The sequence below is a fragment of the Ostrea edulis genome, chromosome 7, assembly GCF_947568905.1.
Source record: "Ostrea edulis chromosome 7, xbOstEdul1.1, whole genome shotgun sequence".
Lineage (NCBI taxonomy): Eukaryota > Metazoa > Mollusca > Bivalvia > Ostreida > Ostreidae > Ostrea > Ostrea edulis.
In genome coordinates, this window is record NC_079170.1 from 61,441,734 (window position 1) to 61,556,807 (window position 115,074).

General features: G+C 34.9%; 5 protein-coding genes, 1 long non-coding RNA gene, 1 other non-coding gene and 1 pseudogene across 11 annotated transcripts; 3 read left to right on the forward strand and 5 right to left on the reverse strand.

Moving 5' to 3' along the window:
• The first annotated feature begins 15,565 nt into the window (after window positions 1-15,565).
• Trnay-aua (transfer RNA tyrosine (anticodon AUA)) lies at window positions 15,566-15,640 on the forward strand. The gene is given in 2 exon segments: window positions 15,566-15,602; window positions 15,606-15,640. It is a non-coding gene; the product is annotated as a tRNA-Tyr (tRNA).
• Window positions 15,641-16,668: 1,028 nt separating this feature from the next.
• Window positions 16,669-47,552, forward strand: LOC130048327 (alpha-aminoadipic semialdehyde synthase, mitochondrial-like). Of its 3 annotated transcripts, XM_056144919.1 has the most exons (24): window positions 16,685-16,779; window positions 20,150-20,525; window positions 20,862-20,919; window positions 21,191-21,367; window positions 22,172-22,324; window positions 22,791-22,937; window positions 25,396-25,474; window positions 27,450-27,577; window positions 27,800-28,074; window positions 29,049-29,160; window positions 31,557-31,616; window positions 34,756-34,829; window positions 35,991-36,112; window positions 36,763-36,783; window positions 38,027-38,150; window positions 38,559-38,778; window positions 39,213-39,289; window positions 40,687-40,750; window positions 40,885-41,052; window positions 41,243-41,338; window positions 41,660-41,775; window positions 42,463-42,551; window positions 43,254-43,430; window positions 45,081-47,552. In XM_056144919.1, the coding sequence occupies exons 2-24, from the start codon at window positions 20,473-20,475 to the stop codon at window positions 45,194-45,196; spliced, it is 2,706 nt and encodes a 901-aa protein (XP_056000894.1). In that variant the 5' UTR covers window positions 16,685-16,779; window positions 20,150-20,472; the 3' UTR covers window positions 45,197-47,552. The 3 variants fall into 3 exon arrangements, with proteins under 3 accessions (XP_056000892.1, XP_056000894.1, XP_056000893.1); XM_056144917.1 differs by lacking the exon at window positions 20,862-20,919 and having other exon boundaries at window positions 16,669-16,779; XM_056144918.1 differs by lacking the exons at window positions 20,862-20,919; window positions 36,763-36,783.
• Window positions 47,553-53,746: 6,194 nt separating this feature from the next.
• On the reverse strand, window positions 53,747-55,193 carry LOC130048328 (acetylcholine receptor subunit alpha-like). The gene has a single exon (XM_056144920.1). The coding sequence runs from the start codon at window positions 55,181-55,183 to the stop codon at window positions 53,969-53,971; it is 1,215 nt and encodes a 404-aa protein (XP_056000895.1). The 5' UTR covers window positions 55,184-55,193; the 3' UTR covers window positions 53,747-53,968.
• A 6,521-nt stretch (window positions 55,194-61,714) lies between these two features.
• On the reverse strand, window positions 61,715-65,052 carry LOC130048329 (acetylcholine receptor subunit alpha-like). The gene is made up of 2 exons (XM_056144921.1): window positions 63,647-65,052; window positions 61,715-62,729 (listed from the first exon to the last, which is right to left on the reverse strand). Exon 1 carries the CDS (start codon window positions 64,999-65,001, stop codon window positions 63,772-63,774), a length of 1,230 nt encoding a protein of 409 aa, XP_056000896.1. The 5' UTR covers window positions 65,002-65,052; the 3' UTR covers window positions 61,715-62,729; window positions 63,647-63,771.
• A 10,224-nt stretch (window positions 65,053-75,276) lies between these two features.
• Window positions 75,277-77,107, forward strand: LOC130048330 (uncharacterized). 2 transcript variants are annotated; one of them, XM_056144922.1, is made up of 4 exons: window positions 75,277-75,477; window positions 75,810-75,943; window positions 76,199-76,437; window positions 76,781-77,107. In XM_056144922.1, the coding sequence occupies exons 1-4, from the start codon at window positions 75,380-75,382 to the stop codon at window positions 76,859-76,861; spliced, it is 552 nt and encodes a 183-aa protein (XP_056000897.1). In that variant the 5' UTR covers window positions 75,277-75,379; the 3' UTR covers window positions 76,862-77,107. The 2 variants fall into 2 exon arrangements, 1 of the variants encoding a protein (XP_056000897.1); XR_008797162.1 differs by lacking the exon at window positions 75,810-75,943 and having other exon boundaries at window positions 75,278-75,499.
• Window positions 77,015-79,451, reverse strand: LOC130048331 (uncharacterized). 2 transcript variants are annotated; one of them, XR_008797163.1, is made up of 4 exons: window positions 79,255-79,451; window positions 78,506-78,664; window positions 78,266-78,339; window positions 77,015-78,075 (listed from the first exon to the last, which is right to left on the reverse strand). It is a non-coding gene; the product is annotated as an uncharacterized LOC130048331 (long non-coding RNA). The 2 variants fall into 2 exon arrangements; XR_008797164.1 differs by having other exon boundaries at window positions 79,259-79,441.
• Window positions 79,452-79,662: 211 nt separating this feature from the next.
• LOC130048730 (neuronal acetylcholine receptor subunit beta-3-like) lies at window positions 79,663-80,847 on the reverse strand. Its single transcript, XM_056145772.1, has one exon. The coding sequence runs from the start codon at window positions 80,845-80,847 to the stop codon at window positions 79,663-79,665; it is 1,185 nt and encodes a 394-aa protein (XP_056001747.1).
• Window positions 80,848-98,372: 17,525 nt separating this feature from the next.
• Window positions 98,373-101,226, reverse strand: LOC130048731 (uncharacterized; annotated as a pseudogene).
• Between the last annotated feature and the right edge of the window lie 13,848 nt (window positions 101,227-115,074).

A 115,074-nucleotide genomic window follows, 5' to 3' on the forward strand; every position in this document is an offset into this window, starting at 1 on the left:
TGTCCTAAAATGCCCTGTGGTCACCTGAGTGGCACAAGTCCTAGTTTAGGTGCTAGGGACCGAACCTATATCCCTATCGCATATAGTTAAATAGGGTATATTTGGCGACCCCGTGCCCCAAATCGGTGCCTATACTTACCCTTTTGGGGTCAGATCCTATTAGGGGGGTCAATGCCCTAAAATTCCCTATGGTGATCTGAGTGAAAGTCCCAGTTTAGGCGCTAGGCGCCGTACCTAGACCCCTATCGCATATAGTTAAATAGGGTATATTTGGCGCCCCCGTGCTCCAAATCGGTGCCTATACTTACCGTTTTTGGGTCAGATCACATTAGAGGGGTCAATGTCCTAAAATGCCCTGTGGTCACCTGAGTGGCACAAGTCCTAGTTTAGGCGCTAGGCGCAGAACCTACATCCCTATCGCATATTGTTAAATAGGGCATATTTGGCGCCGCCGTGCCCCAAATCGGTGCCTATACTTACCCTTTTGGGGTCAGATTCCTTTAGGGAGGTCAATGCCCGAAAATGTCCCGTGGTCACCTGAGTGGCACAAGTCCTAGTTTAGGTGCTAGGCGCCGTACCTAGACCCCTATTGCATATAGTCAAATAGTAAAAATAGGGTATATTTGGCGCCCCCGTGCCCCAAATTGGTGCCTATACTTACCCTTTTGAGGTCAGATCCTATTAGGGAGGTCAATGGCCTAAAATGCCCTATGGTCATCTGAGTGGCACAAGTCCTAGTTTAGGCGCTAGGCGCCGTACCTAGACCCCTATCGCATATAGTTAAATATGGTATATTTGGCGCCCCCGGGCTCCAAATTGGTGCCTATACTTACCCTTTTGGGGTCAGATCCCATTGGAGGGGTCAATGTCCTAAAATGCCCTGTGGTCACCTGAGTGGCACAAGTCCTAGTTTAGGCGCTAGGCGCAGAACTTACATCCCTATTTCATATAATCAAATAGGGTATATTTGGCGCGGCCGTGCCCCAAATCGGTGCCTATACTTACCCTTTTAGGGTCAGATTCCTTTAGGGGGTCAATGCCCGAAAATGTCCCGTTGTCACCTAAGTGGCACAAGTCCTAGTTTAGGCGCTAGGCGCCGTACCTAGACCGCTATCGCATATCGTCAAATAGTAAAAATAGGGTATATTTGGTGCCGCCGTGCCCCAAATTGGCGCCTATACTTACCCTTTTGAGGTCAGATCCTATTAGGGAGGTCAATGGCCTAAAATGCACTGTGGTCACCTAAGTGGCACAAGTCCTAGTTTAGGCGCTATGCGCTGTATATTGAGAGTACTTTTTTGTCGGGATCGTTATACGTACATTTTCTAAGCGATAAATATTAGGAAAAATCCTTATTGGTCGCTAGCTTATTGTTCGCTAGCTTGACTTTAGTCTAGACATCAGTAAAGTAAGCATACAAATTGTACGATCATCTTAATTTTGAAACACATTGTGAATGTGATGTTTATAGATATGGAAAAAAAAACCCACCGAAATATTTGTCTTTGAAATCCCACAATATCAATCAACTTGCATTATAAGAAACGGCAACGGGGTTGTTGTTTATAATGCAAATCCCATACTATGCATCATATATCCCCCTTCAAAAAAAAACTTCAAGATCGATTTTGGATATCTCGAACCCCCGGATATCTCGAAGTTTTTTCGAAGTCCCTTGAACTTCGAGATAGAGATATTTTACTGCATATATATATATAGAGAGAGAGAGAGAGAGAGAGAGAGAGAGAGTCCTGAAGAAGGGACGGGTCGTCCCGAAAATTTGACAATCTCGTTGTTCGTGTCGTTGGTCATTTTAGTGCTTTGTATATTTTTTTGTATTTGACCTTGTATCCATGTTGTGGATCCGACACTTTGAGGTATCGGGTGTTGTTGGAACTTTAGTGCTTTTATATATATATATATATATATATATATATATATATATATATATGATATATATATATCCCAAGACACACTTCATTGACGACGAGGGAGATGGAAAAGAGATGGACAGACAACATTGCAGAGTGGACAGTCATAGGTTGGAACAGTTAGTGTAGCGTTCAGTGATGCAGTGCTTCTGTGACCCTTGAGTGTTAAGGGACCAGTGGCAGTGATATATCACAAAGGCGATATAGAGTATACTCGACTATTTTCTTCAATTCTTTAGGATACAGATTTATGTCAGTTCAATGTTAATATGAATATGTATATGTTTTCTTAATCTAAAACACTCTATATGAATGATGTAAATATGCAGTTGGAATGATCAAAACTTCATTTTGATGTCATAAATGGTCAACAAAATCCAGTGATGTGATCAGTGGACAGAATGTGAAAATTAGACTTAAACTAATGATGTTGAATTTCAAAGATATGAAACATCCAAAGAGACTTAAAATTACAACTGCACATATACATATTTGTTACATTTCTATAACAAGATTAAATATTCATAAAAATTGCTTAGGATTATTTACAAAGTAACACAGATTATAAAAAGTAAAGGCTATACATATCTACAGCATTATTGATGAAACAATACATTCAAGAATGAGTCTTGTTGCTACTTCATCAGATAATGCAATCTGTAAGCACACTTTAATTGTGTTAAACAGTCCGGTTTAACATTAACTTCAATTTGCAGATATGTGTATATTCCCTTATTCAAGTACATAATTAGGTCTGACAGAAAAAAAGTGTTATTTCTTTTCTAGGCTTTGAAAATTAGAAAGCCCAGAGCAAGAAAACCTGTAAATGTGCTATGGCCTTATCTAATGGTCATTCAAACAAGGTTAAAAAAGGAAAAGTCTGGATTTCCTTTCCAACATGAAAATTTTTTCAATTAACTATCTATCTGTAGATAAGTTTAGTGGAGATAGTATTTTCTGAGATTGCTATTTCTATTAATGTACTTTTTGAGTTTCTATGTCATCTTGATAAATTTGGAAAATAATGATTTTGAAACTGCAGTTGAGCAATCATGTACATGTAATTCATTTAAATTATTTACAAATGGTTTTCTTTTTTTTGTTGCAGATGAAACAGACACCAGACGGGTTGCCCTCGAGCAGCGATAGGAAAGAAAATTGAAGCTTGTAATAAAGAAGATTAAGAAACATAAAGTGTCCACTTATTTATTAATCAAAAGAATACCTGGATATTCATACTTATAATGGTACTTCCTCAAAATCCGGGTTCAAATTAAGCAGTTTTAAATCATGAATTTAGATGTAATTCATTTGCTGCATAATTTTCAGATTGTACTAATTATCTCTGTATATCTGTATTGTAGATATCTGTGAGGAACAAATTGCTGAGCAACACAGAATTTTATGAAGCTTTTCATTAAGTTTTTAAACAAATTCAAAGTCCAATTCAAGTACTAGCATTGGAATGTATACGTTACATGGATTTTTGTAATTTCACCCTACCGATAACACGCTTTTCTCGACCATTTTTCCTCATTAAATCAACCGAGGTGAAAATTGGTCTAGTACAGTAAAAGTGCTGTTGGTGACTGTCTGAAAATAAAGAAAATGGGATTTTTTATTGAGGTCTAAAAGCAAAATAATAATTTTAAAAAATCAAAGAACTTTACATGAGTATAAATTAAGTGAAATTGCATTTTCGTGGTGTATTTTTAAATATATCCACGGAATTATGAATTAATTCAGTGTCCCTGGGGTGGACCCCAGGAACAAGTGTCACTCAACAAAACTTAGGATTTACATACATAGGTACATGTATATAATCTTCCAGTTGTGTTGTGCAATTTACAAAGCCCCTTACAACTTTATCAACCGTTGTGAACAACATACAAGAAGCAAAGGTATACAAAACCTAAAGCATACTACTACAACACTTGCACAGAACGGTACTAAACGATTCTTACACGGAACGGTGAACGGTCGGCACGGAACGGTGCATGAATAGTCTGCACGAAACACTGAACGGTCGGCATGGAACGGTTGCACGAAACGCTTTGCACGAAAGGCTGACAACTCTGTAGGTGTGGTTTGCACGCTTTGTGACCGGTCTGCACGAAACAGTAGGCGCCACACTATGTTCAAGCCCAGTATTCCGACGGTCCGATAGTCCGACGGGCCGGTAGTCCGATAGTCCGACGGTTCAATATTCCGACTGTCCGATAGTCCGACATGTTGACCATCACCAAAAATGTTAATTAATAGAGTTAGAATGTATTCATGTCAGGCATTATTTTATGGAAATTACCAGAAACCGCCAAAATCGACACGGCCTGATTATAAATCAGACAATCAATTTCTGACCAAAATCATTCAAGTGTGAACTTACGGCGGCGTAGAAAGGCCATATATAAATATATTATTCGTTCGGACGAATTAGCTATTTGTTCGCACGAAATCGAAAATCGTTCGGACAAATTAGCAATTTGTTCCGACGAATTAGCTATTTGTTCGGACATATTAGTAATTCGTTCGGACGAATTACCGATTTGTTCGGACGAAATAGAATATCGTTCCGACAAATTAACAATTCGTTCGGACGAATTACCGATTTGTTCGGACGAAATAGAAAATCGTTCGGGCAAATTAGCAATTTGTTCGGACGAATTAGCTATTTGATCGGACATATTAGTAATTCGTTCGGACAAATTAGTAATTCGTTCGGACGAATTATGGATTTGTTCGGACGAAATAGACATTCGTTCGGACAAATTAGCCATTTGTTCGGACGAATTAGCTATTTGTTCGGACAAATTAGTAATTCGTTCGGACGAATTAGCTAATTGTTCGGACGAATTTGTTATTGGCTATAAGGCAACACCAATGCCGTAGTCAAATACCGTAAAGTGTTGGTAGGAGAGCACAAAACTTAGATTGGGACACATGCTAAAATGGGATTCAATTCCAAAATTTTCCACATAAACGTCATGAAGATAGCGACGGTAACCTACATAATCACCCCCAACCTCTGAAATAACAAGCTAAAAATGGTAGGAATCCCTACACCCTGCTCAGTCTTAAAAGTTTGAAGTAGGCCTCAAGTCCCCCCCCCCCCCGCCCCATCCACGGGCAAAAGTTTATTAAATGAAAATTTTCTGTATAACGGGTCATAACACAATCAATAAGGAAATCAATTTTTGTATGGAACGACAATAATGCAATTATATTCGTCAATCAGAGCCTATCTAAGTTTTTCAACGGAAATCTGTATATCCGAATTTTATACCAATTTTATGGTATACCTTTCTTTATAGCAAATAACAATTTTTGAACAGAAATTTCTTGCACTAGAATTAAGGGGAGGATGTTATCAAACAACATTTGATATAAAGATGAGGATCTCGTTTGGGGTCCCAGAAGTGTAAGGAGGGGGCACATACATGTACATACTCTTGTCTCCATTCCCTACTTTTGAAAGTGTTAAGGGAACACGAGCAGGCGCGTGGCATCGTTTTTGAAAGGGGGAAGCTGGGGGCCAGCCAGAAAGGATAAGGGGGGGGGGGGGCAGCCGAACCAAAAAGAGTTTTAACATGTAAAAAAGAAGAAAGGAAAATGTTTTAAAAAGTGGAGAAGGGATCAGCCCCCCCCCCCCCTCTGTTGCTACGTCCCTGACGAGTATCCGCTCTCAGCCCTCCCTACAAGCCTATAGATATCTGTATATATGTATACCTACATGTATCTACATAGCTCTCTATAAAGACACGATGAAAATGTTCCTTAAATTCAGCATACATACATACAGACAGACAGACAGACATACAGACACACACACAGCGAGTAGGAATGAATGAACCCACGGGTGATGGAGAAAGGAACGAAGCGTAATCAACCGTGGGCTTCCGACGATGTCGAAATATATACATGTAGATGTAGGTGGGTACCTGTAAAGTGCGAAACGAAACGAAATCTACCGAAACGAAAACCCGACGAAATGAAATGAAACAGATTGTATAACCGAACTCTTTTATTAGAAATGGTATCTTAGGCCCCTGTGAAAATTACCACATATAAATAAAATTCGCTTCCCCTTTGATATAGGCTTTCAGCTTGACTGATACACAGTTTTAAAAGCTGGAAAGGGGGGGAGGGGAGGGGAGGGGAGGTGGTGAGTAAGCAAAATGTACATATCCGAAGTTGATTAAATAACATGTGCAATTAGTTTCAGATCAATAAATTTCAGAACGGAGAGTTACAGTCTCAGAGGTCTGGCGAAACACACTAAACAAGGGGTGGGGTCGCTGGCGTTGGATCCGCTTTTGGGTATAGATACATTGTTTTAAGAAACTGGTGTCTGAGAAATTTGAAAGCAGGAAGAGCTCTTAACCTTTTATTTTATCTCTAACTGCTGAGGTGCGAGTACTTTCAATAATGGAAAAAGTTAAATAGTATACCATATTATATGAATGCAATTCGGTAAAATATATATGTGTGTGTTATTAAAAATTATTATTGATATGTAGTGAGTCTAAATATAACTCTATACATTTGTTTTGTTGCTAGGACGGGGAATTGAAAACGGGACGGAAAACAGAATTTTTTATGCAATAACATCAGGAGGAGGTCAGCATTTTGTAAACTCAAAAGGCTTATGAACAAGGGAAGCAGAAATTGCAAAGAGAACGGGAAGACACACTCAGAATCCACCGTTTGATATACTACATACAAATACACAATATCCACATGTATACATAGATTTGACTTTAGAGCAAAAAATACTGAAACGTGTATTTATGCCGAACTGTAACCCTCTGTTCTGAAATTTATGGATCTGAAACTAATTGCACAGGGTAATCAATCAACTTCGGATATGAACTTTGTGCTTACTCACCCTCTTCCAACTTTTAAAACTTTGTATCTGTCAAGCCGAAAGCTTACCACAATAGGGAGGCAAATTTTATTTATATATGGTAACTTTAACAGGGGCTTAAGATACCATTTTTAATTATTATAATTAATAGAGTTCGGTTATACACCATTTTTAATTATTATAATTAATAGAGTTCGGTTATACAATCTGTTTCGTTTCGTTTCGGTGGGTTTCGTCTCGTTTCGGTAGATTTCGTTTCGTTTCGTTTCGCACTTTACAGGTACCCGATGTAGGTCGAACCCGTTCAAAGTTTTCCCACTGTGCGATGTTTTGCTCTTGTGACGTAAAAAATCGCTCTGGCACACGGCACTTAATCCTGTTTTCTGCTGACTATTACATAGCGATCTCTTATATATGTGGCCACAAATTATCGGAGTTTCGGACTCTCGGACCGTCGGACTACCGTACCGTCAGACTATCGGACCGTCGGACTACCGGACCGTCGGACTATCGGACCGTCGGAATACTGGGCGGTCACCGATTTTTTTTTCGGTATCATTTGGTTGATCCTGGGGTTAGTTTAGACAAGGAATAGTTTCAATATAATGGGATATATGTTGGAATGAAAACAAATGAATATTTTTTTTAATTTCAGAAATAAGGGGGGGGGGGGGGGACAAAAATCGTACCGTCACGGAATATTGATTAATATTTTATTGATTCATTGCTCTATTAAATTCATTGAAACTGAATGAAATGGTCGCGTCTGTTTCGCTATTTTTGTATAATCATTCTGAGTGTCGTTAAAATACATTTGCAATTTGTATATTCCAGTCCTCTTCCCAAAGACAGATGTTAAATAAACCTACACATTTTATCTACTGTACATGTGTACGTGTATGAAAACAGATAAAATAAATTCAAAAACCTTCTCGTCAGGAAAGATTGAAAACATTTTTGGGCGGGGAGAGGGTTGTGAACGGTCTGCACGAAACAATAGACATGATTTGCACGCTTTGATTTTGTTTCATCCTAGGATTAGTTTAAACAAGGAATAGTTTAACGACTTATGAACACGTTGGAATAAAATGAAGTAAATATTTTTTCACTTCGGAAATAAAGGAAAAAGATGCATAAATTGTATCGTCATGGAATATTGATTATTCAACTTTATTTATTCATTGCTCTATCAAATTCATGGGAAAAGTCGCGTCATTTTTGTACCTTCAATCTGAGTGCTGTTAAACCACTGCACAGGGACAATGGAAACCTAGAAGTCTCGATCCGGATACCATGGATCTCGTCGCCATTACAGATACTACTAAAGCATTGTCATGATCTAACAAGGAATCCCAGTTTATGTGTAGTGTGAAATTACTGACATAAAGTATTTCTTTAATTCTGCTATATTTGATGCTTGCTTATTTACACTTGTCACGAGACGGAACAGTTACATAAGCTGTCTGGATTCCACGAGCACAATCCCTTGGTGACACTTAATAATCATATGCATGGTATTATGATATTATTTAGGTAAAATAATATAGTACTGTCACAATATTTTTGAATATGTTTTCCTCTTTCTCAAAGTTGTAATCTTTTAGATATGCATGGTACATGTATAACTGTATTTAGATGTAATTTAGGTAAACTAATGTAGTACTGTCACATTATCTTTACATAGTTTTTCCTTTTTTTCAAAATTATATCATTACATATGTACACATACATAATTATAGTAGATGACTACACTCTGGCCTGGTTACAATATAACGACGAATTACTGAGGTATCGAATCACAGTTTTCTGTTTTCTATATATGTTAACAGTTTTTTAAAATTATTATTTTAATACAGTACAATACAATACAATTTCTATAATAATTTAGAAAAGAATTCTAAACCTTGATACAAGAAAATGGTGCATGTGAGTCAATCTGTACAGATGTGTTTCTGGAATATAGGAGGGTTAATATCAAAACATTGTAACAAAACAAATGACCCAAACTTTATTAAGCATATATCCTCGTATGATTTTGTATTCCTAGCAGAGACACATCTTAATCCAAATGACAGTTTTACCATTTTACTCATAGGGAAGCTACAAAGAAAAATAACAGGTACTCTGGAGGATTGAGAATCCTCGTCAAACAACATCTTAGACCCCATGTCAAGTTCTTACAAAATACCAGTCCTGACTTTCAGTGGCTAAAACTTGAGAAAACCTATTTTGATCAAGATCTATTTATATGTGTTGTTTATCAGTGAGTCAACTTATACCCAGAGACTTGAAGTTGACATTTTAAACAACATTAGCACATGATCATCAATTTATTCCAGTATATAATAATCGTAGTACTGATAAAACATATTACGAAGGAAGTGTGGGGATCAAACCACTTATGGTCGAGGATAAAATCTATTAGATTTTAACATTGGGAATCAGCTTCGTATCTTGAATGGTAGAGTTTTAGGGGACATGTTAGGTCAATTCACATGCAATACACCCAATGGATCAAGTACTGTTGATTATGTAATTGTGTCAGAAAACTTGTTTGACAACAATTTATATTTCAAAATAGCAGACTTTATTCCGACATTGTCTGACACACACTTTAGACTCGAATGGTCCCTGTCTGCTAAATAAAGACTAGTACCTGAAGAAACAACAACACAATTTCTGAATACAAAACCAGTTTCTACCAGTTATGTATGGGATGACAACTCAGAGGACAACCTCTTAACTGCTCTGACATCTACAGATATTCAAAATAGGTTGGCAGACTTCCATAAAAATATGAAAATGTAGGCATTGTACAGGAAGCTGTTGATGAAGCATCAGAAGATTTTAACAGAATTGTAATTCAGGCGGCTGACAATTCTTTGAAGAAGAAGAAAAAAAAAAACTACCCAAATCAAAGAAAGTGAAATCTAAAATATGGTACTCTAGCAATCTACATAGACAACATATGACTTTGATTAGTTATGGTAAAATACTGTCAAAGTATCCCCCACACACACAGTGTCAGTCACTACAAAGTATCACACACACACAAAGTGTCAGTCACTACAAAGTATCCCACACACACAAAGTGTCAGTCACTACAAAGTATCCCCCACACACAACGTGTCAGTCACTACAAAGTATCCCACACACACAAAGTGTCAGTCACTACAAAGTATCCCACACACACAAAGTGTCAGTCACTACAAAGTATCCCACACACAGAGTGTCAGTCACTACTATGAATTATATAGAGAGTAAACAAAAGCAAGAAAAAAACCACGAAAAGAGTATCAGAGATCAATTCTAACTCAGTTAGAAAACTTGCATGAAGAAAATCCAAAAATGTACTGGAAACTTATCAATGACCTAAAAGAAGGAGACCCCTCTAGTGAAGACAGATCAGAAAATTGTATTGATTCAAATACCTGGTTAAACCACTCTCAAAATGTAAGTAAAACAAGGGAAATTTATTCAGAAAGATTAAATATTCTCCAGAAAAATCTTGAGGAGTTGGAATCCACAAACATATCCAAATGCATTAGATTTTTCTATAAAACAATCTAAAATATCTCAAACAATTGCTAAACTTAAACATAATAAGTCCCCTGGTTTCGATACCATCTCCAACAGCATGTTAAAATGTGGACAGCATGTATTACTATATAGTCTTGTTAAATTATTCAATATGGTTTTGTCTAGCGGAAAATATCCAAAAGCATGGTCATGTGGATATATATCCACAATTCATAAAAGTGGAGACAAGAATGACCCCAACAACTATAGAGGGGACTACTGTAACGGGAGAAACCGAAAAAAAAATAAAAAATAACAGTGTTATGAACAATAGACTAGACAAATTTCTTGTAGAAAACAAAATTATTGATGATTGTCAGATAGGATTTACCAAGAAAGCTAGAACATGTGATCATATGTTTATTTTAAAATGTATTTTTGATAAATATTGTAATGAAAAATAATGGAAAACTGTATACATGTTTTGTAGATTTTCACAAGGCTTTTGATACTGTTATACATACAGGGATAAAAATTAAACTTCTTCAAATAGAAATTGGTCAGAAGTTTTACAATATTGTTAAAGAAATGTATCAAAAAAGTATTTCGTGTATAAAAATCCACAATCAAATTACTGACTTTTTTTCAAATCCAAGAAGGTGTCAAGCAAGGGGATAATTTAAGTCCAAACCTATTTATGATATTTCTTAATGATCTGCCTAAGTACATGGATGACTCTAGATATTCTGTTACTCTTAATGATCACGTGATTCACTGTTTGATGTATGCTGATGATCTAATCTTGCTATCAAGCACTTCAAAAGGTTTGCAATCAAAACTATATATTTTAGACAAATATTGCAATGACTGGTGCCTTAATGTTAATTTATCCAAGACTAAAATAATGACTTTTAACAAACCTGAGAAAAAATTGTCAGAAACAATTTTTCTTCAAAACAAGTGGATTGAATGTGTTCAACAGTACAAGTATGTTGTTGTCCACTTCTGTAACTCAGGGTCTTTTGTCTTTGCTCAAAATGAATTATATAAAAAGGCCTTGAAGGCATGCTCAAACGCACAGAGGGAAGTCACATCCAACTGTCATAACATCAATATTAACCTTCATTTATTTGATCATACCATTGCTCCTATTCTTCTATATGGTTGTGACATTTGGGTGCTTTTAACCCTTTGGCTTCCATTTAAAGATAAAGATATAACTATGGACAACATGTTTAATAAACTGAAATGTGAAACACTACATATTGAATACTGCAAGACCATTCTTGGTGTACAGAGAAAGTCGACTAATTTTGCAGTTCTATCTGAACTTGGAAGATTTCCATTGTATTATCAAATTATTAAAGCCATGATGAATTACTGGTTTCGACTCGAAACATTACAGAATCCATCTTCTATTTTAGTGTCAAAGAACCTCTACATTGTATCTTCAAAATATTCCATTATGGTTTGCATATATCCAAACAATGTTGGATCAGTTATCTGAACTTAAATATATAGATTTATCAAAACCAAGTCCCTATTCGTTTAAAAAAGAAGTTGTCAAATATTGTAAAACATTATTTTACAAACCTATGGGTGAAAGGAAAGGATCAACAAAATAATGGCAAAGTAAGAACTTATTTTACTTTCAAAAAACAACTTTGGAAGAGAACACTACCTCTCTATTGTTAATAACTTCGATCAGAGGAAGAGTATAACTAAACTCCGCATCTCTGCACATCAATTAAATATTGAAAAGGGAAGATAATTATACAGGACTTCCCCTGAGTTAAGAGTATGCTTTCAATGTGTTATGCAGTAGGTTGAAGACGAACGTTATTTCTTATTTCTTTGCCCAAAATATAGCCATGAGAGGTTACAATTAATGGAAACCATCTCAAAAATCAACTCAAATTTCTCTGTTTTGACACCTACTGAGAAACTAATATGGATTTTAGATAATATGAAAGTAAAGACATTTTATGTTTGCTTGGAAAATTTACTTTTTAAAACATTTGTATAAACATATGTATTTTCATGTGCATGCAGGCTTTTTTTTGGAAGTTTATCTTTTGTTGTTGGATGCAATAGAACATTTAAATGTATGAATACAATATGTACATTTATTAACATCTACCTTTGCAAAAAAGTATAATGATATTTCATCATCAACAATAGAGACAATGATGCCTGTAGTGAGCAATATTGTTGAGTTTCTATATAAATACTAGTAATGTTTTTGTCAACTATGCCTTTTGGGGCCCTTGATTGGCCAATAAAAAATATCTTGTATTCCAGGCCTCTTCTTAAAGACAGGTGTTGAATATACCTATACATTTTTACATACGTGTATGACAACAGATAAAATGATAACTTCTTGTCAGCTAAGACGGGAACATATTCTCGGGGGGTTGGGGGTTGCTTCTAGACATCGTATTAGCCAGTCGATAAGAACCTGTCACCTTGGATAAGAAGGGAAAATACAAAACAAAAAGAAACAATCAAAATATGATTGATATAGATTGAGAAATAAATAAAACATATAAATGAATAGATAAAACAAATAAGGACTATGTACAGTAATGATTAACAGGTAGATATGCGAGAGGATCCATCCAATTTTAATTAAATTGTTGCATTTGCCTCAATTTTAAACCTATAGAAAACTGCATTCATTTTTGAGAGACAAAAGATATAAACACCTCGTTTGTTATATTTCAATTCCTCCCGCCGATTTTTACTCATTATGAACGAATGTTAATTAATTTCAAATACCCGGATTAATTGACCTCTATTGTGGTAAAAAAAAAAAGCAGCAAAAAAAAAAAAAAAAAAAAAAAAAAGCACCTTGGAATTTGCGTAGAATATACAAGTTCTACACAGGTCGGTCTTTGCATTATGCAGACAGTTTCGATAAACAAGTTTGATGAAAACATCTTTTATTTAAAAAGAGAAACTTGATTATACAAGTGTAACAAGACAAATAAATCATTTCTATTTACAAAAAACCACCAAGGGCAGAGATATACATGTCTCTGTACTTGCTAGAAACTACCAAGGGTGATAAAATGGTATCGGATTTTGCTCTGCCTGTTTTTTTTTTTATAATAAAATGTTTTCTTTCGATTATTTGCAGATTTATATGAAAGCCTGTCTTAGAGACATTTTGAAATAATTGCTCAAATTCCCAACAACGTTTACCTGTCCTACATCCCATGCCGAAATGATTTGCACGGTCTGTACGTTTCTATGGGCGTGGTTTGAACGATCTGCACGTTTCTATGGGCGTGGCTTGATTATGCACGGAACGATTCTTGCACGAAATGATTTGCACGAAACGCTCTGGAAGTGTAGTAGCACGCTTCAGGGTATGTGTATACTCTTCCTGTTGTGCAATTTACAAAGCCCCTTACAACTTTATCAACCGTTATGAACAATATATCGTCGATTGTTCCACTAGACGGACGCTTGAGAAAAATGGGTGTCAAAAGAAAGGCCAAAGCGTGAAAGTGACGGAACTAGGCAAAACAAAATCTCATTGACGACCCATTGTCTTTGATGCACGCAATTGCTAACCAACGGTTTATTACAGGAAACAAGTATTCGTAGAGTCCGGCATGTCTTGTCTGGTGCTTGTCTGTGATGTATACTACAGGACCACAATGTAAACTAGGTTATATAACCAATATATTAACCCCAGTCTCCTTATCATAAAGTCCGGGGTGGTCACACATACAAACATACCCCAGTCTCCTTATCATAAAGTCCGGGGTGGTCACACATACAAACATACCCCAGTCTCCTTATCATAAAGTCCGGTCACACATCATACAAACATTAAAGCTACATAACCAATACGATGCAGGATTGGAAGTTTTGCAATACATACTCAGATCTTAGTATAATGTTAAAAGTACTGAATTATCGGTTATAAGTTGTGTGGTTTTTTTTTAAATTTATATCCGCGTAAGTCACAGGTGAAGTTGATTTCAGTTTCGCTGTACATTCTCATTGACAAAACGTCTATTCACTATAAACTTCCTAGTAGGGCTTTCCGGAAGATTCCCTAAGTCTACAACTCCAAGCTTTCAACTTTCCTCACCTATATGTATTTATTTAGTGATTTTTTTTTTTTGGCTTTTGTTTTGTTTTTACTGTATTAAAACAGTTTCGTATCGAGGTATTTAAACAATTTAAGTATGTCCATCAAGTCTAGAATTTCTGTCAATTTAGCTTACAAGACGCATCGCCTCCATTCAGGAAAGAGCATACAAATAAGTATAAATTATGCGATAATGATCTAGACAAAACAACCCCGCAAATAGGAACAATGCACATTCTTATCCTCACAGAAACGTGGTTTTGGAAATATGTAACCTATTGATTCCTATGCTGCTGATAATTAACTTCTTAGTTCCTGTGTAACAGTCATAGTCATAGTCCTGTGGATCTGCAACATACACACTGTCTTGGTTCATGCAATTCCTAACCCTGTGTATCTGTAACAGACACATTGTCTTCATTCAATTCCTAATCCAGTGTATCTGTAGCAAACGTGCTCTCCTCGAATATTAATAAATTATTGATAAAAAAAAATCTAATTCGGGAATTTCTTTGAGGAAAGGAAGACAACTCAAACTCAATCATAAAAAAATTATATTGTCAAAGCACAATATGAGCGATGTGTAAAAATATATGAGGTATGTGTGTCGGTATTCAAATAATGCTGTATATGTTATTCCTACTCTAAATAAAGATTATTTGATTGAATTTAATCTCTCTCTCTCTCTCTCTCTCTCTCTCTCTCTCTCTCTCTCTCTCTCTCTCTCTCTCTCTAGGTGTGTGCGTGCGTGCAATAGAAACATTTTAGTTTAAAGAAAATTTCATTTAAGAATGTGCAAAGTCTGATAAGGGAAAAAATGCAATGTTAACTATATTCAAAACAGAAATGACAAAGTAATGAAAGTAAATACATGTATGTAGCGGTCAGACGGGGTCGGTCGCCAGTGGTCAGTTAGCTCAGTTGGTAGAGTACCTTGGAACTGGAGATTCAGGGGTGGGCGGGTGTTCGAATGCTGGTCTGGTGTCCGCTGTATTTTCTCCCTCCCTGTTACTTCTGGTGCCGACCACCCCATGACTTGCAGGTGAAAGTCCTGCCAGGGCCATTAAAATCTGGGTTGATGTCTTCAAGGTGTGACGACATTTAATGAGGGAGGAATGTAGCGGTCAGCCGGGTTCGATCGCCGGTGGCCAGATAGCTTAGTTGGTAGAGCACCTAACTATAGAGATTTAGGGGACCCGGGTTCGAATCCCGGTCTGATCCGTTACATTTTCTCTCTTACTATTACACAACCTTGTTTAAGGTGTTAGATTCTTGTTTTCTGTTAAGTTTTTTCCCCCTGAAAAATTGTCAATGCGAGATTTTTGGTGACTTTGATGGATTTTTGTGATATGATTTGATTTTTTTGTGACTTTAATGGATTTTTGTGATATGATTTGATTTTTCGTGACTTTAATGGATTTTTGTGATATGATTTGATTTTTGGTGACTTTGATGGATTTTTTTTATGATTTGATTTTTCGTGACTTTGATGGATTTTGTGATATGATTTGTAGGACTTCCTTGTAGTGTGCCAGCACTTGGCCATGAGGAATTTCCCAAAGAAAATTTTCACAATACAAAACCACATATTTTCAAAATCTTCCCTTGGAACCAATTTTCCCTCTATTTGGATGAAATAAACACCATTTTGTTTAGAAATATCGGAAGTAACTGTCATAATTTAGGGGAAAATATGCTGCGATGAAATATTGCAGAGATAACATTTCATTCATTGTATTGATTTTTTTTTTAATTCCAAAATTACACATTATACTTATATAAAGAGTAATTACTCTCAAATTAAACTTCGTATTAAAGTTGTCATATCTTTACAATCGATTATGATATCGGCCTAATTATTCCGCTGAAATTAATAGGTCATACTGTGGGTGCGTCCGAGATCAGTGCTTTTTATTTCACCAGAATTGATCAAGAATTGAGTTTAGGAAAATTGTTTGAAAATATATGTATATGTATAAATTCAAATATATAACTTGGAAATTTCTTTGGGAAAATACTTATATGGCCAAGTACTGTATGTAAATTAAACAAAGACAAACCCAATTTAAACAACAAAGAAAGAAAAGAAAAGAAAAACAGAGAGAGAGAGAGAGAGAGAGAGAGAGAGAGAGAGAGAGAGAGAGAGAGAACCCACCTAAGCGATAAATTGGTTTACAATGCTGGATCCGCCGCCAACAATCTAAAAATAGCCCTGACCTTCAGCGTCTCACCTTGTTTTGTTGGGGGTGTGCTTTGTAGCGCGATTCCATTGGCCGACTTCGTCAGACATGTTTACAAAATTATCGACGGACAAAAACACGGTTTGTTGAGAAAAGGAAGATCATTCGGTGTGTATTATCGTAAGTATGAAAGTTCTTTGCTATATTTTGGACTGATTTTCGCCAATATAGGAGCGATCTAAACCTTGCTTTTTCAAGTTTTTGCTGGTGGCGAAGTTCCAAGTTCTCGACATGTTTTGTTTCCTAGCTGTGGTCACTCATGTTTTCTGCAGAAATCCATGATTGTTTTTCTCCTTATAAAAACTCTGCACATTTGCGATCATTAATACAAGAGGATTAAACAAGAATATAAAATATTTTTTTCGTAAAATCATTATAATGCGATGATTTACCAGTTTACATGAAACTTGAGGCGCGCCACAGGGTGCCCCGGCCCTGAAGAGGAACGCAAACTCCTAGTTTAATAATATTGTAACAGGAAGGGAGAAACTGCATATATCATAGACCAGACATGCACGTAGATGTATAAGACTGCGGACACTGGGGTTGAAAGCGCTACAAAGTCAGCGGGGGAAGGTCCTTATATAGTAGGGCCCATTGTTCTGCTTGACCTGATTACATACATACTTAATAATATTTGATAAAATGCTTTATTTGAGCAGGTCATTAGGCCTATACTCAAAATTATGCCATTTCACCCGTCTTTTTTTTTTATCTGCCAAATAAAAATAATATTCATTGATAATTTTACTTATTTTTTCATATCATTCTTATATACATGTAACATTGAATAAATTATATATTAATTTTAAAGTAAAAAAAGTTTGGTTGATGCACTTATATATCTTCATCAGTGAAGAAAATATGTGTAATCAGGACATTATACATAACTGTACCTTCCCATAAATGCACATGCATACATGCACATGCTATAGACTTCATTTTTTGTACAGATCGAAATGCATCTTGCCTAAATTTACCGTCAAGAACAACCTTATGTTTTGTTTTAATACAATGCTAATTTGATTATGCATGTTCTTCTTGGTATTGTGGTATTGGCAAACAACTTAAATAAAAATGGCTATTTAAACCCAAAACAAAGTTGTCAGATTTATCTTAAATCTAGGTCCTAGAGCTAGCATTTCTTAAATTGTGCCATTCTAGATTCTTTGGGCATGTTAAGAGTGGATGACAGAGCTATACCCAACCAAGATTGAACCATGTATTTGAGGGTACTACTAAACAGAGTACGTACGTTAGAGTACTATATAGAGTACGCTGGTAAAATTTCCAAATCTAATGCAATTTAAGTGTTTATTTGTATGTATACCGCTTAAATAAGCATGATTAGAAAATAATATTGCAATATTTGTCACAAGTACTTGCTTTTTAGCGATATTTTGACCAGAAAACATTAAATTTATTGAAGATTTACGGCATCTTGATCCCGATTATTAGTATTTTGTTTGGAGAAAGTATTTGAGCGATGTGACATATTACACCAGTATTAAACCCAAATACCAATGATTTATTTTCAAGGAATTCTTTATTCAGTTGATAATAAAAAGACTTAATACTTCAAAAATAAGATAAAGGCGTAATCTGGGAATTTAGATGTAGTGCCCTAGTAATATGTAGTTAAATTTGATCGTGATCAAACGGTAAACTGTAACTTGAAATAATCCCTATAACTAATGAAAACATACACAATATATTCCAGATATACATTTATTAGGTTAAATTAAAGTATAAACATCTACGAACTGTGGTTAAATTGCATTAAATTATGAAATTTTACCAGCGTACTATAAAGTACTTTATCGTACCCTAGCGTACTCTCATGTTTAGTAGGACCGTGTATTTGATATATTTCATGGTAAAGCACCACATTATCTCTGTGATAAATTTGTTCTAAACAATAATACTAGAAGTGCTACAAACATAAATTCTAAGTCATACTTAAGATAAAAGGCAAAGAATCTTCTTGTTTTTTTGGTTTTTTTTTTTTTTACAATGCTATCAAGGATTGGAATAATTTACCTTTAAAAACACAAAAGAGTTGGCAACTAAGTATAAGTTTTAAAAAAGCTGTAAAGTCCTTATTAGCAAGGGGTACAACCATGCAGATAACATGTCCAATTTTGTTTAATACTTATTTTTTAACACTTTATATTATTCTATTATAAAATGTCTGAAGGTTGTCATTTTTCACCGCATTATGCAACTATTAATCAAAACTTGCCAAAATCCCAATTGCTAGCTCGATCATGTGATTTTTATTCTTTTTGTCTGTTGATCATAATCTATTATATAAATATATGAGTAATATGACCTCTTTGGAAATAAGCTAATTTAAGCTTTTGATGGGTTATCCTTAGGTATCATTTGTCATGTTATTCATACAGTTACTTATTCTTTAACTGTTTTAACTGAATAGTGCTATAGATTATGTCAGGTTTCAATTTGTTGTTTTAAATTTATAATCATGACATTCTGTGATATTTTATACCAGAATAAAATGAAGAAAAAAAAAAACACCATAAAAAAAACCAACATCAACCTTTCAGTGAGGCCTAGTCATCATATGGTCATTAAAATTCTTATTTTCCAAAGACTGCTTAATCGTGAGCTAGTCAATGACCGAGAGACAAATGGGGAGATTCTTTCATGAATAATGGTATGCAAATTTTTTATGAAATCTAATTTGTAATGTTATAGTACAGTACTGTACTATATGAATTAATAGTTGAGGTCATTGAGGAATTAATTTATATACAGTTCATATAAAAGTAGGTGAAGTGTTGCACACATGAATGTTAGGCTTAATTAATTACAGGGCCTAGTAAAATCACTGATCTATACAATTTCTTAATTTTGTTTAAGGGATTCTGCTTGTTTTAAGGAGGAATAGTTACTTGTTCACGATGTCTGACTCCTTTTGAAACTTAATGAAAATGTAAATATATCAGCGATGTATGTATTATATTCCTTTCAAATTTAATCACTTGGCTGGGTTGCTCAGTAGCCTAAGGTTAACGTGTCGACTGCTGATTTGTAGGTCGAGTCTAGAAGGAGTTCTAATTTTTTTCAGATTACTGTTCAACTAAAACTGGATTTTTTTTTATTAGATAAGGTAAATTTGAAACTTTTTGAATTCAAAGTATTATCATGATTATTGTACATATCTTCCACTTCCATCGATATTGGATTTCTCTGGTGTGTTATTCCTCCTTGTATCAAGGGAATGTACCCAGTGTGGGCCTGAAATAAAAATGCTGTACATGTTTCTGCTAACCCAACCGACCCTGAATTATTCCCCGTACCCTAGAATTTTTTTCACATATTGACAACAACTGGCAAATATCTAAATGCCTCTTTGATTAAGCAAACAAGACAACATGTATAAGTATATGGTTTTTATAAGAAATTGCATTTATTTGCAATACAAGATATGTTGTAAAATGAATGTTTTTTTTGTTGTCCTTTGCAGGTATTTTATAACAGTAGAAGTGTAACATACAGACGTTAACAGGATTCGGAGAAATTTCTAAAAAATAGTGACGTAAATTCACTGCATTGGAAAGAGATAAGTTGCGTTAGAGTTAAAATTAACGACCAAGGCCGTGACCTTTGGTAGAATGTGGAAGACGACAACACAGAAATTTTGTTCTAGACTTCTGTCCCCACAACATGAGGTGGCCCAGCGGTTTATGTCAGATGGACCAAAGGTCATGGCCATTCGCCGGGAGACCATCAATGTGTGGGAGAGGAGGGCCCCACTTAATCCACGCCATGTCAGGAAACTGGTGAAGAATGGGGTCAAGGTCATTGTCCAGCCTTCTAACAGAAGGGCATATAACATGCAGGTTAGTTGATATTTGAAATAAAAATGAATTGAAGGAAGAGATCTGAAGATAAAGTGGATTTTTGTTGAAATGTTTCAATAATTTTTGTAGATACATGTAATAATATTCAATTGTCTTTTGAAAAGGGAAACCATTTATTTGTAATGCGTCTGTATTTTAGAGATAAAAGCAATAGATTCAAGATGTAAAATTATACCTCAAACATGAAAAATATTGAATTGTTACACTATTGAATTTTAAAGACATATATAGACATGTATATTGAATTCATACTTTTAAAAATCACTCCCAAGGATGCTTTCTACAGTTCGTATTAGCTAAAGAAATGTTTTACAGATTGGGCACACTCCAGGGACCCTTGGCAAGCAGAGTGCACCAAGTCCCTAGTACTAGTGTACAAGTTTATTCATATTAATATTTCCTTGCTATTTTGCACGCTTTTTTTTTGGGTTATAAATCAAAACTGTAGTTGTTAAATTTGAAATTAAATTTTGAATTATTTTCCTTATTATAAGTGAAGCATTTTTAAAATTCATATTGTGCTATAAATGAAATTATTACATTTATAACTAATTATGCTGCAAAATGATTTCAACAGAAATATTGAGGGAGGGGTTGTAGAGAGATACACCCATGTTTCCATGACACTGTGTTTTGATTGACAGGAGTATTCTGATGTGGGGGCTGTCATTCGGGAGGACCTAAGTGAGGCCGAACTGATCATTGGGGTCAAGTCCGTTCCCATCGACTTGCTCCTACCAAACAAAACGTACGCGTTTTTCTCCCACACTATCAAGGCTCAGAAGGATAACATGCCCCTGTTGGATGCCATATTGGAGAAGGTAAAAGTTCATGAGTCACACAATTTTGATATCGATAGTTGTTGAACAATTCTGTTTCCACACCTTTTGCATGAATTGAGAATATTTGACAAGTACGTGTGTATATCATCAATTATAACATCTGGATACAAGAGCAAAGGACAAAGTACAATTTTGTTTGTACTTGGCCCAAAAATGGGAGCCAAATTGTCTATGAATGAATATGTGTACTTTCCCATATAATGAAAGTGAATGAGAAATCAAGTTTCTGCTTTTGTGTATATGATGCCATTGGCCTAATTTTCACGTAGGGGTTCTTATTAAGAAAATGCAACAATTTTATGAATTTTCTCTTCTTGAATCCTAGACAGATATATTGAGTGCATTGTGATAATAAGCAGGGATTGAACTTGAACAGAAGCTCATGTTTTGCTCTTTGAATAAATTAAAAATATTTTTAGGTCATGATTTTACATTTGAGAAACACACAAAAAAAAGTGATTATCATTTTTGATCACAAAAGGTGGAGCCCATTCAGTTCTCAGTCATAGGGTGGTGCTGAATAGTGCATTGATTGTACCTTAATCAAAGCTATTATATCATGCATGCAGGATATTTGTCTGTGATGCTCAAGTGACTGTTAAGGCCCATAGACCTCTTTCTCATTGTATTTACAATTATTCTTCCACATATTTCTCTGTATAAAATTATTTTTGAAAGATTAGCAATGAATCACTGTCTTTCAAATAATCTAATAAAGATGGTTGTACGGCATTCTGAAGTTTTCAATGTACATGTATGTCAAATGTTAATCTGGGTTTACAGAATATCCGTCTGATAGACTATGAAAGGATGGTGGACGACGTGGGCCAGCGTGTCGTGGCATTCGGTAAATACGCGGGCGTGGCGGGAATGATCAACATCCTTCACGGGTTGGGATTGAGACTGCTGGCCCTCGGGCATCATACGCCATTCATGGTTTGTACATGTGTTATATGGGTAGCAATATTACAATAATTGTAAAAAAGAAAAGTAACCAGTTTTTACCAAGTTAGCTCTTGTTATGCTTAGATTAGGGGAATAGGTAAGGCATTAGAGAATTGATATGAAGGTTGAGAGAAAGTAATTTGTGGTGGAAATTGTTTTATTTCCTGATCTCAGAACATTTATAACACATCTTAGCATATGTACCAAGCAGTTTTCATATTAACATTTTCAAAGCTGGGCATAGAAATCTCATAGCATGCAATCATAGAACTTTTAACCACATCACAGCATTTTTTATTGTTGTAAGAATAGAGGAAAAATAGTAAATGATATTACTACATGTGTACAATGTATATTCATTGTATCACCTTTAGAAATAAAGTAAAGCGAAACACATTCATTAAAAGGAAATTTTTTAAAATAATTGTTATATCATCAGTTCAATTAAAAATTTCAGCATATTGGACCAAGTCACAATTACCGGAACACAGAGCAGGCCAGGCAGGCTGTGCGAGATGCTGGCTACGAGATCGCACTAGATCGACTACCAAAGTCCATTGGTCCTCTAGTTTTTGTCTTCACAGGGTCTGGAAATGTGTCACAGGTATTGTAATACAGAAATAGATGATAGAAAAAAATACAGCTGTCCAAGACTCCAAGTGGGATTAATAACCCCCCCCTCCCATTTTTCAAGAACAAAGTTGATGACCAGCATATTTAGAAAAGTTATCTCTCCATCAGTTTTTTCTTAGCATCCATTGTTGTATTTGTTTGTTTGGCCCTACTGAATTTTTATGCCCCCCTTTGAAAAAGAGGGGGTATATTGTTTTGCACCTGTCGGTCGGTCGGTCTGTCTGTCGGTCGGTCTGTATACCATGTGTTGTTCTCTCAATATCTTGAGAACCATTCACTTAATGATAATGATATTTCATATGTGGGTTAGTTATGAGTAGAAGAGGATCCCTATTGTTTTTCAGGTCAAAAGGTCAAGGGTCAATCTACTCTGGACATAGGAATATAATGTCCGCTCAATATCTTGAGAACCCTTTGCTTGAAAGACTTCAAACTTGGCACACTGGTACATCCTAAAGAGTAGATGACCCCTATTGATTTTGAAGTCATATGGTCAAAGGTCAAGGGTCAAACTGGGCATAGGAATATACTGACCATTCAATGTCTAGAGAACCCTTTGCTTGACAGACATCAAACGTGGTACACTGGTACGTCTTCAGGAGAAGATGACCCCTATTGATTTTCAGATCACATGGTCAAAGGTCAAGGGTCAAACTGGACATTGGAATATACTGTCTGCTCCATATCTTGAGAACCCTTTGCTTGACAGACATTAAACTTGGTACACTGGTACATCTTCAGGAGAAGATGACACCTATTGATTTTGAGGTCGCGTGGTCAAAGGTCAAGAGTTAAACTGTACATAGGAATATACTGTCTGCTCAATATCTTGAGAACCATTTGCTTGACAGACATCAATCTATCTTGGTACACTGGTACATCTTCAGGAGAAGATGACTACTAATTATTTTAAGGTCACATGGTCAAAAGTCAAGGGTCAAATTGGACATAGGAATATACTGTCCGTTCAATATCTTGAGAACCCTTTGCTTGACAGACATCAAACTTGGTACACTGGTACATCTTCAGGAGTTGATGACCCCTATTGATTTTTAGGTCACATGGTCAATCCACTCTTGACATAGGAAGATATTGTCTGCTCAATATTTTGAATTGATGATACTACTCTCAATTAAATGATGTGTGTGTGTATAACCCTTTTCAATTTTGCACCATGGGGGGCATATGTGTTTTACAAACATCTCTTGTTTCACTTATATTGAGACATCACCAGTTGTATGAGGAGTGCCAACACATTTGAACATATGCATGGTGCCTAAACCAGTTGCGCAGTTAGGGTTCCTTACCATGGCAATGCCTGTCATGGCATGGGGCATCAGTTTTTAAGGTCTCATGTGAAAGAGCGTGACTCTCACTTTTTAAATTTTGAGTCCTTGGCAAAGGAGCAATCTCTACTTATTTACTTGTCTTAGGTTTGACATAACCTATTTACTTGTCTTAGGTTTGATATTACCTATTTACTTGTCTTGGGTTTGATATGACATATTTACTTGTCGTAGGTTTGATATGACCTATTTACTTGTCTTGGGTTTGATATGACCTATTTACTTGTCTTAGGTTTGATACAGCCTATTTACTTGTCGTAGGTTTGATATGACCTATTTACTTGTATTAGGTTTGATATGACCTATTTACTTGTCGTAGGTTTGATATGACCTATTTACTTGTCTTGGGTTTGATACAGCCTATTTACTTGTCTAAGGTTTGATATGACCTATTTACTTGTCTTAGGTTTGATACAGCCTATTTACTTGTTGTAGGTTTGATATGACCTATTTACTTGTCTTGGGTTTGATACAGCCTATTTACTTGTCGTAGGTTTGATATGACCTATTTACTGGTCTTGGGTTTTATATGACCTATTTACTTGTCTGGGGTTTGACATGGTTCAAATCTTCGACCTCCCAGTTATGAAGCAAACACTCTAACAACTGAGCCATGATGAGCAGTCAACATTCATTGTAACTTATCAGCAAATATATTCCATTTGCTTGTCATTGTATGAAATTTGGTTTCACCAGGAGAAAAGGGAAATCAATTAACTGCCAGCAACCATTGACCTTAAATCTCAAAATCGATAGGGATTATTGTCATCCTATTGTAAGTCTGTGAATGGAGTATGATGAAAAGGAAATAATTTATGGGCTTAAAACTAACCCATCTACAGACAGATATTGAAGCTTATTTCGATACCATGATTCTGTGATAAAGTTTATTATCGATATTGATTCATTAAGAAAAACAAGATTTTTTAATAAGTCAAAGTGTATTTGGCATATTTGAAATCACTTGTATATTAATGGTTGGTTTTGTTGTAATTTGAATTTGATTTTAAGTGGAAGTCCTTCACTTTTAGCCAGGATAAGAGGATCAATATATGAGTTCAATCATCCTTGTTGTTGTTATAGGGGGCCCAGGAAGTATTCCAGGAATTTCCTCATGAGTATATAGAACCAGAGAGTCTGCCCAAGGTTGCCAAACAAGGAGGTATGAAATTGTTCAGTTCGTTTATTCAAAGTACCAGTATGATTTCAGTTTTTACCCAGTTTGATTATCAAGTAGGTGTGTCTGATCATGATGTTCTTGTTTGGCCTAGTTACACTGTACAATGAACATATCTGCTTAAAACTTTTAAATCAGGTTTTTATCCTTCACAAAAGCATGGGAGGAAAAAAAAAATACCATTAGTGCATGTGTGTGTTTATCTCATCAGTTGAGTGTGTGTATTATGAGTTGAATGGTGTATTATGAGTTGAGTGTGTGTATTATGAGTTGAGTGGTGTATTATGAGTTGAGTGTGTATTATGAGTTGAGTGTGTGTATTATGAGTTGAGTGTGTGTATTATGAGTTGAGTGGTGTATTATGAGTTGAGTGTGTGTATTATGAGTTGAGTGGTGTATTATGAGTTGAGTGTGTGTATTATGAGTTGAGTGTGTGTATTATTAGTTGAGTGGTGTATCATGAGTTGAGTGTGTATTATGAGTTGAGTGTGTGTATTATGAGTTGAGTGTGTGTATAATGAGTTGAGTGTGTGTATTATGAGTTGAGTGTGTGTATTATGAGTTGAGTGGTGTATCATGAGTTGAGTGTGTGTATCATGAGTTGAGTGTGTGTATGATTAGTTGAGTGTGTGTGTGTATTATGAGTTGAGTGTGTGTATTATGAGTTGAGTGTATGTATGATTAGTTGAGTGTGTGTATTATGAGTTGAGTGTGTGTATGATTAGTTGAGTGTGTGTATTATTAGTTGAGTGTGTGTATTATGAGATGAGAGTGTGTATTATTATTTGAGAGTCTGTATTATCTGTTGAGTGTGTGTATTATGAGTTGAGTGTGTGTATTATGAGTTGAGTGGTGTATCATGAGTTGAGTGTGTGTATGATTAGTTGAGTGTGTGTGTGTATTATGAGTTGAGTGTGTGTATTATGAGTTGAGTGTATGTATGATTAGTTGAGTGTGTGTATTATGAGTTGAGTGTGTGTATGATTAGTTGAGTGTGTGTATTATTAGTTGAGTGTGTGTATTATGAGATGAGAGTGTGTATTATTATTTGAGAGTCTGTATTATCTGTTGAGTGTGTGTATTATGAGTTGAGTGTGTGTATTATGAGTTGAGTGTGTGCATTATGAGTAGAGTGTGTGTATTATGAGTTGAGTGTGTGTATTATTAGTTGAGTGTGTGTATTATTAGTTGAGTGTGTGTATTATTAGTTGAGTGTGTGTATTATGAGATGAGAGTGTGTATTATTATTTGAGAGTCTGTATTATCTGTTGAGTGTGTGTATTATGAGTTGAGTGTGTGTATTATGAGTTGAGTGTGTGTATGATTAGTTGAGTGTGTGTATGATTAGTTGAGTGTGTGTATTATTAGTTGAGTGTGTGTATTATGAGTGAGTGTGTGTATTATGAGTTGATTGTGTGTATGATTAGTTGAGTGTGTGTATTATGAGTTGAGTGTGTGTATTATTAGTTGAGTGTGTGTATTATGAGTTGAGTGTGTGTATGATGAGTTGAGTGTGTGTATGATTAGTTGAGTGTGTGTATTATGAGTTGAGTGTGTGTAAAATGAGTTGAGTGTGTGTATTATGAGTTAAGTTAAGTGTGGGTATTATAAGTTGAGTGTGTGTATTATTAGTTGACTGTGTATTATGAGTTGTGTGTGTATTAGGAGTTGAGTGTGTTTATTATGAGTTGAGTGTGTGTATTATTAGTTGAGTGTGTTTATTATGAGTTGAGTGTGTGTATTATTAGTTGACTGTGTATGATTAGTTGAGTGTGTGTATTATTAGTTGAGTGTGTGTATTATGAGTGAGTGTGTGTATTATTAGTTGAGTGTGTGTATTATTAGTTGAGTGTGTGTATTATGAGTGAGTGTGTGTATTATTAGTTGAGTGTGTGTATTATTAGTTGAGTGTGTGTATTTCTCTATGTAGGTAACGGTCAATATTTGAGATATTTTACAGTGACCAATAAGCTGTACGTGTGTGTGGCCAGGCGAGATGACCACTATGTCAGGAAGGAAGGCGGCAAGTTTGATGCTGAGGAGTTTGAGTTGCATCCATATAGATATGCTTCTACATTCAGTCAGAAGGTACGAGGCACGTTTTATAAGAGATTTTGAAGTGTACACATTAAGCTGTAGATGGGGTTAAACAATAAAGATTGCTTTAAACATTTTGATTTAATTTGGTTGTATGTTGATAAGTAGTGATCTAAAACCTACTGTCTGTCATTATTATTTAAATGAGAGTTTATGTCAATTTGAGATCCCTATCATTGCCGATATGATGCGTAATCATTACCAAATTTTCAGATTGCGCCCTATGCCTCGGTCATTATAAACGGTATTTACTGGGCCCCAAATGCCCCAAGGTTGATCACCATCCCTGATGCCAAGACCCTTCTGAGGCCTATCCAGTCGCCATGGTTACCGTCCAGTCCAGGCTGTCCACAACTGCCCCACAGACTGCTGGCGATCTGTGACATCTCTGCCGATCCTGGTGGCTCCATTGAGTTTGTGAAGGAGTGCACCACCATTGATAAACCTTTTTGTTTGTATGATGCTGAACAGAACATGGAGACAGAGAGGTTAGTGAGCTTTTGGGAAGGGGGGGGGGGGTGTTTAATGTATGCCCACACAATAGGCATAGCTGTAGTAAGCAGTTAAAAGTATATTATTATATATACACTGCATAATTGCTGAACATTTTAGGAGTAGCTTGATTTAAGCTTATTTTTGATAAAAAAGGTAAGACTTCTCACTGGCAACAGTTAGATATGCCATACATATTTATAAATGAACATAGACTGTAATTAGGTAACTAGGGAGAGGGCTGAAATAGGCTATACCAGCTGCCCAATCCCATTCATTTATTAGTGAATGAAATATTGTTTAAAATAATTAAGACTGTAATTGTGAATTTCCTCATATTCATGAATGTCTTACTGTATGAAACAACCTTTGTATGCATGCACTCAGGGTAAAAGTTCATCCTACTGCAGTATACAGGGATATTTTCGCCCCGTGTTATTTTCGTCTTTCAACACTTACAGACAGTTTCGCCCTTTTAAATTCGCCCAGACATAATGGTGTTAAAAGAGAGATATGATGGAAAACAGTTTCGCCCACTCTTAAATTCGCCCAGTGACAACGAGGGTAAAAGCGGCGAAAATAAAACGGGGGCGAATATTTCCCTGTATACAGTTAAAAAAAATTTTGATAGATTAATTAATTGGTATGCTTCCTTATGACACCAAATTATAAATATCATACTAGATTTCTTTGGCACGAAATACATGTAGTTTTTACAGTTGGATCATGTAGCTTTGTTGCATATGTAGATGGTGCATGCATCTAAAAATGTTTGTCTTCATTGAACTATGGTGGAACAATAGCACATGTAATATACATGGTCTATAGTAAAATTGTCTTGTGATAGTATCATTGTAGCAATGTTGTCTTTAACTTCTATATACAAATACACTATATGCTATCGCTCAATGCTATGTTTTTTTATGTTTTATCACTATGAAATTTTCTATCCTATGATCTGTTATTCTAGCTTTCAGGGCAGCGGGGCTTTGATTTGTTCCATTGACAACATGCCGGCTCAGATTCCTAAGGAAGCCACTGATTTCTTTGGAAATCTTCTCCTGCCCTACATTCCAAATATGGTAATTTTCATATCATTCATATTTTCATAGCTTTGCGTCTCGTTTGATCTGATGATCCACGCTTGCCAACTTGATGTGATCCAACTCTTTGGATCAAGTTACCGTAGTAATAATATATATGTGTCAGAGCTTTTCAGCTCTCTTGAGCTGAAAGCTCACTCGAGATTTTTTGATTGAAGTTTGTCCATTTAAGGTAATTCCACCCCTCTAGAATTATAGGTTCAATCTCATATTTGATTTTTGATTCTTCAAATAATATATCTTGGTAACAAATAAAAATGATAAAATAAGTATGTTGCATTATTAATAATTTTTTTATCAATTAGCCTGTTATTAACGTCAGAAAATGACAGTTTTCCTTAAACAGCATTATCAAAATTTCATAAAAACTGGTTAAAATGATATAATAGTATTGATAACAATTTCATGAAACTGTTTCTGTAAACAATATATACAAAATGTTTGTGAAAAATAAAGGAAATCTATCACATGAAAACAGAGTTGTTTCCGTTGGATTCAATAATTTGAAACATATTTATATTGATTATTAATATAAAACTTTAGGCTTTTGAAATATTTCATCGTTAAATTTTTTTTTTACAATAATTATTGAAAAATTCTCCAACAAAATTTATGTTCCTGTCATGCAGAAATCTTTATGAAGGCTCATGCATGCATATCAAGGGGAGACGATCAAATCAAACTAGAGTGGACATTTAAAAGATTGTCTCTTGAATCACTAAATAAAGAAAGCCAAAACTTTTAGGAAAGCTTTCTTTCATAATAAAGATTCATGTTTGTGAAAACTCTGGCTCAGGGTGGAGTCACAATAAGGGTTTTAAGTACTGCACAGAAATATGATTAGAAAAAAAAATCTGTTGACATTTTCTTAAATCTGGAATGTAATAATTTGACAAATATAAATGCAAGCCCTCATGTATACCTAACATAGCCTAAAGTTTTTTCAATCATTGACCCCGTAGGTCAGAGTGTGGTCACAATAGCAGAGCTGGATCCAGGAAATTCAGGGGGAGGGGGGTGTGTGACCCAAGTTTGCACCTTTTCCACCCAAATAGCAAATAATAACGATTTCTTCAATCTACAGGAGGGGCTGTGTCACAACCTGTGTAACCCCCATCTACATCCACCACTTTATAGTGGTTTAAAGTTTTACATGTACATGGGAAAAAGCAGTGATGTAGAAAGTGATGCTGCCCATGAGCCTCTTGTTGTATAAGAAGTGATCAAAGATAATTCAATAACAAATTTATTCTTGTCAAACACCATTTTATACAGCTGTACAGTATGTACTAAATGCCTTGTTAATTACCAGCTATGAAAATAAAAGAGACTGACTACCTTAGGGAGAACTAACTAAGCTGTCAGTGATTTGTTTCTCATCGTTTTGAATACTTTAAAGGGAAAGGCAACCCCAAAAAATTTTACGTGATAAATGATAGGATTAATTATATGATGAAGATTTGTCATACTATTCTTTGGATATATGGCCTAGATAAGCTTCAGTAGTAATTTTAGAATGTTAAAAATTGAAATTCCCGCCATCTATAGAGGCTGCCATGATGCGGAACTCTTTTGTATTCAAGACCACAAAAATCAAAAATTTTGCCGTCACTCCGTCTATTCCGGTTTTGATGAGATCAAAGGTGTGCATGTGGTAGATTTTACAAATACATTGTAAATAGGTGGATGCCTTCCTGTCAAGCAGTTAATTACACTAGTGCAAAGGGGAGACAGTTAATTACACTAGTGCAAAGGGGAGATGTGAAAAAAGTCCGTTCCCCCCCCCGTAATTCCTGACCCAACAAAGTTATTTGAAAAGAAAATACTATGTAAACTGTGGATCCATCATTTGCGTAATGACAAGTTGAGATTTGAGACATTTACATGTGTATGAAGAAACGAGTACCATCTGCCTGGTCTGCGACTCGACTGAATGTCTTCTTTTCTTAAATTCTTCTTGTGAAAGAACGTGTTTAAATCTGTACGGCTCCAAATTTAACTGTTCTTGACTTGTCATGTTTACAGTGCTGCTGATGAAATAAACTGGAACCGACGGTGTGACGTAATAAATTAAACTTCAATGGCCGCTCTCTTAGCGGCGGGTAATTTGAAATATAAGATAGATTAATATTGATATAATTGTTAAGCAAGGATTTTTGTTGTTAAAGACTGTCATTTACGATATCAGTAAGTTAGTAATACTTTATTCATAAGGGCAACAGTATGGTTAGGGTTGCCTTTCCCTTTAAATCTATATATAGTATCACATAACAAATACACACAATGTATATTGTGTATTGCCTAAGAATACATTTATTGTAAGTTAAAAACTTTTACAGTCACTATAATGGAAAAGTTTTCTTTTTTCTTTTTAGCTGAAGTACCCAGCGACACTTCCATGGGACGATTATGATGTACCTGCTGTGGTAAAAAGTGTAAGTTACAATTTTAGCCGTCATACAATCATGTACAATGTACCCGTAGTTACCTGTCTATTTCTGCACAAAAATTGAACATTGCTGATAAAGTTTGCAATAAGGCCAATTCAACTTAATTGATAGATTATCATCCCCGCCCGCCCCTCAAAAATCGGCCCACCCCGAATTTTTTTATTTTGCGAAACTTACGATTTCCGGAAAATTTTCATGCCCGACTCCGGTATATATGCTTCTTGTTTACATTTCCGGTATAGCAACGTGAAAAGCCACATGAACGAAATAGATATGGTTTTCTTAATTTCTCGCGTTCTTACGGGAGTAAATTTTAAAGAAGTTAGGTATCTTTCTATGTTTGAAATTAAAGCTTAACCTGGAATTCGCCTGTGAAATGAGCATAGCTTGATATCCATCTGGCATTAAATGATGCACTTCTGTTGACAAAAACTCGTTTGTCATTGATATTTTCTCAGAAAATAAAAATTAAAAAATAAAATCCTCCCACCCACCCCATACTTTTTGGTGACCCTGGATGATAATCAGTTGAATTGGCCTAAGTTACAGGGCTTTAATATTTAGTGATGGGGATACTGCTTGTGGCAAAGCCTTTTAGAGGATGCCATGTTTTTGATCACCGTATGACCTTGACATTGATCTTTGACCTGCTTATTGAAAACACTAACATTGCTTATGACTTTTTTATTATAATTATGAATGTCATGAAAGAGCTGCAATAATTGGTATATTTAGTTTTTGTAACAAGCACTTTCTAACATTGTCAACTTTAATGACCTTCTGACCTTGAATTTTGACCTACATAACAAAAACGTTCGAACTGTAAGTGAGAAGGATTTGCTATTTTTAATAGGGTTGGACCTCATAAAGAACAAAATGGTACGATACTGGTATTTTTGAAATGATGCAGTTTTTTTAATGATGTTTGTTATCAATATCAGTGCAGAAGTAGAAAGTGAAACATTGATTTAAATTAAACATCTGAAATTAAAGAAGGTGTAAACACGCTATGTACACAAATTCTTTTAGATTTGATATTTTGATTATTTGACTTGATGATCAATTTCATAGCTGTATATTGACAATTGATGAGTGATTTCTATAGGTCATTTTCACACAAATTCACTGAATACAAAAGTTAATTCCTGAAATACTCATTGAAACAGTTTTATATAACATGTCTGACCATTTCTTTCTTGTTAACCTTCATCAGCTTTCCGTTTATTGGATTTGGACTTTCATTCTCAAATCAGCAATTTTTTTTATTCGCCCCATGCATCCATATCTGATATATTGTAAGTGTATTTATACTGGACTGATATATTGTAAGTGTATTTATACTGGACTGATATATTGTAAGTGTATTTATACTGGACTGATATATTGTACATGTATTTATACTGGACTGATATATTGTAAGTGTATTTATACTGGACTGATATATTGTAAGTGTATCTATACTGGACTGATATATTGTAAGTGTGTTTATACTGGACTGATATATTGTAAGTGTATTTATACTGGACTGATATATTGTAAGTGTATTTATACTGGACTGATATATTGTAAGTGTGTTTATACTGGACTGATATATTGTAAGTGTATGTATACTGGACTGATATATTGTAAGTGTATTTATACTGGACTGATATATTGTAAGTGTATTTATACTGGACTGATATATTGTAAGTGTATTTATACTGGACTGATATATTGTAAGTGTATCTATACTGGACTGATATATTGTAAGTGTGTTTATACTGGACTGATATATTGTAAGTGTATTTATACTGGACTGATATATTGTAAGTGTGTTTATACTGGACTGATATATTGTAAGTGTATTTATACTGGACTGATATATTGTAAGTGTATTTATACTGGACTGATATATTGTAAGTGTGTTTATACTGGACTGATATATTGTAAGTGTATATATACTGGACTGATATATTGTAAGTGTATTTATACTGGACTGATATATTGTAAGTGTATTTATACTGGACTGATATATTGTAAGTGTATCTATACTGGACTGATATATTGTAAGTGTATCTATACTGGACTGATATATTGTAAGTGTGTTTATACTGGACTGATATATTGTAAGTGTATCTATACTGGACTGATATATTGTAAGTGTATCTATACTGGACTGATATATTGTAAGTGTATGTATACTGGACTGATATATTGTAAGTGTGTTTATACTGGACTGATATATTGTGTATTTATACTGGACTGATATATTGTGTATTTATACTGGACTGATATATTGTAAGTGTGTTTATACTGGACTGATATATTGTAAGTGTATTTATACTGGACTGATATATTGTAAGTGTATGTATACTGGACTGATATATTGTAAGTGTGTTTATACTGGACTGATATATTGTAAGTGTATCTATACTGGACTGATATATTGTAAGTGTATGTATACTGGACTGATATATTGTAAGTGTATTTATACTGGACTGATATATTGTAAGTGTGTTTATACTGGACTGATATATTGTAAGTGTATTTATACTGGACTGATATATTATAAGTGTATTTATACTGGACTGATATTTTGTAAGTATAAGTGACTGATATGATACAGTCTTGGTGCCTAATACTGGTGTTACAAGATCATTTCAATGTTCGATGACCTTGTGACCTTAACACATGATTCACTTACTATTAACTTTATGATTGATGGTGACCTTTGAACTATTATAGATAGACATTATGTATAGTAGGACTGGGTTACTATTATAGGTCTAAATGATGTGAGACTGAGTTACTTTACAGTGTAGGTATAACTGATGTAAAATGTCTGATTTAGACTGAATGGTACCTTTAATGTGCTTGTTTGTCTGTATTGTAGGCTGTGATTGTTTGTCTGTATTGTAGGCTGTGATTGTTTGTCTGTATTGTAGGCTGTGATTGGTACCTTTAATGTGTTTGTCTGTATTGTAGGCTGTGATTGGTACCTTTAATGTATTTGTCTGTATTGTAGGCTGTGATTGGTACCTTTAATGTGTTTGTCTGCATTGTAGGCTATGATTGGTACCTTTAATGTGTTTGTCTGTATTGTAGGCTGTGATTGGTACCTTTAATGTGTTTGTCTGTATTGTAGGCTGTGATTGCATCTAACAAGAGTCTGACCCCAAATCATGAGTATATTGCCGAACTGAGGAGAAAAAATCAGAGGTAGGTAGAATGCAGTTTGTAACAGTGTATTTATAATATTAATGATGATACTCATTTGTTTACGCTTAGTAAGTTTTGACAGGAATACCGTGTCATCATATGCCTCATCATTGTAAGGGGGAGCCGTACGATATTCATTTTCATTTATATTTGTACTTCATGGACATTTTATCATATAGTTTGGATCAGATTCTGTGTTGGATGATCAGCATGCAGGGGTTTTCATGAAAGAATTAGAAGGGGGTGTAACAGAAAATACTTGATTCCTTTCATACATGTATTTTTGTATTCCAAACTGTTTGCAATGCGGGGGTGGGTGTGTGTGTCTACCCTTGGTGAATAATTTCACGCTTTTTTCTTATTCATAAAAATTAGCAAAATACACCCCTTTTGACCTACCTTATTACAAGTTTAATAAACAGATATATATATGAAATATAATGGTTTAATGATCACAAGGAATTTTTTTTTTTGGATATTACCGTAAATCTGGATATTTTTGCGTCGATTTATTTTTGCAAATTTGAGTAAAAAGCCTATATATTTATTTTTGTGTTTCTTATTTTTGCGAATTTATGTAAAAACATATTAAAAACGTGTGAAATTTCATTATTTTTGAGAAAAATGTTTTTGCAAATTCGATTCGCAAAAACGCTAAAAATTAATTGACTGCAAAATTAACCAGATTTACGGTACTAGGATTTAAAATACAGTGCAGTACTGCTGCATCAGTAAAAATTACTAATAGTTTCTCTGATTAGATGAGGTATGTCCCTTTTTAACTCACATGAACCAGTGACTGGCTTCTGTGTGACTTACTTGTAATAAAATATCACTTTTGCAGCATTAACAAATGTATAATACCTCATTCCAAATTTATCTGCTGGCTAGATAACAATAGAACTGTAGTTCTCTGGTTATAAAAATTTGGGGACATTCACCACAGATATTGTAGCTGTCTGGGTAAAAAAATATTGGTCTGTCTCACTTTTTACCCGGAGAGCTACGGGATTGTAGATACTGGCAGGAATATCCATCATTATTACGAGCATGCTCAGTATGAATAATCCATTTCACTATGGTTTTGCCTATGAATATTTAACAAACCTGTTGATTTTATCACATTGAAGAGTTGCTGTGATTTTGATATGATTTTCGCAGTTCCTCACAGAAGGCTCAGCGCCACCCTGAGAACAAGAGTGTGCTGATCCTGGGGGCAGGGTATGTTTCCCTCCCGGTGGTGGAGTACTTGGCCAAAAGCAAGAACACTGATGTCACAGTAGGTAGGTCAATTTTAAGTACACCCCACAGTAAGTAGGTCAATATCATGTTCACTCCGTACTGACAGAAAGTAGATCAGTATCATAAACACTCCACAGTGGTTAGGTCAATATCATACATTCCACTGAGTAGTTAGGTCAATATCAGATACACTCCACAGTATCATCAGGTCAATATCATATACATTCCACAGTAATCAGGTTAATATCATATACATTCCACAGTATCATCAGGTCAATATCATATACACTCCACAGTATCATCAGGTCAATATCATATACATTCCACAGTAATCAGGTTAATATCATATACATTCCACAGTAATCAGGTCAATATCATATAGATTCCACAGTAATCAGGTTAATATCATGTACAATCCGCAGTAGTTAGGTTAAAGATCTTTATTCAAATTTCTATTTTGCAACATACATCGTAATTTGCCTGTATACATGTACACGTATGGGTAATTGCCTGATTTTTACATCTTGTCCTGTACAAGTTCTAGGAAAAGTGCTCCATGTACCTCAACACACTACTGCTAGCAATTCCTTTTTTTAAAAAAAGGGTACTATGATTTTGAACCTAAATTTGTTTTTTGTCTTTTTATCCCACTAATTCTTGGACCATCAGTTTTTTCTCTTTCTTTTTTAAGTGTCCAAGGACCCAGCAGAAGGTGGTTAAACAAACAGCTATCAGCCTGAGTTGTTTAAATTAAACAAAATCTTGAATAGGCTGGATCACCTTGTATTGCACACTAATCTTGCATCAAACATCTTTGAGATTTATAACATTTCCAGTATATTTGAGGATATGTGTAATAAAGAAAATTTTGATGAATTTGATTGGTACATCATTTTGGTTGGTTTTATAAGGGAGAAGCCCTGCCCAAGTGACATTTGAATGGAAACCAAGTACCTTTAAAACTGATGATTTAAGAATTTTAAATGAGGACTTCTTTCAGATCATTATTCATCTTGTATTTGTCACTCTTGTCAAACAAACAAAATCTACCGTTCAGATTCCGACTCGTATTACACCAGATAAAATTTTTTTTCTTGAAGTTTAGTCTTTATAGAAGCATACTTTTATTGACCTTGACCTGTTTTCACCAAGGTTGACTGGACATCATTTCACTGTGTGGGTTTAATGCTTTAAGAAATACCATCTGTAAAAGTATGGGAAGCTTACTAAGTTATGATATGGTGATTTTTCATAAATATTCATAATATTGAAAAAATTATAATTACATTTATCAGTAAAATTGATATAAATTTATTAATAAATTACTGATTTTTATTATGAGCTTTCACATGAAAATGAAAGTCTAGACTATCAATCCTTGATAAAAATGCAAGACATCTTTATATGTGTTAGCTTGTAACTCAGCCTTTTCAGACATTTATTAACTTAAAATAGCTATCTCAAAGAGCTTTCCAAATATTTGTGATTTGTTATTTAAGTGCAAAGATGGCACCCGACTGCTATAATGAATGTCGCTGCTATGATTGTATACATCAATCAGGTGTCCAATGCAGTGAAGTCACTCTTTGCTTGTATTTCTAATAAGCTTATGATATAAATGTAAGTGTTTAACCATTGCTTAGTGCCTTTAATTTAATGAAACAATCATTCTGATTTCGGAGTCTCAAATGTATACTTGGAGTTTAAAATTTCATAGCAGCATATATTACATCTCATTATGCTCAGGAAGTTTCTACACTAAACAAATTTAATAAATGTGTGCATTTATTTTGTGTGTCACAATTAATACTGTAAGTATTAAATTGAAGTGTCATAAATCGTACAGTAAATTGTGCAAAAATTGTTAAGTATAACAGTTTTAAATTGCTAATAGATACAGAATTATGAAAATTCAAATGCCCTGTTTACAAACGAGTACTGGTTTCTCTGAACAGTCTCCCAGCTACAGGCTGAACTGGACAACATGCAGAACTGTGATGTCCAGACCCTGTTGATCGACGTCCAGAGGAACTTTGATGACTTGGAGAAACTGATCCCTCAGCATGACATCGTGGTCAGGTAATGTTTGTAGGGCTGATGAGTCACACTTCCAGTTTCCTCTTTATTCTTAATGTGTAATCAACAGCTCGACATCCAAATTTGGAAAATAAAGTACAGTACTGTTAAACCTTTCTAATCCTATACTTGTGTACTCCATTTCACTGCAAATTTTGACCAGAAATTTAATGCTGAAATTGTCTCTTGTCTGTGTTCTTTACATTGTACAATCCGACATCCTGTCTAATCCGAAATCCTGCCTAATCCGACACAAAATGTATCTTATAGAGCATGTCGGATTAGAGAGGTTTCACTGTAACTAGAGCATGTCGGATTAGAGAGGTTTCACTGTAACTAGAGTATGTCGGATTAAAGAGGTTTCACTGTAACTAGAGTGTGATTATCCCTCCTAACTTGATTGTATTGCAGTCTCTTGCCGTACGTCTTACACCCAGACATTGCCAAGCTGTGCATCAAACACAAGAAAAGCATGGTCACCGCCAGTTACATCTCCCCTGCCATGAAGGAGCTCAATGACGCCGCCAAGGAGGCGGGGATCACCATAATGAACGAGATGGGGGTGGATCCAGGTATTGACCACATGCTGGCCATGGAATGCTTCGACGAGGTGAAACATGCTGGAGGGAAGGTATTTATCTTGATGTTAGTTTACACTAATTATGGATGATGTGATACAGTAGGATAAACTAATCACATTGTTTAGTGTACTATGTTGCTTTGAATTTACTACCATTTTTTGTGAACAATAATAAAAATAAATTTTAAGAGCACTCCATATATTTACAAGCACTGGTCTCAATTAAAAAATCTACACCACAGATATAAGAATTCTGAATTAAAGGTATTTAATATTCATGATAAACATGGCATCAATGAATGGCAAAAGGATGAAAGCAAAGTCTGTCGTTTTTTTTTACCTTGCCATATGCAATAAAAATGTTAGTGTCAAAGTTTATAATTTAGGGTTATCGTGAATGTGGAAACATTTTCTTTTTTGTGGCTAGACTATGTATTGTGACATTTGAAATAGTGAAAATCCCTAGTCGTATGTGTTTATTGCAGATATCCTCCTTCGTATCGTGGTGTGGAGGACTGCCTGCCCCGGAACATTCCAATTCTCCAATCAGATACAAGTTCAGGTAACCCATTCCAATTCTCCAGTCAGATCCAAGTTCAGGTAACCCATTCCCGGTCCCAAACATTCCAATTCTCCAGTCAGATACAAGTTCAGGTAATCCATTCCTTGACCTCAGAATATTCCAATTCTCCAATCAGATACAAGTTCAGGTACCTGTAACCCATTTCCTGAGTAATTAGTGTCTAATTCTGATAAGGACAGGACATATTAGTGTTGATTATTCAGTACACACGCACGACCAAATGTCTAAACACTTACTAATATGTTTTTCTTAGTAAGACCTTAACTTTCCTGATTTAACCAAACAATACATCTCCAGTGAGATACAGGGATTCATTGGGGTACATCAGTTAACGTTAGTTTGGTGTTGTCAGCTCACTCTAACTCAGGCCGAGTCAACATTACGCTGTGATTCGATACTTACTACTTATCACAGCTTATGTCCTGTTATCTTAGATGTCAGGAAGGATTGGATTCTTCTTAAAACTCAGTAAGGAGTGGATTCTTCTTAACACTCAGTGAGGAGTGGATTCTTCTTAACACTCAGTGAGGAGTAGACAGAGATATATCCAACTTCTGTTGACTTAGTAAGGACTGGACAAATGTCCTACCATTGTCCATTGGCTCAGTAGCAAGTGGACAAAAGTGACCGTCTCTCCACATTCTATAGACTAAGTAAGGCCAAAGGGGTGGACAAAGAAAGGTCTTTCCATCTTCTGTTGACTTGGTAAGGAGTGGGCAAAAGTCTTTCCACCTTCTACAGACTTATTAAGGAATGGACAAAGATCCTTCCACTCGATGTTGATTCAGTAGGGAGTGGAAAATTTCTCCCATCCTCTGTTGACTCATAATGAGTGGGAAAAGGACTTTCCACCTTCTATAGCCTCAATAAGAGAGGTCCTTCCACCATTGTTTCTGATCCTTTTGTATATCATGTATGTACAATAAAATATGTTCAAAACCAAAACCACCATTGTTTGACTCAGTAAGGATCATGTTGAGGTCTTTCCACCTTCTACAGACTTCGTAAGGAGTGAACTGAGGCTGTTTTACTTTCTATATGTATAAACACAGTAAGGAGTGGACAGATGTCCTGCTAACTTATAGAGATTCAGTATGGAATGGACAGTGGTCTTTCCACCTTCTTTAAACTCAATCAGGAGTGGAAAAAAGTCCTGCCAACTTCTATAGAGAAGCTCAGTAAAGAGTGAACAAAAGAGCCTGCCACATTCTTTTAGATTTATAGCATCTTTACTCTATTAGACTTAAAAAAGATTTTAGTTATTCTCAATTTTCTTTACGAAAGTGTTAGGTTGTCTTTCATAGTATGTGCATGTATTTGTTGAAAATAAATGTGTACTAACTTTCTATATATCAATGATGTGTTTTTGTTTGTAGCTGGTTTCCACGAGGGGTGCTGATGAACTGTATGAATGGTGCTAAATATCTCCAGGACAACTGTGTAAGTAAATAAGAGGTACCATTTAATCTATTCATCAAGGATCTCAAACACTGGACCGTCAGTCCTGTATATTACCTGTGTCGTTCCACAGACCAAGTTATTAAGGCACTCATTGTCCATGTGATTATCTGTAGGTGATCAATGTCCCTGGTAATGGTGGATTACTGGACGCAGTACAAGATCTAGATTTTATGCCGGGATTTAACATTGAGGGCTTCCCCAACAGAGATTCAACCATATATGTTAACGAATATAACATCGAGTCGGCCAAAACCGTCCTCCGAGGGACAATTCGTTACAAGGTAACATTTCCCATATTCATGTATACAATTATTGTAAATCCTTTTTATCTTTGTCATAAAAGAATGGGTTACAGCTCAATGCAGACTGGTATTTGTCAAAATGTGGCCACTGAATCAGCCATTCAGAAGCTGCAAACATAAGAGAGAAATATTCCTGTAAGTGTAAATTTGGGTATTTTTGATTTTTTAGGGCTTCTCTAATATCATGAAAGGAATTATGCAGATGGGGCTGTTGAACCCAGAATCTGTAGCAAACCTTCATCCTAATGGCCCGGAGAAAACATGGGTTAGTATGAGGACCAGTAAAGAGCTATAATGATATTAAGATTCAAAGAGCAATATATTAAGGGATGCATTCCTAGATGAATCATTATGAAGCTTACTTTAGTTACATTCCTTGCAAATGTTATGCTTTTTATGACACACCATTTTCATGTTTGTTCTATGGTTTAATATAGGTTGAAGAAAACAACATTTACTGATTCATATTACGAATACATTGATGTGGATGATTTTGTTTTTGTTGAAGGTTATAAATGTGTTCACTGAGTTAGTTGACTAACAGGTATCATGCACGTGAATACATTGAATCTTTTTTGTTGTGCAGAAAGCCTACATATGTGAGTTATTTGACAAGACGCCGGACTTGTTTGAGGACAGTCTGAAGGATTTAGTGTATGAGCGAGTGGGGAGATCTGAGAAAAGATTACAGGCCATTATAGAGTGAGTCCATAAAGTTACAGATAAAAAGGAAGGTTTAAATTGTATTCACAGAGTAAGATATAGAAAGTTACATATAAAAAAGGAGGTGTAGATTGTATTCACAGAATAAGATACAGAAAGTTGCAGATAAAAAGGAAGGTCTAGATTGTATTCACAGGATAAGATATAGAAAGTTACAGATAAAAAATAAGGTGTAGATTGTATTCACAGAGTAAGATATAGAAAAATATGAGAAGATAATGTCTGTGATTTGTATTTAGTCATTACAGGTTGTATATATAGAACAAGGAATGTCTGCAGCCTGTATTTAGTCATTACAGATTCTATATATAGAACAAGGAATGTCTGCAGCCTGTATTTAGTCATTACAGATTCTATATATAGAACAAGGAATGTCTGCAGCCTGTATTTAATCATTACATGTTCTATATATAGAACAAGGAATGTTTGCAGTCTGCATTTAGTCACTGCAGAGTTTATATGTGGAACAGACATATTTTTTTGTACTTTATTTTTTAATAATTGGAATTCAACAGATTATGTGTGTACACATATTTTACAGCTTACATGTACACATGTTTACAGTTTATGTGTATATCCATGTTTACAGCTGTACATGTATGTACTCATAATTCCAGCTTATATGTACACATGTTTACAGCTTATGTATGTACACATATTTTACAGCTTGGGTTTGCTGGATGAGATTCCGATGGACAAACGTGGAAATGCCCTGGACACGCTGTCAAACTATCTGTCAAAGAAACTGGCTTATAGTAAGTTCACTGTTCAATGATCATGACAACATTCGTAAAACATTCACATACACATCCTATGAGAGAGGAATAAGTATAAGTGCATATGCACTTGTTTTCAAATCTCTACAATTCAAATGATACATATTTAATCATGTCCTTGTTTTTTTTTAATTAAGTACAATTTAAACTAAACATCCACGACCTTACACATAATTTACATAAGCCATAGTATACATTAGTCTATTAGTCATACATGTGACTTGGACACTATATTCTGTAGCAGTGGTCTCTTCATTTTTTAATGAAACATCAATTCTCTTGATTCAGCAAAACCACCAAATTACGTAAGTGATGAACACAGTGAAGTACAGTTTTAATTTAAGAGGAAAGACCACTAACGGTTATATGTGCCCAAATTCATCATGTATCAATATAAACTTTTCTGTTTAGAAAAACCACAAAATTTATTTCCACAGAAATTCAGTACACCACAGTAGTTGATGTATTAAAATGTAACGGATTAATCTTTCTCCATTATACTGAAGAAGTTAATTTTTTCGGCTCCCAGTAAGACTATATCATGTTATTTCAGCTCCCGGTAAGACTATTAATATCATGTTATTTCAGCTCCCTGTAAGACTGTATCATGTTATTTCAGCTCCCTGTAAGACTGTATTATGTTATTTCAGCTCCCTGTAAGACTGTATCATGTTATTTCAGCTCCCGGTGAGAAGGATATGATTGTCATGCACCACAACATCGGGGTAACATGGGCAGATAACTCCCAGGAGAAACGCGTCATTAATTTTGTCTGTTATGGTGAAGAAAAGGGCTACTCTGCCATGGCCAAGACCGTTGGACTGCCCACTGCCATAGCAACCAAAATGATTCTGGATGGTAAGATAAGAATACCAACAGTTAATAGTATGGTAAAGTACGGATACAGGGATGCGAGACAGTTTTATAATCAATTCAAATAATGTGTCATAAAGATTGAGCTAATGGTATTCATTAAATTAGGATCATGATGGACAGTGAAAAGTGTTTAATGTAAAATACTTGGGGTGGCTGATTTTTAAACGCCCGTCTAAAGACAGTTTTATAATCAATTCAAATAATGTGTCATAAAGATTGAGCTAATGGTATTCATTAAATTAGGATCATGATGGACAGTGAAAAGTGTTTAATGTAAAATACTTGGGGTGGCTGATTTTTATACGCCCGTCTTAAGACAGTTTTATAATCAATTCAAATAATGTGGCATAAAGATTGAGCTAATGGTATTCATTAAATTAGGATCATGATGGACAGTGAAAAGTGTTTAATGTAAAATACTTGGGATGGCTGATTTTTATACGCCCGTCTTAAGACAGTTTTATAATCAATTCAAATAATGTGGCATAAAGATTGAGCAAATGGTATTCATTAAATTAGGATCATGATGGACAGTGAAAAGTGTTTAATGTAAAATACTTGGGATGGCTGATTTTTATACGCCCGTCTTAAGACGGGACGTATTATGGTATGGCGTTCATGTCCGTCCGTCTGTCCGTCCGTCTGTTAGCTTTTTCGTGTCCGACCCGTAACTTAAATACTACAAGGCCTAGAATCATCAAACTTTGTCTGTAGATACATCTTGGGTAGAAGGTGTGTCGCACATTAAAACCAAGTCACTGTGACTTTTCATTAAGAAGATATCCGTCTGTCCGTCCGTCTGTTAGCTTTTTCGTGTCCGACCCGTAACTTAAATACTACAAGGCCTAGAATCATCAAACTTTGTCTGTAGATACATCTTGGGTAGAAGGTGTGTCGCTCATTAAAACCAAGTCACTGTGACTTTTCATTAAGAAGATATGGCCATATATGGCAAAAACTTGTCCGGCTCATAACTTGAAAACTATTAGACCTAGAATCACCAAAATTGGTCAACTAATGCATCTTAGGTAGAAGGTGTGTCGCATCCTACTTTAAGGTCACTGTGACATTTAATTAAGGTGATATAAAAAAAAAGTTTTAATGGGTACAATCTATACTGTTAACAATATGTGACGGGCGTATCATGTGCCGTGGCGGTGCACTTTATTGTTTGTTGCTAGTGTAAATGTTTAATTAAGAAATAAATGTTGGAGTTGATTGTATTATGTGTGTTAGTGGTGGTGGGGAGGTTGGGGTATATAGATGTAGATAATGCAATCGGGGGATAATTTGGATATTCCACATTCTAGACATTTATTCCTTGTATTTTGATTCTGTAATGTAATAAAAATAAAACAGAAATTAATTTTTAATTGCTTACATAACTGATAGTATCCATTGCCAGGGACGGCTTTTGTGACATAAGCATGAGTTATTATATAAGTGTACAAACATGAACTAACAAAAGATTGTTGAATATACTGTACATATATCTCGTTAGTTTTGTTTGTGTATTTCTTATTTTCTTATTTTGGGGATTGGAAATCACTTTGTTTTAAGCATGTTTTACTGCACAGTCTTTGTAAGTTCGTGGATCCAGCTTTGTAATGAAAGGTGTTTTACATTGTGCAGGAGAGATTCAAAGGAGGGGAGTCCTGGCCCCCCTGTCTATGGACATTTATCAACCAGTTCTCTCTCGCCTCCGCAGCGAGGGCATACACACCGTGGAGGAGATAAGATCTTCCTAAATTCTCAGACATGGATCCAAAGGAGCGTGTGTTTCTCTGGAGTTTGCTCATCCGTCAAGTGCAGGACAATCCAAAAGAAGGGCACTATATACAGATTTCCTGGTGACTTGTTTTGTTTGCAGTGTGGATTTAATCCATGCTGTTTCACTGATCTATCAAATCGTTTGTTACATTGTATCAGTAAGACTGTGTTTGTAGCGAAACAGTTGGGTTTATGTACATATATCAAAATTAACTTGATTTTTTTTTCAGTATATTCACTTTAAAAGTATGTGTGACTTGTTGTGTAAGCTAGTATTGATTTTTGAGGACTGTGGATACTCAGATGATTGTGTTACAGGAAGGCTTTTATGAGATCTCTTATTTACCCAACAAAATCAATATCCCTGCTATTGTTTCAAAAGTAAGTGTTTAGTTGTGCAAGAATGATACAGAACCAGAATCGCATGTATGACTTCATAAAGAGGACATTTTGCTGCCATTTACGGTGTTTTGAGATATAATTGCCATTTTTCAAAGTTTTATCTTTCAGAAAACATCGAGTGCAGATTTAATTGAAATTGAAAGACTTTATATTTATACCATAGATTTGTATTTAAAGTAGACTTGTGTGGTAGAAAAACATCTGTCTAGAGGTGCTTTGTTCATTTTCTGGAAAAAAAAGTTCACAGGGTGGTTTTTAAACTACACTCTACAGGCAAATTTATGAATGAAATTGAGAAATTGTACCAATTCTGATGCTATGGACTGCAAATGAAAGTAAATATCACATATTTGTATGAATTTATCTCTCAAAAATTAAAAGAGGATCTAGTATTTCTCTTTAAAGCTTTGAAATTTTGAGGGGCCTTTAAAGGTCATTATTATACATGCACATAGTCTTTATACAGGCTTTATCATTACTAAAATGTTCATTGATGGTAAATTTTTCAATGTATCCATTCTAATTCTTACTATTAGAATTGGATGAAAAGTTTGACCCTTACATTTCTTCTAAAATTCAATATGATAGTAGCATAAAAATATTGATTCAGAAACAATGTGAATCTAACCTAGATAGATTTTGTGTATTTACGATAAATGTACATTGTGAAGGAACTTAAATTGTAGATCATTTTTCTTTAGATTGTTTTTGTATTGAGTGATTTGTGAGGACAAAATATACTGGTAGGAAACTTTAAAATACATGATTGGAAATACTCGATGTAGTGCTTTCACATTGCATTGAATCTCAGCATAGAGTAACATTGTAATCTCAGTTTTTTGTAGTGTAACTTATATTATTTTGTTGTATATCTTTATGCTGTTTACAGAGAATGCTTTTAAATTGGTATAACTTTTTTTGATATTTTGCATAAATTTCGCTTTTTAACCATCCTGGTGATAATACACATATATATATATTTTATGTGACTTTTTAAATGACATTTATGCTTTTACTTGTGATAAGGTTATTCTGCAAAATTGTTTTTTTTAAATACATGCTTGTTAATTTGGGGAACTATTTAATAAATTTCTGTTCTAAGATGTCAATTTTACATTGTGTTTGAGGTAGAGGTACATATTTCATAGAATCTGCTATCTTTTAAGATTGAATTATTTCAATAACATTTGTACAGATTGTTTTCAGAAGAAAAGTTAAATTTTGGGGATACAAAGATGTACTTGAGAAAAGTGTTATTCTTTCACTAGATTTGATTAAGCAAATATAAATATTTATATGGAATGTTGGACAGCAATAACTGATATACATATCTCATTCAACTGTTTAATGAGAGAATGTTAGGTACAGAAGTGTTAAATGTTGACTGACATTGTGAGTAACCTTATAACTGCTTATGTTGCATTGCATGAAGATCTACATGAGGATGGCAACGCTGTTTTTTTTAAAATTTCAAGTCCAAGGAAAACTTCGAGTTTCAAGTTTGATTTTTAGACACTACACTCATAATTGATGAATAAATAAAATCCGAGTTTTTAAACAAAAATTAAAGTAGAATACCAAAGACCATAGAAATGAATCTCAATGAATTTCAAAGTGATTTTATCAACAATTTAAAATTCATGTCAAAGACCAAGAACAATATTACTCAGGCTCATAGTGATGATTATATATTACCTGCTGCAATTCTTCTACAGAAGATACAGGTACTGTGTAGATGGGTTTTTATATATATTCTTAACGTTGTATATGTTCACAACTTAACAGTAATATTTTGAAAAATGAAATAGCATACATAAAATTCTCCAGATATTGTTGAATATTGTACAAATATTGTGTTAATGTTGTTTTCTAAAGATATTCCAGCTGTGATAGATTTTTCTTCTTGCAAATAAAGTCTTTAACACATGTGAATTTGTTTTGTGATATTAAGACTGCAGTGAAGAATAACATTAATTGCCCAACAATCATCGTATGAATTAGTATAGTACATGTATGTGGTATTTTTAGGGACATAAAAAGGTTTTTATGGAGTCCACCTGATCACAAGTTTCTTTCTTCTATATAATTTTTACTTTTGACAATTTCAATATTTGTCGCTAAGGAAGGCCGTGCTTTTGTATTTGTTTACAAGTTCAGGATTCATTACTGGGTTCAGGATTCAATACTGGGTTCAGGTAATGTATGACAAATCATGTACTCTTCAATTCACCTGAGCTGAAAAGCGAGTTCATCCACACCAACATTTTTAGCTCACCTGAGCTAAATATTCAGTGAGTTTTTCTGATCGAAATTTGTTGATTATTGTCGGCGTAAACCAAATTTAGCACAAAGTACCCTTGGGTGAAAAAGATTCAAAGGATTAATTCAGGGTAACAAAAGGAAAGGCCTATAGAGGAGAACAATTCAGGGTAACAAAATAAAAGACCTATAGGGGAGAACAATTCAGGGTAGTAAAAGAAAAGACCTATAGGGGAGAACAATTCAGGGAAATGAGAGAAAAGACCTATAGGGGAGAACTATTCAGGGTAACAAAACAAAACACCTACAGGGGAGAACAATACAGACTAACAAAAGGAAAGGCCTATAGGGGAGAACAATTTTCCACAAAAGTCACATTGTTATATCAACTTTTATTCACATTTTATCCTTTCGTAGGTATTTGTTTGAATTTTTCAAATATACAATTTGAGTTTAAAATTCATTATTTGAGATGCTGAATTTTAACCTATAAAATAGACTTAAACAGTGTTGTTCTTATTTTAGCAGTTATTTTGGCCTTGAAGTCCTTCAAGGAGACCTATCCCTTATTTGAAATTATATTTTAATAGGATGTAATCTTAGAACAATTTTCAATTGGATTTCAAGCGATTTCTCTGGAGTCAAAATTCACTAAAAACATTTTTTAAAAATCAAGGTACCTGGGTTTTTGGTAGCCAAGCTCATTTTTATACTTTCAGTGTAGCTAAGTAAGCTACATGTATGTGGTGGACACTATCCCAAGGTTCCTTTTTGTCATGGTTGGAATCCACCTCGTGCGACACTTGCATTTTATTTTAATTTCATCTTTTTCAACACTTTTCATTTCGTATAAAAATTTGTATGTCCATTCTTCTTATAAAAGGCAGTGAAAGCCAATAATAAATTCCCTATACACAAACGCAGTTATCTCGAGGTTTGTTCCAAGGATAAAATAATTCACTTTGTGTTACTCGATCAAGTATATGCGTCAAGTATAAAAGCATACTACGCAAAAATGGCTGTTTGCCATTTGTCAAGAACTTCTTTGGGAAAGACTTCTAGTTCTATTGAATAATTCGCAGACCTCCCTGGGATTAATACGCAAATGAGACGGTGCTTGACCTGCATGAGCTGGTTCTTCCAGATGTTGAATTACACTGGTTCAGCCTCTGCTACTGAGGCAGGTAGTGTATTCCACTCTGTAATGGTTCTAGGGATAAATGAGTGGAGTCGCTCAGTTATGTTGCACTTCTGTTCTTTCAGCTTGAGAGAATTGTTTGCCTTGGTTCTGGCAACAACTACTTGGGTCTTGTTTCGGATGTTTAACAAGTCATCTAGCGTCACTGATAACTGAGACTCGCCTGAAAACTTGGTACAAAACCCATGTTGCAATCGTGATGTTATACCATGTCTATCCGAGTGGGCCCTGATGTGACTGCACGACCCTGACGTGACTGCATGGCCCTGATGTGACTGCATGGCCCTGATGTGATTACATATGATATGCTCTAATATGTTGCATGGTTACTGGACGATAAATTTCTGGAAGACATTACCTTCCTTCTTGAAAAGTGGTACCGCGTCGGCATGCAACCATAAAATAGGGAGTGTACCGGTGTTTAGTGATTGTTAGTACACATGTAGATCATGATCAGCATCGGTGCTTGGATTCAGCCAGTTCTTCCTGTATTCTGCATGACATTTGGTATGACCTCCCTGTTTTACTTGGATTTATCTCAGATAACAGCTTTTGGACTCCTTGGTTTTCTACACGTAGCCACCTTATAGGAGGATAGCTGGGCCCTTGAAGTGTTGTACCTGCATGGCGATCATCTTTGCTGAAAACTGATGAAAAGTGACGGTTCAAGATGTTGGCTTTGTCAGTACTGTCTGAGTATAGGTCTCCATTTTCATTTAGGGGTGCCACTCCAGTCTGATCGTTACCCTGGGTGTAGAGGTGCCTTGGGGCTGGGTGTAGAGGTGCCTTGGGGCTGGCTATTTCCTTCTTCAACACCAACTTGAAGGATGTCATTGATGTAATTCAGTCTATCAATGTTTAGGGCGTTGGCCATGGCTTAATTATGGGCATTGTATTTTGCCCACAGCTGATCCTTCTTCTTGCTTGGTTTCTTTGCCTTTATGTAGAGCCGATGTTTTTTCTGTACATCCTCTTTGTTGCTTTTAATTGGTTATGCATGGGACGTCTCGCCTTCTGGGACTCAACTGCAATTGATGAGAAAATAACAGATGTCAAAGCTACAGATAATAAAATTACAAAGGCCAACATAGGGAAATACGATTTTTAACCGGGAGATGGCGGACATGGGATGTAACTTGCGCAGTGTTAAGTTTATACGTGCATCAAATTAAAAATCTAGGTCCATTGATCATCATTGTGGAATGAATAGTAGGATTGTTACATATAATGTCCAAAATTACAACCGTTCACAGAAAATACCAAAGATATGACCGAAATTAAAAATTATTGAAGTCGTCAACGGAGGGACCAAAATTTTTAATGTGACTAGATGATAGTAGATGTCATATGTATTACTGAGGTCATTTCTGCTCCTCTCTCGGTAATTTTTGTAATTTTTGGTATTTTCTGTAAATGGTACCGTATTAGACGAGTTTTTGGTCATTCCTGAGCTGCGGAATGATAGTACCACGTGCCCTGGCCCTGTGCTTGTTTAGCCTATATTGAATATACTTACCGATCTTGCAAAAATCTTTTGATTCCCGGGCAATATGTTACTAATATCTCATGTTGTTTTATAAATTGATATACCTCGCGGACACTACTAAAGACTGGGATATTTCCGGCACCAACGGTCTCTTCGTAGATATGTTTGGTCTATCGTCCCGCTTTCCCATATTTGATATTTTCTGTCTTTTTTTTTGCGCAAGAGTTTGACTATTTTAAGTACAACTTAACAGATGAAATACAGGGGCAATTAACTCATTGTATAGGGGCAGGTAACTCGTTGTCGCCGCTCTGTAAGCGGTACAAAATAGCGTTAACCATAGATATGTACGTCATGACCTTCGTCATGACGTATTTTTAATGGTGACGTCATGTAAAGTACCAGTGCGGTAAAGTACATTTTTTACAGCGCTGGTATTTATGCTGAAAACCTCAACCCAGCCGCGTGTTTACATTAAAGGTAATCGTTACTGAGTTGCATCATATATATATATATATATATATATATATATATATTGTATGGCATGGAATAATTCCGTGCACTCAAATAGAAATAACAATCAAGAAATAACCTTCATTTTGAAAATACACGAGGGTATGAACTGTGACGCTACACATCGGTATATTTCATGGACAAGTATGCCGGTATGGAGTGTTGTCCGTCATACTCTAATGTATTATCGAAAATTGAGTTTATTTCTTATATTTATGTTTTATCTTGATTTCTGTCAGATTTACCAGCTGTTGAAATAGACAAATTAAATCAATATGTATTCATACGCCTAATGTAAACAAATTCAGCACGTTAATGGGGATATGGGTATCATTATAATTCCTAGAGGCCTCAGATAGAAAATATTGAAAATCTATGCTGAATATGCTAGACACTTTGAAGCAAAAAATAACTATGAAAAACAACGTTACGATAACAAACAATGATCTATGAAGAATATAGAATTGAGAGTAGGACCAACATGGACTCCTGGAAAATGTAGAGATGAGATCAAGTACCTAGGAGGAATAAGCATCCCCACTCTACCTGTCACACTCGCCGTGAGGTCTTTTATCTTGACCATGTAAACGTAGTAATCAATTGTCAAAATCGGTATGTAAAGAACGGTCAAACAATACGTATGAAACACGCCAGACAGCATTCGCCCAATGCCATCCTGTATTTGCAAAGCAGGTCATCAGGATGTTCATGAAACCTGATAAATTCTGATCCTGAAACGAGGTTGTTAAACTCCCTGTACATGTACATACCATAACATTTTATTTTTCAGTAGCCTACGTCGCTTTCGAAATTTATTATACACAGAATGTGCTCTTGCGTACCAAATCAGTTGAGAGATATTAACACCATATGCAGGTGATAGTGGGAAATTGCTATGTATAACGATGGAAAAGATACAAGCAACTCGTTTGTCATCAAGCTAAATGGTTAGTTTGCCGTTAACTAATTCTAATCTATATGGAAATATTTGACAAATTTATATCATTGTAAATTAAGGTACGCTTTTAATTCAGTATTACATGCCCATAATACAGAGAAATGTTCAAAACGTGCATTTGTACATATTGTTCTGGGAAAATTGTTAAAATTTATAAACATTGAAATTACACTAACGATACCATCTCATGAAAGGCGAAGATAACAAACAGTGAACCCATGCAACAACAACTTGTTTATGACATGTATATTACAAACAACACTTCATGTATTTGCATTATTTTGAATATATTTGATCCATTCATCCACAAGAAATAATATACAATTTTAAAGCTTTTTCATATCGAATTAGTTAGAAATCAGTTGTTTTAAAAATCGTGATTAGAGTGACTTTAAATTAACAAACTACAGAAGTTTTTAAGTGTCTTTGAATTAAAATTGAATCAAGGAAATTATTAGATTATTAAATAAAGATAATTGGATAAAACCTCAAACTACTCGAAAATGAGCAAAAATTGTGTATAGAGTTCAGTGTCTAGTGAGCTTGCTTTTTAACCGTTCGAGCATCAGCAGGGTCCATATTAGTCGATTTAGGTAGGAAATACTCATTCACCAAACAGATATCAGAACTTCAGGTCTTTCGGATGAGAACATCAACAACGGAGGACCGTGTATGGACAGGAGTTAACACCTGGCCATGTGGCAGTTCATCTTCAGTTGCTAGTGTCTCAACATGAATGAGGAATTCTAAAGCAGACATAGGACAGATAAACACTACAATAAAGATAATTCAGAAATCAGCGAGAGATGAAATATATGATACATTGTAAAATGGAACTGTTACAATAATTGGGGAATTATGATAATAGCACACATAATCTTGATGCATTGCAAAATAAAGAAAGATAATTATCTATTGCGTTAATATACTCTACGTGCAACAATAACATACACAGAACTAAGACGGCTTGTTTCATAGTGCTACGTTTCGTCATTACAATGTAGTTGCTACATTTACTGAATCCTTGTGCAGCAGAAGTGATTTGCATTGATCATACACTGTTTATTCACATTTTTATAAATAAAGACGTATAGTTTTGTCCCCCCTGTACAGAATTATTAGGAATGAATTTAATTTTGGGGCATTAGTATAAATTGTGCGACATAACCTGGTTTGGATCAGTTTCTGCTTTTCCTAATCCGCTTGGTGGATATCTGATCCAAACCATATGATATTGCATAATGCAAGATTGTCATAAAATCAAAATCATTCTTTAAATAGATTGATATAGTTATTCATTATCTAATAAAGTACTATAATTCTTTTTATTAAGGACGAAATTAAGATGATTATTTCGCAACAAATTAACATAATCATTCATCTCGAAACATACAGGAATGATTATTCATTACTGAACAAATTGATACGAAACATACAGGAATGATTATTCATTACTGAACAAATTGAAACATACAGGAATGATTATTCATTACTGAACAAATTGAAACATACAGGAATGATTATTCATTACTGAACAAATTGAAACATACAGGAATGATTATTCATTACTGAACAAATTGAAACATACAGGAATGATTATTCATTACTGAACAAATTGAAACATACAGGAATGATTATTCATTACTGAACAAATTGATACGAAACATACAGGAATGATTATTCATTACTGAACAAATTGAAACATACAGGAATGATTATTCATTACTGAACAAATTGATACGAAACATACAGGAATGATTATTCATTACTGAACAAATTGATACGAAACATACAGGAATGATTATTCATTACTGAACAAATTGATATGATTTCAATCTTCATATAGTTTTACCCTTTTGAATCTTCAATTCAGGTTTTATATCACAACAAATATTAAATGAAACAAATCATCTTCAACTCATGGTAAGAATGCATTAATTCCAGTACATAATAAACAGTATTATAGCTGAAAGAACTTGTGAGATCGTGTTAAATAGAATCATGACAAAGTTCGTTTTACGTTCCTGGTGGATGTGGTTCATAACAAACATCTTATCATTCTTGTTGTGGTTCTTGTCCTTGTTGCGTTCTACCCCGTCATCAACCTCCACAATTTTGTCCGCCGTCTTATCTTCATCAGGAGTTTTGGATTGATTTGCACTCTTCTCGAGGTAAGTAGGGTTAACACATTTAGTGTCCGCATCATTCAACGTCTGTACTCCTGACACGGCTAGAACGGAGACCACTGTCGAGATGACACAAAGAAGTAACTGGAAACCAACATACACAGAAATGTAGGGAACAGCGGTGGAATTCTGCGGCATCATTCTTTCAAATATAGTTAAAAACACGGTAAATGCCAGGAAAAGCGTGAGGGAATATTGAATTCTCTCCCCCGATTCCAAAGGAATGACGAATGTCACTGAGTTTAAAATAGAAAGTATCATGATGGGTACAAGCATATTGAGCACAAAATACAGATACCGTCTTTTAAGGCGTAGTGAGTAATGTATAGTAGTCATATCGAATTCTGTAAGATACTCTGAACTGTAAGTGAAAGTCATTATTTCCCACTCTCCATTCTCTGATATTAATTTCGCATCGTTGTTGGACCGATTCCTTGGAATAAGTTTTTGAATCTGGTCGGTAATTTGCCAAGGAGAAACAACAAATTCACATTGTTGTTCATCAAAGGGAAATTTTGTCATTTTCAGATCACAGATAGTCACGATTTTATCTCCTGGGAACCAAACCACGTGACCATCAGATGTTACTGTAACAGTCGGATGTGGTCCAAGGTCGTGGTTGTTTTCTTCGGAGTTCCACAGAGACAGATCCGGCACCCAAACCTTCTGATAGGGCACGGTGATCATCTTAATTCCTGAATATTCTTTCTCGTTCCATATTAAAAAATCGTCATTCCACTGAACATTAAACCAGGCAAACATGGAGATTTGCTGTAATCTTTCATCTACCTCTTGGACGGAATTTATGTTCATGTATATACTGACATCGACAGTCTCATTTTGATTCCATCTAGGTTTTATTGCTGAACTGTAATTCTGCAAAATATAGTCTTCTATGTTAGACACACATGGCAACGTCTGGACCTGGATGAAAACAATGTAGAGAAAAAGAGCTCTCACCATTTTGTCTAAAACAAAAACAGAAATTGTTCTGAATCGAAATCTGTTAGAGAGATGTCAAAATGAACTTCAAGCACGGAATGGTCTATGACAGAGAAACACGAGTATAAATGAATGATTTAACGGTTATAAAATGTGATTGATCTAGCACTCATGTTATATAAAATAAGAGCAAACATTAGTCAGATCTCTTATGTTTCCCCATTTAGTTAAATCGATCATGGAATTGGATAACTAAATTGTCAAGAAGATATACCGTATTTCTGACTTCTTCAATTGAGCTGACGTTGGAATTGTATTAATTTTACTAGCTTATCAGTGAATTAAGATGCTGATCCTAGTCTATAAGGAAAACAGCGATTTTGCCTATTGTATACTACGATTTTGTAAGAGAAATCTGACAGAAATGAAAATAGAATGTAAAGGTAAAAAATAAACTTCACTTTTTGAATTTTTGAAATAAAGGAGGATCTGGACTGAAGCGTTTTACGTTGTAATAAATTATTGGCGCTTCATGAAGTATGCCGGCGTGAAACCTTGAAGTTCATTTCTAAATTACTTCATGACTCTGCAAAGGGCTAAAATTACGACGAAACAGAGCAGATATTGTTGTTACTTGCAACATTTTGTAATGCACTTCAGATACAAAGCGCATCAGAGAAATCGGAATACACTGTGTACAAACAATATTGGAATTCAACAAGGGCTTTACAAAGCGGGTCGTATCCCCTCGTAATGAATGCAAGTATTTTCTATAAAATCTCACAATGACCTTTACCTTTTAACTCTTAAATAAATGGCTTTCTTCCTAATTTGGATAACAAAGCTGCATGAAAAGTAAAAGTAAAGATAACAAGCAATGATCAATCTCATAATACAAAATTAAGTGTGGGGCACCCAAGGACACCTGGACAATACAAGAAGTGGGATTAGGTTTCTAGGGAGAGTAAGCATCATATTTCGACAGGTCACATCCGTTATCAACTCTATATCTTGATCGGGTATTTGGAGTAATCCATAGTCAAAATTAGTATTTAAAGAACGGTTTCAATTGGTATGAAATATCTCAGACAGTAATTTACTCAATGAAAGATTAAATAGTTATAGCGGACATAAAATCTGCGAAATCGAATCTACACATAAATGAAAATCATTATTGTTGATAGATAAAATATCTTTGATACATTTGAATGCCGAACTGAAGGCGAAAAAAAGATATTTTTTCCTCTCATGTAGATGCTTCTAACCAGAGTCTGCTAAATAAAACAAATCAGCTGATAAAAGAACACAATTCATGCCAACGGGTATTCCAACAGAGTGCTGGAAGACCTGATCACCAAAGACTACGACGATATTGTCAATGACGAAGTCCTTTATCCTATTTATATCGAAGTCAGAGTACTAGTGTGAAAGGTGAATATAACGAACAGTGAGCAATCTTATAACTCCTTTCAGCAATACCAAATAGAGAGTTTGGCAGACACGGATCCCTGGATATACTAGAGGTGGGATCAGGTACCAAGGTGTAGTAAACATTCCCTGTCAACCGGTCATACCCATCGTGAGTCCTATATCTTGGTCAGGTAAACGGAGATGTCCGTAGTCAAATAAGTGTGCCAAGAACGACCTAAGAATCGGTATGAAACAAGTAAGACAGCATTTGTCCCAATGATATGTTGTATTGGCAAACTAGATTGCTGTAACAACCATAGCATTTGTGACGTACTGACTTTAAAAACTGATGATACCCAGAAAAAAACTGTTGCTTATAGAATCAGTTGTGATGTTTAAACACCTACATCTAGAATCAGAGTGGTGTTTATTAGTTACATATTGAGTGACTGATAACAAGATATGAATATGTCCTATTTCCATATTTATTTACAACTTTCTATCAGAGGCACCTGAAGTGTTGATAGCGTACACATAGATTTTACGTACATACCCCTTTCTACGTACCCTATGAAGAATAACCCGAGCGTTTACGTCCATTGGCAGCCCTAAAACAGGTCGTGATATCTGAATCTTTATTCGACGACCTTGACCGAATGAAAACATACAAAAGAGTTTTTTTTAAATCTATCAAAGGGTCATGTTTTTAAAAAAGAAACTACCTAATAAAAATATCAACCCAGATCATTTCATGGTAAAAGAGTAATTTCGCAACATTACTTTATAAAATTGATTACATGTTTTTCAAGATAATATTCAATCGAAATGAATATATTTGAAGTATATTTTAGAAAGATGACGCAAGCCAATCAGATAATACGACACGCAAAGTGATATCAAGACTTCCTCTAAGGCTGTCAATGGAGGCAAAAGCTCGGTTCCAGCGGCGAAATATTAGCAGAAATTATTTTGGCAAAGCTTTATTTATATTCCTGGCTCGGTCATGGGTAGCCCATGTTTTTTTTTAGATGATTTTGTTGTGCACCTTTACATGTATTAATATCTCATAAGTGATCATCTGAAAAGCTCACAGGAGGTAGAAACAGGCTATTCAGAACAAGTTATGGGGTTGATCGGTGGGAAATACATGTAACTTATTTTGGATAAATTATTGGTTCTATGTGAAACAATTAATAGAGTTTAAAGAGGATATGTACATAAAATCTGTACAAGCTCTCCACACTTCAGGTGCCTTGCTTTCTACATGTATATCTTTAATTTACCGTGAGGAATGATTGTGTGAAATGTTGAAAAGTTTATAGGTTTCGATGTTATTGACATGAGAAAAGTTTTGTGATTTCAAATTTGCTTGAAGCTCATCGGAATTTTATAGAACCAACACATTTGATTTACACCACTTTTGGCATATGTTGTGGTACAATACGTTAAAGGTTTCTCATTCACAGCAGTTTATATTTTCGTGAGGAGCAAAGACACAGGCTTGGTAAAACATTTACTGGATCCAGCAATGTATCTATGTAAGGGTTTTGTGAAGTTTAGGTATTTGATATAGGTATGGTACGTGAAAGATGAAGATAACGAACAGTAATGAATCTCATAACTCCAATAAGCAATACAAAATAGAGAGTTGGGCAAACTCATATAAAGCTAATATTCATTCATATAATTTGGATATTAAATGTGCCTAAAACCGAGTTATGATTCTGAAGAATTTCATCATTTGAAAGGGAAGGTGAAGTATAATTAGGATTACTAAATGTAGAATGAATGCCAAATGCGTTTAAAATACAAACAAAGACGTCCCACGGGAATCTGGGTTAGATTAGGTCCTCAGTACCCCTTGCTTGTCGTAAGAGGCAAGACAACTAAATGTGGCTGTTCTTTGGATGAGACTGCAAAAACCGAGGCCCCTTGTCACAGCAGGTGTGACACGATAAATATCATTGGCCTAAATTTTGCAGTCCTTCACCGGCAATGATGTCGTGTCTATATGAGTGAAAAATTCGCTAGCCAATATACAATCATCACAGAAAAAAAAATATCACAAGCTTTGTCAGCTGGAATTAAAACATGATATTCATATAACCTATTTAACCTTTTTATCACTTCTAGTTTACTGAACACAGAAGGATAGATGGTACGCACTTTTGTTTTGGTGTGTCTAATACGGTATTTTAGTATTTCTCTGACATATTTTATTCGTTTTTATAAGGTATTCTTTTCATATTAGGCAATGTCTGGTAACATTTTTAACATAATTCAAAATAGAGATAAATTTCTGTCGCCAATTGGAAGACTGTGGGTTCTCTGAATTTATGATGTTCTGAAATAAGCTATTCAGGTTCTTTTCAGCCATTTTGACATAATCCTTAATGACATGTCTAGCTGAACTATAATTGAAAGAAGAAGAACACATTGGTGAAATATGTATAAAATGGTCTCTCTCAAAGCACTGTAAGTGTGAAGTATAAAGTCAATTTAACAAAAAACGTTGCTAGTCATAAAATGTGTATAAGCTATATCGTGACCTTGACTTTTGGCCTACAATCATTAGGGTTCTTGCTCTCTTGATAAGTTCTAACCTACATGTGAAATATGAAATATATCGAGGGGAAAATGTTGCCTGTATGGAGTGTATACAAACTCAGTGTTACACCCACACTCACATACTCACTCACCCACAAACTCTCGCGTTGGTATTTTCTCTCTCGCAGTGCATAATCATGAGTGGTTTCTTAACTTAGACTACACATCTGTAGTATTTGGATGCATGTGTAGGTATTCATATTTAAGGGAAGTTACATAGTCAATGCCTGTTCAATTTTTAACAACTCTTAAGTGTTGATGCAGTAAACCTGGAGCTATATACATCTATCTCTCTAACATAATGAAACTTGAAAACACTGAATTCATGTAACATTGGTGTAAACAACACCGATATCTCAGTATGAATGTATCAATTGAACTGTCAACTGAAGTATGCAACAAAACCAAGGCAAATAACTTTTACAATGTACGATACAAAACAGCATTATCCAATGAATTACACTCCAACAAAGACTCCTATTGTTTATGCTATTCTGGATCCTTTTAGCGCCTAATGGCTATTAGACATTCATTACACAATCAATATATTTTATTAAGCACTTTGAAGACATTTGTTTACATATATAAACGAATAAATGCAATACAAAACAGTGAAATGTTTGTCATCGTTCGTATTTAAAGCTTCATAGAAAGCTATATTCATTAAATGTCACACTCTATATTCTGACAGAGATTTTAAATAGCATAAATATCCAAGGCTATACGCAAACACGTACCCCTGAACAAATCATCAGAGGTGAGATCAGGTGCCTAGGAGGAGTAAGCATCCTCTGTCGACCGGTCACACCACAGATATATAGTCATCCAAATCACAAATGAGCAATATTTGAGGAAATGTTTGTAATTTACCTATATATTACAATTACTATATTTTCTAGAAATGAAATAAAAATAATTTAACATCAAACCAATACATGGAAATTATCATTGATATCAAAATACAGGGGGCCTGCCGGATGTTTTATTCGGTAAACACTCGATTGAAAGAATTGCTTATTGTATGTTACAATTATAACCATTTGCAACATCAATGAATTCTATTATCGAGTTGGTATTTCAATGCTACATGTAATAGGAAAGCCGAACACTTGTGCCAAGGAATGTATAGTTGCAATTCAACTCCCGTACCCGACGAACTATCATCTCCTGGATAAAAGGTTTCCTTTACTGAATATGAATAGTGTGGCATGATTAGATCAAAAATGTATATTATCTTGGATGTAATGTGTAAATCGTCCTTTGAGTATCTAAGACTTAGAATAAAACTTTCAAAATGATAAGCAATCCTTTAATATGATATATTTCATTACATTAGGACAAAAAACTTACAATCATCTGTAGATTAGAAACAAATATATATATATATATATATATATATATATATAAACCAATGACTGTATCGAGGTAAGCCAATGACAAACAAGTTGATGGTACAGGGATTTCAACAGTCTCGATTGAAGTCAGCATTTCGCAAATTCTATGGTCGTTATAACGATCTACGTCGTCAGTACAACTTCGCATTGGGTCAAATGCTGTCTGACGTGTTTCATACCGATTGTTAAGCCGTTCTTGGCACACTGATTTTGACTGCGGATAACTCCGTTTACCTGATCAGGATATAGGGCTCACGGCGGGTGTGACCGGTCAACAGGGGATGCTTACTCCTCCTAGGCACCTGATCCCGTCTCTGGTGTGTCCAGGGGTCTGTGTTTGCCCAATTATCTATTTTGTATTGCTTATAGGAGTTATGAGATTGATCACTGTTCGTTATCTTCACCTTGCATTGATTCTCCTAAATAGATACTCACAAAAACTACATTGTCCATGGTCAATCGCCTCTGAGTTACATTACAATTATATATATATATATATATATATATATATATATATATATATATATATATTCTACTGCATGGGATATTTCCGTACACTCAAATAGAAAATACAATGAAGAAACAAACTTTATTTTGAAAATACACGAGGGTATGAACTGTGACGCTACACATCGGTATATTGCATGGAAAGGTATGCCGGTATGAAGTGTTGTCCGCCATACCCTAATGTATTTGAAAATTAAGTTTATTTCTTATATTTATGTTTTATCTTGATTTCTGTCAGATTTACCAGCTGTTGAAATAGACAAAATATATCAATATGTATTCATACGCCTAATGTAAACAAATTCAGCACGTTAATGGGGATGTGGGTATCATTATAATTCCTAGAGGCCTCAGATAGAAAATATTGAAAATCTATGCTGAATATGTTAGACACCTTGAAGCAAAAAACAAAACACTATGAAAAACAACGTCGCGATAACAAACAATGATCTATGATGAATATAGAATTGAGAGTAGGGCCAATATGGATTCCTGGAATATGTAAAGGTGAGATCAAGTGCCTAGGAGGAATACGCATCCCCACTTCACCGGTCACACTCGCCATGAGCCCTTTTATCTTGACCATGTAAACGTAGTAATCAATTGTCAAAATCGGTATGTAAAGAACGGTCAAACAATAGGTATGAAACAGGTCAGACAGCATTTTCCTCAATGACATCCTGTATTTGCAAAGCAGGTCATTATGATGTTCATGAAACCTGATACATTCTGATCCTGAAACGAGATTGTTAAACTCCCTGTATATATTATTATACACAGAATGTGCTATCATGTACCAAATCAGTTGAGAGATATTTTAACACCATATGCAGCTGATAGTGGGAGATTGTTTAATAAAACGACGGAAAAGATACAAGCAACCCGTTTGTCATCAAGCTAAATGGTTAGTTTGCCATTAACTAATTTTAATCTATATTGAAATATTTGACAAATTTATATCACTGTAAATCAAGGTACGTTTTTAACTCAGTATTGCATGCTCATAATATAGAGAAAATTCAAAACGTGCATTTGCACATAGTGTGCTGGGAAAATTGTTAAAATTTATAAACATTGAAATTACACTAACGATACCATCACATGAAAGGCGAAGATAATAAACATTGATCAATCGCATAACTCCTATAACCCCTGCAACAACTAGTTTATGACATGTATATTACAAACAACACTTCATGTATTTGCATTATTTTGAATATATTTGATAAATTTAAACAGAGGAAATAATACACAATTTTAATACTTTTTAATTAGAAATATTGTTTTTTAAAAATCGTGATTAGAGTATACTATTAACTTTAGATTTAAAAAATATAGAATTGTTAAAGTGTCTTTGAATTAAAATTGAATCAAGGAAATTATCAAACAATGTTAATTGGAAACAACCTGAAACTACCCGATAACGAGTAAAAATAGTATAAAGAGTTCAGTGTCTAGAGTGCTTGCTTCATATCTGTTCAAGCATCAGCAGCGTCAGACTAAATCGTAAAATACCAAATGGAAATTAGAACTGCAGGTATTTTGGCTGAGAACATCAACAACGGAGGACCGTGTATGGACAGGATTTAACACCTGGCTATGTGACAGTTTATTTCCAGTTGCTGGCGTCTCAACATGAGTGAGGAATTCTAAAGCAGACATAAGACAAAGAAACACTACACTAAATATATTTCAGAAATTAGAGAGAGATTGAAGGTCTGATAAAATGGAACTGTTACAATAATTGGGGAATTATGATAATAGCACACATAATCTTGATGCATTGCAAAATAAAGGAAAATAATTATCTATTGCGGTAATATACTCTACGTGCAACAATAACATACATAGAACTAAGACGGCTTGTTTCATAGTTCAACGCTCGTCGTTACAGTGTAGATGCTACATTTACTGAATCCTTGTGCGGCACAAGTGATGTTTCATTGATCATACACTGTTTATTCACATTCTTATAAATAAAGACGTATAGTTTTGTCCCCCTGTACAGAATTATTAGGAATGAATTTAATTTTGGGGCATATTGTGCGACATAACCTGGTTTGGATCAGTTTCTGCTTTTCCTAATCCGCTTGGTGAATATCTGATCTAAACCATATGATATTGCATAATGCATGATTGTCATAAAATCATAATCATTCTTTAAATAGATTAATGTGGTTATTCATTATGTAATAAAGTACTATGCAAGGTGAAGATAACGAACAGTGATCAATCTCATAACTCCTATAAGCAATACAAAATAGATAGTTGGGCAAACACGGACCCCTGGACACACCAAAGGTGGGATCAGTTGCCTAGGAAGAGAAAGCATCCCCTGTTGACCGGTCACTCCCGCCATGAGCCCTATATCCTGATCCGGTAAACGGAGTTATCCGCAGTCAAAATTAGTGTGCCAAGAACAACTTAATTCTTTTTATTAAGGAGCAAATTAAGATGATTATTTATTTCGGAACAAATTAACATAATCATTCATCTCGAAATATATTTGATATGGTTATTCATTACTGAACAAATTGATACAATTTGAATCTTAATATAGCTTTACCTTTTTGAATCTTCAATTCAATGGATATGCCTAAAACCAGATACATGTTCTAAAAATGAGTAAGGTTTTATATTACAACAAATACGAAAAGAAACAAATCATCTTCAACTGATGGTAAGAATGCATTAATTCCAGTACATAATAAACAGTATTATAGCTGAAAGGACTTGTGAGATCGTGTTAAATAGAATCATGACAAAGTTCGTTTTACGTTCCTGGTGGATGTGGTTCATAACAAACATCTTATCATTCTTGCTGCAGTTCTTGTTGTTGCTGCTATTGTTGTTGTTTTCTACCTCGCCATCAATCTCCATGATTATTTCCGCCGTCTTATCTTCATTTTGAGTTTTGGGTTGATTTGCAAACATTTCGGGAATAATGGAGTTAAATCTTTTAGCTTCCTTAGATGTATCATTCTTCGTCTTCAGTCCTGATGTGGCTACAACGGAGACCACTGTCGAGATGACACAAAGAAGTAACTGGAAACCAACATACACAGAAATGTAGGGAACAGCGGTGGAATTCTGCGGCATCATCTTTTCAAATATAGTTAAAAACACAGTAAAAGCTAGGAAAAGTGTGAGAGAATACTGAATTCTCTCCCCCGATTCCAAAGGAATGACGAATGTTACTGAGTTTAAAATAGAAAGTATCATGATGGGTACAAGCATATTGAGCACAAAATACAGATACCGTCTTTTAAGGCGTAGTGAGTAATGTATAGTAGTCATATCGAATTCTGTAAGATACTCTGAACTGTAAGTGAAAGTCATTATTTCCCACTCTCCATTCTCTGATATTAATTTCGCATCGTTGTTGGACCGCTTCTTTGGAATAAGTTTTTGAATCTGGTCGGTAATTTGCCAAGGAGAAACAATAAATTCACATTGTTGTTCATCAAAGGGGAATTTGGTCATTTTGAGTTCACAGGTAGTAACAATTTTCTCTCCTGGAAACCACATCACGTGACCATCTGATGTTACCGTAACAGTCGGATGTGGTCCAAGGTCGTGGTTGTTTTCTTCGGAGTTCCACAGAGACAGATCCGGTACCCAAACCTTCTGATAGGGCACGGTGATCATCTTAATTCCGGAATATTCTTTCTCGTTCCAGATCAAAAATTCGTCATCCCACTGAACATTAAACCAGGCAAACATGGAGATTTGCTGTAATCTTTCATCTACCTCTTGAACGGAACTTACGGTCATATATATACTGACATCGACAGTCTCGTTTTGATTCCATCTAGGTTTTATTGCTGAACTGTAATTCTGCAAAAGATAGTCTTCAATGTTAGACGCACACGAAAATATCTGGATCTGAATGATAACTATAAACAGGGGAACTAGCTCCATATTACATAAAATCAAAACAAAAATTGTTCTGAATCAAAGTCTAATAGAAAGGTGCCAATAAGAATTTTCAGCAAGATATGGTCTTTCACAGGGAAACACGAGTATAAATGAGTTATATAATGGTTACACAATGTTATGATTGATCTGGCGCTGATATCAAATAAAGAAGAGTAAACATGAATCTGATTTGCTATGTTTCCCCATCAAATTAAATCGATCATGAAATTGGATAAATACAATATCAAGTTGTGCAATTTGAATTAATTGTGCTAGTGTATCAGTGTAATAAAATGTTTTTGCTGCTGCTAGTCTATAAGGAAAACAACGAAATCATTTTTTTAAATATCATACATAATGTATAATTAAGGCTGGAAATTCTGACAAATATGAAAATAGAATGTAAATATCAGAAATAAACTTGATGGTTTGAATTTTGAAAATAAGTAAGGGTATGAACTGCAACACTGCACGCCGGCAAACTTTAGAGGTATACCGGCCACAAACGTTGCAGTTGATACCCTCATGACGTTCACGTCTTCAATACTTCTTCATTATGAAAAATAACTTACGTAATGATAAAACAGTGCAGAACTTGCTATTAGTTACAATAATACACTATAGATTGCACTGTTGATACCAAATATATATATATTAAAATTTCAGAAAAAGTCCATGGTATAGGGAATATGTAGAAAATATATATATCAAAATTTCAGAAAAAGTCCATGGGATAGGGATGACTAATTAGAGATGATCCACATTCAATTAATTAAAGTTACACATATACTTGTATATAATTCCAATGTTGTTTATTACAATTGTTTTGATTGGACAAAAATAAAGCTGAAGAAGAGTTTATACATCAATAAATCCGAAAACGCGATGTATTCATACACGCCTGAAAACAAATAACATAGTGCGGGGAAACTATTCAAATTTTTGCAATTGTTAATAAAGTGAATGAATTGGAATTATAAGAATCAAACATTCTTTTTGAAGAATTTATCGATGTGTAAACTCCAGACATTTTACTCACAAACTTAACATAAAAGTGCTTCGCACTTTTATTCAGTTTGTGAGTAAAATGTCCGGAGTTTACACATCGATAAATTCTTCAAAAAGAATGTTTAATCCTATAATATATACTAGACATATCCTCTCGTAATGATTGCGAGCCTCTTTTGTGAAGTCTTGCCGCGACTTTAACTTTTTACTCCCCAAAACAATAGAATCCTTCCTTTTTAAAATAACAAAGCGGCATGAAAAAGTGTAGATAACAATTATCAATCTCAAAACTTCTATAAGAAATTCCAAATGAAGAGCAAGGCGAACATGGACCCATGGACATGTCAGAGCTGGTGCCAGGTGCCTAGAAGGAGTAAGCATCCCCTGTTGACCAATCCAAACCTTATTAAATTGATATCTCGGTCTCGTGAACAGAGTAATCCGTAGTCAAAATCAGTGTGCAAAGAACACCCTCAATTGACATGAAATATGTCGGACAGCATTTGACCCAATGGCAAATTGTATTGGTTAATTAGATCGATTGTTAGGCCGTTTTGGCACACTGATTTTGACTACGTATATCTTCGTTTCCCTGATCAAGATATAAATCTCACGATGGATGTGACCGGTCGAGAGGGGATGCTTACTACTCCTAGGCACCTGCTACCATCTATGATATATCCAGGGGTCCGTGTTTGCCCAACTCTCTTTTTTGCATTGCTCATAGGAGGTATGAGATTGATCATTATTACAGCCATAACATTTCGCAAATGTTGACTTTAAATAAGATTGTTGAAACCTCCTTAGCAGTATTTTTTGTCCGTAGCTTGCCTCGATTTGATAATTGAACATACACAGAATAAGCTCTTGTGTATCGAATTAGTTAAGATACATAAACACCATATACAGGTGGTAATGGGATATTGCTACATAATATGAGTTGACGATGGAGAAGCTGAAGTCGCACCGTTTGTCATAAAGTTGAGTTGTTAGTTTGCCGTTAACATCTATGTTCAATAAAGTATCTAAGTATGAAGCAGATGTGGAAGACTCTGTTGTGTCTTTATTTGGAGTTTATTGTGATATATTGAATCCATATATGAATAAAAATCTTTATTGATAAGAGATAAAACGTCGTCATTATATGCCACAACAAGAGAAACTCTATTCTTATGTAAAACCTACTTAGATTATCTGCCTTGGAAGAATATAAATTCAGGTCAAGTAATAAAGGAGCAGAACTAGTGCCCATGAAAATTTGAACATATTGTTGGAAGACGTGATCGCTAAATACTACAACGATATTGTCAGTGAAGAATTCCACCATTATTGTGGAATTTCTCACTGACAATATCACTGACATAACGTCAACTTCAAAGAACTTGTGTGTTGAATCAGAGTAGGGTTTATCAAATTAATTTTTGAATGACTATTATTAGATATGAATATTTCCCTTTCCCGTTTTTATTGAAGAATTAACTTTCTATGAAGCAACTTTCTATGATGTCAAGAAATTCTTGTCTTCGATTTATCGTAAAGAATGGTCGTGTAAAGGGATGAAAATGATAACAAAAAATCAGATGCGTTTTGATGTAGATTTGAGAAAAATTTTGTGATCTCAAATTTACTTAAACTTACTTGAATCCACATTTGATTTTACCACTTCTAGCAAATTTCATGGTACAATACGTTTAAAGTTCCTCCTTCACAGCAGTTAAACTTTTCGTAAGGAGCAAATAAAGGACCTTTGGTAGAACGTTTACTGGACGCAGCATTGTATTTATGTGTTAAGTTTAGAAATCCAGTATAGGTATGGTTCATATGAAACTCATATTCATTCGTCCCGTGGACTGGGCTATGAGAGGTGTTTATAAAAGAAGCATAATTTTAACGAATTTTATTCTCGAAAGCATATGTTGGAGTATAAGCAGGATTCCTAGATGTGGAATTAATGCAGAGTTCATTTAAAATACAGTTGTAATAATGAGATTAACAAAGACAAAGTTGTTACAAGCTTTGTCAGCTGGAACGAAAACATATCCTTATGTTTAATCCTTTGAATACTTTTGGTTTACTAAACGCAGAAGGATATATCGTGCGCATTTTATTTTGATGTTCCTAATACAATATTTTTATGTTCCTATTATACTTTTTATCCATTCTGACAAAGCATTAAATTCTTTTACATGTTTAGCCCATCGTCTTGCATAATTGTAGACAGAATTCATAATAGAGATGAAGTTCTATTGCCAATGAAAGACCATCGTTCTCTGAATTTAAGACCTTTTGATATAAGTGATTTCAGGTTGCCATTTTCAGCTTTAATGACATGATCGATAATGAAATAGTTGAAAGAAAAAGACAAAGAACACGTTCATGTGGGTGAATTCTCTGATTTACTTCAAACAATATTTTATTCACTAATACGTGAATGAGATTGGGCAAAAGGCATTGCCTATTTCAGATCTCTCCCTAGTAGGTGAAGGATGTATAAGAGGTCTATCTCTGGGCACTCTAAGTGTGGCGTATGAAATGATTTTAGCAAAATAATTTTGCTCGTGGAGTTTGTGTAAACTTTATATAGTGAACTTGACCTTTGACATTTCAACCACACAATTATTAAGGCGACTTAATGGGACAAAATAAGACCGTGTAAACCGAGGCCCCCATCACAGCAGGTGTGGCACGATAAAGACCCTTCCCTGCTCAATGGCCATAAGTACCGAGCATAGGCCTAAATTTCGCAGCCTTTTTTAGGTAATGGTAAAAACTCCATATGAGTGAAAGATTCTCGAGACGGACGTTAAACAATATATAATCTATCAATCAATCATTTTTCTCTTGATAATAAAGGTATATGAGTAGTATACATGTATATCGAGGGAAAGATATGTTCTGAATATATCTATCATATACAAAATCAATGTTACACACCCACACTTACTCACACAAATATTCCCCGTTGTCAGTTCCCCTCTTCGAATGGTTTGCGTGGGGATAATCAAGAATGAATCCTTAACTAAGACCACGCGTCCGTTGTATTGGGTCGCATGTATAGGAATTCATCGTTAAGGACGGTTACATCATCAATACTTATTCAAGTTTAACAATTCTAAGCGTTGATTCAGTAAATCTGGAGGTATCTACATCTATCACTCTAACAGAATAAAACTTGAAGCAGCTGAATACATGTACCATTGGTGTATAGAACACCGATATCTCAGCACGAATGTATCAATTTAACTGTCAATTGAGGTATCGGACAATTTAAGCAAGACAAACCTTTTTACGATATTAAACAGCATTACACAATGAATTACACTCCAGCAAAAAGTACTATTGTTCATGCCAATCCGGACCCTTTTAGCGCGTAATGGCAACTAAACATTCATTTACGCAATCAATACATCTTATTGAATATCTCTAAAACTACACTACTATTAATAACACCATACATACTAGCAGGGAAATAACTGTGCATTATAAAATTGAGTATATATTTTTTTAATAGTTATTGCTTATTTTTATTAAATCTAAACAATCGATAAAGGTGATGTTGTTTTAACAATATTGGATAGTATCCGACTCAGATGCAAGGACTTTTTCATGGGGTGAATTCGATTAAGCGACCCGAGTTACATGGGTAACTGGAGTTGTAAATAAAATGTCGAATTATCGACACTAGTGTTGAACTCGTGTTACTCGAGTACACTCCCCATTTCACCAGGAGTAACAAGTGTTCCAATATGGCGGCGTGTTAGGAAGAAACGTAGTGTGAAGATTTGTTTTGTCTATATTTCGTACCAGAGATGAAAACACGATACGAAACATAATTCTGACACTTAAAATTGAACTGCATACTAAAAGGAAACTTTAAATCACATCTACGAATGCACAGGCTGTAGAAATGCTGAATTTACCAGATGATAATAAAACTATATATTGATTTTTCCCCCGTAGTTGACGTTTACTAATTTTACAAAATGCAATTCTAAATGAGTAGATGACAGTTAGAAGATATAAAACAATTGCCTATGTAATTACAACAATGATTTATTATATTACATTTCCCCATCAGAGTTCGCATTTCTTGCGTTCCTACCCTCTTTGTTGCAAACAAACATCACACAACACGATATGTTTTATTTTCATATATGGAGTTCATCAACTGAGCATGCGTAAATTCAACACTATTGTCACAAGAGTTGCTTTAATCGAATTCACCCATGTTGTTTATTGAAGTGTTCGTACGCACGAGTTTTACTGGCCCATACTGTTTGGAGTAAGAAGTGTAAAAGGCTTGTTTGGACACTATTCGTTAAGGAAAGCACTTTAATTTTGACAAAATTTACCCTTCTGTCATACCACGATTCAACGAAAACCAACGTCATCGTGCAGTTGGGATGCTTCAAGCTGGAATGGCACAAAATATCGTAGCAAGACACTTTGGAGTTCATGGGAACACCATCCAGTCATTATGGAGACGTTTCCAACAATCTGGTAACATTCGGGATCAACCACATTTTGGGCGTCCTCGTGTGACGTCGCGTCGACAGGACAACCACATTACACTTGTGCACCTGAGAAATCGTTTCCAGACAGGAAGTTTGACTGCTCGTAGCATTCCTGGACTTCGACCAATCAGTCCAAGAACTGTGCGTAATCGTCTGCACGAACACAACATCAGACAAAGACGTCCAGCGGTGCGCCAAATACTGCTTCAACGTCATCATATCGCTAGACTAGCGTGGTACAGACAACATCTTCGATTCAGAATACAAGACTGGGCCAATATTATGTTCACTGATGCATCCAGATTTCATTTGGATAGCAGTAACAGCCGTTGTAGAGTGTATCGTCGCGTTAGGCAGCGGTACCAGGACGCTTGTGTTGTGTAACGTCGACAATTCGGTAAAGGTAGCGTTATGGTGTGGGGTGGAATAATAGAACTTGGAAAGACCCCTCTACAAATTGTCAATGGATATTTCACCGGCGTACACTATCGAGACGAAATTATTCAGCGCCATGTGATACCCTTCATACAGAGACAGCACAATCACATCACTCTGCAGCAAGAGTAAGCAATGCCATATGTTGCACGTGTGATCAGGGACATTTTTCTTCAACAGAATGTCGATGTCTTGCCTTGGCCAGCTGTTTCCCCCGATTGATCGCCGATCGAAAACGTGTGGGATGAAATGGAACGACGTCTACGCCGTTTACCAAATCAGTCAGTGACGTTGGCTGATTGAGGCTAGGCTTTAATCAACACCTGGAACAACAACCCTCAGACATTTTTGAACACTTTCGTGGCATCAATGAGGCGCCGTAGTCAAGCATGCATGAATGCAAATGGTGGTCACAAGCGTTATTAACTTTGTTAATTCAAGTTCAAATACCAGTGTCTTTCGAGTGTGCTGAAATTGACGTTATTCGACGTTAACATTAATGGACTATGAAATAATGTAACAGTAATATTTGTTAACAGTATTACAAAAAATAAAATTTGTTCATTGTTATGTTTTATTATATTTTCATGTACATGTATTAATTAATGCACATGTACAGTTTCTTTTTTCCGCTAGTATATAAATGAAATACAAAACCATGAATTGCTTGTCATCATTTACACACACAGACAAAGTGTCGAATTTCACATTGCAATGAAAATGGAGAAGACTAATAAGAAATGAAAATTCGATAAGAAGCATAATGCAATGGTTTGCACAGGAATTGAATAAGATATTTTAACTGTATATCCGTTGCTTTTCTTAACGCACATAAAATTTCTGTAGGCTGGTTTACTTCAGGAAACTATGGAGTTACAAAATGATAGATTATTAGGACATAGATGATAGATAGGACATTGCTCACGTGACGAAAGTACGTTTTATCAGAAATTCAACGTCATAATTGGGACTGTCGTCGCTTTACTATCTTACGACATTATAACTTATAAACCTCGACAGGTCTGGTCGTAGGATTACGTAGTACATGTAGTTGTTTGTGCATTATGTCACAGGGGTAAGACTCTCAAACCCGAAAGAATGAGAAAATTGCTGAGGTCTGATTTTGGGATAATTTTCCTTGAATTTGAGAAAACAATCTTCGGAATAAGTTTGATTTGCATAGTTGATTGGAATTATTAACTAAGGATTGAAAGTACCGTTTACATTTCAGTACATAGTCATGCTACTGTAAAAAGGCAATTATAGAAATGTTAAACCACAACACAAAATATCACGTATCTTCTAATCTTTGATTAGTGATTTAGGATTGATGAACGAATTAGGTATGTTACACGAAGTATGAAAGTTGAAGATAACGAAAGTGATCAATCTCATGATTCCTTCAAAGAATACAGAACCACGAGTGGGGAACCACATACCCCTGGACACACCAATGATAGGATCATGTGCTTTGAAGTAAACATCCCCTGTTGACCGGTCTAATCTACCATGGACCCTATTTCTTTATTAGGTAAATAGATAGTATTGAATCAGTTGAGAGACAAAAGCACCATATGCAGATAACTTTAGAATTGCTAGAGGAAAACTTTGAACCTTTCGGTGAAGAAACTGAAGTGATTACTTTGGTCGTAAAATCGAGTTCTTTCAATTTTCTTCCTATTTCCAGCTGACAAAGCCTGTAACAACTTTGTCTTCGTCCTTTCAGACTATAATTAAAACTGCATTAGAGAAGAAACTGGCTTTAATTACATCACATCTGGTAGTCCAACCTTTATTTTAACTTCCTTACAAACGATGAAATTCTACAAAATCACATCTCAGTTATAAAACACAATTTATTTCTCACATTATCACCAGTGTGAGATCGACTTTACCCATGTGAGACAGCCATGTGAGATTTTTCTGTCTCACACTGCTGCGACGTCATTTGATTGTGACGTCATATATTTTCTATGATTTACGTTACACGGTGAAGATTTATGTTACACGGTGAAGTAAAAATATTTTGCATTGTTATCTTTAAATTTTAATGTAGTATAGCTTTCTGGTGGACAACCTTGTGTTTTTTAGTTTACACTTACAGTGTAAACCATTTTCGGGTATGCTCTTTCTGCCTATCTAATTAGTTTTTGCATCGAAGTTCAAATGAGGATTTTGATAATCTAAAATTTTCTGAAAGCTCCTAATTTTATGCACTAAACTGTAGTTAAAATGTGAGAAAAATAATCTTTCATTATTTACTCGTGTGGGATAGGGAAATTCCACCTCTGGAGCAAGATTCGCTGTCTAGGACTCGGCAAAGCCTCGTCCAAGACTGCGAATCTTGTCCCCTCGGTGGAATTTCCCTATCTCACACTCGTACTAATGAAGGATTCTATTAATCACAGTCAGTGGGACGAATGTATTTGAGTTACCGTACCTATACTGGATTTCAAAATTACAAAATCCAAGACCTGAAATTGACATTCAAAAGCTTCTGCAGATTCTCATTGACAATATCTATGCAGTCTTTAACGACCAGATTTTCCAACAGCTTGTTGGAATTTTTATGGACACAAATTCTTCTCTTTTATTAACTGACCTTAATCTTTTCGTCATGAGGCAAAATTCAATAAAAAGCTTTTTATCAGAAAATAAAATCGTTTGATGTGGCCTTTAACTCAACATGTGATTACATCGCCGACGTTTTATCTTTTAACAATAATAATTGTCATTCATGATCATATATCGATTCAATATGTTCTAGCTAGTTTACTCTAAAGAAAACACCACTATATCTGGCTCATGTCTGGACATTTCATTGCCAATAGAAATCAACAGCAATCTAACAACTCAACATTGTGACAAACGGGATGACTTCAGTTTCACCATTGTCAACTGCTCATATTTATGAAACAATATCAAATTATCCCCTTCACATGATGTTCATGTCTCTCAACTGATTCGATGCACGGGAGTATGTTTGTTTTTAAACCGAGACAACCTACCGACAAATAAGTTGATGATACAGGGATTTTAACAGTCTCTCGTTAAAAGTAAGCATTTCTTTAAATCTATAATGATTAAGAGGTGAAAATAACAGTGATCAATCTCATAATTTCAATAGAGAATACAAAATGACTTGTAGGGCACACACCGACCCCTGGACGCATCAGAGGTAGGATCGGATTCGTAAGAGGAGTACGCATCCCCTGTTGACAAGATACACCTGCCGCGAGATCAACATCTTTTCAACAGGGGATGCTTACTCCTCCTAGGCACCTGATCCCACATCTGGTGTGTCCAGGGGTCCGTGTTTGTCCAACTATCTATTTTGTATTACTTATAGGAGTTATGAGATTGATTACTGTTCGTTATCTTCACCTTTCATCTTGATCAGATAATCGGAATAATCATATGTAAAGAAAAGTCTAACGTGGTATGTAACATGTAAAAAAGCATTTGACCTAATGACAAGGTTGACTTTGTAAATTAGATCGTTATAATGACCATATCATTTGTAGAATGCTGACGTTAAGGTATTGTCACCCACCTGTGACGTTTTGAGATTTTATGAAGTCAATGATTTCATAAGATTTATGCATGACAGGAACATACATTTTGTTGTCTTTTTCAAAAGTTATTGTAAAAAAAAATAGTTACCCTTCAAATATTTCAAAAGTCTAAGTTATATATGAATTATGTTTCAAAATAATGATTCCAAGGGCAATAACTCTGTTTTCATTAAAATATTTATCAAACCCATTATGCAATAAGTTTCCTTTTTACACAAACATTTTGTATATTTTTTAATGGAACAGTTTTATGAAATTGTTGTGAATATTATTATATCGTTACAACCAGTTTTTGTGAAATTTTGAGAATGCTGTTGAAAGAAAATTTTCTGACATGGATAACAGGTAGATTGTGCCAGTTGATAAAAATTTTATTAATACCGTAACATGCTTCTTTTATCCTTTGTTACATTTGAAAATCAACAATCTAATAAAAGATTGAACCTATAATTCTAGAGGGGTGGAGTTACATGAAATGCCCATAAATTCAGATTATTTTCTTGTAGCCGGACCGAATTTCATCTGCAAATATAACCTGTCACCAGATAGAAATGTTATCCAAAGTATTGCAGACCAATCGTTACATACTGATTTTGACTACGCATTGAAATTAAAGATTTTCATATTCACCCATTGGCCTGAACTACAGAACCACTGTTCATATACATTTACATTAAGTTCAAGTGTAATGTTTGTATAGGGTCTGTAAGTCTCGTCATGTGATTGCCGAGATTTAGCGAGATTATTAACTTCCGGGTACATCAACATCTCAGATTGCACTGTGTAGAGAGTGGTATACATAGCTATAGCGTTATCAATCGATTATGTGGAGGTTTTAACGAGATAAACATGGGAATTGAAGCATTAGTGGAGTGGTCGAGGATTCTTCGCTTCGTGCTTGACGAATTACGTATTAACCGCCAGTGTACAAGCATCGACGAGGCCGGGTACGTCTTGCAGAAAGAGCAGGTTGGTAAAAGCATAATCTATGAACTAGAGAGATGTACGATACGTTTTTATATTCTCAAATCATTCCAATTGAAAGTATATTAATACTTGAAAATAAAAACGGATTATGCATAAAACTTGCTTTGTATTTATACGAACGTACTGGGGAGATCGGAAGGGGGGGGGGGGGGGGTGAACAACGAAACTACATTTACGCACCTGCAGTGTACAGTTGTATATTCAATAAATAAAGCGCATTAAATATGCCTATCTATATCAGTTACATCACAGATGGGTTAAGATTGTTTAATATTTTAAAAATATTTTATAGATATGCCTTGAATCTGAGGATAAAGGTGTTGTGCATTGTGCATTCATCATTAATGTGGATGTCTGATGCCAGTATGCCCATAATGGGGCAGTATAAGTGTCGATCTTCATATGACAGCAAATTTTCAAAGGCAGGTACACAATTTAAAGATAAAATGATGTCAATACATGTTTGGATCTATATCTATTATGATTATAATAATTATAAGTTTATATGTTGTAAACTTTCTTTCTTTTTAGAAATTTCTTTCTTTATAAACTGTCTTGCTGTTATGCCCTCTGGGCCCAAAATTGGAATAAACTTATCTTATCTATACCCAAAGTAGGTAATAAATGGGTTCGAACTGTGAAGATAAAATTTTTACATGTAGATATATTGGAATTTTTCAGATATAAGAAGGCAAATAAAACTGTTCAATGTAAAATACGCCAGTAGTTGGATAAAACATCCAAAGTCGACACAGTCAAAGTTCACAACAACAATGAAGGAATTAACTGCATCCTCATTCCGCAGGGCAACAGGCCATTTTCAGCAACCCCTGAAATTCTTAATTGAGGCTAAGTGCCCATTTTCAGCTCGAACAATGACAATTAAAGAGGCCTGTGCAAATGTTGGGATTTCCCTCTTGGTAAGTCAGCGTTATAGATTGAACAATTATGTGTATGTGTACCCAATACATGTACATAAGCTGTACATATATGTATTCATATATATCATTATGGATGTATCCAAGTTTATTATAACTTTAAAGTAACATTTTATGAATGAAATACAAATACTACTTAGGCTTCATTGTGATATTGAACTGCTAATGTTCTTTATAAACTTTACTTGCATCAAATTTTGAATACTGCAGTACATCTATGTCAAAATAAGTATGCATATTACAGTATAATACTTTCACCACTAATCAGAGCACTTGTAAATCATGTATATTTTATCAATACATGTAATGACATTTGCCATTTTAGAAAGTGATGCAAGGGATGGTTCGCTGCACCTCAAAACAAAATATGAATATTGGCATCAAATTCAAGGACAACAACACCTGAAAGACACCCAATGCTGTGATTTGCTAGTGTGGATTCCTAGTGACACTCAAATAATTCACATCGACAAAGATGTATTATGTCAACCTTTCAAGCGGGATAGAGTTTAATTATAATAATGAAGTATTTTTGCAGTCTAAAACACACACACATAACCACATGTACATATACTTTATTATGATATCAGTGGTGCATCTATCAAAATTATGTAATTACATGTATATTTATTGAATAAACATTATAGACAGAGTTTTTCTTATTTCAGATGAACCAAAATACATGTATGTATAGACACAGTGTCCAGCTTTACAAAAATCATTCAATTACATGCATTTACTAAAACAATGGATTTTACTTCTTTTTTAATAATGCAGATTTGAAAACCTTCAGAATGAGAACAAAAGGCTTTATGTTTGATTGTATATTGTTTAACATTCCTCTCGAGAATATTTCATTCTGATGGAGACGTTCCAAAGGGCTTTATATACATATGAATATAAAAGGCTTTATATTTATATAAATATGTAGACAAGTTATATTGCATATATGGTATTCATTACTTTTAACTTTAAAAATTCAATGTGGCAGGTATGTGCAGATTTAAGGTATATATATACATGCAATTAATCTAATAAGTTTGTAGGATTTATCTCCAATCTCCTTCAAAAGGGGAACCTGCAAATTCACATGATCCACACAAATCTGAAATATTTTGTCAGATCAATATCTTGACTATGATAGAATATGGCTAAGGAATTTAAAAAAAAAATTATTCTCTCATTTTCCCATCCAACATGGATTCTGCATCTGGAAATTTTATAGCAAAGTTGTGCATCCTCTTTTGAGAAGTAGGATTTATTTGTAAGAAAGAATGGGATATTAAGTGTCATGTCATTTGGAAGTTTGTCAAATATACAAAATCCTTTGTCCGCCAGGAATATATCACCAACTTGCAACTTCTCTAAAATGCCACAATGGTTCACAATTGCCAAATTAGATTTGTATCCAGCATACAGATTGGAAATAAGCTGCATTAGGTGTAATACACATTAAGGTCTTTTCTTTGTGGCGACTCTTGTCATTACTGCAAGCGAAAAACTGGCTATTCATATCAATTTGGTCATATTAGGTCACTTCTGTTGCATCCATTGCAATCTTCAATTCTTCTGACTTTTATATTTCAGTTGAATGGACACTCCCAACAGTGTTCATGATCCCTTCAAACAAAATTTCAAGAATATATGAAAAATATCCACAGAAAATGGTGTATACCGCAACATTTATACCCCCCTAAAATTACTAGGTAATTGAATACTGTGAAATCTGCGCTGACCTGTGAAATTGATAACTAGTCAGTGTATAGAAAGTGCATTGTTCATTTTTCCTTAACGAACCGCTAAAACATACCTTTCCAGGGTCTTTCAATTATGATGTTCCCAATTGTCAAGGATAGTTTACAACATCATAGTCTTCAAGGGAAGCTGTAAGAACAAAAGCAATACCATTATAGTATTTGGTGTGCATATAAATTTAGATAACACTGAAATGAGAATGAAGAAAATACAGAAAAACCACCTGACACTAAACTTAACAACCGTTGTAACTTCCTGGTTTGATGTACTAGAATATTTGTATCGTACACTGTACCTTTTTAAATGTTGAGGGTTTGGTGCTGTATACTCGTGATCATGTAGATGCACTTTATTGTTGTCTGGTACAGATATATTGGTAGCAGTATCAACTTCGGTTCCTACATGTACGTTTGAAGCAGATGCTTCTGCTTCAGCAGGTTTCGTAACTCTGTGTCTATGAAAAAAAGTAATATACCATAAGTTGCTGTTTTTATTGACTTAAAGTGGCTCACTTATACACAACAAAGTTGTAGTTTCTGAAATAAGCACAGAATATGAGTGTTACAATCATTCTTTTCAAGGCCATGCGTCACTTTTACATAATTATACAATAAAGATATATGCCAGTTCTCTTGAAACACAATACAAAATTTAATCATTCAGGAGCCTATATAAAGGCAAGTAGTATCAAGAGTGTTCTGTCAACCCTTTCCCCTTTTCCTAGCAAGGTTATTTTTCTATATTGATACAATAAATAAGTGTTCCTTGCCCTCTTCAGACAGAAGGGAATTATGTAGTAAAAGATGTTAATAAATGTTGAAATCGATAACGAAGAAAAACTTACCCCCCCCCTATTTATGAAATTGTAGTACATGTAAGTTTTTGCTCTTATTATTTTATTTTTATCAGTTCGTCTGTCAAAATCTTTAGTAGGTCTACCCCCTCTGAAATATCTAAACAACACATCCAGTATATTCTGTCAGTTTATACACACGTGTGTTAATTTGACATGATTATTCGTTGAATTGTGATAATATTACGTACCTACATCTTTATATCCACCGCTTCCTTACTGTAGCATCGACTAGGAACCTAAATAAACTACATGGCAGGGTTTTTCCAGTCTCATGTATGCAGCCGATCGCTTAACAATACACCAAATTACATATTGGCGCCGATTCTCTGAACATACGACTTTATATATTCCACATGTTGTTGTACCCGGAAGTAGTAAAACCGAAAGTGAAACCAAACGAGACTTACAGACCCTATTCACCTCTTACCCTATTACATGGACTGAGCAATAGATACATGTGGTGTAGAACAGTAAAATTGATTAAGACGTTCTGAAAATGTAACAAAAAGTAACTAGTAAGTAAAACACGATTACAACCTATTTCAATGTAGATCTACAATAGTTAGGAAGTATTGTGATGAGAATATGAACAGCCATCAAATCCAGTACAGTAGAAAAAGTACTGCCACTGAAAGAATTTGCGAGACAGTGTTGAATAGAATCATGGCAAAATTCGTTTTACGTTCAAAGTTGTTCAATGTAAATATGCCATTGTTGCGCTCTACATGTACCTCGTCATCTATCTCCATGAATTTGTCCTGATTCCTGTCTTCATTTGGAGTTTTGGGTTGATTTGCAACCGGGGGATTGATTATATTAATGTCCTTACTTGTATCATTCAACGTCTTCAGTCCTGACGTGGCTACAACAGAGACCACTGTCGAGATGACACAAAGAAGTAACTGGAATCCGACATACACAGAAATGTAGGGAACAGCGGTGGAATTCTGTGGCATCATTTTTTCAAATATAGTTAAAAATACGGTAAAAGCTAGAAAAAGTGTGAGAGAATACTGAATTCTCTCCCCTGATTCCAAAGGAATGAAGAATGTCACTGAATTTAAAATAGAAAGTGTCATGATGGGTACAAGCATATTGAGCACAAAATACAGATACCGTCTTCTAAGGCGTAGTGAGTAATGTATAATAGTCATATCGAATTCTGTAAGATACTCTGAACTGTAAGTGAAAGTCATTATTTCCCACTCTCCATTCTCTGATATCAACTTCGCATCGTTGATGGACCGATTCCTTGGAATAAGTTTTTGAATCTGGTCGGTAATTTGCCAAGGAGAAACATCAAATTCACATTGTTGTTCATCAAAGGGGAATTTGGTCATTTTCATATCACAGGTAGCAACAATTTTCTCTCCTGGGAACCACATCACGTGACCATTTGATGTTACTGTTACAGTCGGGTGTGGTCCAAGGTCGTGGTTGTTGTCTTTTGAGTTCAAGATACACAGATCCGGTACCCAAACCTTCTGATAGGGCACGGTGATTATCTTAATTTCGGAATATTCTGTCTCGTTCCAGATCAAAAATTCGTCATCCCACTGAACATTAAACCAAGCAAAAATGGAGATTTGCTGTAATTTTTCATCTACCTCTTCGACGGAGTCGATGCTCATATAAATACTGACATTGACAATCTCGTTTTGATTCCATCTAGGCTTCATTGTCGAACTGTAATTCTGCAAAATGTAGTCTTCTATGTTAGAAACACATAACGACATCTGAATCCGGATGAAAACAATGTAGAGAAAAAGAGCTAGCTCCATTTTGCCTAAAACAAAAACAGAAATGTTCTGAAACAAAGCCTGATAGAGAGGTGTCAGTAAGAATTTTTAGCAACGTATGGTCTTTCACAGAAAAACACGTGTATAAATGAGCTACTTAGTAGTTATACAATGGTATGATTGATCTGGAACTGATATAAAACATGAGTAAACATCCCCATAAGTTAAATCGACCAATGGTATGTATTAAAAATATTACAAATTGAAGAGTTCCACACTGTAGGACATACCCCTTCGTAATGACTGGAAGCCGCTTCTATGAAGTCTCGCAGCGTTTTAGTTAAAACGATCAATAAAATTCTTCCTTTTTTAAATAACAAAGCTATATCAAAAGGTTAAGATAACGAACAGTAAAGAATACAAAATTAAAGGTAGAGCAAACACGGATCCCTGAACTTTCCAGAAGTGGAATAATGTGCCTCGAAAGAGTAAGCATTCCCTGTCAACCGGTCAATCCCGTCGTAAACCCTATATTTTAGTCGGGTAAACGGAATAATTGGTAGTCAAAATCAGTGTTCAAAGAACGTCCTCGATAAGCAAAATCCTAGTTTCCCAATAGTTCTTTCCCTTTGTGGAACTCTTACACACAGTAAAACGCAAAACATGATATCGTCCACACGCGATGGGTACAAATACTTATCGCTGCCATGATAAATTGCCTAAAGGTCGATTATCAGACATCATGCAACCACCCAAACTGCAGTGACACACAATATTAGTAAGTTTATTAACATTTAATAATAAAATACCTGAAATAAAAATCGATAATCACAATTTTTGTTTGACTAAAATATACTCGTGCAGAGTAAGAAATAATTTCATATTTTATTTGATGATCTGATTTAAACAAATATTATTCTTGATATGGTCAGTTTAATGTATACCAACGGCTGATAAAAAAAATTACACTTTCATTATTTTTTATCCGTATTTACATAGCTAGGCTATATTAACTGTATGCATTTTGTACCCACCCAAGTGTTCAACAGAACACTGAACGTACCTCCATCACTGAAGAGCTGATATCTCTGAAGTTGCGTATTGGTATGAAACATACCAGACATCATTTGACTCAATGACGGGTTGTATTGGTTATAACGACCATAAAATTTGCGAAATGATGACTTGAAATGAGAATGTTGAAACCCCTGTAATATTTTTAAAAAATGACTATATGCAGAAAAGCTCTTACGTATCGAATCAGTGGAGAGTCATAAACACCACATGCAGGTAGGTAATAATGGAACATTGCTGCATAAATATAGGTATTTAAGAATGGAAAAACTGGAGTCATCCCGTTTGTCATAAAATTGATCTATTAGTTTACCGTTAACATAAATGTTTAATAAAATGTCTAAGGGTGAAGAAGATGTAGAAGACTGTGGTGTCTTTTATTTCGAGTTCAACGTGATATATATATATATATATGTTGGAATTTCGATGGGGACGAAATGTGTTCTTTTATTAGCTGACCTGTTTCTTTATTCATATGAAGCAGAATTTATTCAAAAACTTCTATGTGAAAAGAAAAAAATCTCTTGTTGTGGCCTTCAATTCGACATTTAGATATATCGACAACGTTTTGTCTGTTAATAATAATAACTTTCATTCATATGCCGATTCGATATATCCCCGTGAGTCCAAAATAAAAGACACCACAGAGTCGCCCACTTCTTCTTCATACTTAGATATTTTATTGAAAGTAGACATTAACGGCAAACTGACAACTCAAATGTATGACAAACGAGATGATTTTAGCTTCTCCATCGTCAACTTTCCATATTTATGTAGCAACATTCCATTATCACCTGCATATGGTGTTTATATCTCTCAACTGATTCGATACGCAAGAGCTTATTCTGCGTATGGTGAGTTTTAAATCGTGGCAACCTACTGACAAACATGTTGATGGTACAGGGGTTTCAACAGTCTCGATTGAAGTCAGCATTTCGCAAATTCTATGGTCGTTATAACGATTTAGTTCATCAAATGCTGTCTGACGTGTTTCATACCGATTGTTAGGCCGTTCTAGGCACACTGATTTTCACTACAGATAACTCCATTTACCTGATCAGGTTATAGGGCTGTGGCCAGTCGACAGGGGATGCTTACTACTTCAAGGCACCTGATCCCACCTCTGGTGTGTTCAGGGGTTCGTGTTTGCCCAACTATCTATTTTGGATTGCTTATAGGATTTATGAGATTGATCACTGTTCGTTATCTTCGCTTTTCATTGAATTTGACACATGACTGAAAATGATAATTGTTAAAAGATAAAACGTAGTCGATATATCTAAATGTTGAGTTGAAGGCCAAAGCGAGATAAGTTTTCTTCTAATGAAGAAGACTGAAATATTATTAAATTATCAAAATTCTGCGCCCTAAGAATATAAAAACAGGTCAGTTAAATACGGAGCACAATCCATGTTCATGAGTATTTCAACAGACTGCTGAAAGACCTGATCATCAACGACTACGAAGATACTGTTAATGAGGAACTCCAACACGCTTTTGATATTAACGCCAGAGTACTTATAATCAAAATGGTGTTTAACAAAATGATTTTTGGGGATCAATGGATAAAGAATTCTTTTTGCTATTTGTATGTATAATGTCAAAAAGTTTAGATCTATGTATCCTGAGAAATGGTTGTGTAAAGTATTGAAAAGTCATATTCGTTTTGATGTTTATTTGAGAACGGTTTAGGGATTTTAGATTTATTAAAAGTTCTTTAGAATCTTTAGAATCCTTGTTTGATTTGCATCTTTTCTTGCATTTGTTTCTTCATCACAGCAGTTGATAATTCTGTGAAAAGCTAATACAGGGGCTTTGTAGAACATTTACTGGACCCAGCAATACATTGATGGCTCGTTAGGAAAATTAGGACTGCAATATAGGTATGATACATATGTAACTCATATTAAGTCGTCCCATTGACGGGTATATTTAATTTCTTGAAAACTGAAACATAATTGTAAAAAAAAGTTATGTTTTAGAATGGAAATTGGAGTATATTGCAAAGTTCGTTTAAGATACAGTTGTAATAATGAAAATTACATACAAAGACAATGTTGTTCGAATCCTCGTCAGCTGGAACGAAATCATAGTCCTCAAAATAACCCATCCAATTCTTTTATCAGTTCTGGTTTACTAAACTAACTTTTGTTTTGATGTCTTTTTATTCGTATTGACAAGGAATCAAATTCTTTTTTCATATTTATCCTATCATATGGCATGATATTCGACATAATAATAATAATAATAAATTCTTTATTTAGACAGGATAACACAATTAGCACAAGTGACTGGTTTACATTGTGGTCCAGTATAAAACATATTCACAGACAGATAAATGAGAGGATAGAAAAATAGATAACATATATGTAAAATAAAATATATACATAAAATATACACACGATACCACTGGGAAAAAATAAACATATACATATCTATATATCATGTATTTGAATAATAACGCTGCAGATATGCTGATTTAAAAGATGTAATAGAACCATAGCTTCTGACTGAATCGGGCAACTGATTCCATAATATTGTGGAGGATACCTTAAAGGACACAACGCATGTCTCTAAACTTTTTCATTTTTTTCAGCAAAATTAACTCTTTTTATGTCTAAAACTACTTTAAATGTGTTTTAAATGAAATATTTTGCGTTGTTCTCGAGTTTGAAAGCGATGAAATTGAAATCTTGCGATATACATATTTTCTTTCGCTAGTTTACGCGCCATTATGTGTGACGTCATATGCGCCCTCGGGTTTGAAAACATCTATTAGCCATTTCATGAACAGATTAATCGACAAAAAACCAATTATCACGTTATCTGCTTGTAAATAATAATGCATTAAGATGTTTTGTGCCGTGCTCGGATGTACTAGTTGTCGGTAGAAAGGATCTAGACTGAATATTTTTCGAAGGAAGGTACGAGAAAAAAGACGTGGATAATTGTTTTGTTGGAGCAAGAACTTTATCTTCAAAAAACACACTCAGTCACCTTTTCAAACATCGCTTGGACAGAGACCCTGATAAACTGCAAGAAAATGAATATATCGAAGCTATAAGCACTGGTAGGCCTATGGCATACATTCTGTTTTGCTCTTCAAATTCAATACACACTCGGATCAACTGACCTTCACCTTGTAACAACATATATCGACGATACAATGTAACTTCTACTAACTGGTAGATTTACAAAAACAAAAAACAAAAAAAAAAAAACAAAAAAAAAAAATTAAAGATACAAAATAATTTTTAATTATACAAATAACAGAACATTGTATTTCCTAACATTAAATTCAATTATAAAATTATTTCCTTATTGAACTCGTAGCATCTTTCAAGAGTGCGTCAGTAGGCGCCGTGCTCCCACTTCGTACTTCCTAAAGACGTGCAGATCACAATTCAAAAATAGTAATAAGATTGCTTTATCAAAATAAAATAATGTGATTACCACTTTAAATTTGAATATTTTTATTGATTTGTGGGTGTGTTGTCTTTTTCTTTCTTTCCGAAATACACGCGTGACAATAGCTTGGCATATGGCCTAGTTGTCAACAATTTAACGTATCATAATTTGTCTAATCCAAACATAAATAATGATTGCACTGTTTATTTTAGAAAAAACGGCACCAATTACAGATGTATAAAGGAATAACATCACCAAACAGTTTGTAGACAGCTACCCATATAAACATTATTTACTCACAATATTGCCGATTTCATACACGCTTTACTCGCTATATTTGGGTATTTACATCGTTATAATGTGTGCACTGGTGGCGAACACATATAAAACTCGGACAATTTGTCAACATCGATATAAATGTTACTCATGGTAAATAAATTTGGTCCCTAAAAGTTGAGTTTTTAATAATATCTCGCAGTACTTTCACAATCCGAAGGGCGCATGTGACGTCACTGTACCAAGTGACTACCTACCTAATTAACTTGACTTTTTGAAATCGGGGCTTAGATGTATTGTGGTTAATTCTCGCAAAATTTAGGCGAACGAACTATTAGAATTAATTACTATAAGCATAAAGAAGACGAAATGCATGTAATGTTGTATTCTTTGAAAACATGAGATGTGTCCTTTAAAAGACCATTTATAATATTCAGTTCGAACTTTTGGTAAATATAAAATGCCACTATCGCTACTTCTTGTTGTTCTGGAACTAACTTGGATGACAAAACTAAAAACGTTCATATATTCTGGTGTCATATTTTAAGAACCCTAAAAGCAAGCGCTAGGTTTCTATAAATAAAATAATCATAATTCATAATAGAAGTTCACGGCCTTGTGTGCTGACCCGCACGAAGAGGACTAAGTATAATGGAAGTTCTTTAGCCAATGAAAAACTGGGGCTCTCTGAATCTAGGACCTTTTGAAATGAGTGAAATAAGTGATCGTCATTTTCAGTTATATCGACTTTATCAGTAATGACATGTCCAGCCGGACTATAGATAGTTGAAAGAAGAATACCACATAGGTGGAATACGTATCAGATGATCTATATCTAGGCACTGTAGGTGTGAAGTATGAAATCAATGTAGAAAAACTGTTTCCCGTAGAGTGTGTATGATGATCCTATGATGACTTTGACCTTTTACCTTTAGATCTCACATGCAATAGGGTTCTTCCACTCTTGATAACTAAACTACATGTCAAGAATCAAATACATTGAGCGAAAAATGTGGCCGGTATAGAGGGTCTACAAATTCAGTTTTACACACACTCGCATATTCATCCACACACAATCTGTCCCGTCGTTGTTATATGCCCCTAACAATATTGCGTGGGGATGATCAAGCATGGTTTCGTAACTTAAAATACGCACCTGTTGTACTGGGCCGCATGTGTAGGGTTCATGTTTAAGGTGGGGGGGGGGGGGGTGTATGTAATCAATGCTTGTTCAATTTACAATAACTCTAAGAGTTGATTTAGTTAAGCTGTAGCTATATAATGTAAAACTGATACGGTACCAATTTTGATGCACCAGATGCGCATTTCAACAAATAATGTCTCTTCAGTGATGCTCAACCGAAATGTTTGAAATCCGAAATAAACTTGCTAGAGCTATTTTAGGGAAAAACAAAGTGCCAAAAACAGAGTGTCAAAATATCTCTTTCTATCTGTATCCCTAAACAGAATGAAACTTCAAACAGTTGGATACATGTACAGCTGTACCACTGGTGTAGACATCACTGATGTTTCAACATGGATGTATCCATTTAACTGTCAACTGAAGTATCTGACAAATTATACAAAGCAAATAACTTTTAGGATATTAAACAGCATTACACGATGAATTACACTTCAACAAAGAGTACTATTGTTTATGCTATTCTGGATCCTTTTAGCGCGTAATGGCAATCAAACATTCCGTACACAATCGATATATCGTATGGAAGTCTCAATTATAAGCACATTGAATATCTCTAAAATAGCCTTTGTTTAAAGCAAAACACCATCTATAGTAGATCATCAATTACTTATAAATAACAGCATATATAAACGAAAACTAATGCAATACAAAACCATGAACAGCGTGTCATCATTTACATTTAAATGCACATGTAGATCTATATCTACATATCGGGCTCTATATTATAACCAACATTTTAAATTGCATAAATATCGAAATTGTCTGTGGATATTTTTTAATCAATTATGATTTGGAAAGGCATTATGAAGATATTGTGTAGAACGTAACAATTACATTTTGTTTCTGGCCACTTTCTTTCAAATAGATTACAATGATCGCTTTATGTTCTCCAAATATATATACAATGAAACAAAAAGATAATAAAAAATGACCAATGTCATAGATCCTATAAAAAAATACACAGTTGAAAGTATGGAAAACATGAACTCCGAAAAACATAAGAAGTGGAACCAAGTGTTTAGGAAGAGTAACTACCCCTTGTTGACAAGGCACATCCACTGCAGGCCTTAATCAGGTAAACGGAGTAATCCGTAGTTAAAATTAGTATGTAAAGAACTGGTACGAAGCATGCCTGACAGCATTCGATATAATGACAGGTTGTATAGCATATACGATCATTATGACCGTCAGAGAATTTGCGAATTGCTGACTTTGAACATGACTTTAAAAGGCCTCTAGCATCAACTTATTTGTCAGTAGCCTATTTTGGTTTAAAATTGGATCATACGTAGAATGTCAACATATTTAGTCAGTTAGAACACTGTCTATATGTGATAATGGAAAATTGTTTCCCAATATAGGAAGTTGATGATGAAAAGCTGAATTCATTCCCTGTGTCTTAAGTTGTTAGTTTGCTGTTGATTTCTATGTTTAGTAAAATATCAAATACGAAGCAGCTGCAGGCGACGCTTTCGAGGTCACTGTGATGTATCGATATGAAATATGAATAAGATATTTTATTTATACTTGCCTCATTCGAATACAGAAACAGGTCAGCTGATAAACGAATAAAATATATGCCCAAGAGAATTTCGATAGACTGTTGGAAGACCTGACTTATAAAGACTATGTAGATATTGTCAATGAGGAACCACAATCTTTGTAATACCAACCTCGGAGTACTGGTGAATAGAATAAAAATAATGTTGAACAAAATATTGTTTGATTGCTGATCTCAAAATATGAGTTAAATCTTTATTGAAAAAGAAACTTTCTTAAATGTAAATGACTTAGTATTTGATTTGTTTTAATGAGGAATAACTTGTAAAGTCTTGAAAAGTCGTACGTTATAATGCTGTAAATGTTAAAAATGTTTAGACATTTCAATTTACTCGAACACTCTCGGTAACTTTTAAGATTCGACATTTGATTTACACTACTATTCTCATATGTTATGGCACAATGCGTCTTAAGTTTCTCAATTACAGCAGTTATTATTTTCATCAGGAGAAAAGTAGAGGACCTGGTAGAACATTTACTGGATTCTGCAATGATTCTTTCTATGTTAGGATTTTTGTGAAGTTTTGGAATCCGCTGAAAATTTATGCTTCAATAGTTTGGGGGTTAGCCCTTGTAATTGTCTTGCAATTATATCTTGTATATTGTAAATAAAAATGATCATATAGATGAATGATGAAAATAACAGTGATCAATCTCATAACTCCGATAAGAAATACAAAATAGAGAATTGGGTAAACACGAACCCCTTGATAAACTAGAGGTAGGAGCAGGTATCTAGGAGGAGTAAGCATCCACTGTCGAGCAGTCACACCCGCCTTTAACCGTATATCATGATCAGGTAGTGAAAATCAGTTAACCAAGAACGGTCTAACAATCGGTATAAAACACGTCAGTCAGCATTTGACTCAATGGTAGGTAGTATTGGCAAACTAGATCATTATAACGACCATGGACTTTTTAAAAACTGATCATACGCAGATATTGCGTATCGATTCAGTTGAGAGATATTAACATCATTTGCAAGTAATACCGAGCGAAGCTCGGACGGGCCGAAGACCCATCCGCGAAGCAAGCCTCTAAATGTAACACGTATGTAAAAGAAAAAAAATGAGAAAATCAGCAAATGAATAGATATAATCTCTACATACGTTCACTGAAAATTTCGTGATCCATCTGGGCGCCGCCATATTGTTTTCTTCATTAGTTGCGTCTACAGTTATTCGTGTTTTAATTTTGAATGCCAAAAATACAAGACTGACGTGTATTTTGTAATTCAAACACTCAGTTTGTTAAAAATGAGTATGATAAGAATTTATTCAAAAACTTCTACGTGAGAAGAAAAAATCTCTCGCTGTGGCTTTCAATTCGACATTTCGTTATATCGATGACGTTTTGTCTATTAACAATAATAACTTTAATTCATATGTTATAATTTGATATATCCCTGTGAGCTCGAAATAAAGGACACCACAGAGTCGTCCACTTCTGCTTCATACTTAGATATTTTATTGAAAGTAGACATTAATGACAAACTGACAACTCAACTGTATGACAAACAGGATGATTTTAGCTTCTCCATCGTCAACTTTCCATATTTATGTAGCAATATTCCATTTTCACCTGCATATGGTGTTTATATCTCTCAACTGATTCAATATGCAAGAGCTTGTTCTGCGTATAGTCAGTTTTTAAATCGAGGTAACCTACTGACAAACAAGTTGATTGTACAGGGGTTTCAACAGTTTCGATTGAAGTCAGCATTTCGCAAATTCTATGGTCGTTATAACGATGTAGTATGTCAATGCAACCTATCATTGGATCAAATGCTGTTTGACGTGTTTCATATTTATCGTTACAGACCCTAAATCATGCTACTACACCTCCAAAGCGTTTCGTTTCGTTCCGTGCAAACTGTTCACCGTTCCGTACAAATTGTTCACCGTCCCGTGCAAACCGTTGAACACCTTTTCAAGCAGACCGTTTAGCGGTCGATGCAAAACGTTTCGTGCAAGAATCGTTCCGTACATGATCAAGCCACGCCCACAGAAACGTGCAAACCGTTCAATCCACGCCCTTAGAAACTTAACAGACCGCGCAAAACGTGCAGGTCATTTCTACACGGAATTTAAGACAGGTGGATATTTTTGGGAATTGGATATATTATTTCAAAAGTACTCTAAGACAGACATTCAACAGTGAAAATCTGAAAATAATCGAAATAAAACAGTTATTTTAAAACCACCAGGCAGGGCAAAATCCGATAAATAGGTAGCTCTTGAAGCAATTTTAACACCCTAAGTAATCTCCAACAAGTGTAGAGACATGATATATTTCTGCCTTCAGTGGAAATATTTTTGTTGTTGTATATTGTCAAGTTTCTTGTTTAATTGAAAATTATTTTCATCAAAATTATTTATAGGATCTGTCTGCAAAATACAAAGACTGACCTATGTATAACTTGTAAATTTTACTCAAATTCCAAGGTGCTTTTTACATGTACCACAATAGAGGTAAGCTAATCTGGGTATTTAAAAGAAACACTCGTTTAGAGGACGTAAAAATTGGAGGGGGCAATTGAAGTATGACAAAAGAGATGTTTATAATTTGCTATCTCTAAAAAAAATGAATGCAGTTTTCTTTAGGTAAAAAAGTGAGGCAAATATCACAATGTAATTAAAATCAGATGTTACATCCACTCGCATACTTGCATATTTGCATACATAATTCAAAAATATGTTGATCATTACTGAAGTTAATCATTTTTTGTTTCACTTATTCATTTATATATTTGATTTACTTCTCCATACATTTGATAATTTTATATATTTGATTTATTTTTCAATCCATTTTATTTCCATCGCCAAACGCTCGGTATGAGGTGTGAATGTCACGGTTTCTCGGAGATGACCTTAAAAACGGATGTCCCGTGTCGTAGTAGGTGTGACGCGCTAAAAAACCCATCACTGCTCAAAAAGAGAGACTGTAAGCACCAAGCAAAGACCTAAATTTGAAGCCCTTCACCAGTCTTGGTGACGTCTCCATATAAATAAAAAATTCCTGAGAGACGTAAAGTAAGATACAATAAATCAATCATCAATCCATTTTAATCATATTTTGATGTTTCATTTTGGTTTTTATTGTTCCTTCTTATCCAAGGTCACACAGACTCTTATCAACTGGCTTATCTATGTGCATCCCCCTCCCCGCCCGAGAATATGTTGCAGTCTTGCCTGACGAAAATTGTTTTTTTAAATCATTTATCTATCGTCATACACGTATACAAAAATGTTTATTCAACATCTGGCTTTGAGAGGAGGTCTGAAATATACAAATTACATATGTATTTAACGACACTCAGCTTGAATGTACAAATGCACTAAAATAGCGAAACAGATGCAACCATTTTATTTTCAGCTTGAATGAATTCAATAGAGCAATAAATCAATAAAAGTTTAATAATCATTGTTTCATATCGATGAAAGGTGACGATAATGAACAGTGATCTCCTATAAGCAATACACAATATATAGTTGGGCAAACACGGACCAAAGTTTTACATCTTTTTATTTTATATCCGAAGCTAAAAAACAATTATTTGTGTTTATCCCAACGTGTTCACAAGTCACTGAGCTAATACGTAACAATGGAATTTACCCCGTCGTACATGAGCAATCATTCTAAAATGAATGATTATCATTTCTTTCTCAGCCATTGTTTAATATCTGGAATATTACCATTATATTGAAATTATTTCATGTTGAATTTATCCTCAGGGAGAACCAAATAATGCCGCAAAAATTAAACCGTGCAGGCTATGCCTACTATTTCCTGCAGACCGTTCACTAAGTGTTCAAACCACGCCTACAAAGTGGTCAGCATTTCGTGCGAAGTGTTTGCTGCAAACAGTTCAGCGTTCCGTGCAAATCGTTTAGTGTTCCGTGAAGACCGTTCAGTGAAAGAATCGTGTGTACTGTTTCGTGCAAATGGTGTATTAGTACGCTTCAGGGTCTGCATATTCTAGTTAACTCGAACAGAAGACACGACTATATCAGCCTCATGTTTGAATATTTTACTGGCGATAGAAATCAGCAGCAAACTAACAACTCAGCATTATCACAAACTTCTTTACTTCGGCTTCTAAATTGTCAAATTCCCCTCTTAAGGGAACAATATCATATTATCTGATGCACATAACGATTATGATTCTCATCTGATTCGATACATGAGAGTATGTTCTACGTATGATCTATTTTTGACGCTCTCATCTGCAAATATAACCTGTCATTAGATAGAAAGCTATCTGAAGTATTTCGTACGAGTGTTAGTGCGTTCTTTACACATTTTGAGTTGTTGTCCAAATGCTAGACTTTCACATAGCTCACTCATTGGCCTGACTATAGACTCGTTGACGATAAACTGTTTTTGTCAAAATAAAAAAACAAAACAAATGTACTTGCTATAAATCAGTTTATGCGTAATTTTTGCAACCTCCTCTATTATCAAAAATATTCTAATTGATCATTTTACCACCATATTATTAAGGTAAGCAATCAATATGATATAGTACATTAAACTTTTACTAAGAAGACGTTCTGAAAATGTAACAAAACGTATCGTTTTAGAAAGCAGACAACGATTACAACACATTTCAATGTAAATTAAAAATCGAAAGCAGTTGAAGAATCTCACGATGAGAATAGGAATAGCCATCAAATCCAGTACAGAAGAAACAGTACTGCTGCTGATAGAATTTGTGAGATAGTGTTGAATAGAATCATAGCAAAGTTCCTTTTACGTTCAAAGTTGTTCAATGCAAATATGCCGTTGTTGCGCTCTACATGTACCTCGACATCTATCGCTTTGAATTTGTCCTGCTTCCTATCTTCATTTGGAGTTTTGGGTTGATTTGCACAAATCTCAGGGTTAATGGGATTGAATATTTTAGTGTCCTTACATGTATCATTCCTCGTCTTCAGTCCTGACGTGGCTATAACAGAGACCACTGTCGAGATGACACAAAGAAGTAACTGGAATCCGACATACACAGAAATGTAGAGAACAGCGATGGAATTGTGCGGCATTATTTTTTCAAATAAAGTTAAAAACACGGTAAATGCCAGGAAAAGTGAAAGAGAATACTGAGTTCTCTCCCCTGATTCCAAAGGAATCAAGAATGTTACTGAATTTAAAATAGAAAGTATCATGATGGGTACAAGCATATTGAGTATGAAATATGTATATCGTCTTCTAAGTCGTAGTGAGTAATGTAGTAATGTCACATCTAATCGTACATCATACTCTAAACTGCAAGTAAAATTCACTACTTTCCACTCTCCATTCTCTGATCTCACTTTTGTTTCGTTGCTGGATGATTTTCGGGGAAAAGTTTTTGAATTTGATCGGTTGTTTGCCAAGCAAAAACATCAAATGTACATTCTTGTTCATCAAAAGGGAATTTTGACATTTTCAGTTCACAGTACAAAACGATATTATCGCCTGATATCCAAAGCACGTGGCCATCTGAAGTCACTGTTACAGTCGGAAGGGGCTCAAGATCGTGGATGTTATCTTTCGATTTTGATATGGTAAGATCCGGTACCCACACCTTCTGATAGGGCACGGTGATCATCTTAATTTCTGAATATTCTGTCTCGTTCCAGATCAAAAATTCATCATCCCAATGAACATTAAACCAAGCAAAAATCGAAATTTGCTGTAATCTTTCATCTACCTCTTGGACAGAATCTAAGCCCATATGGATACTGACATTTACGGGTTCACGTTGATTCCCTCTGGGCTTCACCATCGAACTATAATTCTGAAACAAATGATCTTCAATGTTATAACATTGCCACAAGTGAAGCTGTATTAATACAATATTGAGAAAAAGATGTATGTTCATTTTGTGCCAATCACAATATCAATGTTTATCAAGACGCAAATGCAGTAATAGTTATAACTAAACGTTTGTCTGAATGATGTTCGAGTGAATTTTGTATGCGAGACAGTATATAGAAGAAGTAACATGGCATCATTGATCTAATGCTGAGGAGGATGAGTAACAGTAAACATTTATCAGACATAGTATACCTTACCATTAATTAAAATTAAGCAAATATTAGACGAATTTCTATTATGTTGTAAAAGGCTTAAATTGAACCTATTTTGTAATTTAAGTTAATGTACATGAAACCGAATTCTCTATACACTCTGTAAGTTACACACTAGAACGTTATTGTAATGCTTTTAATTCTCAGGAACCTTTTAGCAAATTAAGACTTTAAACAATCATTAAGAAATCAATGTCTCTCCATCGGTATCCGTTTCAATTGTACATCGAAAATCTGGCAGAAAGCCTTTATTTGAAATATTGCGAAACCAGCTACCATCTTGTACCAATGTATTTACATAAATCAATAAACACAATACATACTCCACCACTAGTACATGTAAGTTATTATTGTAACGCCGATCACTAAACACAATACATACTCCACCACTAGTACATGTAAGTTATTATTGTAACACCGATCAATAAACACAATACATACTCCACCACTAGTACATGTAAGTTATTATTGTAACGCCGATCACTAAACACAATACATACTCCACCACTAGTACATGTAAGTTATTATTGTAACGCCGATCAATAAACACAATACATACTCCACCACTAGTACATGTAAGTTATTATTGTAACGCCGATCACTAAACACAATACATACTCCACCACTAGTACATGTAAGTTATTATTGTAACGCCGATCAATAAACACAATACATACTCCACCACTAGTACATGTAAGTTATTAGTGTAACGCCGATCGTTATCATAGAACTATTTGCGAATTATAAGTGATTACGCATTTGATCCTAACTTACTGTATGTAGATTGAGAAATCTAATTAAGGTCTTCCGTAACAACGGAAGACCTTCTACTGATTGTGCTGGTTAAGATTATTCTTATTATTCTTTTCTTCTTCTTTTTCCTAGACGCTAACTTTGAAGCTTTATATCTCGCTCATTTCTGCATGGATTTTGCTCAAAGGATTTGACCCACAAACCACCAACTATGACCTAGTCTTAAAAATGATTGATTTTGATATGAAATATTACCAAGGATTTGTGCTATTTGTAATCGTTTTTCTTTTCTTTATATATTTCATAGTATTCAAATACCATGTCTTCACAATTAGGGTATTTTTTGTCACTGTCTTCAATGTAACGTCAAAGTTGTGTAAGTGCTGATCTCTTTCATTATATCAGTATATATATGTAATATATACAGCACCTCACATATACAAAATTTACAAACAGCACATTATGTATAAAAGAATTGAATATTCTCCCTGATAACATTTTCTATTAATATTCCCACAGAGTTTGATACATATGTACACTTATTCAACAAAGTGTATAGGTAGATCGATATTACCGACAGTGTATTGAAGTATGTCACAGTATTAATATTTTGACTCTGTCATTTGCATAATACTTCATGGAACTTTTTATTATTTCATCCTAGCGTGAACTTAAAATTTAACATCTCATTCAACAATTGTGCATTTTAAATAAATGATATAAATGCTAACGTTTCGCTTGAAAATTGTCCGAAAAGTAGGGCAACGAATTAAAAGGATACCGCGTTATGACGCTTCCTGTTAGCTCGAATTTTTTCGCATTTCTATAACAGATGCATGTGAACGCAGCTGATACGGTATCTGATCGCGTAGCATTCATTACATTGCAAATGAATAGTAGATTATCAATAATGCGGCGCAGTGAAGAGGTAATCGAGACTTTGGTGGAACAACCAGTATGCAGAAGCAACTAATGATCATGATGTAAGTGAATTTATTCAATAACAATTAGGCCTAGTGAAATGCGAAAGTTTGCGCGATTTTCCCTATCAGATCAATCATGCCCTATATATTTCGGATTTTTTTTTAAAGTTTGGCATGTGTCATATATTGGGTAAAATTTGTAATCGCTACTCCTACATAGCACCCCCTACTTATTTGCAACAAGTTACTGCATGATTGAGGGGGGGGGTGTAAAATATGAATCCTCTTTGAAATCACATTTGCAGTCGCTCTGATAAAGATTGGTAATTAATACATAGTTTGAAATACACACTTATTTTTATATTGTTTCCCACAATCCAGAAGATATGTCCACTGTGGTTTAATGTACATATGATACATGTACACTGTATATGTTGCATAGCATTGCTGCCATGGATGAACTATAAATGTGTCAAGTACACAGGAACCTTTTTTGGTAAAGCTAGGACTGTTGTCTTGTGTATTATGATAAGTCTATCAAAAAGATTCCATATTCCAGATACTATGTTACATTTGGGGCAAGTTCAACTGTCGGTCCTGGAGATGGTCATGCAGACTGTTCTTAAGTAATGTAAACTAGTGTTGGGGATAGACATGCACATTGGACATGAATAACTTGGGTATCCGACGATGATAAATGGGCAGTAGTTATAATTTCAGCCGCCAATCATCATGAATATTTTATCCTTTCCTGTAACATGTACTTCACCTAATAATGATATCATATTTCAGGATCTATTGTAGATGTAGATGACTTACACAAACTTGCACAACTTGATATCTATATTTTAGGACATGTTAAAAAAGAATCCATTATTTCATAGTTTGCAAACTAAGAAATAATGGATTATTTTTTAACATCCCCTAAAATATAGATATCAAGTTGTGCAAATATCCATGGAGAATTAAATTCAATATATATATATATATATATATATATATATATATATATATATATATATATATATATATATAATATATATACTGTTCTCAAGCATTGCAAAAATGTTTTCAATAATTATGACAATAGTCATCTCATCTTTCATATGAAATCAGTTAATATTATTTGGCAAATACATCAAAGTAAAGGTTCCCAATCTTTCACTTAAATCAGACTGCATTCTTTGAAATATAAAATGTACCCCAATGTGAGCAACTGAAATTGCCAAATATCGATATCACATCTGATAAATGTAAAATGTATTGCAATGCTTGATTAACAATTATGATAAAATGACAAAGTAGATCTGGATAAGAGTATGAACATTGTTTTAATTACTCATGTTAATATAAAAATAATTGATTGTATCATCTTATTATCACAAAGTGAGATGAAGGAATCTTTCAAATAAACATAAGTTGAATATATAAGAAATAATGATGTTTGAAATAAAAACAACATATAAGATGATGCAACCCCCCCCCTCTCTCTCTCTGCAATCAATATCTTCTCTGTGCTCTCTCTCTCTCTCTCTCTCTCTCTCTCTCTCTCTCTCTCTCAGCAATCAATATCTTCTTCTCTGGTACAACTGTTTTACTCTTCTATTTCACTGCCTTCACTGGAATTCTCAGACTCATCAACCAAAGTGGCATCTTCCAGAAACTCCCCCCCAATCACGCACACCTATTCGTCCCGCTGGTTGGTGCCGTGCATACCCCACATACCATAGAATGACTGCAAATGTGTGCACACATGCCAACAACACGAGCACCAGCCTTACACTTACAATACCATGCAATTATTGCACCCTCTGCATACTTTATCCACAGAAGGTAGGACCTGGATGACACATGACGACTCTGCATTCTGATTCGTACTAGACCTGGCTCCTCCTTGTGGACATGAATGGCACAATCTCCTTCAATATGTTCCTGGGCATAGCTTGGGGATAATTTCAGCTGGTACGTGCCACATGTCAGAGACCTCAGTTGCTCTTCATCCAGGTTTGGAAAGTCAGTGATATCATCATTTCCTCCCAACAAGCTGATCGTCTTTCCAATTTGTTTTCTTCCACATGCTGCCAAAGGGTGTTGATTTGCTTTGTTAAATAAATCATTTTTGTACCAAGGATCTGGTCATCTTCAGCATTACCATTAGAAATACTTTTCAAGTACCTATAATGATAAATCAAGCATAACCTGAATATAAACATTCTGGGTTTTTTAAGTATCAATATACTTAGAGTGTCTCTAATTACTTAGGTAATGGTATTATGATTTCATTTTAATTTCATCTCTTTACAGGATTTCATTGTGAGATGCATGTTTATCTGCAAGTTATTGGAATTGATTATAATATACCTGTTACTGATGGCACAAACAATCCTAACAAAATCTCCAATGTACGGAACCTGGCTCGTTGGCAGGATTTTCCCAAGGTAACGTCATTGTTTTATCCTACCATTCGCTGACTCAACTACCCATCTTATCTGTGATTTTAAAATATGTTTACATAAATATATTATGAAGATATATTTTTCTGTAACTTAGTTCTTTGCATTGCAAAAAAAAACAAACTAACATTCACATGAAAAATAAGACTTACCTTTGTCACTAATCGACTAATATTTGCACTTTCAGTTGACATCTGCCTGTCTCCATGAGCCATAAAGGATGGCATCTGTGCCTTGATACCTAGTTCCTCCAAGTAATCCAAGGAGTCTCTGAAACCACGGTCCACCACAAATACATCATCCTTGCAAACCCATCCCTGTATGTCATCGATATTTCTTTTCAAAATGTGGTTGAGTATGGAGGCATCATTGTTTTTTGCAATGTAAGGACCTAATACAGAAACAAAGTAGCCTGTCGATGACACAATGACCATAGGTTTCAAAAGTGGCCTGCCTTTGTGGAGACTGTAGGATTGACGTTGAAATCTAAAATTACCACTTTTGTTGATGTAGATGTACGTCCCATCCAATATAAGTATGGCTTGCTGAGTTGTGTCATCACCAAAAAGTGTCTGGGCAAGGGGTCGCGTATGCTTATTGATTATCTCCTCTCGTGTTATATGACCAAATCCAAGGTTTTCTGTAACAAAACCTCCAGTCATCAATATATTGCGGACAGCTCGCACACTTCTTTGTATACTGGATTTGGAAATATTAAACAATGTTGACAAAATCTTGTTTGACTCCCCTCCTCTCAATTTTAGCAAAACGATTGAAAGGCTGGTTCTGGTAGTTCTAGCAAGAGTTGTTTTGATTTTCCCCTGATAAACAGCATCATGTCATTGAAAGAAGCTTTTGATATCCCCAGGAGATCAACATATTCAGTGTCTGTAAAACTTTCACTGTCAAAATCTAGCCTTGCTTTCTCACTTCATATAATCTCAGTTCTTAAGAACTTGATCAGCTCAGTTATTGAAGTTTTATTGAACTTTGTTGTTCTTGCTGCTGGGTTCAAACTTTCAATGTCTCTCTGCAGGTGTTTTGGGCAGCAACGAGCTCCAGCTGGAATTATGACTTCTTTGGTGATAAAGATTCGATGACGAAATCCCACTGGAACCACAACTACCTTTGGTCCTGGCCTTTTGCCGATGCAACATGCAGCATGTCCTCTTGATGTGCAAGGAAAAGGAAGAGTTACCGATGGTGGACTGAACTGAGGTGTTAAAGTTGTAGGTGATGTTGATGGTGCGGATTCACCTTGACAATCTGTCGTGCTCGCATGCTTTGACCTTTGCGTTTTATGTGACGTGCACACATGCACCTACATCTGTTGCATAGGAAGCCATCGTCACCTGGTGTTCTCCCAGATAGTTTGGAGATAACGACTCTATATTTTCTTGCAATGCTGTATCTGTCTTTCTGTCGTACCACGCGTGGACAATTACAACAGTTGTAAGATTTCTTACCAGGCATCTGAAATGTCAAATAAAATCTGTTTCATTTTACATATTTTTTCTCTATGTTACTTTACAGGAGGGGGGGGTGTTGTTTCCAACCCACCCCCTTTTCTTATAGCAAGTATGACCTATAAAAGTAACATTAAAACCCCTCAAAATCCTAGAGCTTTGGAAGGCTTTGCCCACTGAACTCCCACCAGGGCTTTGCTTTAAACTAACTAAAGGCATTAATGATTAATGCTAATTGAATTAATTGTTCAAACTACCCTTTTCCATCAGTTAGATTTAAAAATATATCCACCTACTCAGGAAAGAGATGTTTCATATATTTAATTTGTTCTTGAAAATTATTGATTAATATTATGTCCATATTACTCAAATGCATGCATTGATTATTTGCATTTTTGTAATTTTCTTTGAAATTATAATTATACAGTTACAAAGAAAAAAACAAAAACAAAAAAACCCAAAAAAACAACAACAAAAAAGCAAAAAAAAAACCCCAAAAAACAAGAAGACAAAACTGCAGATTTTTTGTTTTACATGTTACAACACACTATATAATTATACAGTATCATATTGCATAATTATTTTGTTAAATACATTTTTTTCAGCAGGGGGATCTGTCCGTGTGATTCATACAGATTTATCGCCCTTTATGGTGATTACATAGTCTTTCAATACGGAATATTTTACATAGTTGCCATGTAATATTTTTTTAATGTACAAGATATTATGAACATTTTTACACACCAAAAGTTGATTTTAGTCAATGTGTTATGCATGCGGATATATAAAATTTGATTTTACATTTTACTAACTCGTAACGATAAATTCATGTGAAGTATATAAACAAATTGCGTCATAGAATAAGACCCGCGGCAGAAGTTATAAAGAAATTTTAAAAAAATTGAGCATGACACATTTTGGAAGTTTGTAACTCAGAGTAGTGTAGTATTAAAGTGGCAGTAATGTACAACAACATTCTCGGAATGTATTACGTTCGACATGCTGCATAATGTCGCTGATTTTGGTTAGGGAGATCGTATATATAGGCCTATATTTTAAGATAGTAAATTCAATAGGAACGCAGTGCATTTAATGATGTAATCATTCTAAATTAGAAAAATTATATTTATTCTTAGCGATATGATAGGCTCTGTATATTCTACTAACAAATGTAAGGCTAATACATAGATGTGGGGAAAATATTTATCAACTTAACCCAGAATATTAAATGAACTAAACATCTCCTTCACCTGACAGTGTAAATCTAAGACATGTTGAATAGTCTCATTATTTAGTATAATCTATCAATGAACTTACCTTGAAAGTGGATTGCGGATTGCACCGTGTTAATCAGTTGCTGTGAAATGCATCGCTGTTTCTATAGACGCGACGACACCGATGACCAGACGACAGTTTTAGCACTTACCGCTAATTCTTAATTAATTTAATTTCGATATAGCGGGTTCCTGACGGCATTTTTTTTCACTCAAAACTATTTTAAAATGTTTGAATTTTCATATTCTAATTTAATATTTTGCCGTCGATAACCCGATATTAAATAAATTTGAGCTCAAGGTTGACTAAATCGGCGATTTTCCCGGAAATATATAGTCTTTTGTTGATTTTAGCACTTAGTGTACTATTACCAGCATCCGGTCATGTTTAAGCCCCCCCCCCCCCCCCCCCCCCCCCCCCCCCCCCCCCATCGTTGAACGGTATCTGTCCTATACAGAAGAAATAAACACTCAGATTTATTACAAATCAGTGTTTATTTTTTCCACATTCGCTAGGCCATAAACAGCCAATGCCGGGTCGAATCCTTTTCAGATTTATAAACTTTACATAACAATTTTAAAATCATGTACTACATTTCAAAAATTCCCTTCTGTTCACGAGTTATTCCCCTTTGAATGAAATTTTAGGGGCGTTGGTTTCCAGACAAAGGCTCCGAGACTGTATAAGCTTGAGCAGAAAATGCATTGAAAATGAAAAGTAGGAGCATTGTAGTTGTGCACATCGTTTTTGGTTTTTTGATTACAGCGTTCGAAAGGGTGGTTGACAGGGTTAAAAAATTAGGACGACTAAAGGAACAACTAATTACACATATTTTCCTTTGTATCTTTTAAACTAAAAATATTTTGTTAAGACGTATAGAACAAAAGTTGTGCAAAATGTTAAGAGCTTTCTTTTGATATCCCTAAAAAGGGGCTGGTCCCTTCATTTAGGGATCTGGGGATCTTCAAAGTTTTCGTTTTATAACTCAAAAACGGTAAATATTTCGATATGGCTTTCGCTGGAAAAGTTGTTCTTTAACATCTTATTGATCTCATAAACATAATATTTTGCTCAAGTATTGTGTTATATATGAGTAAAAAGCTTGACCCGCAAACAGGTAACCGTATCATTAGGTAGGTGAATGGGGGAAAATATGCGTATAACTTAAATAAACTTGCTTTAATTGATAAATCTGACTTCATGAAATGCAAACATTCTTTTAAAATAAGATTTTAACGTGATCTATGGTTCCTTTAAAAATCATCTATCGACAACTTTCTTTTTTTATTATTTAGTAGCTTTAATATAAACAATCGTTCCAAAGAAAAAAAGAGGAAAAGGTTATCTCTTCTACGTTTGTAATTAAAACAACGATATATTTAATTGAAGAAACAAACCTTCAAGCATAGAATAACTCAGTCATTAACTACACGCATCTTACATACACCGCGGGGTTTGTTTTTGTTTACAATTACGTAATCGCCTCGAGGAACCATCGCATATGAACCAGGGTATGTACACAAAGTAAACATTGTCGTCCTAAATATAACACAGAATGTTACGTTTTTGATCATATTGGATTTTTCTTGTTTATACATCCCTGGTCTTATGTTTGATTTGTTTTAAATTCTAAACTCTAGAGCATTGAGTCAGGCATCAATTTTAAAATCTCCAATTTGATATACAGTTCGTTTCTCAATCATGTCTAATTGAATGTGTGTTTAATATCGGAGATTCATCGCTGCTGAACTAGCGATCTGTGATTTCACACTACTTTAACTGAACACACAAGCTTTACTCAAATTCTTCGTTGTGAAAAAGAAAATGGATACATTTTACAAACATAAATAATTATTTCTGAACATGTTTTGAAATCAATAGGTTATAATCATGATTAAACCAAATCTAAACATGCATATAGAATATTCAGAAACCCATGGCCGACCAGTCTCATTTCAAATGATATGACATTGATTAAACATTGATTCAGAGCTCCTGGTCCAAATTATGTAACTTCGGCACGTGCCCCTGGCGTGAAATTCATACGCGACTTCTGTGCGCACTGTGTACATAATATACCTACATGTATTTACGCAGATATATATTAAAGTTTAATAAAATATTCAAGATTTGAGAGCAATTTATTTGATTTGTATGTATAAATAATTCAAACTTGATGAATTATTCTCTTCAGTCTGAATATTATGCTATCATAATTTTGTTGTATGATAAAATATTGGTAACAGCAATAAACCTTTATTGTATGTCCTTAGCCATAAATTTCATAAATTCAAATATTAATTTTTTCTTCATTATTGGGACTGAAAAGTTAAATGCTGAAAGAATTTAATCCCACATACACGTGCGCCTCAAAAGACTGATTCGTGGAATGAGATCATACACGCATGTACTTGAGTAGTATAAATTTATTAACACCTTACGAAAAAAAAATTATAGTACACCTTTATTCAAAGTTCAAGGTTTTTATGTCACACAGCTCCGACAGAAGACCTCTCATTGCTTTGCAACGAGCTTTGCTCTACTTTGATACATTATTATTATAAAAGGGATGAAGAATACGAACAGAGATCGATTTTATCAATCTTTTAAAGAATAGAAACACGGACCTCCTGGAAACACAAGAACGAGGTGTCTAAAGGGAGTAACTATCCGTTGTAGACCGATCACACCCACCGTGATTCCTGTATTTTGATCAGGGCTAGGTTATCAGAGTAATTCGTAGTCAAAATAAATCTCTGAAGAAGGGCCCAACAATCGGTTTGATACAGAATTATTATATTAACAAGCTGTATTTGCAAATCGGATCAATATATCAACAAGAGAATTTACCATACATAAGACATACCTTCTAATATCCAATCAGTTGAGAGACATAAACATCATACGCAGATGATAATGCAATATTGCTACATAAATATGAGATGTTGACGCTGAAATCATCCCGTTTGTCATAAAGTTGAGTTGTTAGTTTGCCGATTACGTCTGTGTCCAGTAACTATGCAGATACGGAGGACTCCATGGTGTTTTTATTTCAAGTTTCCTGAGATATATCAAATCGACATACATGTATGAATAAAAGTGAATTTGTTCATTGATTGAGTGATTGATTGTATCTTGTTTAACGTCCCTCTCGAGAATTTTTCACTCATGCAGACGTCACCAATACTGGTGAAAGGCTTCAAATATAGTCCTACGTTCTGCGATTACGGCCATTGAGCAGTGAGGATTCTGTGACACGGGACATCCATTTTTAAAGTAATATCCGAGGACCCATGACATTCCCACCTGATGATGAGCGTTTGGCGATAGAACTTTCACACGTGTTTCAACAACTTAGGTCTGTGGAGATCGGAATTCGAACCCCGACCTTCCTTAAGCGGGGCGAACTCTCTACGTCTAGACCATCTCGACAGTTAATTGATAAAACCCCATCAATATATCTAAATGTCGAGTTGAGGGCTGCAACACTATATTCCCTTCTCATGTAAAGTCTTTTGAATAAATTCTGATTCATAAGAATGCAAAATACAGGTCGGGTAATAAAGAAGCACAATTTGTGCCCATGGAATTCAAACATAATGTTGGAGGACCTTATCTACGGCCATTATTTATATACAATGACAATGAAGAACTCCGGTATCTTTAAATATCAACTTTATAGTACAAGTGCATGGAATGAGAATGGTATTTAACGAAGTAATTTTAGATGACTCATCATAAGCTATGGATATTTAGGTGTTCCATTTTCATGAAAGAAGCAGCTGTCTATAATATTACAAACTCTAATCTTTAAAATATCGCAAGGAATGGTGGTGCAAAATGTTAATTCAAATAATAGATTAAATGCAGATTAAAAGGGAAATACAATTCACTCTATTTGCCATATTTAAAAATAAAGTAGATACTTGCACTGAATAACAAAAAACATCCGAATTTCCTCTGTCAAAATGTAACACCTCTCATTTTCATTGCATCAATCAAAACTTTTATACAAGATAAGATATTTAATCTTTCTTATTTTTTCTAATGTGCTTATTTCGTCAAAAAGTGTTACCAATGCAAATATATATGATTAGCAAGTGGCTGCGGAGACAAACTTTCACGTTCTTGCATAGACATCAACTATACATGGTAAATAAATATCACTGAACATAATTTCCCTATGCATAATCAAATAGGATTGTCGATGAACTTGCACCACCTTGTGGAACAATGTTGGTGATCTTTAAAGATGTGGTATGATATTGCTGGGAGATCATCTTGCATTTGAGAAGCATTTCCTTTTCCCTATAATTAACATGTATTAACTAAACCATTTTTGAATATGTTTCATAATAGACAAAGTTAGAGATGAATGTTCTTTTTTCAAGGTATACAATGAGTTTGTAAATAGTTTCTTCAAATGATTTCTATCTGACAGCTTCTTGATATCCGCATTCACATTAGTTTCCAATCTTCCTGTTGTGGTGATATCCCCATCACCAATAATTCCACTAATGGTTATTCCTTTACTCTTCTCTAATTTTTGGACCATATCCGTTCCATGACCTTTGAACTCCCCTCCCAGTTCCCTAGACACTCGTGGTCTGTTGTGTCCTTGTTTGGTAATTCCAATACACTGCATACTTTGCAGTGTTTTGGTCTTACAGAGTATGACAATACTTTGCAAGACAGAGGGCCTATCATGGAACAATGACTTAAAAAAAATTGAATATCAAAAATTAAAAATTGTAACTGATATTAACAAAAGGCCCATGATTCTGAGCCCACAAATAAAACACATGCAGCCCCATCCTATCCTCAAGAGTCATGATTTGAACAAATTTGAATCTACACTGTCACTCTTGAAAACCTTTACCCAAGCATGTGTTGTGGCAATTTTGGATAAAAGTAGCCCTGGTGTTCTGGAGAAGAAGTTGAAACTGTTAAAAGCTTACACACAGACGAACGTCGGACAAAAGTGATCAAAAAGTGCACTTGAGCTTTCAGCTCATGTGAGATAATCACACAAAAAATGAGTTTTAATGCAATTTTCTAAATCTTTTTAATGTTTTATTTCGTTGATTTCTAATTCCAAAGTGCTCTAAACATTTTTTTAAACTTTCGGTATTGATCTTAATTATAGGGTTTTGTTTTGATAATTTTACAATTATACGATCTTATGTCATACTGTCATTTAATTGTGTTTTATTCTTTTTCTTACTCTTGTAAAGTGCATTAGAATAACTTGTTTTACATAAGGTGCTATATAAATTTTATCATGACCATGACCTGACCTAGGGTATGTTAAATTTAACTAGAGAAGCTATTTGCTAAAATTAAACTTTAATATACAGCACAACCACCCGCAATACAGTTGACCTACTGCCTGAATTGAATAGTTGACCTTGACCTAATATCTAAATTGACCAGTAGGTGTGTCAAAGCTTAGCTGGCTGCCCTGTAATCCCTCATAGGCTGCTTAGCAGCAGCATTAACAAGAGTGATACAAGTTTAATATTTATTAATTGTAATCAGAAACAGATGCAAATTTACATATATGGTGGAAGGGACAAGCTGTAGAGTGTTAACCCTCCTACAGTTGTCACAACATGCACCAGTCTGTAGAATCCTTTCCCTTAGTAGGAGGTGGATGTCGTTCCAGTTATGAACTAGCTGTGAGCCCCACGAATTAAACTTTAGCACCTTATGCAAGAAATTTTTATTTTCTATGAATATCCACTGACCCTTGACCTACTTTAGTGGTCATCTGGAGCGTACACGTGAAATACCTGTTTTAATGCAGGTGGGAGGAGAGCCGGTTTTGGAGGAGAATTAGTGATCAACTAACCCAACGCACCCCCCTTTCCCGAACCCCCATAGAAAGATGCGACAATGAAGAAAGAAAAAATGTCCAAATTAGTAGTAGTTTGACGGCATCCTGGAAACAGCTTGGCATCGATCTGAAAACAGGCATATTATCGATGGTTGACATGGAAAGGAATCTGCAAAATAAAAAATAAAAAACCAGCAGCATCACATGTAATACACAAATCAGTTCGATGAAACAAGAAAATGGGTTGGGTGGGTGCGTATTTTTCACAATGTGTTCAATGAAAGGCGAAGATAACGAACAGTGATCAATCTCATAACTCCTATAAGCAATACAAAATAGATAGTTGGGCAAACACGGACCCCTGGACACACCAGGGGTGAGATCAGGTGCCTAGGAGGAGTAAGCATTCCCTGTCGACCGGTCACACCCACCGTGAGCCCTATATCCTGATCAGGTTTTCAGCAGAATGAAAAGTTAACTCGTTCCCCGTTAGGCGGAATACGCAATTTTCGAATTGTCCGACAGTTCTTTCCCTTTGTGGAACTCTTACGCACAGTAAGACGCAAAACATACTATCATCCACACGTGATGGGTACAAATGCTTATTGCTGCCTTCATTTATTGCTTAAAGGCCGATTATCAGACACCATGCAACCACACAAACTGCAGGGACACACAATATTTATAAAGTCATTGGCATTTAATAATAAAATCGCTCAAGCAAAAATCGATTATCACCATCTTTCTTTGATTAGAATATCACTCGTGCAGAAGAGGAAATAAAAAATAATTTCATATCTAATTTAATGGCCTAATTCAAACAAATACTATTCTTGATATGGTCATTTAATGTATACCAACGGCTAATATAAACAAAATTTACACTTTCATTACTTTTTTCCGTATTTACATAGTTGATGTTCAGATGTAAAAGTCTATACGACGAGATAGTTCGAACCAGGTTTATTTCGTAAACGGTACGAACTGTATTAGCCAATCTTAATTAATTGTGGACTATTTGATATGCATTAAATTATCTTGATTATTATCATATTTGTTGAGATGAAAAATAACTAGCTGCGGGAAACATGTTTTAACTTCTAGATTTATCAAATAGAAGGCATAAATAAATTTTATCATTATCATTAAATTTACTTACTAAATACACCAACCATGTATAAGGATCATTAAGGATCATTGTTGACAATATTCCGTAAAATAAGGAAAATAAAATATTCTTGTTTTACCTGTTGTCTCCTAACTAATCTCTTAGAAATGTCTTTCCATTGCCCCCTTTCTGCCACCCAGTCTGTTGCATATCTGGGAGATAATGATTTATATCCAACATCAAACTTAAAAGTATTAGAATTGTGATTTTAACATGAATGTGGTATGCCTATATAGCTGTTAAAATTTTGTGGCATAATACCTTACTGCTAAAATAGGCTAAAATGAATCCCACACAGAACTAAAATCAGTTATACGGTTTCATGTGAAAAGTTTATGGACATACAGACAGACAGATTTTAAAATTGATCTGCTTCATCTATCCTGTAAGGACTAATAGTTCACCAAGTTTGATATTCATCAAGCAAAACACTCTTTAGGTATATGCGTTTCCAAAGTATAATTTACCATTGTTCTGATTCAGGAATCCAGAGGGTCAGGTAATAAGATGGCTAGAAACATTTAGTTTTTTTAAAGTTTCAAAATCAGCATCGCCAAGGCTTGCAACACAGAATGCCTTGTCGACAGTGTGAATACGAGAGAGAGAGAGAGAGAGAGAGAGAGAGAGAGAGAGAGAGAGAGACGCTGTTTACAATGTAGGCCAAACCAAGTGGTATTGAAGAACCATCGACCAAGATGAAGATTTGCAAGACCAGGACCGTGACTTGGAATTAGTTAAAAGTTGGCGTGCCAATACAAAGAAACCCGAGTACAGAGATAAGTGGTCTAGGCTGTGTAGTAAGATCCCTTTGGTCTCAGTGGGATACCCTCATTCAGGAAAATTATATTTTGTACAGAAAGTATGCTGAGGGAGGGGGGTACAATGTAAATCATTTTGCCTTCAAGTAGTGCTTCCGAGGAGCGTAGAATGGTTTTTCAATTTTGTCATGACATGGACACCGCTGCTCATAACAAAGACGTTAGCTCAGATTCGTCAGAAATAACACTGGCCAGGTCTACAAGTAGACACCAGGACTTATGCAACAGACTGCTCAAAGTGCTAAAGAGGGAGAATTCTCACATGAAAAGAAAAGCACCAATGCCGCTTTTTAAAGAGAGTGGATTACCCATGGGCAGAATTGTAACTAATATCCTTGTTGATTTACCAGCTAGTAAATACTTGTCATTTTGTACATTCTCACCAAGTGCACAGAGAATTGTTCAATGCCTAACATGGAGGCAACCACAGTTGCCAGAATTCTGGTAGAAGAAATGGTGTCCATGTTTGGAGCCATCTAGTATTCATTCACATCAAGGACGTCAGTAAGAGAGTGAACTTTTCTCAGAGATGTGTCGTGTGCTTCATATAAAGAAACTCAAACATCCCCAAAGTGATGGGATGGTTGAAAGCTTCAATAATACATGTATCACAATGCTGAGTGCATATGTTAATGAGCACCACTCTGACTGGGACAGTTATATGCCATGATGACATATCGTGCATCTGAACCAGTAGCACCTAGTTTTACACCAAACTATATGATGTTGGGAGGAAAGGTAGCTATGTCTCCTGACCTAATGTATGAGATGCCTAATGCATTGAATATGTGTCCAAGAGGAAATGGCAACTCAAAGAGAGGCTAGCAGAAGCATATACGTATGTCTGAAAGAATATCAAGGCGACAATAGTTTGGCAAAAGAAACATCATGAACAGAAACTATCGTGGCAAAAGTTCGTCTATTTTCCTTTACGGAAAGCTGACCTGTCTCCTAAGCTCACAAGTTACTGGAGACAGAACTGTAGCTGACAATATGAACTGTAGAAAGCCACAGGTTGTTAATCTATATAGGCTCAGAGTGAATCATAACCAGGTCCTGCAAAACGAACAAGACAACACTAGGGGATCTTCAGCAGAAGATTTAAACATTAGTACTGATGAAGGCAAAAAGACATACCAACTGAGGTTGACAGCAACCGCTCTAGTAGAATTAAAAAAGCGCCAAGTTGGCATAGTGACTAATTTGTGTATTATACGGAACCGGTCCGATATATGACGGAAGTGGAAAATGGAAGGGAAATGATTACGGATAAGTGAGAGAAAATACTTGCAGATTTACATTGTGTGCACTGACAGTCAGATAGACATTTATACTTTTATATGTAGTTTTCGTACATTTTAACATTGCGTCATGCCAATAGTGCAATAGTTTTAAATGTGCCAAAGAGTCATGCGGGACGCATGAGCTAACGGTTGAGAAATCATTGTAAACATCTAAAATTAGCCGATTACTTGATTTAATGATTATACAGGAATTTGTAGACAATAAAATATAAGCGTTAATGAGCACGAGTATACTAAATCTCTTTTGTATATACGAGTACTACCGCTTGACTTTTAAACACTGCAGCAAGTGTTATGATTTAGATGTATAAATAACAACAAGGCTCCGGTGTTTGAGGTGTCATGGACGTCTTCGGGATCTCTGAATAAGGAATTTACAACTTCTAAATAAAAGATAAAGGTGACAGACAAATAAGGATATTGATAGAATATAATGTAGTGTATATACTGGCGAGGTGACCAGGATGTTCACTTAGAGACAAGCAGCCAATGACCGAGGTGTGCACTGTGTGACAAGCGACCAAGGGTACACGTGATAAGTGACCAAGTGGCGTGTAACCCAATGACAAGTGACCAAGGTGTTCAGTGTCTACCAAGTGACCAAGCGTCCATTAAGCCAGGTGGCAAATTGATAGGACAAGTGGTTAAAGCATTTTGTTTTGTAAATATCATTGGTGTTTGTTTAATTTATCAGAGTGTGATCCGGTTTTCTGGATCACCTCACTGTGGTTTTATGATTCCGTATCAGAATCCTCTGAAACTGATGCCGTCACAATGACGTCACAATGCAACAACGCAACGTTATTTGTGGAAATATTGACAGCCTCACAAAACAAAACTGCGTACACAAAACATAATTTCATAGTATGTCTGTGTTTTTGATCATTTGGATTACATTTATTATCTTATAAATGTGGATTTAAAACGCATAAGGGGGTATATAGTAAAGAACCTGATTCACAAAACCCAAAATATGGCCCTTAAAGTATATAAAAATGAAAATCAATGTTGAATAGGAGTATTGGTGTTATAAATGTGTATCAGAATCCGGGGTTTAAAAAAAACATGTTAGATTTTTAAAATAGGAGCACAACTAAAGCTGTATACATACTAGAACCGGATATGATACCGTATTTTTGTCATTTTTCACCAAAAACTGGTTATTTTAGAAAAGTTTTGACATACTGGTTTCATCGTGCCCAAAATATTTAAAGAATTTTTATAATATACACCTTTTCAATTGACCATCAATGCAAAAATATTTAGGGCGAGCTAGGAGCACTATTTTAATTTTTCAAAAAACGATATTCCAGATTGCTGAAAAATATTACGGTTATAATGCGCTGGTGTTGGTAAACCTGAATTTTACAAATAATATGGCTCATTAAAGTATCTACGAAAGCCGGATAGTCTCGTATTTGAAAAAAGCAACAACAACAAAATAATAAAAAAATAATTTAATACTCGTTATAACGAGTTAGTTTCTCGTAATAACGATTTAATATCTCGTTATAAAGAGTTAATTATCTCGTTATAACGAGTTAATTATCTCGTTATAACGAGTTAGTATCTCGTTATAACGAGTTAGTATCTCGTTATAACGAGTTAGTATCTCTTTATAACGAGTTAGTATCTCGTTATAACGAGTTAATTATCTTGTTATAACGAGTTAATTATCTCGTTATAACGAGTTAGTTATCTCGGTATAACGAGATAATTATCTCGTTATAACGACATACTATCTCGTTATAACGAGGTAATTATTCATTATAACGAGATAACTAACTCGTTATAACGAGATACTAACTCGTTATAAAGAGATAATTAACTCGTTATAACGAGATATTAACTCGTTATAACGAGATATTTAAGTCGTTATAACGAAATATTTAAGTCGTTATAACGAGATACTAACTCGTTATAACGAGATGATTAACTCGTTATAACGAGATAATTAATTCGTTATAACGAGATGATTAACTCGTTATAACGAGATAATTAAGTCGTTATAACGAGATAATTAAGTCGTTATAAGGAGTTAATTAACTCGTTATAACGAGATAACTAACTCGTTATAAAGAGGTACTAACTCGTTATAACGAGATAATTAAGTCGTTATAACGAGATAACTAACTCGTTATAACGAGATAATTAACTCGTTATAACGAGATAACTAACTCGTTATAACGACATACTAACTCGTTATAACGAGATAATTAACTTGTTAAACCGAGATACTAACTCGTTATAACGAGTTAGATTTTTTTTTTACTTTTCAAAAATGAGCCTATCCGGCTTTCGTAAGTATCTTATGGAGAAAGAAACTACGTTTTTTTTTTTTTATTTCGTGTCATGTATAGGTCATTTTAATTATGTGTTATTTTCAAAGCAAGGGAAATTCCCTCACCTAATAATAGTTTTCAGTTGCAGCTTGTTTTGCCCTTTTACTATAGATGTTCATTTTCAATACCTAGTTGTTTTCATCTTCTAAAGTCGTTCATAAAGCATCTTCATTGCATCGTTGCTTAAAAACTGTGTAAAATTTTGGTAGTTTTATATTATTATCATAAACATTATCATTAAACGAAACGACAGTTGCCGAAACTGTTAGGCCTAGTGACTGAAATGTACATGGCGTCTTCTTACACTTTGGGATATCGGAAAATATTCAGGCTTCACGCAAGTATTCTTGTATGGTACTGATATCACATCGAGTATTTTTTGCTTTATTTTTATATATATATATTTTTTTTTTTTTTTTTTTTTTTTACAAAATTGTTACTACGCAGCTTTAGACTGTCAACATTCGAAATAACTGTTTTATTTAACCTAACTTTACGTACTTTGGGAGCAAGTCCTTCTTTGATTTACAGTACATCCAAGTTTCGGGCTGAATATTAGCATGGCCTGGTCAGGTAAAAAGGAATTCAAACTAAAAAATTTAGACTACAATACTACTTACCATGGCATGCAGCATTGCCGCCAGTTAAATCTGACACAGTAAATCATGTAAGCAATTCATAGATAGGGAACCACATGTTATCGATTAGACATGACGTCATCTGGTTTTTTTTTGGGGGGGGGGGTTAAGACAACAAATCGGATTGCACGTTACAAGTGAAATCAAATTATGACAGACGGACTGAATGCTATGTCATATGTTATATGTGTTTTGTCAATTAATAAACTGGACATGTGTTGTGCCAATAAATATATCTTAATTTAATAATCCAGCCTAAAATTGCCCAATTTTCATAACCTTAAATTGTGTACATGTGTGTGGTGGCGGTGATGGGTGATGGTCTTCATCCACTCAAACTGTCCCAACCCCCCTCGGGAATTCAATTTCTTTAAGTGTGCAGTGGATAGGTCGCCACATGGACCCATCCAAGTCTTCTGTAAGGATGTCTTAAAATCTCGGTTTCAAATGCATCTATTGTGAAAGTTTCATTTACTTTGGCGAAAGGGCCAATTTTAGTACTTTGTGGCTCTGGTTCTTTATCATTACTACAGTAACTTGATCCGAAGAGTTGGATCGCGTCTCGTGTGATCTGATGATCCGTGCCTGTCAACTCGACGTGATCCGACTCTTCGGATCAAGTTACTGTAGTAATAATATATATTTATAAGGTAAAAAGGAAGACAAATTTTGTCCTCTCATCAGTCCATCAATTTTTTTAAAACACTGTTATAGTCCTATTTGTGATTTATTCGTAATAATAAATCATGCGTAGTTCGATTTCATCCACACACTATACGTACATCAAATTTCTGCCTGTTCATGGGAAGCATTTCATAGTCTTAAAATGCGCATCTGTAAAAATACACTTAGGATAGGGATACTTGTAAACTGAAACGAAACAACGCGAAACTTAGCGAAACGAAACAGTCGAAAAGATATATAACGCAACGAAATCAAATGGAAGCGAAACGAAATCTAATAAAACGGAACGGAACGAAACAGAACAGATAATATAATCGAAAATAGTGTAAGGTCAGGTACTGTGTGTTCGTAGACTCTGGTGTCATCTTCACGGTATCGTGAAACTGCCAGGAATATTTCATAAATAATGAATACAAATATCTAATGGTAAACTGGCGGTTGTCATCTCAGGTTCGTTCCTGTCCATTTGTAAATATACTTCAAACAAAGCTATTTATTCTTCTACTGGAGTTCATTAACAATTCAGAGGTTCTAATAATTTACCCTACCCATCATTTTCGTGTTATATAACATACTGATTGTCAAAATTTCAAAAACACAACACTTGATAAAAGCGCATTTTAAATGTGCATGATTGATTGCTGGGTTTTGAAGTATCCAAAGGCAATGTATAACAAATGATTATTTTGAAACAATCGCCCTCCGGGACGATTTGAAATGCTCTGATTTGCTTTTTATTTCTTTATTTTAAAACTGAAACACAGGTTTATTTTTTCTACATAAACACGATCAATTGATCTCATTTCAAATGCAGTTCAGTTGATGAACTCCAATTAAAAAAGTGAATGGGATCGTTTGAAGTACCTATACAAGTGGTACAATTCTGTGCAGTCACATGCAGATTTATTTATAAGTCACTTTTATCGGAGCAAAATTAAAATAAACCTCTGAGCACTTCCTTGAAATATTTCGACAGTGTCACCCGTCTTCTTTGAACAGTCGTGTTTACTAAGTCT

Bases quoted from the DNA above. Each gene is read 5' to 3' on its own strand.
- LOC130048730 (XM_056145772.1), bottom strand. From the start codon at position 80,847: ATGGAGCTAGCTCTTTTTCTCTACATTGTTTTCATCCGGATTCAGATG.
- LOC130048329 (XM_056144921.1), bottom strand. From the start codon at position 65,001: ATGGAGCTAGTTCCCCTGTTTATAGTTATCATTCAGATCCAGATATTT.
- LOC130048330 (XM_056144922.1), top strand. From the start codon at position 75,380: ATGGGAATTGAAGCATTAGTGGAGTGGTCGAGGATTCTTCGCTTCGTG. The intron at 75,478-75,809 runs GTACGTCTTGCA...AATATTTTATAG, and splicing joins ACAAGCATCGACGAGGCCGG to ATATGCCTTGAATCTGAGGA. The intron at 75,944-76,198 runs GTACACAATTTA...GGAATTTTTCAG, and splicing joins CAGCAAATTTTCAAAGGCAG to ATATAAGAAGGCAAATAAAA.
- LOC130048327 (XM_056144917.1), top strand. From the start codon at position 20,298: ATGTGGAAGACGACAACACAGAAATTTTGTTCTAGACTTCTGTCCCCA. The intron at 31,617-34,755 runs GTAAGTTACAAT...TCTGTATTGTAG, and splicing joins TACCTGCTGTGGTAAAAAGT to GCTGTGATTGCATCTAACAA. The intron at 43,431-45,080 runs GTAAGATAAGAA...TACATTGTGCAG, and splicing joins AACCAAAATGATTCTGGATG to GAGAGATTCAAAGGAGGGGA.
- LOC130048328 (XM_056144920.1), bottom strand. From the start codon at position 55,183: ATGGTGAGAGCTCTTTTTCTCTACATTGTTTTCATCCAGGTCCAGACG.